At 35.4% G+C, this 110,462-nt stretch overlaps 1 protein-coding gene and 1 long non-coding RNA gene across 16 annotated transcripts; one reads left to right on the top strand and one right to left on the bottom strand.

Annotated features, from left to right (window-relative positions):
- The first annotated feature begins 7,468 nt into the window (after nucleotides 1-7,468).
- MIA2 (MIA SH3 domain ER export factor 2) lies at nucleotides 7,469-98,349 on the top strand. 15 transcript variants are annotated; one of them, XM_041758352.1, is made up of 31 exons: nucleotides 7,469-7,764; nucleotides 10,398-10,531; nucleotides 12,956-13,042; nucleotides 15,856-17,044; nucleotides 25,567-25,785; nucleotides 25,883-25,983; nucleotides 38,903-39,034; nucleotides 40,901-40,922; nucleotides 41,018-41,106; nucleotides 50,264-50,335; nucleotides 51,912-51,938; nucleotides 53,408-53,518; nucleotides 54,278-54,349; nucleotides 54,885-54,989; nucleotides 57,379-57,501; nucleotides 58,756-58,861; nucleotides 60,552-60,560; nucleotides 61,094-61,140; nucleotides 61,883-61,973; nucleotides 64,252-64,390; nucleotides 69,065-69,166; nucleotides 70,109-70,169; nucleotides 70,725-70,760; nucleotides 74,820-74,887; nucleotides 76,393-76,475; nucleotides 78,079-78,207; nucleotides 81,925-82,083; nucleotides 92,496-92,618; nucleotides 95,762-95,820; nucleotides 96,475-96,709; nucleotides 97,782-98,349. In XM_041758352.1, the coding sequence occupies exons 1-31, from the start codon at nucleotides 7,650-7,652 to the stop codon at nucleotides 97,946-97,948; spliced, it is 4,212 nt and encodes a 1,403-aa protein (XP_041614286.1). In that variant the 5' UTR covers nucleotides 7,469-7,649; the 3' UTR covers nucleotides 97,949-98,349. The 15 variants fall into 15 exon arrangements, with proteins under 15 accessions (XP_041614286.1, XP_041614289.1, XP_041614288.1 ...); XM_041758355.1 differs by lacking the exon at nucleotides 51,912-51,938; XM_041758354.1 differs by lacking the exon at nucleotides 60,552-60,560.
- Nucleotides 12,066-15,281, bottom strand: LOC121492971. Its single transcript, XR_005988353.1, has 3 exons — nucleotides 15,209-15,281; nucleotides 14,542-14,651; nucleotides 12,066-12,550 (listed from the first exon to the last, which is right to left on the bottom strand). It is a non-coding gene; the product is annotated as an uncharacterized LOC121492971 (long non-coding RNA).
- Nucleotides 98,350-110,462: the final 12,113 nt, after the last annotated feature.

The following is a 110,462-nucleotide window of genomic DNA, read 5'->3' as shown; positions in this document are numbered from 1 at the left end:
AACTTGCATTGCTTTACTTGCATTTACTTAACATATCCTTTTTTAAATTTTTATTTATTTATGATAGTCACACAGAGAGAGAGAGAGAGAGACAGAGAGAAAAGCAGGCTCCATGCACCATGAACCCAAGGTGGGATTTAATCCTAGGTCTCCAGGATCACACCCTGGGCCAAAGGCAGGCGCTAAACCATGGCGCCACCCAGGGATCCCTACTTAACATGTCCTAAAACAAACTCGTGACCTTCTCTGCCTCCCTTCCAAACCTGCTCCTTTCTTGTGCTGCCGTTTCAGTAAATGGCTCCACCACATTCTCTTTCAATTGCCCAAGTAGGAAATAGAGTTATCCTTGACGTTTCCTTCTCCCTTGCTTCACAACAAATGAACCACCAATCCTTAATCATAGTCCTGAAAATCTCCTTCAAATTCTGTTTTTTAATAGCTTTTTTTTAAAAAAGATTTTATTTATTCATTCGAGAGAGAAAGAGCATGCAACAGCAAGTGTGAGTGGGTAGAGGAGCAGAGGAGAGGGAAGGAAAGAATCCCAAAAGTGAACTCTGTGCTGAGCGCAGAGCCCTACCTCTCTGGGACTTGATTCCAGAATACTGAGACCATGACCTGAGCTGAAACCAAGAGTCAGATGCTTAACCGACTGAGCCACACAGGCTCCCCTCTCCTTTATATTCTAGAATTGAGTTGTCTTGTTTGTCATCTCCTATAGATTATAATCTCCATGGGGGCAAGGACATTGTCTTATTTCCCCATGTGTTTCACATGCCTCACACACAATCTGGTACAAGCAGGCACTCAAAAGCTACTGAGAATGAATGCACGTTTTATTGTATGTTACAATTTAATGGTATTTGTTTAAAAGATTTTATTTATTTGACCGAAAGAGAGAGACCACAAGCCAGGGAGCATCAGGCAGAGGGAGAGAGAGAACCAGGCTTCCTGCTGAGCAGAGCCAGATGTGAGACTCCATTCCAGGACTCTGGGATCATGACCACAGCCAAAGGCAGACTGAGGCACCCAGGTACCCCTACTTAATGGTGTTTTCACACCCCAGTCTCTTCTATTCAACACAGTGAGATGCATCCATAGACTTCCTTCCTTCCTTCCTTCCTTCCTTCCTTCCTTCCTTCCTTCCTTCCTTCCTTCCTTCCTTCCATTTATTATCTGTGGTAATCAAGTTTTAGAAATCAAGTGTGGTCTCATTAACAGAAGTTTCACTAAGTCTAATTTGATGTTCTGATTGCAGTAGTCAGTGATATTTTAGAGAATCATGTAATATCTGAGCTGGAAGGACTTGTGGAGGAGCTCCTTTAGCACAAGTCTCTCATTCTGGGAGCAAAGACTTTGAAGTTCCTAGAGGTTAGCATTTTGCCAGATCCTAGCACAAGTCCATTGACAGAGGGGCATTTTTTTCTATATCCCAAGGAACCTGGAAGGAAGAGGAGAGAAAAAAACCAAAAAACCCCAAGGACAATAATAGTAATAGATCCATTATCCTATACATCTTTGAAAAAAATGAACAAAATGAACACTCAAAAAGAACTTATCAATTTCCATGCAGAATTTTGTTCTGTAAACTCTTTTTAAAATTTAGTTATTTTGGGGAGTTACTGATATTTTTGTGAGTTAATTTTTTTCTGAAAGAAGGTTGGGGGCATGAGGTACTTAAGGACATGGACACCAAAAGAGGCAAGAAGGAAAGGTATATAAATGGGGACAAGATGGCAGCAGAGATTGAGGAGGATGATCTCTACAGGGATGACTTCCCTGACTATTTTATCTAAGTAGGCACTTTTCTCCATAATAACTCATCGGTACCTACAGTTATCTTGTTCACTTATTTGTTCGCTTGTTCTTGTCTGTCTTCCTTCATTAGCTGCAAGGTCCATGACAGCAAGGACTTTGTTCTGTTCACTCCTCTATCTCCAATTCCCTAGAAGAGTGTCTGACACATTATGGAAGGGATGGCATAAGTGTATATAAAATTGACTCATTTTGGTTCATGAAAGACATTAAGCTATTGATGACTAGAAATTAATAGGAATACTAAATATATCTGTTCTATTGCTTACTATCAATGTAATAACAGAGATATATATGAGATCCAATTCTTTTTGTCAAGTTTTTAAAAGAAAATTTAATCAAAAGGATTACCTGATTTTGTTTTTGAAATGGGAGAAAGAACAATTGAGCAGCAGAGCTGAAGGTAGAATTTCATTTAGTCATGAGGCATAAAAAATCTTGCTCTTGAAAGGAAATCAATTAATTTATTTATTCATGCATGTATTCTTTCATTCATTCAACAAAATTTATTGAATTACCTATTAGTGATTTAACCTAAGACACTAGAAGAATAAGTAGAAGTTAGCAAAGCAAAAAAGTGAAGTTATATGATAAAATTACAAGTCATGTTATTCTCTTCCTTAAAACTTTCTGTGGCTTCCCATTGTACTTAGAATAAAACACTTATTTCCACAGCCAAAAGTCCCTGCATGACTGCACCTCTATGTCTCCGACCTCATGTCCTACCATTTGCCTTTTTTTTTTTTTAAGATTTATTTATTTATTCATGAGAGAGAGAGAGAGAGGCAGAGACATAGGCAGAGGGAGAACAGGCTCCCTGTGGGGAGCCCTGAAGTGTCCCAGGACTCTAGGATCACGACCTGAGCTGAAGGCAGACGCTGAACCCTTGTGCCACCCACTTGCCTTTCTGTTTCTTGATTGCATATGCCAACTTATTTTCCACTTTAAAGCCTTGTTTCTTACATACTGGAAAGCATCCAATATGGCTCCTTCATTTTTTTCTTTAAACCTTTGGTAATCAAGCTTCAGATAATGAAGTATGACCTCCTCCTTAATTCTTCCCTCTGTACAGAATGTTCTGCTTTCCTATTCCCCTAAGTCAAACGTCACTCTCCAGAGATGGCTTTCCTGACAGCTTTATCTAAGTAGACACTTTTCTCCATAATAACTTATCACTACCTGCAGTTATCTTGTTCATTATTTGTTCACTTGCTCTTGTCTGTCTTCCTTCATTAGCATGCAAGGTCCATGAGCAAGGACTTTGTCCTGTTCACTCCTATATCTCCAATCCCTAGAAGAATGTCTGACACGTTATGGGCATTCAGTAAATAATATCTACCTTGAAGGATGAGATTTGTACATGAGATATTAAGCTCACTAGTACAAAGCTGGTGCTCAAGAAACATTAAATTCCTTTCCTATCCGTAGATGAGACTAATCAATTTAATCCTCTGATCAGCAAATATTTTACATGTATTATCTTTGATATCGAGGATGTTGTATACTATTAAATAAAAACACTTAGTAAAGGAATAATGACCATGTGTGTGGGATATTCTCTTTTTGCTCCTCCCAATCCACTCTTCACTCTTGGCCTCTGTGCTCTGTGTCCCTGGAACACAGACCTTTAAGACTGCTTCAAAGGGTTCTCTTATTCTCTGGCATTTGGCTGGGTTTGATCAATGGAAGTTACCATTGGGAGTTGTTCAGGAGGTAGAAGAATGAGGTTTTCCTGACCGATTTCCTTTACTGAAGGCTTCAAGTTCCTGTTGGGCAGGTTGCTCTTATTCTCTCCAGGTAGTGGTTGTTTGTTCCTTCATGCTTGGGGATGTTACATCCCTTGTTGGTTTCTTTGAACCCTGTCCACACTGTTGCAAATGGTCCTTCCTGAAACTTTCCTCAGTCATAGAGTAGTGCCATCCCTCAAGATGGAACACTCATCTGTTTCCCGTTAGAACACTAATATAGGCAGAATATGAAAAAGTGGACAGAATTAAAAACATGGCCTTCAGCAACACAAAAGCAACAAAGGTAAAAGGAGCCATGGAGCGACAAGCACAAATCGTGGCCCTGTTTTGTGTGTCTGGATCACTGAATCTTCTAGAAGAAGATGAAGTGAAGAGTATGGGGTTCAAGGGATCATCACTTATGACAGGAAGGGGGGGAAAGCAGGATTAGGCAAAGGGTAAAGTCTAACAGCAGTGCAGGCTCTACAAAGCTTGGGGAGCTCTGGAGTGAGGAATGCCTGTCAATGCCCCACATTAGGCTGAAATGATCCCATCTTTGTACTCTCGTCATTTATCCACTTGATTTACTAGATCACACAGCAAAGGATATCTGCCAGAGGCTACCTGCTACGTGTACTCCCTGCAGCTGAACAGAGGGTCCTTACCTTGAAGAAGGAATATGGGGGGCCATCTCTGTCTCCACAACAATCTGAATCTTAATCTTTCTTGGGCCTTATCTCTCATTGTCTACCATGGTAACTGTTTTCAAGGCTTTGTTCTAGTACCCCTTCCTAGTAAAAACCACTCCAGTTTAATTAGTTCAGCGTATCCCATGTACTTCTAATCAAATGTCTCTATCTTATAAATTTCCAGAGTAACAGGCAGCTGTTGAAAGAGATATATTCCCACTTTAGGAAATATGATGCACCAAGAGACAATATCAATGCTGTCTAGTACTAGAAATAACACCATCAAGCAGTAGAAGTGTAGCATTCATGATTATGTCTTCATATTGTCACGGAAAGGATTGCTCTGTGATATTATCTCTAAGATACTGGACATGTGTGACTTTGACAATTCATTTTTTTAAAATAATTTAAAAATTTTTTTTATTTATTTATAATAGTCACACACAGAGAGAGAGAGGCAGAGACACAGGCAGAGGGAGAAGCAGGCTCCATGCACCGGGAGCCCGACGTGGGATTCAATCCCAGGTCTCCAGGATCGCGCCCTGGGCCAAAGGCAGGCGCCAAACCGCCGCGCCACCCAGGGATCCCGACAATTCATTTTTTAAAAAGATTTTACTTATTTATTTGAGAGAGAGTGAGCAAGAGCACAAGTTGGGTGAGGGGCAGAGGGAAAGACAGACTCCCTGCTGAGCATGGAGCCTGATGCTGGGCTCAATCCCCGGACTCCAGGATCATGACCTGAATTGAAGGCAGACACCTAACCGACTAAGCCACCCAGGTTCCCTTGATGATTCATTCTTTAGCTTTATGCAATTAGTATTCTTATTTCCTGAATGGTTTCTGAAGAATGCCATAGTTCTTCTAAATCTGTATTCCTGACTGAATGTTACCATGAAATCTTCTCAGCAGCAGCATATTTTAATATTGACACAACACTTGACCTGCAAAATGCATCAGCAATTAGATAATATCTAGCTAGCTTAATAGGACTTTCTTTATAGTGAAAATGGATGCTTTGGTTTCCTTAAACCAAGTGCTCTTAACCCTTTCATGTGCCACCTCTTCACCTGGGCCTATTAAAGACAGTTAATATTATGCTACCACTTAAAGTATATTTAAGTGACGATCTGAAAATAAAGTGAAATAATCTGAGTGCATTAAGTAACAAGAATTTGGGAACATTTCTAGGAGAAAATCTCCAGGCTGGTATCCTAGACAAAAATTTTCCTACTGTTTTTGACTCAAATTTCCTTAAGTCCAGTCCATAGACAAATTTAAATTTAGCTGTGTTCTTAACTTAAAATAAAATTGGGGTACCTGTCTGGCTTAGTTGATAGAGCATTCAAGTCTTGATCTTGTTGTGAGTTTAAGCCCCACAATAGGTATAGAGATTGCTTTAAAAAAATCTTAAAAAGGGGCAGCCCGGGTGGCTCAGCGATTTAGTGCCGCCTTCGGCCCTGGGCCTGATCCTGAAGACCTGGGATCAAGTCCTGCATCTGGCTCCCTGCACGGAGCCTGCTTCTCCCTCTGCCTGTGTCTCTTTCTTTCTCTCTCTCTCTATGTCTATCATGAATAAATAAATAAAATCTTAAAAAAATCTTAATTAAATTAATTAGTTCAGAATTTAACTCTAATGTCTTTAATATCGAATACAAAAAGGAAAAAGAATATTATTATTCCTGATTTGATATTATAAATTATGCAAATAATTGTGTTCCAAATTTTGAAGCTGAGGAATTAAATGTCTTTGACAACATAGTTTATAGACTTGTAAAAGTATTCAAGAAACTAACCTCAAGTGGTCATGTGTACAACTATACAGTGTTCTGATTGCAAGCCAAATGATCTTCAAATTCATGCTGTCAGATTATTTCTAAAGATGTAAAAATCTTTGATCTGAGAGAGGGAACTTCTTACTGACTATTGTTTTTGGAAAACAAACAAACAAACAAAAACCACACTGGGTTTTTTGTTTGTTTGTTTTGTTTTGTTTTGGATCCTGAAAGCAAAAGTCCTTCATTTAGCTTGCTGGGGTGCTAGATATTTGTTTTGTTTGTATCAGGCACTAGAGGGGAGTGTGGTGTCATAACTGCTGTATTATGCAAACCAGGCACACTGGCATGGCCAAATACAGAGAAAAGATACAGCAAAGGAGTTAGAAAAATACTTTCTCAAGGTTGAAATAGGACAACTGTGGTTTCCCCAGATCTACTGAGATCTAGTGTCCCAATATAGGGCTTTCCTCCCTTTTAAGCAGCAATAACCTTTAAATAAAGTGACTTTGATAGCTTTATTGTTATTTTACAACAAGGTATGCCCCAATTTTATTTTCTTGCTAATTTCTTTTTAATATGTCCCTGATTTTTTAGAAAAGGGAAATAATATCAAAAAGTATAAAGAAGAAAGGGAACACACTTGGAAGAATACTATACACTCTCACAGTATGGGGGAGGATTCTTTCGATCTCTGTCTCTACTGACAAGAAAATGCATACACTTTTAAGTACATGGAATAATGCTATACTTGCTATTTCCGGAATAGTTTTGTTGCAGATGGAGATAGACATCATTCTGTGGCAGATGACTTAATTCTCGGTGGTAAAGCATAGTGGTTATGAGTATGGGGGAGTCACAGTGCCTAGGTTTAAATTTCTTCTCTACTCACTATGTGACTTTGGACATTTAATCCATTTAATCCATCTCTATGTACCTCAGTGTCCTCATTTGCAAAATGGATGATAATATCACCTACTTTAGACAGCTGATGTGAGATCTCATAATTAAATGTTTAAAACAACACCCAGAACATAAGAAATGCTTACCACATTTTTAACTAAGTACAAGTTTAAATTTCATAGTATCACTGAAGATTTTTAAAATATGAAAGTGGTATTAAAAGAAAACTTTCATCATATTTCAAAGCCATGCTTTTAATATGTTATTACTCCTTCTACACATAACTATATACTTTCTCCATTGATATTTGCACGCATTGAGTATTTGCATGCAGCAAATACTCAGGTTGTATTGATTGATCTATCTAAAGACTTTAACATAAAGAGATGAGCTACATTTTTTGTGGAGGCCTGAGAACTGTCCTGTTGAATGCAAGTTTCCTTTAAGTGAGATGGTTTTCCATGGGTCACCTTTATAAGCCATGAGTCCAACTAAAAACCTCTGTTAATTATTAAACCCTTATGTATTATCTGGATACCTGACACTGCAGATTCTGAACAGAAAGCATTTGCCCCTCAAGTTAAGCCTAAACACCAATCGAAAAACGTAATTATCAAGGGATTTAAAAAAAACAAAACTTTTTCTCTTGAATTTAGTAGAGAGCGCGGGTAACTCTTGTTTTGGCTGGCTATCTATGGCCTCAACAATTGGTTTAAACCTTGTTTGGGATTCCTGCTTGTTTTAGTATGGCGGAGCTTGGAGTTCACAGAACCCTCCTTTTGGTAATTTTTCTGACAAAATGTCTGGAGGGCACAAAACTGCTGGCAGACTTAAAAAAATGTGGTGACTTGGAATGTGAAAGTAAGTTTGCTTTTCTTTTTTTTCCTTCTTTTCCTCTTAAGCTAAGGTTCTGAAATGACATAATATGTTATTGTGGACCTGTGTGATAGAGATGAGCACTAATATCATTTAGAAATATTTGCAATTATAAAATATACTTCACTATAAAAAGAAAATGCTAGAAGGAAAGCGTTTTATAATAGTTTTTTTTATATAATAGTTTTTAATGTAAGTGTATCAAGGGGCAAAGATCGGCCTGATACATAAATATATCAGAAATTATAAAGATATTAATTCAGGCTTTAAAAACAAATCCGTGCTCTTACTATTTTTTAAGATAGCTAGAATTGATTTGTATTGATTTGTATTAAAAAGGTTTTAAGCCATTTGATAATTCTTCATTTATGAAGTGCTGGTATTTTTTAGTTTCTATTTCGCAATGAGAGCTTTCTGATTCTTATGAGTTTTCTAAAAATGTTTTTACCTTGTATCACCATGATTTATTGTATACACTTTATCAAATATTAATCATTTCTGCGTTCATTTATTATGTAAAAATACTGAAATCAGTGTTAGGAGTAAATAATTTTATTTATATCCTTGAATATTAAATTTCTCTTCTACAAAGAAAAATTAATTTTCATTTTATTGTGTAAGAAGTTATTTTTCTGGGCCAACCCAGGTGGCTCAGTGGTTTAGTGCTGCCTTCAGCCCAGGGCCTGATCCTGGAGACCTGGGATTGAGTCCCACGTCGGGCTCCCTGCTTCTCCCTCTGACTGTGCCTGCTTCTCCCTCTGTCTGTGTCTGCCTCTCTCTCTCTCTCTCTCTGTGTCTCTCATGAATAAATAAATAAAATCTTAAAAAAAAAAGAAGTTATTTTCTGTTATTAGCATTATGGTGCAAGATGAATAGTATCACAATTGTTTTAAATATGTTCTAGCTCTTCGGTATGTGAGAATTGTTTCTGATTTGCAACATGTAAATTAAAATGCAAAATATTAGTAGAAATGTAAATAATTTATAAGTAGATTTTTTATAGTAAACATTTTTCTTAATCATTTGGATATATAACTTGATATATAAAGAAGATTTACTAGATGATGTTTTATAATAGTAATAATCTTTCTCTCCCTTTTTACAACTTCATTTTAGTTTCCTTAGGGCCGGACATGAAACATGGAAAGAGAACCTTCAAATTTATAGTAATTTATAATGTTATGTTAACTGTAATTGTATGGCTTAAACAAAAGTATAACATATGTCAATATAATTATAATAGGTAATATGGTATGTATATTGCTTTATGTATTGAAGGGCTAAGCCTAGTATATGTGGTTATGATCATAATTATTGAGGGCTTATTATGTGCTGGGTCTGGAAGGGTAGGATTATGTATCTAAGAGGAATAAAATGAGATGTCAGATAAGTTTCTTGACCTCCAGGAATTTTCATTCTAGTGAGTGGTGATAAGACAAGTCAGCATGAAAAATAAATAGTGATACAATATAAGGATAATAGGTAATATTGAAGTTCAGAGAAGGGGCAGAACAGATTGGACCAACTTGAGATGTCTCATAGAAGAAGTAGGATTTGAGTTGACTACGGAGAGAGATAGAAGGGCTTCTAGACTTAGAAAAGAACAGAAAGAAAAAGCACAGAATATGGAAGGCAGATATTGCAGTGAAAATAATCTCAGTACAAATCTGACTCTACCATTTATCAGGTGTGTGACCTACTTTCTGACTTGGTTATAGGCTCATTTGTCAGACTGATAAAAGATTATTGACCTTAAATCTGTTTTGGGGATTTAATAAAATAAAGGTATGAAACAGCTATCATAATGCCTGGAATATACAGCAGTCCCCTTTATCCATGGGTCACTTTCCATGGTTCTAGTTAGCTGTCGTCAACCATGGTCTGGAAGCCGATGATTCTTCTTTTGATGTATAGTAGTAGCACAACTATATGTCACAGTGCTTACCTCATGTTCCTCACTTCATCTCATTAGGTAGGCATTTTATCATCTCACATCACTGCAAGAAGAGTAAATACATTATAAAATACTTTGAGAAAAGGAGATTGGTCACATAACTTTTATAACAGTATATTGTTATAATTATCCAATTTTACTATTATTGTTGTTAATCTCTTACTATGCCAAATTCATAAATTAAATTTTATTACATGTGTGTATATGTAGAAAAAAACATAGCATATATAGGGCTTAGTACTATCTGTGGTTTCAGACACCCACTTGGAACTAGGAGCCTTGGAACACATCCCCCACAGATAAGGGGGTTACTCTGGTAGGTGCCAGGAAGAAAATGAATTATCTTTACCTTTTCTTTTCTGAGAAGAATGATAATGACATATTCCAGGAACAACAGATAGATGAACTTGACAGTAAAGAAGTAAGAGGAAGTCATTTTAAATAAAGAAGAGGATCAGGTTATGTATAGCCTTGGATACCAAGCTAAAGAACTTAGAGTTGATTCTAGGTGCAGTGGGAAGTCTATGTAGGTTTTTGAGGTGTTATATGATATGAAGAAATTAGCATTTGGAAATACATAGGATAGTCTGGAGGAGGGCAAGATGCGAGGGGGAGAAATAACATTTTAATTTAAATTGTGTGTTTTCCTCATATGTTAACATAGCTTTAATAAGCAGAGTCTTAGCCATGAGAGATTACAGAGGACCTGACTGCCGATACCTGAATTTCACTAAAGGAGAAGAGATATCCGTTTATGTTAAACTTGCAGGAGACAGGGAAGATCTATGGGCAGGAAGTGTAAGTATCTAGTCTTAAAAATTAAATGTAGAATAAATGACTAGCTTGTACAGAATACCTGTTTTTCATCTCTAAAGGAACTTTAATAATTTTAAAGCACTTTACATATGTAGTATATATATGATATATATTAAAAACCATTAACATATTTTTAAAATATTTATTTGAGAGAGAGACAGAGAGTGAGAGAGTGCATGCATCAGTTGGGGGGAGGAACAGAGGGAAAGAACATCAAGCAGACTCCCCACTGAGTGCAGAGTGCCACGTGTGGGCTTAATCTCATGACGCTGAGATCATGATCTGAGCCGAAATCAAGAGTCAGATGCTTAACTAACTGAGCCACCTAGGCACTCTATCCTTAACATATTTAAACAAACAAAAAATGGTCATATTTGGTCTTAGTTCCAGAATTTCTTTAAATGTAGTATTTGGGGAAGGCATCCTGGTTGAGACAGAGAACTAGGATTGTCTTGAATTTACTTTTATATAGCATGCATAGTTTTTGAAGTTAAGTTTTATATTTACTTGGAGAATAAAATTACTTTAGAGGTGCTGGTGGAGATTATGGGAGGTCTAGGCAACATCAGTGATACCATGGTGCTGCCAATGGCTAAGTTTAAGAGAGACTGAGAAGTTTCAGTTAATTAAAAGAAAAACATGTCTTTCTGAGCAAATAAAGGACAGCTTTTTTTAAAGATTATATTTATTTGAGAGAGAGCACACACAAGCAGGGGGCGGAGTGCAGAAGCAGACTCTCTGTGGAGCAGGAAGCCCAATGTGGGGCTCAATCCCAAGACCCTGAGATCATGACTTGAGCTGAAAGCAGACACTTAACTGAGTAAGCCACCCAGGCACCCCAAGGATGGAGTTCTTATTGAAGAGATCTCAGAGAGATGTGTAGCCTAGAGAAGCAAGGTATATGAATTTTTCATGAAAAACAACAATAACAACAACAACTGGGAGAATCTTTTATTTGGCCCCCAAATCCTATTGTACTGAAATTCCTAGAAGCCTGAATAATCTCTCTAGGAAAATTAATGATAAATGTTTTCAGTTGGAAACACACTTGTATCTTTGATTCTATCATTATGCTTTATAATGAAAAGATGCTATAAGCAATTTTACTCCCAAACTGAACGAGTATGACCAATCTGATGCATACATCATTTCCATATTGAACGCACAAAAGATTTTTCTGTTGGGTAACCTCCATGATCACTATTTGAAGGAGCAGATTCTGTTTGGACATATCCTGCTCTTTAGCATCAGGGTCTGTACAACTGAACCCCTGACTGTCAATGGCCAGAAATATTTGGCTTCTGTAGTTCCCAAGATTCTTTACTGCTTATGGTCTCTTAAATATGCTGGTGTGTATCTTTGAACACATTAGAGGCAAACAATGCAACTTTAAGAAAAATGACATGGTAGGTATAATAAGAGGAAAAGAAAGCATTCTTTTTTGTTTACCAAGTGTGAAAATGATAGTTCCATACAGAAGCAGCATATAATGTGTGGAACCAGGGTGACGTTTCAAGCATATTTAGTTTTGTACACTAAGTGTTTAGTCCAGGCAGGCAGCTGTTTAAGAAACCACACTGTAGAATTTACCCACAGACTATGAATTTCCAAATAGCTGCAGCAACTATAGAGCTAGAAGAATCATAGTTAAGGTGTAAAGGCCCTGGATCAAAGGACTTTGCCAGGGATAGAAAATGGACTGAAATTTTCATTCTCAGGGACACCCTATTTGTACTTAAACTGGATTGAGAAGATCCCTATTACTGAGGTAGCCCCAGAAAAGTTGGAGACAAATTCTCCTAGGAGGACTTACAGATCTTTGCTGTTTTGATGAATCCATCTTGGCTCTTCAGAGTTTAAACCTCTTACTTGATTTTGATATCCTGAAAATGCTGAATATGTCACAGCTCTGTCTAGCTTGGCTACAGTCACCATTCCTTTGCCTTTTGCTATCCTAGGTTTACAATGTAAATCTGTGGTCCACCTGGGTAAGGAAGGTCCCTGGCAAACATAGAAAGGAAGACAATCAGTATTGATATGGCTTTCCCTCAGAAGTTTGAAAAAGTGGCATTTTACAACTTGGCTCTTTGTTCCCTGAAAATAATGCTATTCTTTGGAATAAGGGGTACCTGGCCAGCACAGTCTGTAGAGCGTAAGACTCTGGGTCTTTGGGGTTGTAAGTTTGAGCCCCATGTTGGGTGTAGAGATTACTTAAAAATAAAATCTTTTTTTTTTTTTAAAGAAAGAATGTGATTTCACTCACTTTCCTTTAGATGGCAAGTGAAAACTAATTATATTTGTGATTTGTGATAGATGAAAGCCAAGGATATAGGGCAAAATTAGGCTCAGTAGTTATTATGGCTTTGATCACTCTTCCTTGCTAATCTTTATTCTTCATTTTGGTAGAAAGGAAAGGACTTTGGATACTTTCCCAGAGATGCAGTCCAGATTGAAGAGGTATTCATATCTGAGGAAGTTCAGATATCAACTAAAGTGAGTATTAATAACATTTCAGTTGTTAATTATACTTAAATTTTCTTGGCTAAAATAGTTTTCTATAGTATTATAAATGTCCATTGGTTAAGTATCTTGTATAGTGAAGACATAAATAATTGATCTGAAAAAAAAATTGGTCTGAGAACTCACTCTAGGAGTAGCTTAAGTATGTGAATAAAATTAGTTAAGACAAGGTTGATGACAGGCATATTGCTTTCTGAAAAATTTACAAAGTAGTAGAGTGTAGTGGTTATGAGCATCATGGATTCTGGACTGAGCTCAAAGTCTGACTGTGACCTTGTGAGCCTTAATTTTCTAATCTGTAAAATGAGGATGATGATTATAATACAGTGCTACTTCATAAATTTATTGGGAAAAGATGAACATATGTAAGTATATAGAATAGCACTTAGTAAGTGCTATATAAGTATTAAATATTATTACTAAGGTTATTATCCTACTGGGACAAAATTTATTTCCCATCACTCTTTTCAGGTCTCATATTTGTACAACTTCTTTTTCTGTTGAATTTTAAGTAAGCTTGATAATGTTGGGTTTGATAATGTTGGGCTTGATAATGAGAAAAGGAATCAGAAGATGACTTTTCAATATGTAAGTTTGATTAGCCCATTTAATTCAAATTCCAGGTCAAGGCAACTTACCTTAAAAAAAGGTCAATAAAAAGTGAATCAGCCTAGTCAAACAAACTATTATCTGTCTCTTTTCCAGCATAAATTCTGAGATTAACAGTTAATTTAATGTATAATTATTGATCCTGTAAGTTTACCTCCAAAATATAACTGGAATATATTGTCTTCACTCTCCCCATAGCCCAACCTCATAATCTTTTGATTAGAATGCTGCAATACTGATCTCCTGGCCCCTAGTTTTGTCCTCTTCCAATTTATTCTCCTAACAGCAATGGATCTCATAGGAACAAAACTAAAACAAACAAACAATTCAGTTGTCATTCCTTTGGCTTAAAGCCTGTTAATGGATTTCCAATGAACCTAGAATCAAGCCCTGATTCCTTACCCTGGCTCTACATGATCTGCGCTCCTGTCCCCAACCTCCACCTCAATGACCCTCTCTTATACTGCTCTCCCCTCACTCACTATGCTCCTGGCCAACACTTGCCTGCTGACTGTTCTTAGAACATGCAAAACACTTTCCCAGCCCAGAAACCCAAACAGGCTTTGCCCTGTGGTTCAAATGCTTTCTCCAGGTTCTTCACTTAGCTAGTCCCTTCTTATCCTTTACATCGCTCTTATCTTTTACATTGCCCATAAACATTGGTGCCACACAGAGGCCTTCCATGATGATTCTTGTGGAATTACTGCATCTTTTGATTAAGATGCAGTAATTAACAGATTAACAGATTCCTGTTTATTTCCTCCATTGCACTTATCACAATTCATCATTACCTTTTTCTTTTTGTTTACTATAGAATTTCAGCACCTAGCACAGTGCACAGCACGTAGTAAGCACATACTTACCATGTAAAATGTAAGCCCTACATTTTTAGATCAACTTCCCTGGGAAACAGACTCTGAGGTGGACCTTTGCACCCAAGAGGTTTACTGGGGAGTACTCATAGGAATAACACCTGTGAGGGAGCAAAAGAAGAAGCAAAATTGGGCAGAGAAGTTGAACTGTGATGCAGTTGCAACAAAAGTCTCAGCTGATTCCATAAGGAACTCTGAATCTGGGATGGCCTTTCAGAGTTGCCTTGAATAGAGGCAAGGCATTAGTGGCTTACCTGGGGTAGTGTAACTTGGGGTAGGTTAGGCTAGTGGTAACAGAGAGTTACTATTAGTTACTAATAGTAACAGAGTTACTATTCTAAGCACATCATTCATTTAATCTTCACAACACAACACCCCTATAAGGTGGGTACTGTCATTATCCTTATTTTACAGATGAGGAGACTGAGGCATAGAAAGGACATATAATTCAGCCAAGTTCATAGAGCTAGTAAGTGGCAGGGTCAGGACTTAAACTCAGACAATTGGCTCCAGAGTCTGTTCTCAATCACCTACTATACTGCAGTCCCTAAAACATTGTAAAATTTCAATTTTGAAGTTTACTTTTTAAAAATTCTGAACTTTATTCTCATTTCATAATGATCATATCCAAAAAACAGCACAGATCACTGTTTCATACCTTCAGATTAAAAAGTAACAACCTTGGGGCACCTGCCAGGCTCAGTTGGTAGAACATGCAACTCTTGATCTCCAGGACATAAGTTCAAGCCCCACATTGGGTGTGAAGCCTACTTAAAATGAAATTTTAAAAAAAATATTAACTTCACCATTTTTCTTCTGGAAGATCTGGTTGTTCTGAGATGAACAAGAGGATTCCCCACCACAGTTGACTCTATACAATAAAAGAAGTTTAAATGTTGTAGTGCAAATTTTAACAAGGCCTTCATGATTTAGAGTCTCTGGGCTGTCTGAGCTGTCTCCATGTGCTGTGAAATGCCCCTCTCTCAATTCACCAAACAGCTGCATGTGTCTGTTTAATGCACTCTTAAAAGAAGCAAGATTTTGTGAATGTGTATGCCTTTTCATCAAGAGTTTATTTTCAGGATATACTCAAAGCTTGAATTTTCACTTAGATTTATATCACTGACCCTGAGTCAGTTGTGATATAAATATTGGAGATTAGGAGTTCTGGTTTTAGTTTTTGTTGTGATGTTAAGCTAGTTGTATGGTCTTGGGAAAATCAGAGTCATCTGTTTTAAATGATTTAGGCAGAAACAAGGAATTTTAGTATATTTAGTATATTTAGAATCAATTTTTTTCTTATAGGAATCTGATTTTCTTTGTCTTCTTGGAGTAAGTTATTCATTTGAAAATGAAGACAGTGAATTAAGCAATGATGATGGCAAAAATATACATCCATATGAAGAAGATAAGGACCAAAAATCTAGTGTATATGAAAGTGATTTTCAGACAGAATCTGGATTTTATTCGCCTTCTGAAAGTACTTGGTTTGAAGATCAATTTCCAGCATCAGAGGCTCCTGAAGATATCAGAAGTACTACTGAATCAAAAGAGTGGGAAGGAGTAGAAGCTGGAAGTATGGAAGAAGATTCTGTTCCAGAAGTGGATCATATCCTGCCATCCTCAACTGTGTCTGAAGTGAAAGGATGGTTTGGATTCGGAAGGGAACAAGCTGAAGGAAAGACTTTTGAATCAGTTATTGAACCTCTAGAAGAAAGTTCATTTCAAAGTAGAAAAATGGCAGGAGAAGATGGGAATGACCTGGAGGAATTAAATAATGATAAACACCAAACAGAACAAAAGCAAGACCCTGAACTGGAATTCTATTCATTGCCAAAGAAACAATCTGAACTAGATTCTGAATCAGAGAACATTATCAGTCCTCAAGCCACTGGCTGGTTTGGGGGTAGTTTTAAAAGTTATTTAGGTTTTGGAGATGAGAATAGAGGGCTTGAATTATTGCCTAAAGAAAGCAATCCACCACTACAAGACGTTCTTGATTCTATATCATCTGAGGAAGAACCCACAGTTCCATGCACAGAAATATTAACAGAAAAAGAAGACATAATTGCCAATGATACCTCAATTCTCAGGCCAAGTTGGTTTGATTTTGGTTTTGGTATGCTAGGCTTTGTATACACCAATGAACATAAAATTGTATCAGATGATGGAAAAAGTGAAGAAGGAGGTGGAGGAGATAAACACGAACATCCTCCAACAAGTAAATTTGACCCTGATACAGAACAAGAAATAAAAACAATAAAAAGTATGGAAACTGAAGATCAAGTAGACACAGAAAAAGTCTTAGAGAAAACGGATGATTTTGATACCTTACCATATTTTAAAAAGTTCCTATATAATTTTGACAACCCCTGGAACTTCCAGGACATTTCAAAGGAGACAGAATTGCCATTTTCTAAACAGATACAGGATGAAGAGAATGTAATTGAAAATGATGAAACAGAAGAATTTTCAGCTGAAAATTATCACACAGGTAATATGAAACTTATAATGTTGAAAGGCAGATACAGTCAGGTTGGTATAAAATATTTATAATACAATTTGTTTTTAAAATATAATTAATTCTTATAAGTACAAATTGGATAAAAAAGTCCAGAAATCCATGTTTCTTAAAATATTCAATAATCAACAACATTATCAATTATCCTTTTAATACTTTTTGGTTTACTGTGGGACTTAGGTCTTAATATTATGAAATACCAAGGGAGAAAGAATGATTGGAGATACATATATGTTCCAAGAAGATCTTAAGGTATTTTACAATAAATTCTTATTTTTTTTCCAAAATAGTATAGTAAATAGGTTTAAAAATATAAATAGTATTAAGGCTTTTTTTTCCTTTTTAAACAAAAGTAGTTTCTGTTCCCTCTGTCCATTTCTACTCTCACCTCTGTCCTAGGGACAGTAATTTCTTTCTTTTTTTTTAAGTAAATTTCTTTAGTATTTATGTCTATTTTCTAAATAAAACCTATATACTGTCCTGCTTTGATTAATCTATATTAGATGATGTCCATTGACTTTCTTTTTTGGTAAATGAGGATTTCTTTCTGCTCATTTACATTAACTTTTTAGCTCATTAACACCTTCCCAATATAACTATATTTGATTAGTTTTCTCTCAATACTGGGAGCTTAACAGTAGGCAATGAAGAGGGCAGAGTATCAGAAGATACTCCTAGATCTAGATGTCTAGGTGTCTAGTAATTCCTACGATTAAAAACAAGTGGATTTTATTTTATTTTATTTTTTTAATATTTTATTTATTTATTCATGAAAGACACACACACACACACACAGAGGCAGAGACATAGGCAGAGAGAAGCAGGCTCCATGCAGGGAGCCTGACGCGGGACTCGATCCCAGGTCTCCAGGATCACACCCCGAGCCAAAGGCAGGCACCCAACTGCTGAGCCACCTGGGCATCCCCATGTGGATTTTAAGTAAAGAATTATATAACATGACTTCCCACATCTCTATTTTGATGTCTCTCTGATGGACAGATTAGAAACTCTGCAAATACTGGCCAATAATACAGGAACAATTGAACCCTAGAATGACAGAGAGCCTTTCATTAGAAGAGATCAACAATGTTGCAAACTCAGATGCAAACACATTTATTTCCGTCAGAAAAGGCTGATTTGCTTGAATTTCCAGAAGAACTATATACCATTTCTTAAGTCTCCAAAATGTGACCTCTTTACTTAATTAATATCCTTAACCAGAACGTAGACTCAGATTCTCACCCTTATCTAAAGGAGGAAGGTGTAGGTGTGATGCTTTTGAATGACTAAAAATATTAAAGTCCTATATTATCAAAGGCTAAAGAGGAAATTATTTTGTCCTACATGTGTTAGATCCTAAAGGGATATTTGCAAAAAAGCAGATAAAAGTAGTAAATAACTGAGACTAAAATAAAGCAAAACAATAACAGATCTAGAAATAGAGAAGACTCAAAATATAGATATATGAAAATATTTTAGAGCATATGTATAGAAACTCAAGGGCATCCTGAATATCGCTTGATATTTATTATTAGTAGAATTTATTTAGTAGAATTTATTATTTCATAGAGTGATGCTAAGAGAATTTCTAAATATGAAAACTTGGAGAGGGGGCCCCTAAGTGGCTCAGTTAGTTGGGTGTCTGCCTTCAGTTCAGGTCATGATTTCAGGGTCCTGGGATAGAGTCCCACATCACATTGATCTCCCTGCTCAGTGGGGAGCCTGCTTCTTCTCCCTCTGACAACCCCCTGTTTGTGTTCTCTGACTCTCTCTCTCTGTCAAATAAATAAATAAAATCTTTAAAAAAAAGAAAACTTGGAGAACAATCAAATGAGAATAAGGCATTTATGGAATTATAACTAGTTTTGAGGGACTTTCATGAAAACATTTGGAAATTCCTTTAAGTTTCTAAAAAAAGATAATGCCATTCTATATACACAAAGTAGATTATTCCAAAATATTATGATATTAATTAAATGGAAAATAACCTGGGGTCATGTAAAATTTGTTTTTAAAAAGGAATACTAAAAGGAATTCAGATAAAGCCACAGGCCCTATTTTTTGGCTATTGGAGAAATAGGTACAACAGCCAAAATTTTCAGATAATTTCAATAACTCTTTTAGGAAATACCAAATGAAAATTTGCCTTAATCAGAAAGAATGCATAAAAAATGAATTACTGATCTTAAATCAATACTTATGAAAGGCTGAGACCTGAGATAACCAGATTTACAGAAACAATAATATACTGACATAAGTCTTTACAAAACAGATAAATTAGGGAACGATTATTTATATTATAATATTAGTAACTATTTTACAAAATACTCCAATTGAACTTATTTAAATAATGAGTTTCCCAAGTACAGTTAAATATGAAAAGTTCTTCATTATTTTATTTGACTTAAAATTCTGTTTATTATAAACAATTATAAGAAAGGCATATCTGTATCTCATGTAAATCTTAAAGCTCAGGTTTAAGTCATGTGAAAATAATACCCTGAAATTAATTTAATTAGTTAATTAATTATAGAAATGCTATAGGAAGTATCCATTTTTCTTAACAAATGTATTTATTTTATTATTTATTTATTTAAAAAGAGTTTATTTATTCATGAGAGACACAGAGAGAGAGAGGTAGCGACATAGGCAGAGAGAGAAGCAGGCTCCATGCAGGAAGCCTGATGTGGGACTCAGTCCTGGGACTCCAGGATCATGCTTTTAGCCAAACTCAACTGCTGAGCACCCCGGCATCCCCAGACGTATTTATTTTAAATGCAGTTAAAACACTATTTTATTTTATGTTTTGAAAGATTTTATTTATTTATTTGATACTGAGAGAGAGACAGAGCATGAGATGGGGGGACAGGACAAAGGGAGAGAAGGAGAAGCAGCACCCCTGCTGAGTGTGAAGCCTGACATGGGCTCTATCCCAGGACCCTGGGATCATGACCTGAGCTGAAGGCAGATGGTTAACTGACTGAGCCACCCAGAAACCCCCAGTTAAAACAATATTTTAAAAAGAGTTTAGCTACATAAATGTTTAAGTGTAATTAATAATAGAATTAAATTTTTTCCCTAATGCCATTAAACAATCTTGTAGATCACTATTGAGTCCTGTGTTTACAATAGTCTCATTGTATTTAGACTCCTGAGTTGATTGCTCCTTTTTTTTTTTAAGATTTTGTTTTTGAGATTTTATTTATTTATTTTAGAGAGAGAGAGAAAGAGAGCACGCATGAGTAGAACGGAGACCAGAGAATGAGAGAGAAGGAGATAATCTGCTGCAGACTGCACTGAGCACAGGGTCCACCTCCACACTTGATCCCACAACTCTGAGATGAAGACCTGAGCTGAAACCAAGAATCAGATCCTTAGCCAACTGAGCCACCCAGGCACCCCTCATTTGCTCATTTTTAACTTTAATGTCCACAGGTGGCATTATTAAATTGCTGATATGTGTTTGCTTACTTGAGACTTTTTTACCTTTTGAACAATGCTAAATAAGTGACAGTATCAAAATGCTATGTTAAATTCATAATTGAAAGTGCAAAATTAGACACTAAATAATTCTCTTGCTAATCTTTAATACTGCTTTTCAGAACTGCACTGATATTTTCCTATCATTGTCTTAAAAAGTAACTGAGAAGTAAATTCCACAGTTTACCTGAATTCTATACTTCAGGTGAGGACTGGTTAGAACCTTTTTTCTCCTTTAACTCTAATTAGTTAGTTCAATCAAATGATCAGCTTAAACTGTGTTTGAAAATTGAATTATCTGGGATGCCTGGGTGGCTCAGCGGCTGAGCATCTGCCTTCGGCTCAGGGCCTGATCCCAGGATCTGGAATTGAGTCCCACACTGGGCTCCCTGTGAGGAGCCTGCTTCTCCCTCTGCCTGTGTCTCCGTGCCTCTCTTTCTGTGTCCCTCATGAATAAGTAAATCTTAAAAAAAAAAAAAAAAGAAAATTGAATTATCTTAAAATAAATGGCTATTTGATATGGTATGCACATGGATATATGTTGCAACAATATAAATGTGGAAAATTTTGACCTAGGTTTCAAGTTATACTTTTTTTCAATTAATTTTGGGGAAGGATAATCCTTTTAATTTAATTTAATTTTTTAGGATTTTATTTATTTGAGAGAGAGAGAGAACACAAGCAGGGGATAGGGGCAGAGGAAGAGGGAGGAGCAGACTCCACTCATCAGGGAGCCCAACTAAAGGATGGATCCTAGGATCCCAAGGTCATGACCTGAGCCAAAGTCAGATGCTTAATGGACTAAGCCCCTCAGGCATGCCAGATAATCCTTTTTATTTTTTTATTTTTTATTTTTTTAAATTTTTTAAATTTATTTATGATAGTCACAGAGAGAGAGAGAGAGGCAGAGACATAGGCAGAGGGAGAAGCAGGCTCCACGCACCGGGAGCCCGATGTGGGATTCGATCCCGGGTTTCCAGGATCGCGCCCTGGGCCAAAGGCAGGCGCTAAACCGCTGCGCCACCCAGGGATCCCGATAATCCTTTTTAAATGAAGGTTCTCAAAAGATATGCATATATATTTTCTTTTTTCTTTTTTTTATTTAGTTATTATAGTCACAGAGAGATAGAGAGAGAGGCAGAGACACAGGCAGAGGGAGAAGCAGGCTCCATGCACCGGGAGCCCGATGTGGGATTCGATCCCGGGTCTCCAGGATCGCGCCCTGGGCCAAAGGCAGGCGCCAAACCGCTGCGCCACCCAGGGATCCCTTTTTTTTTTTTTTTTTTTTTTTATTTAGTTTATATTTTTATTCTAATTTGAACTCAGGTATATTATCATGTAAAGGTATAAATCATTAAAAAATTTAATATGTAGCAAAAAATCAGAAAAATCAGGAATATTTTATTTAAATCTCTATCAGCCTTGTTACACTGAAATGCAAAATAAAACTTATATTTTCCCTAATGATCATATGATCAGTTGGATAATATAAGATTTTTCTCTGCCCGTACAGATTTATGACTTCTGTAAAAAAAGCAGTGATAAGATTTATAATTTCTTGAGTTCCTTCTCAGAAATTTATGGCACTTATTGAAGCAATATGTGAATCCATGAGATCACCAAATTAAAGGAAACGTGTAATTTTGCCTTTGCCAGACATCATAGCATAAGAATGAAATCCAAAATACAATTTTATTATTGATTTTAATTTGACTTCTCAGCACAACCTTATGTTGTTATTGGGTCTGAATGAGAAAATAAGCATATACTTGTGCATACTTATGGAGGCACATTTTTTACTAACAGTTGAATGAGGATATCTTGAAATTTTTTACTTTCATATTCTACTTAAAATATCTTTTCTATTGAGCCAACATAAACACAAAATGTTATTTTAATACTGTCAATCTTCACTTAATTGCTAAAATAACTTAAATATGATGTAAAGAATATAGTTTGAACTTATATTATCTATATTTGTTTTATACAACACACTCTAGTAAATTAGTAAAGAACACACTTAAAAATATAAAACATCCTATAATTACTAGCCAATGAGGATTCTTCTCAATCATTCAACATTTTTGCTTGATATAAAAGATGTATCCGATTTTAGGATTTAAAAAGCCTCTACTTATTCATCATTTCTCCTCATTTATCCACTGGATAATATGATATATATAATAATACACTGGAGGTGGGATGAAGGGGGAAACAAGGATTGCCTTTGAAATTAACAAAACTGCAAGAGGGTAGGAAAAGTACAATACCTCACATTTGATTGCTACCCTGTCATTTTCAAATTTGTTTCAAATATACTAAGACCACGGGTATCTTTCTTTGTGAATGGTTAATATAGTTTCTTTGGTAGTGGATGGTTCTTCCTCTTTGGAGCAATCTCATTTCAAGTTTGAGAGAGAGGGCACCTGGGTGCCTAGGTCAGTTAAGCATCTGACCTCAGCTTGGGTCATGATCTAAGGGTCCTGGGATTGAGCCCCATGTCAGGCTTCACACTCAGCGAGGAATCTGCTTCTCTCTCCTCCCTCTCCCACTCCCCACTCCCATGCGTGTGTGCTCTTTATAATATAAATAGATAAAATATCTTTTAAAAAGTCTGAGTGATAATGAGTTTTATATTTAATAGTACATACTGGCAAATATGTGTTGTAGATATGCATGATCCAGTGGCCTACACTGCATGACATGCAAATTAACTGCTGTAAGTTTTAATATCGTCTTTCTTTTTTTTTAATATTTTATTTATTTATTATTAAGAGACAGAGAGAGAGAAAGAGAGAGAGAGAGAGAGGCAGAGACACAGCAGAGGGAAGAGCAGGCTCCCTGCATGAAGCCCGACATGGGACTTGATTCCGAGTCTCCAGGATCAGGCCCCAGATTGAAGACAGGCACTGAACCGCTGAGCCACCCGGGCTGCCCTAATATTGTCTTTCTTTGTGTAACTGGCACAGTTTGTTCTATTTATTAAATAGAATAGGTGGTTGTCATGATTACAGCAACCAGCAGAGTGGTTATGGGAAAGTATCCAGGCAAGGTGATCATTGAAATAGCTACTGACCATATTAAATTATTCCAATTGCAACTTATCCCCAATAGGTGGTAAAACAGTATTTTCTAATCTGAAGCTTCATTTGCAGGTAGCTTTTGCCACCTGCTAATGGCAGTTCAAACTAAATTTTTTGTATCAAGTCCCCAGATGGAAGTATCATGTTGAGTCCTTCTGAAGCTTGATTCTGAGTTCTTATTAAAATATATTTGATTTCATTGCTTTATTTTGTTAATTGCTATGTTTATGAATCAATTTGTGTTTTATGCCCCTCCAGAGCAAGTCTTGTGTTAAAAGCCCAGTGTGACAGTATCATGATGTAGTAGTGTCTTACTGGTTTTTTTTTTTAATTTTTTTTTCCTAAAATTTTTATTTATTTATGAGAGAGAGAGAGAGAGAGAGAGGCAGACACAGGCAGAGGGAGAAGCAGGCTCCGTGCACTGGGAGCCCGACGTGGGACTCGATCCCAGGTCACCAGGATCATGCCCAGGGCCAATGGCAGGCGCTAAACCGCTGTGCCACCCAGGGATCCCCGGTTTTTTTTTTTTTTAAATAAATCCTTCTGTACAAAAAAGGATTCATACTAAGATACTTTAAATAATATCATTTTGACTTTTCTGGTTCTCTAACAGATAAAGTAAGAAAAATCTATCTTACCAATTTTCTTTAATGGCAGGGATATATATTTTTGCAATTGCATTTAAACATTATACTTTCTTAGGTAATAAATATATCTAAGAGGAATCCTATGGAGAACTATTTAATGTCTTACCCTTAGTTATAAGCTTATAACAACAACAAAAGAGACAACAATGGAGTTGTTGTCTACGTTATATATATATATTTTAAATAGGGTTGTTTTTTTTTTTTTAAGATTTTATTTATTTATTCATGAGAGACAGAGAGAGAGAGAGGCAGAGACACAGGCAGAGAGAGAGGCAGGCTCCATGCAGGGAGCCTGACGTAGGACTCGATCCCGGGTCTCTAGGATCACACCCTGTGCTGAAGGTGGCACTAAACCGCTGAGCCACCAGAGCCGCCCCTAAAAAATAGTTTTTAGGACAAAAAGGCAATCTAGTTTTAAAAACTTTTCCTTGGTAAAAGAATAAAGAAAAGACATTGTGGTAGGCTGAATAATGACCATTCAAAGATGTTCATGTTTTAATTCCCAGACTCTGTGACTATGTTACTTGACATGACAAAAATGACCTTGCATATGTGATTAAATTAATCATCCTGAGATGGAGAGATTATCCTAGTGGGACCAATATTATCACAAGGTTTGTTAAAAGTGGAAGGAAAGAGGGTCAGAGCAAGGGATAGGTTAGAAGATGTTGTAGTGCTATCTTTGAAAATGAAAGAAGGGGCCATGAGTTAAGGGATGCAGGTAGCCTCTGGAGGTAGAAAAGGCAAGGAAATAGATTCTCCTCTAGAGCCTAAGGAAGAAACACAACCTTGTCAACACCTTGGTTTTAGGACTTTTGATCTCCAGAGCACTAAGAGAATATGTTTATATTGTTTAAGTCACTAAGTGTGTGGTAATTTATTATGTTAACAATAGGAACGAATGCAGGTTGCAATTTATGTTTTAGTGAATTCTTTCCATAAAGAAGTGTCACAATGACCACAAAAATTCAAAGAATGGCCTGCCTAGAAAACAAAAGGGAAGTCCAGAACAAAGCAAGTATTAAAAGAACTCCAGGCACCTAGATGGCTCAGTTGAGTGTCCAACTCTTGATTTTGGCTCAGGTCATGATCTAATGGGCTGTGGGACTGAGCCCTGCATGGAGCCCTATGTGGAGCCCCATGTGGGGGATTCCCACTCAGTGAGGAGTCTGCTTGAAGATTCTCTCCCTCTGCCCCTTCCCTAATGTGCATGCATGTTCTTTATCTCTTTAAAGTAAATAGAGAAATCTTAAAAACCCCCAAACATTTCTAATTTTATTTGCAGATATGACCTCTAAAATAGAGTCACCCATGAGAATTCATAAAGAAGTACATTTCAAAACTCTATCTTCTAAAAATAATGGTGAAAAATCAAAAATATCACTGGATACTAAAGGATCTACTGAGGCAGAAATAGACAGATCTGTGGAAAATACCCTGCCAAAAAGTCCAATGGTTTCACCCGATTACGTTTTGCCTTCTCAAAATTACATTGCTAAAAAAGGTAAGAAAAAATTATTTGTTCTCTAATGCAGCAATTAAGAAAGAAATTAGATTCAAAACTTATATCACATCAAGTGTTAACTTATTTTTATTGACAGAAGATGCTTCTGAGTGGCAGATTCTGAAATATTTATTTCAAATTGACATTTTTGATTTCATGAATTCTGCATTTTCATCAATTATAATCCTTACAAAAGGGGTAAGTTGAACTTTTAAATCTTTTGCAATAATTTTGCCTATTTTTCTAAATATAGGAGTAGTTGAAAATGATGTTTGAGTGAATCCTCCCTATGCAAACATTACATAATATTTCTCTTTCCATAAAATCTTAACTGTAAGATTTCTCTTACATGAACATTTTGTTGCAAGGATATTGTTAAGGATTTTTTTTTTTTAGCCTTTAAGTTTTGTTGATCTTCAGCATTGTTTTATTTTTTCTGTTTTATTCCCTTTTTTTTCAAATCAGGGAAAATTATGCTAAATGGATTAACTTAGAAATAATATGAGCTAAATGGATCTTAAGCAAATTATTAGTATCTGAATAATAGCTGTGATCTCAAAGTAGTGTATTGAGAATCTTACAAAAGCAACTAATATCTCAAAATTTGACCAAGCTGTAGCCAAAATTCCAAAATCTGTCTACCTTTATTGTAAATCCTATTAAATCCTATCTCATTTATTGCAGATGAGATATTGCAAAGGACTTAGCTATATAGTACTTTATGTAGAAGGCCTTTTACAATTTTTTTTCCTTTTCTCATTTACTGTTAACATATAAATAATTGAAGAAGCACTTTTATCTTCTTATATTTTAAGATGAAATTTAACAGTAGCTGCTTTAAGGAGATTACTCTAGTTGAAGGACATAGGTTAAAGAAAAAAAACAAAACAGTAATTAAAATACAGTGCTGTAGTAGCCATAGAATGCTATTAACAGACTGATCAGCCTACTGATGCCCTAGTAGACCAGCTGGACGTGGTAGCTAGAGATGGTGGGGAAGTAGGGCCTGGGAAAGTGTCTCAGAGGAGATCATATTTGAGCTTACCTTGAAGGAGGAGGACTTAGACAAAGGAAGGGTCGGCATTCTAGGTTGAGGAGAGAACATTTTTAAAGGTAAAGAAGTAGGAGAGATCAAGGCATTTTTGGAGAACTATAAGCAATTCAGTCTGATTGAATATAGGATGATAATGAAGATTATATAGGGATTAAGTCAAGAATAGCTTTGAATGTTATACCATCTTGTAGATAATGGGCCGCTATTGAAGAATTTTAAGCAGGGAATAAAATGAAAAAGTTTCATTTATAAAGTGTATCTGCCAACATTATCAAATGAAGATTGAACAGGTAAAGACCAAAGGCAGGTTTGGTCAAGAAGTTAATTGCATTAGTTTAGGAAATAAATGGTGAAGGTCTAAATCAGGGTATATAAACAAATGAAATGAATGAAACATAGGTAAAGTTGAGAACTGTAACCAATGGAGTGTGTATGCTTTATCCAAAGGATGTTAGCTACTATTTACCTTTAGCCTGGTTTTGCCAGATCTTTTGATATTTCAAGATAAGTTGGAAATCTGGATATTTTGTGTGAAATCTCTTAATTTTGAATGGTGGCAAACATTCAGGTTAAAAAGAAAGAATGTCTGTGGATCAAGTTTGGCCCACTAGCCACCTTTTTATTTATTTATTTATTTATTTATTTATTTATTTATTTATTTATTTAATTTTTAAAAAAGATTTTTTTATTTATTCATGAGAGACACACACAGAGAGAGAGACAGAGACAGGCAGAGCGAGAAACAGGCTCCATGCAGGGAGCCTGACGTGGGACTCAATTCCGGGTCTCCAGGATCACACCCTGGGCTGAAGGCGGCGCTAAACCGCTGAGCCACCCAGGCTGCCCCTAGCCACCCTTTATAACCTTGGTCTAATATCTGATGGTGGTTGTTAATGTATTTGGAAGGACAAACTAGATGGGTCTTTTGTAGATAGAATTCATTGGATTTAATGATTGAATGTAGCATGGAGAGGAAAATAGAAAAGTGAGGATAATTTACCAGATTTCTAGCTTGGGTGACCAGGTAGATGGTGGTGACTGTGACAAGAGTCTGTGAAAACTGGGCTTAATAACATATATCAGTTTGCTTTCAGAGGCTTCCTCTTCACTTTATTTCTTTGCTAAGGTTTCAGAGAGTTACATATTACCTGGTAAATAAGCCCAGAGAAGTGATTAATTTACCCCATATGATTTGGTCTTAAAGACGCTGATTAAAAACTTTACTTAGAAATCTGCTCCATCACAGGAGAAAAGAAGCACTAATAATAATTATAGAAAGTCATAATAAAACTTTCAACTACCCATGGAATTAGTTCTATATTGGTATGTCCTACTGACACATACCTCCCCTGTCAACCCTTCCCCTACAAATTGTACTTATGGAGTTACTAAATTAAAAAAATAATAATTTATTAATCAGTATGCCACATTCACCTCTCATATAAAGTGCTTATTTAATAAAGGCTATGAAGTATGTTTATTTTTGTGGACTCAGTAAATACAAACACATTTTACTTTAACCATTTTTTTTTTTAAGATTTTACTTATTTATTCATGAGAAACACACAGAAAGAGAGGAAGAGACATAGGCAGGCAGAGGGAGAAGCAGGCTCCATGCAGGGAGCCTGATGTGGGACTCGATCCTGGGACTCAGGGATCATGCCCTGAGCAGAAGGCAGATGCTCAACCCAAAGGCTGAACCTCCCAGGGGTCCCTACTTTAACCATTTTGATTGAAATCTTTTAGACATGGGAATATTGAATTTCAATTTATGGAAATTACCTTGTGACCCTAGAAAGTCACTTTCTGTAGCGCAGTCTCAGGTTTAAAACTCTGCTATAAGAGGTTGAGATTAGATGACATGCTGCTGGTCAAAGCTGACTTGTGCATTGTTTAAAAAATTAAGAACCAGTTACTAACATTTTAAAAAGTGAGTTCATACAAAAACCTGAATTTCTGGGTTTTTTTGAAAAAGTAGATGACTGTAATATGTAGTCTCCCATTTCATACGGCAACAAGAAGCTCAAGGAATAGTGCTTGCATTGGATAGAAATGATTTCATCATTTCCCTACATTTATTTTACCTGCTTGGCCTTTATAGGGCTTTAAGTTCATAATGTTTGGACTAAATGTTCTGAAGAATTCCTGCCAGGGATCCCTGGGTGGCGCAGCGGTTTGGCGCCTGCCTTTGGCCTAGGGCGCGATCTTGGAGACCCGGGATCGAGTCCCACGTCGGGCTCCTGGTGCATGGAGTCTGCTTCTCCCTCTGCCTGTGTCTCTGCCTCTCTCTCTCTCTCTCTCTCTGTGTGACTATCATCAATAAATAAAAATTAAAAAAAAATTAAAAAAAAAAGAATTCCTGCCAGACCTAGAATTCTAATAATCTTAGTGTATCTACTAAACTCCCATAATATAGGTTTGAATAGCTGCAGTAAATGGAAAATTTGAGCAATTTTCCTGTTAAATTTAGGTGAAAATTTTTCCTTTTCTTCTGCTTAAATGTTTCAGGTGATTGTTTCTATTTGCTAGTGATTTCAGCTAGATTTTGTACACAGCATAATTTTTAAAAATTATTTAAGTAATAGGAATTAATGCTACTTTCTATCTACTTTATAATTGAGGAAGCTCTTTGAGTTCTAACATTTATCTACTCTTAATTAGAATGCTTCATTTATATGTGGAACAAACAAAGGAAATTACCCAGCTCTTGTTCAACAGGTAATGCCTGATTCAGTTTGTTCTGAGAACAACTCTTACATCACTACTAGTACAGAGAATGAAAGTGTGGTTCAGTATGTTTGGTTTTCTTCTAAAGAACTAGATCCTACGACCCATAACATTGCCTGTTTAATTAAATGGGTGTAACTAGTATTTACAGCTTTGCAACAGGGCCTTTCACAAGGGAAATCAGTTTCTAAGTTGTGGACAAGGTTTACTGGTTAACATGTTTCCAGTGTTCTTGGAGGCTTCCTAGTAGCTGTCACTAACACACAGCATTTATTCTCCGGTTCCCTTAAAGCATGTCTACATAAGACAGCAAAATCCCATGCCTACTTGAGAACAATCTTTGGATATCTTTTTCATGGTAAAAGTCATGTATTCTATATGAATAGACTATAGAATAAAACATTCAATTTAATTTTTATCATTTATCAAATTCAGGATATCTCTTTTCAATTGTAGATTTTTAAGAGGGTAGTAACGTGTATGATATTTTAGAAAAAAAAAAAAGTATTTAATCAGGAGTGACGGCCATGAAATTGGATCCTGTGTTGGTAGTCACAACTCCACCTACAGCACCCCTTTACCACACAAGTGTCAAAACAGGATCACAGTCTATGTGGAACCGAAGAGTGCAGATGTGTTAGAATCTGAAATCTTTCTCAAGGATATGAGGTGATTAGTAGAACTTTATTTACAAGTTAAGATATTTTAACATGAACTTTTTAAAAAATGGAATTGAAAGATCTAGAGGAAGAGGTAAGTTTCTATATGACTATTAAGTGTACAGAAGAGAAATTAGGTTTGACTTTGACACTGAGTTTAAGTTTTACTGTGTTTTTGTTACAGGGAAATCTTTTAGATTTTTAAACAATTTCATTTATTCTTTTGTCCCTGATTTATGTTTTTAGTATTTGGAATGGTGATTATTGAAAAATTGGAAAATGGCACTGTACCTGCCTTAGGGTGGGCAAAAGGATTTAAAAAATGTTTTAGGTTATAAATAAGTTCTGAGAGCTGAAAATGTTTCTAGAGTTTTCTGGAAATGTTCAGACATTAAGAATTTTTTTTTATCAATGCTCTAATTGATACGTACATTGTTCTAAGATTCTCTGAAATTTTAAACATAAAATTTTGGTTATGCTTCTGTTTTGACCTTAATAGGCTATTCACATAATTTAATTTCAAAACACTATCCAACATATCAGAAGGTTGTGTAATACCTTAAAAATGGAGAATTATTAAGCAATTTCTGCTGTGTTCTGATACTGATAGTTCCTGAAACTCCTCAGGCTGATGTGGCAAATGAGAGCACTTTGAATTCCAAACAACTAGGCCCCATTTTGGTCCTGAAAATCACTTGCTGAGAACTTGGGCTTTTTTTTTTTTTTTTAATTCTTTTTGGCACAATTGTTCTGTTGCTGCCAGCTTACATCAGAGAAATCTGCTATGGACTTAAGATTTTGTCCAACTATTAATTTCTCTTGGGTAACTTGTTTAGGAAGAAGCATCTGCTGCTTCTTTTCGTGTCGCTTTGCTAAGGGCTTGTAGGAGGCCGAGTTGGTGGAGGATTATTATTGCTGGCAAGGCCGACTTAGGGGTTAACCTTTACACCGCTGTCAGCTGAAGGTCTCCCACGCACAAATCCAGCCCTCCGTACTCTATTCAAAAAATAGACCCTAAAAATAGGGTCCTAAATTTAGACCGCAGGATGCTACTTTTAGCTCCCCTTCGCAGGGGAGAACACCAGGCGCTCAGCCAGAAGCCGGAGGGGCTTGCTCTACCGTTTGGGTAACTAGGAGCTCCTGGAATTAAGCCAGGGGGGCCTAGCAAGCGCCCAGGTAGTGCAGGTGTGAGTAAAGCCCTGGAAGCCGAGGGGACCGGGTGGGTGCTCTCTTGCGTGGGAGAGGTTAAACATTGCCCAGACCACAGCTGACCCGCGACGCCTTCCTGTCCAAAGTCCAAAGTCCGGACGCGGTTGGCAGGACGCACGGGCACGGGCCCTGCAGGCCTTTTTTTGACGGGAATGAAGGCGGCGGCCAGTTTCGTGGGCCGACAGCGTCCCCAGGGGTACGAGACGCAGAAGCAGCCAGGGCTTCAGTGCGGGTGCAGACAGGGTCTCGGGCAGGCTGCGAGACGCGAGCGCTCGGGGTGGGCGCTCGGCCCGGCGGCCGCCCTGGGGTCGAGAGGCCGCGCCAGGCTCCCCCGCGGGGCTGCACGCCTGGCGGCCTCCGGGATAAGCCACGCCGCTGCGTCGGCCACGGCCCTGTGCCAGGGCCCTACTCCCCCGGGCTGTGTGGCCCACCCCACAGCGCACGGCTCGAGGCACAATTCCAGCGTCTCGGGCTCAAGCCCCTCCGCCTCCAAAGTGCTTGGCTTGGCCCAGGGGCGCGGCGGCCCCTTTAAGAACGCGAGGCAAGGACACGTCGCGCGAAGAGGGAGGGGAGACTTACCGCGTCCCCGCGTCCCCGCCTCCCCGCCGCGGCCGGGCCGCGACCAAATTGAGGGGTGACGGGCGGTGAGGAGAGGGCAGGTCGCGGGCTCGCGAGGGGCGGGATTGGACCTTCGGATCTTCAGGACCTCGAGCACAACGAGGGGCAGGCTCCCTGGGGGGCAGCATTGGCCCCTTGAGGGCTGTCGGCGCCGATCCTCCCGCAGCCCCCCCGCAGCCGGCGCCGCAGTGGTCCGCTCCGTTGCCGGGTGCAGGTTTGGGTTCCGGACCGAACGCGGTGTGTTGGCTGCCGCTTGCTGGGGCTCCGCCAGGCCCCGGCCGCGGCCACTTGGGTTGGGGCAGCCTTGGCGCCATGGAGGGGCCCAGGACTGCCCCTCAGTCGTACGTGGGGCTGGTTTTGGAGGAGCTGCGCAGGGTGAGTTCAGGCGCGGTCAGGCTCCTCGGCCCCGGGTCGCAGGCGCCTCCTGGGGGAGGAAGCCGCCGACTTTGGCGGCGCGGTCCGGGCTGTGGTGGGCACAGGTCCTGAAGCGAGTCGCCCCCCGCCGAGGGGCGCCGGGCCGTGTCCCAGGCAGGAGCCAGGTTCCTGGGCCGCGTGGATGGTGTTTGGTGTGTGTGGTACGGGGGACCTGGAGATCCGGAAGGTGAGGACAGAATTTGCCTCAGCGGGATTTTGCAAGGGTGTGTTAGGCGCGTTCGGATTCCTACAGCGAATGGGCTCTGCGGTCCTGCTACTCAGTTGGCTTGGGGGTCAGTGGCACGTGGTTCTCCCAAGTGTGGGAAACTTGAAAGGACTGATCCTCTGAAATGCATTCCTTTGAGTGATGGGACTGCTCGTTCCGTCTAAGCGTGCACGGGGACTTGGGATTGTAATTCTGCATTTTCTTCTACTCAGGAGTGCCCTTTTGAGATACTTTACCATAAGTGAGATTGTTCCTCGCTTCTTTCTCTATGTTCAGGTAAAAGGTCGTGCTGATGCAAAATCTGGAGATACGGAGCTCCCAGTGCTCAAAGTGTTTTTAGTTTTTTTTTTTTTTTTTTTTTTTAAGGTCAGTTTATAACAGGTTGCATGGATTTTTCTCTCCTGAGTGTTTTTGGTGTCTTTGTTGACATGTGTAGGTAGGGCCATTTATATCTTGTGTTCTAAACTATTTGCATTAAAAATCTAAAAAGTCTTTTAAAATGTTGGGGCTGTTATGATTTTTTTTGTTGTTGTTGTTACCTAAATTAAAAAGGACTGTTGTCATGGTATTCAGTTGTTCAACCAAGTGTGTCTAGTGATTGTGTGTGTGTGTGTTTGTGTGTGTATGACAATTCTCTGGAGAACCTAAATCAACTGGGTTTGGGCTCCTAGTATCATGCTGTCTGTTAAGGGAGAGGAGACAAAAAAAAAAAAAAAAAAAAAACCAGTACAAAGTAGAAACTGATTAATTGCTTACCAGAGTGTACGCAAAAAGTGCTAGGGAAATTGAGGAGTGGGAGAGATTACATTTTCTTGAGTATTTAGGAAAACAGAATAGCTTAAGCAGAGGGGACATAAAGAGCTTTGTGTGTGCGTGGAACTCGGAACTGTTTTTCTAGAATACAAAGTGGGCTCAGGGAATGATGTGCAGAGATGCTTGCTGGAGACGTAAGTAGATTCCAGTTGATGTAGGTGCTGGAGAGCATTCGAAGAATTTCAGTGTTACTAGATTTTTGGTTTAACTAACTAGCTTCCTGATAGTAGCGCGTAGGTTAGATGTAAGGAAAACAGAACTAGAAATGGTGTAGGGGAGAGATGACAGAGTAGTCAAGTAGCAGTAAAGAAGAGGGTACTGAATGAGAAAAAATATTTAGTGGTTAAGAGCAAAAATGGGTAGGATTTTGCTGATTGGATGTGAAGGATGAGAGAGAGAAGGAATCTAGAATGACTTCCAGGTTTCTGGCTATGGCAACTTATTCACTGAGATAAGGTGGAACAAGGGATGATTTCAGACTGTAACATATTTCCTGTTCATCACTAAAAACAATAATCAGAACTTAGTTTTTATACGACTGTGAATGGAGAGACACATGGAGAGGGGTGGCCTAGCCAGATTTTGCAGAATTTTTTCTGTAAATGTATCTTCATATGGATGGTTTCTTTGCTAAAATACACTTGTGTTTACCACAGGGGCCTGGGGGCTAGAATGGCACAACACTGTTCTGCTTTAAATGTTTAAAAAAAAGTATTTTTTTTAAAGATTATTAATTTATTCATTAGAGACACACAGAGGGAGAGACCTAGACAGAGGGAGAAGCAGGTTGCCTGTGGGGAGCCCAATGTGGGACTCGAATCCAGGACCCCAGGATCGTGACCTGAGCCAAAGGCAAACACTCAACCACTGACCTACCCGTGCATTCCAAGATTAATTTTTTTTTTATTAAACTATAATTCACATAACATGAGATTCATCCTTTTTTAGTGTCCAATTCGGTGATTTTTCTTTGGATAGTCACCTTATAGTTTAGCCATCACAATTCCAGAACATTTCCATCACCCCAGAAAGAAACCCTGTACTTATTAGCAGTTATTCCCAATTTTTCCCCCTCCATCCCGTGACAATTACTAATTTACTTTCTGTCTCTATGAATTTGTCAGTTCTGGATATTTCATGTAAATGGAATCATGTAATATGTAGCTATTTGTCTATGGCTTCTTTTACTTAGCATGCTTTCAAGATTCATCTCAAGTAATAGTATTTCATTCTTTTTTATGACTGAAAAATATTCCATGTGAAGGGAATACCACATTTTGAGTATCCATTCATAGTTCATGGACATTTGCATTGTTTTCACTTTTTTGCCTATTACGATTAATACTGCCAAGGACATACATGTATAAATTTTTTGTGAATGTTTTCAGTTCGCTTGGGTATATTCCTAGGAGTAGAATTACTGCTTAACTTTTTGAGGAGCTGCCAAATTGTTTTTCACAGAGGCTGCAGCATTTTACATTCCCACTGGCAATTTTAAGAGGGTTCTTATTTTCCAAATCCTCTCCAACACTTTTTTTTTTTTTTTAAAGATTTTATGTATTTGTTTGACAGAGAAAGCACAAGATAGAGGGTGAGGTAGAAGTAGGCTCCCTGCTGAGCAAGGAGCCTGATGTGCAGCTTGATCTCTTTGAAGTATGAAGATCTTAAATTTTGATGAAAACTAATTTTTTTTTGGTTGTTTGTGCTTTTGGTGTCATATCTAAGAAACCATTGCTTAAAATAAGGCCATAAAGTTTTCGTACAGCTGTGATTCCTTTTAAGAGTTTATCTCTTACATTAGAGTCTGTGATTCATTTTGAGTTAATTTTAATTTTTTTTAAACATTTTATTTATTCATGAGAGAGACAGAGAGAGGGAGGCTAAGACATAGGCAGAAGGAGAAGCAGGCTCTCTGCAGGGAACCTAGGACCCAGGACCCTGGGATCATGCCCTGAGCTGAAGGCAGACACTGAACCACTGAGCCACCTAGGTGCCCCTTTAATTAATTTTTATATATGATATGAGTATGGCTCCAGATTCATTCATTCCTTTGCATGTAGATATCTGCTTGTCCCAGTAACATTTGTTGAAAAAACTGTTCTTTGTTCATTTGTTTTGGTATTGCTGTTCAAAATCAATTGACCATAAATTTATTTCTAGATAGTTATTTTTATTCTATTGATATGCCTATCCTTAAGCCATTACTAAACTATCTTAATTGTGATAGCTTTGTAGTAAACTTTGAGATTGGGAAGTATGAGTGGTCCTTCCTTCCTCCCTCCCTCCCTCCCTTCCTTCCTTCCTTCCTTCCTTCCTTCCTTCCTTCCTTCCTTCCTTCCTTCCTTCCTCCCTTCCTCCCTTTATGGCCATACAACTATAGAGAAGAAAATGCTATACCTTGCATTTTTCCATGAATTTTAGGAGCTGCCTGTCCATTTTTGCAAAAGAGACAGTTGGAATATTGATAGGGATTGCATTGATTCTGTAGATCACTTTGGGGGAATATTGCCATCTTGACAATATTAAGTCTTACAGTCTATCAACTTGGGACATCTTTCCATTTGTTTAGAACTTAAATTTCTTTCAACAGTGTTTTGTAGTTTTCAGAGTGTACGGTTTGCAAACTTACTTTGTTAAACTTATTTCTAAGTCTTTTATTATTTTTATGCTATTGTAAATGGAATTGTTTTTTCTTTCTTCTTTCTTTTCTTTTCTTTTCTTTTCTCTTCTTTTCTTTTCTTTTCTTTTCTTTTCTTTTCTTTTCTTTTCTTTTCTTTCTTTTCTTCTTCAGAGAGAAAGCAAGTGGGATTGGCAGAGGGAGAGAGAGAGAATCTTAAGCAGGTGCCATGCCCAGTGTGGAGCCTGATGTGGGGCTCGATCTCATGACCCTGAGATCAAGACCCTGAGATAAAGACCTGAGCCCAGATCAAGAGTCGGGTGCTTAACTGACTGAGCCATCCAGGAAAATGTTTTCTTAATTTCATTTTCATATTAGTCATTGCTATTGTATAGAAATAGGACTCATTTTTTTCTGCATCGATGATATTCTGCAACTTCGCTGAGCTTGTTTATTAGCTCTAATAGTTTCTTATTTAGAATTCTTATTTTAGAATTTTAGGCTTACTTAAGCTTTTCTCTTTATAAGATTATGTCACCTTCAAATGGAGATAGTTTTGTTTTTTCCTTTCCAATTTAGGTGCCTTTTATTTTTTTCTTACCTAATTGCCCTGGCCAGAACCTCAAGTACAATGTTGAATGAATATGGAGAGAATGGATATCCTTATCTTGTTCCTGATTTTAAGGTGAAAGCTTTCAGTCTTTCATCATTAAGTAAAATGTTAACTATTGGTTTTTCATAGATGCCCCTTATCAGGTTGAGAAAGTTCCCTTCTGTCTTAGTTTATTGAATGTTTATCATAAAGGATGTTTGGTTTTGTTAAGTATAATTCTTTTTATATGCTGCTAGATTTGGTTTGCTGGTATTTGGTTGAGGATTTTTGCATTTATATATATGTTTGGTTTTCTTTTCTTGTAATATTTGTTTGGCTGTCATATCAGGGTAATACTGGCCTCATAGAATGAATTAGGAAGAGAAGAGTTCCCTCTTCTTTTATTTTTTTCGGCATAGTTTGAGAATGATTGGCATTAATTCTTCTGTAAACCTTCAGTAGAATTTACTGTGAATCCATCTGGTCCTGAGCTTTTCGGTGTTGAAAGTTTTTTTAAAATACAGATTTCTTATGAATTGGTAACTGGGGTAATGTAGGGAGAGGCAGAAATCAGAATAGAGGGGTATTTTTTTTTTTAGAAGAGGTATAATAAAAAAAGAGGTATAATCAGGTTTATTTAATACAGGTTAATGATCTATAGATAGCAATTTGGAAGGTGTAGTTATATGGATCATTGTTATAAAACAGACTTTGGAGAGGAGAATAGACATTAAAGGGTGTTTTTCTAGGTAGAAATGGCCTAAAAAGAGAAGATTTGTCATACGGGTTTTGGGTTGAACCCTAGAAAGAATCAAACCTGATTAGACTTCAGATTTTTCTTAAAAGTGCATTTTTCTTTTTTTCCCCTACCGTTCTCCTGTGACTGAGTAATCTTGGACCAGGTAACAAAAGAATAACCCCATTGAGTGAGGATGAATAATAAACTGACCCAGGGAAAGATGAAATATAGGAGCAACTATAAAAGCCTTAAGCGTTTTTATGCCAAAGACCTGCTAGGGAGAGAAGTAGTATAGAAGGGCCATGGTTACAGGATCATGGCTTTTAAAGGAGGATTAATAGAAATAGTTACCTTTACTGAGTACCTGCCCTGCATGTTCAAACAGCATTATTCCCAAGACAGATAAGAAAAGGGAACCACAGAAGTAGGAGAGAGGTATTCAGATTCCAAAATGCTTCATCAGTGGTTTTCAGACTCCTTTTTTTTTTTTTTTTTTAACGCTTTTACACTGCAGTTCTGTTTTTTCCCCCCACTGTGGAGAAATCTTAAATGGAATCCATATACTCTACACATAAAACCTAAACTGAGGGATCCCTGGGTGGCGCAGCGGTTTGGCGCCTGCCTTTGGCCCAGGGCGCGATCCTGGAGACCCGGGATCGAATCCCACATCGGGCTCCCGGTGCATGGAGCCTGCTTCTCCCTCCGCCTGTGTCTCTGCCTCTCTCTCTCTCTCTGTGACTATCATAAATAAATAAAAAAATTAAAAAAAAAAAATGAAGACTGTAGCAAGAGAAAAAAAAAAGACACTACATTATAAAAAAAAAAAAAAAAAAAAAAACCTAAACTGGTTGATATCAGTCTTAGAGCACCTGAACTCAGATTCTTTCTTTGGCCTTCTCTCCTCTTACTGTCAGAAGTTGAGGCATATTTGTAGAACTATAGTTTGGAAATCACTGCATTTTATCATAGTGCTATTTTTCATCACTTGGTAAATGAAAATTGCCAGAAAAATAGACTGTAACACCTTCTGTTTGGTAGCTGGCAGCCCATTTCATGAAAAGGGTGTTAATAGTGTTTACATAATAACCTTGTACTTATGCTTGTGTCTTAGTTTGTGGGGGCTGCTGTAATACAAACATTACAGACTGGGTGTCTTAAACAAGTAACATTGTTCTCAGTTCTGGAGGCTGAGGCCAAGATCAAGGCACTGCAGATCCTGTGTCTGGTGAGGACCCCTTCCTGGTTCATTCATCTCACTATAACCTCACATGGTGGAAAGGTCCAGGGAACTTTGTGTGGCCTCTTTTAAAATACCATCACACTGGGTATTAGGTTGCAACATGTGTATAGCAGTTTGTAATCAACACTTTCTATCAAACATACATTTTAGAGAAGTTAATTTTCTATCAAACATACATTTTTGAGAAGTTAATTTTCTTTGTCTTGAAGGTTGTTGCAGTGTTGCCTGAAGATATGAGACCAGATACCAATCCCTATGGTTTCCCATGGGAACTGGTGATATGTGCAGGTGTTGTTGGATTTTTTGCTGTTCTCTTGTTTTTGTGGAGAAGTTTTCAGTCGGTAAGTAACTGATACTAAGAATATTCATCTGTCTACAACGTGTACCTTTTAAGCTATTCATGTTGATTACATGTATTGCCAATGTCCCAGTGTAAAACATCTCTTCATCTTCTTTAAGATGTTTTCTGATGAACAGAAATTCTTGGAAAATTTTGCTTTCAATATTTTAGTTCTTGATCCATCTTGAATACAATTTTTTTTTTCTGGCATGGAGTAAGGATTCAGCGTAATTTTAACCCCAAGATAAAACTGTTTTCCTACCCATCTGCCATGCATATTAGAGTTCCATATTAGAGTTCCACATGTATGTAGATATTTTCTTTATTCTGTTCCATTGTTTATTGTTGAAAGCAGATACATGTATATCATTCTGTATCCATTAATTAGGTCAGGTTTGCTAATGACTGATTTTTGTTCATGTATTCTATTGTTGCCCCCCTTTTTTTTGTTTTTTCATCTATTCAGGAGGATTTGCCTGAATTTCACTCTCATGATAAATTTATCAGTTTCTTTTTGTAGTGATGCTTTTGACTTATAATTTCTTTTATCTCTTATTATAGCCATATCAACTTTCTTTTGGATGGTATTTGATAGGTGTTTTTCCATCTTCTATTTTTTAGCCTTTCTATGGTCTTCTACTTAATGTGTATCCTATGGAAATTTCTTTAATATTTAATCTGAAAATCTGTTTTTTTTTTTTCACTACTGAGTAGTTTGTAGTTGTCTACATATATTATGATTATTGATGTATTTGGACCAATTTTTTTCAGCTTAGTTTATCTTTTTATTTTTATTTAAAGATTTTATGTATGTATGTATGTATGTATGTATTTATTTATTTATTTACAAGAGACCCATAAGAGAGGCAGAGACATAGGCAAAGAGAGAAACAAGCTTAATGCAGGGAGCTTGATATGGCACTCAATCCCAGGACCCTGGATCACGCCCTGAGCTGAAGGCAAACACTCAACTGCTCAACCACCCAGGCATCCCTAATTTGATATTCTTGTATACTATGTCTAGGTTTGATCTTTTTTTTTTTCTTCTTTTTTAGAATTATCTGGAATCTTTTAATGAGGTGTTTTATATTTTTTTATTTCTAGGAGATATCTTCTGCATTTTATGTTTTTTCTTTTTCCTTTTGGGACTATGTTTTTAGATGCTATCCCTTCTACTTCTGCCTTCCATATCTCTTAACTTGTTCTTCAGTTTTTTTTTGGTTTCCTATTACCTTTTGAGCTAGTTCCTCAATGTGAAGATTCAATTCACTTAATCCTCCTCAATACTGATTCTACTATACCTTGACTTTAAAACTTTTTAAAAACTATAAAAATTTTTATCCCTGTTCATCTTCTATAGATGATATAAGTCCCCATTTTAGTCTCCTAAGCCTACTCTCCTTTACAAATGGATTTTTTCCTTAATTTTTTGAGACAGAGAGATGAAAGAAGAAAAAAAGATTTTGTGGTCAGTTTAGATCCATGGATCAGTGGTAACATTTCTCAAACTTAATTTTGGATGTTATCGCTGGGAGAGATGATAACAAGGACTTCTCGAAATAGTTTGTTTTGGGGTCAAATATATTTGGAGTACAATGGGATAAGCGAAATAGAACAGATGTCTTTAAGGAAGAGTTATTTCAGGGTCTTTAATGTGATAATATAACACATAGTGTGGCTCCTCAATAGAGAGACTTTACTATGTAGCATTTTTCCCATTGTACAGACAACACTTTCAGTTAATGTATATTCATACTAAGGCAATAAGAAACCAGTTATTTTTCACTTGGTAGTAGAAGTTAAATAAATTAGATTTACTTGAATATATATTTGTTTTAATGTAAATTTTGTTAAAAATTTGTTTCAGGTTAGAAGCCGGCTTTATGTAGGTAAGCTCTTTTTTCTATTCTAGATCTCATCATTATTGTTTATAATTTTGAAGCCTAAAGCTATTTATACATGATAATGTGAACTTTCTTTTCAGGAAGAGAGAACAAGCTTGCTGTAGAACTTTCTAGACAAATTGACGAAAAATGTAAACTACTTGAAAAATTTAGCCTTATTCAAAAAGAGGTAAGATATTTTAAAAAATATTAGTATTCATGTTAAGAGTCAGAGGACTTTATACTTTTCAATGCCAATATTTCAGTGTAAGTTTATTAATGCTTTGTTTGCAAAGTGTGAGAGTTCAGTTGCTGTTCATATTAGTAACCTTATTAATTTTAACCATTATGGTAGGTGTATAATGGTGTCTCATTGTGGTTTCATTCTGTATTTCCCTGACTAATGAGGTTAAGCAGTCTTTTATGTATTTATTGGTCATTTGGATATCATTTTTGTGAAGCTGCCTGCTCGAGGTTTTTTTTTTTTTTTAATATTTGAAAAGGTGTGGTTTTTTCCTTTTTGATAGTAGAATATTTTCTATATATGAACATGAGCCCTTTGTCAGCAATATGTACTGCAAATATTTTCCCCCACTGTGTGATTTGATTTGCCTTTTTATTTCAGATGGTAAGCTGAAGTTAATTTTAACTTAGTTTAATTCATCAGTCTTATCTTTATGACTGCTTTTTGTTTCTTATTTAAGAATTTTTGTCTACTCAAGGATATGAAGATATTCTTCTGTGCTACTTTGAGAAACTTTGTTTTACCTTTCTCATTTAGTCTTTGTAAAAAGTTTTCTAGGACTGCCATAACAAAATACCACAGACCAGCTGGCTTGCCCAATAGAAATTAGTTTTTTCACAGTTCTGGAGGCTAGAAGTCTAAGATCAAAGTGTTGGCAAGTTTGGTTTCTTATGAGGCTCCTCTCCTTAGCCTGCATGTGGCTGCCTTCTTGCCGTTACATGGTGTTACCTCTGTGCAGGTGTCTTTCTCTGTGTCTATCTTTTCCTTTCATATAGGGACACCAGTCAGATTAGATTAGGGGTATCCTAAAGATCTCATTTTAACTTAATCACCTCTTTAAAGGGCCTGTCTCCAGATACAGTCACATTGTGAGGTATTGGGGCTTCAACATATAAATTTTGGGGAATACAGATTAACTCAAATGTAATTTCTTTCATTCGTCTGGAATTGAATCTCTGGTGGTATGATTTGGAAGTCAAGATTCAATGTTTTTCATACGGATATTGAATTAGCCTGTACTGTTTATTAAAAGACCATCTTTTCCTTTGTTTTGTAGTCATCTTAGATCAAGTGGCCATATATATCTTAGTCTGATTCTATAATCTGTTCTAGTGGTCTTTTTTTTTTTTTTTTTTTTAATTCTTGTGCCAGTATCATGCTGTTTTAGTCTACTGTATTTTTATAACAATTCTTGATAGCTGCAGCATAAACCTCCATGTTTGTTCTTAAAGATTGTCTTGGTGATCTTGGCACTTTGCTATTCCATATATATTTTAAATCAATCATCAGTTTACACACGTAGCATGTTAGAGATTTGATTCGGATTGCATTGCATATATAGGTCAATTTGGAGAGAACTTACAGTTTTACAATGTTGTGTTTTTATCCATGGACTCTAGTATATCCCTCAATTTATGCCTTTATAAAATTCTCTCACTATTGTATACATTTTTCTGTTGAGGTCTTTAACATCTTTTCTTAGATTTATTCTCTGGTATCTGATGGTTATTGAAACTATTCTAAATAGTAAGGTTCATCCATGTTTTGTATAGATTTGCCTATTCTGGACATTTCACTTACGTGGAATCATATAATATGTGGTTCTTTGTGACTGGCTTTTTTCACTTACATTATGTTTTCAAGGTTTATCCATGTTGTAGCATGTATCAGTACTTTGTTTTTTGCCAAATAATGTTCTGTGCCAAAATTTAAATATCTCTTTGTCAGTTTGGTTATCCTCTTTTTTGGGTGCTATCAATGATGCTGCTATAACATTCAAGTACAAGTTTTGTGTGAGTGTATGTTTTTAATTTTGGGGGATATATATCTATAAATGCAGTTGCTGGATCTATATTTAACTTTTTGAGGAACTGCCAGATTCTTTTCCATAGTGGCTATACCCATGGACATTCCTACCAGATGTTTGTGAATGTTCTAGTTTCTCCACATCCTTGCTGTCCTCGTGAGTGTGAAGAGGTATCTCACTGTAGTTTTAATTTGCATTTCTCTGATGGTTAATTGTGTTGAGGATTTATCTTTTCATGTGCCCATTGGGCATTTATTTATCTTCTCTTGAGAAATGTCTTCTCAGTTCCTTTGCCTATTTTTAAATTGGGTTATTCATCTTTTTATTATTGAGTTGTAACTTTATATATTATAGATATGAGCTTCTTATCACATGTGTGAATTGTAAGTATTTTCTTTCATTTCTGTGCATTGTCTCCTTACTTTCTTGGTAGTGTCTTTGAAGCATAAAAGTTTTTAATTTTAAAAAATATTTTATATATTTATTTGAGAGAGAGCTCGAGTAGTGTGGACGGGCAGAGGGAGAGGGAGAAGCAGATTCCCTGCTTAGCAGGGAGGCTGATATGGGCCTGGATATGGGGCTTGATCCCAGGGCCCTGAGATCATGACTTGAGCCGAAGGCAGACCACTTAACTGCTGAACCACCCAGGCGCCCCTAAAAGTTAATTTTGAAAATGCTTGGTTTATTTATCTACTTTTTCTTTTGTTGGTTATACTTTTGGTTTCATATCCAAGAAACCATTGCTTAAAACAAGCTCACAAAGATTTACACCTGTATTTCTTTCTAAACGTTTTATGGGATTAGATCTTATGTTTAGGTCTTTGATCTGTTTTGAATTAGTTTTTTGTGAATTGTGTGAGGTAGGAATGGGTCCAACTTCATTCTCTGGGATGTAGATATCCAGTTTTTGCTAGCACCATTTGCTAAAAGGACTTTTCCTTCCCCATTGAGCTGTCATGGCACTGTTGTCAAAAATCAGTTGACTGTAATTGTGAAGGTTCATTTGTGGATTCTCAACTCTGTTTCATTGATCTGTTATGTCTGTCTTTATGCCAGTTCCAAACTGTCTTGATCACTGTAGGTTTGTAATAAGGTTTGAAATTATAAATCTGTGAATAGATGAGCTGGAATTTTTTTTAAGAGATTTTATTTTTTGGGCTCCTATGTGATATAGCTGGTTGAGTGTCTGATTCCATTTTGGCTCAGGTTGTGATCTCAGGGTCGTAGGATCAAGCCCTGCATTGGGTTCCATGTTGAGCTTGGAGTCTGCTCGGACTCTCTCTCCCTCCGTCCCCAAAATAAAGAAGTAAATCTTTAAAAAAAGATATTTAAGTAATCTCTACATCCAACATGGGGTTTGAACCAACACCACGAAATCAAGAGTCCTATGCCCCTCTGACTAAGCCAGCCAGGCACCCCAGATTAGCTGCAATTTTGATAGGGTTTATGTTGAATCTATAGATCAATTTAGGGAGTAGTGCTATCTTAACATTAAGTCTCTGATCTATGAACATGAGATGTCTTTCCATTTACTTGGGTCTTCTCTATTTCAATAATGTTTTGTAGTTTTCAGAGAATAAGGTTTGGGGCACTTGGCTTGGTCAATTGGTAATGCGTGCTAGCTACCCTTGATGTCAGAGTTGTAAGTTTGAGCCCCAGGCTGAGTAAAGACATTACGTAGAAATAAAACTTAAACAAAAGAAACAGAATATAATGCTTGCTCTTTTTCTGTGTTAACTTTACTCCTACATATTTTATTCTTTTTGTTGCTATTGCAAATGAATTTCATTTTTTATTTGCTCATTGCTGAACTAGTGTTTATTCTCTTGTATTTTTCTAAACATTGTGGAACCTTTAGTGAGGTATCTATCCTTTTATTCCTGATACTGGTTGGTTGTCCATTTCTCTTTGTCCTTTATCAGCCTTGGCAGTGGTTTATCAATTTTTTTAATGCCTTCAAAGAACAATCTTTTGGCTTGGTTGATTCTTTTTACTTTGTTTTCTATTTACTTTATTCTTTTTTTTCCACTTTTTTTTGGGTCACTTTCTGGGGTATGTACTCAAATCATTGAACTTTAACCCTTCTTTTGTAATTTGTGCATTTCAAGCTATAATTTGCTCTGGCTTTCATTAAAGCATCTACCCAGTATGGTTATGTCATGCTTTCCTGATCATTCAGTATAAAATATTTAAAAATTTTTATTGTGATGTCTTATTTTTATTTTATTTTATTTTTTTAAAAAGATTTTGTTTATTTATTCATGACAGACACAGAGAAAGAGACAGAGAGGCAGAGACACAGGCAGAAGGAGAAGCAGGCTCCCTGTAGGGAGCCGGATGTGGGACTCCATCCCGGTTCTCCAGGATCACACCCTGGGCTGAAGGCGGCACTAAACTGCTGGGCCACGGGGGCTGCCTGATGTCTTCTTTAAACACTAGTTATTTGGTAGGGTACTTACTAATTTCCTAATAAATAGAGATTTCCTAATAATTTATTTTTATTTATATTTAGTCTAATTTGGCCTAATTCTGTTTATTTATTTTTATTTTTTTTTAAAGATTTTTATTTATTAATTCATGAGAGACACACAGAGAGAAAGAGGCAGAGACACAGGCAGAGGGAGAAGCAGGCTCCATTCAGGGAACCCGATGCGGGACTCAATCCTGGGTCTCCAGGATCACACCCTGGGCCAAAAGCGGTGCTAAACTGCTGAACCCCTCGGGCTGCCCATAATTCTGTTTAATTCACAGTATGCTCTCTGTGATTTCAGTCCCTTGTTGTTTGTTGGACTTAATTTATGGCTTGGCATAGGATTGGTATTGGTAACTGTTTCATGTTTGACAGAAATACATACATTCTTTACCCTTATGTCAGTATGATGCTATTTTACTTACTCTAGTTTTTTGGTATATAAATATAAAAATTAAGTCATTTCTTACTTTTTAAATTCATGGTATCTATTGGTTGTTGAGAGAAGTATGTTTCCCATTTTGATTGTGCATTTGCTTTTCTCTTAATTTTGTCAATTTTATGTATACTGAGGCTATGTTAGATGAATACACATTTAGAATTGTTTTATCTTCCTGGTTAGTTGGAGCTTTTTATGCCGGGGGCCGCGCCACTTCCGCAAACAGGTGCAGGAGAAGCACCTGCTGCAGAAGTCTCATCTTTTGTGATCCTGTCTGCATGCAGTTTTTTTTTTTTTTTTTTCTGTATACAGCAACTACTTTATTATTTTCAAATGCAAACTCTTTGCATTTAGTTTGCTATTTTACAATTTTACAAACTAGGTATAAAAGACCATAAATAAATGACATAAGTTATGTGTACCTAAAGTTCATGAAGGGAAGAAAAATACCTTGACAAAATAAAACAAAATAGAAAATCTATGTCTAACTCAAGAGATCGCTCAAATTTCGGAACATGTATGAACCAAGCAATGTTCTGTTAATTTCCTTTTCGGTATGAACTAAATTATAATATGCCTTATACATTCTAATTTTAACCACAGTCCTTGCATATTCCAACATACTTGGATACAAAAAATAAATGCACTCTTCAGTGTGTATCAATGCTTGATGTTGTTTGGAGAATGTTAAATAAGTGAAAATATTGCTTCTAGAACTTTCCTTTATTGGTCAGAATTTGAGTGTCTTCAGACAAATATTGAGGCTATAAGCGTGTATGGATTAATACACGTGTATGGATGAAATACCCCTGTTTATCTTTAGGAATTTTTGATTTTCATTTGTTAAGCATTTGCATGATAGATCTTTTCCCATTATTTTACTTTTGTTTATATAGTTCTGTGTTGTCTCTTTTAAAAATAGTATATAGTTTTGCTTTTTTAAATCAGTCTAAAAAAATCTTTGTATTTAATGGACTATTATTTCATTTGGAGTCAGTGTAATTTTTCATTATTAGAGCTTAAATCTACTATCTTAAGTATTTCTATTTGACACCTAATCTGTGTTCTTTTTTCTCTTCCCTCTTGTTTTCCTTTTTATTAAAATAGTTTATTTTTCCTTACTTCAGTATTTTCTATATCAGTGGGTTTGTTACTTAGGGATTATTTTATATTCTTTCAATGGTTATCTTAGAGATTCCGATATATATCCTTAATTTATTAATATCTAATATAAGTTAGTGCTGTTACTACTTACTGGATTATATAAAGACCTTAGAATACTTTAATTCCACTTCCCCTTTTTTGTCCATGTCCTATGATACATATTTGGATTTTTTATATTTCTTTAAACCTCCAAATCATTTTATTACTATTTGAAATAGTGACCATTTATTTGGATTTGTCCACATGTTTATTATTTCCATTGCTGTTTATTCTTTCCTTCATTTCAGCTTCCATTTGGGATGATTTTTCTTACTTCTGAATACCCTAATCTTTTCCTTTTTTAAAAAAATATTTTATTTTATTTAAAAATATTTATTTGAGAGAGAGAGAGAGAGCGAGCATGCACAAGCAGGGGCAGAGGGAGAGGGAGAGAGAGGGAGAAACAGACTCCCTGCCAAGCAGGTACCCAACACAGGGCTTGATCCCAGACCTGGGGATCATGACCTGACTTGAGGAAGGACACTTAACCCACTGAGCCACCCAGGTGCCCTACGCTAATCTTTCCTTTTGTGAAGTACACTGGTGATAAATCCTCCCAGTTTTTATTTGTCTGATAGTGTATAATATACGTTTTGTATAATTCTGTTTCTAGAATTCTAAGTTGGCAATTATTTTCTTTGAACACTTTGAACATTTCATTCTACTTCTTTTGTTACCTGCTACATTGTCAGAGTCAGCTATAAGTTTTATTTAATTTTGGTATCAATTGATGGTATTATATCTTTTAGGTTTTTTTTTCCTCTTCCATTTTAAAAATTGAGGTATAATTTTCGTATAGTTAAATGGACATTTTAAGTGTATTTTGGCGAATGTATTCACCCGTGTATTTACCATTCCCATTAAGATGGACCATTCCCATCAACATTTTTATCATGCTTTTTTTTTTTTTTTTTAAGATTTTAGTTACTTATTCATGAGAGACACAGAGAGAGGCAGAGACATAGGCAGAGGGAGAAGCAGGCTTCCTGTGGGGAGCCCAACGTAGGAGTTGATCCCAGGACCCCAGGATGATGACCCGAGCTGAAGGCAGATGCTCAACCACTGAGCCACCCAGGTGTCCCTCGTGCTCATTTTCAGTCTCCAACCCTTATTAACAATCACTGTTTTTATTCTAGCACCATAAATTAGTTTTTTCTGTTACAGAGTTTGTATAAATGAAATCATAGTCCTTTGTGTTTCCTTTATCCAAATAATATTATATTTGAAATTAACTATGTTGTTGGATATATTAGTAATTCTTTTTTTAAAGCTAAGTTAATTTGTATTGTATCAATATATCACAATATGTTTTCCATGGTCCTTTTAATATGTTATTTCCAGCTTTTAGCTTTTGTGAATAAAGTTATCTTTCTACCAGGGGTGTGTGTGTGTGTGTGTGTGTGTGTGTGTATGTGTATGTGTATGTATTTGTGGGCATGTGTTTTTATTTCTCTTTAGTAAATACCTAGAATTGGTGGGTTATAGGGTAGGTACAGTTTAGTTTGAAAACTTTACTCTCTAGCTACTTTATGATTTTTCTCCTTATCTTTGATATTCAGCAGTATTATTAGTTGTCTAGGTACAATTTCTTCTGTTTATTGTTCACGGAATTCATGATACTTCTAAAAATGTGGTTTAATAACTTTCATTTGTTTTGGAACACTCTTGACTATTACTTTGTTTCAATTATATTTTGCCTCTTTTTTTCTTCTTCTGGGACTTTACTTGTATTTCAACTTTTTACTATATCTTATGTATCTCTTATGTGTTTTTTTTTTATTATTTTGCTCACACTTCATGTGGATATTTTCTTCTGAGGTAGTTTTCATTTTACTAATTGTCTTCATCTATGTGTAATGTTTTACACTATCTATTGAGATATTAATTTCACTTATTACCTTTTTCAGTTCTATGGTTTCATTGCGGCCCTTTTCATAGTTGTTTTTCTCTGGCTTAATAGTTCGCCTTTTAAGTTCCTTTTACATATTGACCTTATTTTAATGTCTGAAAATTCTTTTTTTTTTTTTTTAAGATTTATTTATTTGAGGAGGAGAAAGAGACACAGTGGGGAGGGGCAGAGGCAAAAGAAGAGAGAGAATCTTGAGCAGACTCAATGCTGAGTGCAGAGCCCTGGGCGGGGCTCAGTCGTAGGACTTTGAGATCTGGACCTAAGAGTCGGGCTTAATGGCTGTGCCACCCAGGTGCCTCCTAACAGGAAACTTTGTTGTTTGCATCCTTCAAGAGTCCGTTTCTTTTGCTCAGTTTTTCTTCTGGTGGTGCTTAGTCAAATCTTGTTTCCATCAATGCCAGGTTGTATAAGAGAAAAATTTGAAGTTGTGGATGATGTTAGCTTTCTTTAGTGAGGACTTACTGTTAATTCTCATAGTCAGCTAGTCTGAGACATCAGAAATCATAGATTACTTTAATTAAAAGTTAAAATATTTGGAAATTTGACCTTATTTCAAGGGATTGGTCTGTTTCTGGTTTAGACTTTCTTATAAGGTAGCGAGTGTAGATTGGTATTAGTTTCTCAGTTTCTTGGCCTATCCTTCTCTGCTTTTGGACGGGGAGAAGGAAACGTCAAACGCTGAACTTGCTTCTCTGAGGGTTCCTTCTTCTATCACAGATTCTCACTATATGGATAGCTCTCTGAATCCTTCACACATACCTATTTTTTGAAGTGTTTTGTCCATCTCTTCTTGTTCTAGTGAGAAGGATGGTCTGAATAGCTTAATCTTCCATATAACCACTTTTTTTTTTAAAAAAAAAGCACTGATGAGATAAATGCAGTTTGCCAAATCTTACAGCATTGTATGTTTCATTTTCCTTATTTTGCATGTTTAAAGATCTTATATTGCCTACTTGCTTTCTTTTTTGTATGATTTGAATTACAAATGAAAATTTCTGATGGCCTGTTTGTGTTTGATTTCTCTTTAATGAATGGGCAGAGTTGAGATAGTTCTCTTAGTCTTAAGGGTGAAGTGCCACCATTTGTTGCCCATGTTAGGAGGCTGTGGTATGTTAGCTGGCCTGGCTCTATTATAGTGCTCATATTTGAAGAACTTGAAGCTCAGCAAATCGAAGTAAATCAGACATACATGTGGAAGTGGATTTTGTCAGCTTCTTCATATAAATTTAGAATAAAATTTGTAGAGTTTTTCCTTACAGTGTTGCTTTCTTTCAGTATGAAGACTTAGAATCATCTTTAAAGGATGCCAGTTTTGAGAAGGAGTCAACAGAAGCACAGAGTTTGGAGGTAAAAACAAGTAATTCATATAATTATAAAAGCTTGGGGAAAGATTCTTGCTAAATAACATAAACTTTAAGAACAGTGTTCTCCTCAAAACTATTTTAAAGGAAATGTCAAAGAGCATTTCTAGATGTTAAAGGTTAAAGAAAAATTAATTATAAGAAATGGAACATTAGGTAGCATAAAATATTTAAAAAATGTGAGCTCTCCTTCCTAACTTGTTTCAAGTGAGGCATATTTAGTTGACTGGAATCTAGGGCCATATAGAAGCTCTTGATTTTTCATTCTGGGGAATGAAATATATTAAGGTAACCGTTCCTTTTTTCCATTCAGTTTGCTCTAGAAAGGAAAAATAGGATTCATTTTCATAAATTTAGGAATAGATGGCAGCAATAAATTATGTAAATTGTGGCAGTACTTACCTTTACTTCATCCCCATTGTATCAGGAGCTGACTAGAATTAGACCAAAGATTTACATTGTAAGCAGTGATGTGCTGGTAAATATTTAATAGCTGGCTCTCTAGAGAGTAGGAGTCCTTATTTGTAGCATTTGCTTGGTTTTGTTGTGTAAATACTCCCAATTTCAAGTTACCAACGTGATGTCACTGAATGTAGGCTTTGGAAGAGATGTATAGTCTGCTGTCCTGTGCCAGGTATGATTTAGCTAGGAGTAAGAAGGAAAATAATAAAAATTTGTCATTTAGCGAAGCTACAACAGATTAGGGTAAATGATAAGCATGCCCTGTTACTGTTTAGAGATAGAAATGTTGTCAGTAGCATACTGTAGAAGTCCACTGTAGAAGACAGTGGACTTTGTTCTTTTGGTGTACTGTTCAGACAATACAGCTTGATTGTTATTAGTCACTGATATCTGTAACCATCAGAAAGTCTATGTATAGAACACTGGATGATAACTACCTGGAATTAAAATAAAAACTTAAAAAAATCTATAGATTATGTTTCAGAATTTCTTAGTAGAATCCGAAGGAAGTTATAAATTGAATTCCAAATGAAGCAAATTTCTTAAACTTTCTTTCTTCATTTGTTACCTACTAAAATCCTTAAGAACTTGGTGAAATTGTTTTATTTACTGACCTTCTGTTTTATCTCCTGTTCCAGTAGTAACTTATTAGTTTGATTAAAAAAGAAAGAATTGTGGAAGGCATTTAGTCTAATGGAAGAGTAAAAACTGGACAGCGAAGACATTTATTCAAGTTTGGTAGTATTGTGGATAAAATAAAACCAGTTTATTCTTAAGGCATTGAATTTATAGGATCTAGCAGTAAAGTTTAAATGAACATTTTGGAAATTTTTCTCTGGTTTTTATAATTAAAAAAACATGTAATGTTTATTTTTGAGATTGGTAAACCTATTAGCTATATATGATATAGTTAAAAAATTTGATGGTTGAATCAGTAGATAAAATCAAAACAGTAGAATAATTTTGATTCAAGTGAGGGAATTCATGTAATCAAATAACCAAAGTTGGAGAAATACTTATAAATAAGTTTTTTTTTTTTTTTTAATTTTGGTCTCCATTAAATTCTGTGAATCTCTTGGTTTTTTTTTTTTTTTAACAAGTTTGTTGAAGGATCACAAATATCAGAGGTATGTTTATTACAGTATTTAAAATCCATTTGGAATAATTCAGTGATTAATCATTTAAAATTTAAAGAATCCCAGAAAATAATTCAATGCAGAACATTATTATGAAGTGATCTTGGTTATTTTTTGAGTTTATTTTTTATTATATCTTTAATTATATTAAATCAGACTTATTTCTCATTTTTTCCTTTATAATGCTCTAGAGCAGAGGTTGGCAAACTATAATCTGGGTTCTCTCTCTCTCTCTTTTAAAATTTTTAAAATTTGAGTATAGTTGACATAAATGTTACATTAGTTTCAGGTATACAACATAGTGATTCAACATCTCTATACTTTTTGCTGTGCTCACCACAAGTAGCTACCATCTGTCACTATACAATGTTATTACAGTCTCATTGACTATATTTCTTATGCTTATTCCCATGATTCATTCATTCCATAATTGGAAGCCTGATATCCCACTCTCCTGCACCCATTTTGCCCATCCCCTCACCATCTTTCATCTGGTAACTATCAGTTTATTCTCTGAATTTATAGGTCTGATTCTGCTTTTTGTCTATTTTGTCTTTTAGATTCCACATATGAGTAAAACCATTTGGCATTTGTCAGTCTGACTTATTTCACTTAGGTCCCTCTAGGTCCATCCATGTTGTCACAAATGGCAAGATCTCATCATTTCTTATGGCTATGTAATATTCCATTGTGTGTGTATATACCACATCTTTATTCATTTAGCTATTGTAAATAATGCTGCAATAAACATAGGGGTGTATTTATCTTTTTGAATTAGTGTTTTTGTTTTGTTTTTGAATAAATACTAAGTAGTGGAATTATTGGATCATATAGTATTTCTACTGTTTTCCACAGTGGCTGTACCAATTTACATTCCCAGCAACAATGCCCAAGGGTTCCTTTTCCTCCACATCCTTGCCAACATTTGTTATTTCTTGTCCTTTTGATTTTAGCCATTTTGACAGATGTGAGACAATACCTCATTGTGATTTTGATTTGCATTTCCCTGATGATTGATGAGTGATGTTAAAGATCTTTTCATGTGTCTGTTGGCTATCTATATGTCTTCTTTGGAAAAATGTCTGTTCAGGTCCTCTGCCCAGTTTTAATCAGATTGTTTGATTTTCCACCTGTTTTTGTAAATAAAATTTTACTGGGACACAGCCATGCTCATTCATTTACATGTGTTTGCATTCTTACTGCATAGGCATAGTTGGGACAGGGACTACATGGCCTGTAAGCCTAAAATACTTACTTTATTTAAATCTTACAATTTAAGGTTTTTTTATAGAAAAGTTTGCTGACCCCTGCTAGCATTACTTTTATTTAATGTTATAACAGTGAACAAATATGTAAACAAAATTTTATTGATTTACAATATATGTGTTTGATTATATTTGATTTATCATAACCTAAAAAGTCCTATGTCTATCTTATAAAGTTGGCTTCCTCTTTTTTAGGCAGTCTATGAAAAGCTGAACAAGTCTAAATCTGATCTTGAGGATGAAATACTTTTTTTGGAAAACCAGTTAAAAGAAGAGAAATCTAAGCACTCTGAACAAGATGAATTGGTAAGGTTTTTGTGTTTGAGGAGACTATAGGAAAAGGAAAGTTACTAGATTTTAAAAAATTAATATGTGGAGGTCAGGGCACCTGGGTGGCTCTGTTGGTTACATGTTTGACTCTTGATCTCAGCTCAGATCTTGATCTCAGGGTTGAGTTTAAGCCCTCTGTTGGGCTCCGTGCTGGGCATGGAGCCTACTTAAAAAAAAAAAAAAAGGGATCAGTTAAAGTATTATATGCACTCTAAAAAATACAGAAGGCTGTTAAGTACAGAGTAAAATTTTCGAGATCCACTAGCTTTTTTATTTGTTAGAGGTTACCGTGTTAAGTTTCTTGCTTATCTTGTAGAGATTTTCTGCATGCACTATTAAGTAGCTCACGTAAGTAGAGTTGAATAACCACATACATAGTGGTTTTTTTTATTACTTAAAATTTATTTTGAAAACATTTTAACTTTGTCATTTATTTTAAAATCTGTAAGGAAGATATTGATGTATGGAATTATTTAGTAAGATATGATATCAGTGAACTTATCTTGAGCCTATATAATTTAAGTGTTATATTAAAGATGAGATGAAATACTATTGTTGTCCAACTTTCATATAAAATCCCTTTAAGCATATGGCTGAGAGGTTTTCTTAATTTGAGTCCTGATTTTTTTGAGTAGATACATTAGGTTAACACTGTATCTAAGGTATGTGGCATCTTAGGAACTGGGAAAATTTAGTAAAGAAATACTTCTTTATTGATTGATGCTGTCTTTTCAGATGGTGGATATTTCAAAAAGGATACAGTCCCTAGAAGATGAATCAAAATCTCTTAAATCACAAGTAGCTGAAGTAAGTTGAATTAGTTTAGGTCTGTTGCGTTGGAAAATCATTTTAATTTTACTGTTTTATGATTAAAGAAGAAGGTATAGTATTACAATTTGAGGTATTGGGGTTTTAAATATAGTTCTTTTGTAGAAGGTACTTCAGGAAAGTTCATTTTTTTATTGGACAGATATTTATTGAACTCTTGGTGTATAATGGTCGCTGTAGAAGGTGCTTGGCACTTAACATTAGTAGACAAAATAGACTGGAAAGCTCTCATCTAATTTAAATTCTAGAGAGGCCTGATAATAAAAAGTTCACAAATTTTGCTACACAGTACATAAAAGATTAGAAGTGGTTAAATCCTTGGTCCAAGGCCACATGACAAGTTGTGGCAGATTTATGACTGGACCCTGATGCTAGACTAGTCTTTTTTCTGCTACCCCACACTGCCTTTTCTATTCATATTGGCATATTTTTGTCTTTAATTCCATGTTTTAGGGACTATTTGTAAAAAGCTGTTGTATTAATTCTTATAAGCTTGATATGTTGTTTTACTTAGGCCAAAATGACTTTCAAAATATTTCAAATGAATGAAGAACGACTTAAGATAGCTATAAAAGATGCTTTGAATGAAAATTCCCAACTTCAGGAAAGCCGGAAACAGGTTTGTACTCTAGAGAGAGGACTTTTATTAAATTAAATCAAATTTAATTAATTAAAAAAAGATTTTAAAAATTTATTTGAGAGAAAGTAAGCATGAGTAGGGAGGGTGGAGAGGCAGAGGGAGAGGCAGAAGCAGACTCCCTGCTGAGCAGGGAGCCTGACTTGGGGCTCCAGCTAGGACCCTGGGACCACAACTTGAGCCGAAGGCAGAAGCTTAATGGACTGAGCCTCCCAGGCACCCCTATAGGGACTTTTAAACTGTAAATATATAATTATAAATGTTCTAGACACACTCATGACTGACCCATGCTAGGAGCAAGATTAGATTCTTTCTGGAAAGCAGGAGAGTAGGGCAATGTGCTGTGTCTCTTTTGTATAGAGTATAAAAGTGTATACTCCTGGCATCTTTTTCCTCCAGTAGTGAAAGTAACCCAGGGCAAATTTTATTTATTTATTTATTTATTTATTTATTTATTTATTTATTTATTTATAAATTTATTTTTTATTGGTCAAATTTTATTTATTTATTTATTTATTTATTTATTTATTTATTTATAAATTTATTTTTTATTGGTGTTCAATTTACCAACATACAGAATAACACCCAGTGCTCATCCCGTCAAGTGCCCCTCTCAGTGCCTGTCACCCATTCACCCCCACCCCCTGCCCTCCTCTCCTTCCACCACCCCTAGTTCGTTTCCCAGAGTTAGGGGTCTTTATGTTCTGTCTCCCTTTCTGATATTTCCCACACATTTCTTCTCCCTCCCTTATATTCCCTTTCACTATTATTTATATTCCCCAAATGAATGAGAACAGAGCTCTGGGTCTGGGGCCTAAAGCTAGAACTATTTCTGGTGGTAGATCAAATGAGGATTTAGCTTTTACCCTCTTCCTTCTTCATATATATAGACACTCTCCTCACACATCTAAATATATTTCCTGGCCCACAATGCTAATACAGTTAAAATTTTTCCATGGGAAAATTTTTCATTGATTACATTATTTACAGTTTTTTAGTTTTTAAAATTTTTTTTTAATTTTTAAAAAATTTTAAAAGATTTTATTTATTTATTTGACAGAGAGAGAGAGAGAGCCAAAGAGCATAAGTTGGGGGAAATGACAGAGGCAGAGGGAGAGGGAGAAGCAGGCTCCCCGCTGAGCAGGGACTCCACCCCCCATCCCCCCATTGTGGCTCCATCCCATGGCCCTGAGATCATGACCTGAGCCGAAGGCAGACGCTTAACCAACTGTGCCACCCGGCTATCCCTAGATTTTCTTACTCTTTATACTTGTTTTCATCTAACTCCTTTTGAATCACTAAGGTTCTTGAAATAAAATATTCTATATTCACTAATGCCATGTTCTAATACTTCTTATGACTGCATGCTGGGTATCCAATTTCTTTTTTTTTTTTTATTTTAAAGATTTTATTTATTCATGAGAGACATAGAGAAGCAGAGACATAGGCAGAGGGAGAAGCAGGCTCCCTGTGGGAAGCCCAGTGTGGGACTGGATCCCAGGACCCTGGGTTCATGCCCTGAGCCAAGGCAGATGCTCAACCACTGAGCCACCTAGGCATCCCTGGGAGTGCAATTTAGTAACTCACTAATCCCCTAATCCCCAAATTCAAATTTTTTTCTTCAGTCTTCATTTGGTTTTAATCTGTTGGTGTCCTCTTAGTTCTCCTATACATTCATAGAAAAAAATTTAGTTTTCTTGTGCTAGGAAATATGCTAATGAAGCCTTAGTTTTACAGAGAAATCCAGTAATTACTATTTGACAGAACTGAATTTTCAAGATTTAATAAATTTGGACTTTTCTTTCATATTTCTATGGGCCATTTCTTTGTGACTTGCTTGCTCATTCTTTTTTTCCCCCTGTTTTTCTTATTTACTTGTAAGAGCTTTTTGCATGTTAAAGTTATTAATCTTTTGTTGTATGTAAGAGTTCCTTTCTAGTTATTTGTTTTTAGATTTTGTGTTATTTTTTGATTTGTGAAGCTTTTAAGTTATGTAGTCAAGCCTGTGTTTTTATAAACAAAATTTACCTTTTGTTCATGTCCAAAAAATCTTTCCTATAAAAGTATATATAGTAAAAGATTGCTTATGTAGAATATTCCAAGGAAGTTCAGTTATCTTAACTATAAAACAGCACATGATTAAAAAAATTTTTTTTAGTACAAGTAAGGTGTGGCATGTTATATAGGACTTAAGGGATGGTAAGTAAGACCTTCCCTTCTTCCCTCCTTACATCCCTCCCTACTTCCTTCCCAGCAATACATTGTGTTGTATAATATCTATTAATGATACATCTAAATAGATAAATAAATTCAACTACATGTAAGTATGAAAAAGAATGATTTGCTTTTTTTGGTGGGGTTTGATTTTTAGCTTTTACAAGAAGCTGAAGAATGGAAAGAACAAGTGAATCAACTTAATAAACAGAAAATAACATTTGAAGACTCCAAAGTATATGCAGAACAAGTTCTGTATGATAAAGAAAATCAGATCAAGGTAAGTGGCTCTGCTGATTTTAGTGACTGAGTCTGCTAGAATTTTGTACTAATTCTGATATTTGACAATTTTTGTCTTTAGCAGCTTTTATTTTTATAATTTATTTGGTCAAACTTGAGCATGTGTACTTTTTTGGCATTCATTTTAATTTGTACCAGGATTGTCATTCTTGCTCCTAAATGCTCCTTAAAGATTTAAAGATTTGTCACATATATTGTATAATAATATATATTAATTATATATCATATAACTTATATTGTGTTATATTAATTATATCATATTAATATTAATATCATTAATACTGATATTAAGACTACTACCATTTATTAATATCAGTATCAATGCTATATAATTAATATTAATCATATAAATATACAAGTATATATAATATGTAAGTATAAATATGAATAATTAACATTAACACTTGATATTAATATTTATTAATATTACTAATATTAATGCTATGTATTAGTATATATTTTGTATATATATCAATATTTTATGTGTCTTTTTTCTCTTTTGCTCTGTATTTTAGCCTAGGTATTTAATGAAGAAAGAAAAAGAATAGCAGATTTTATCTTTGTCTTTAGACTGCCATCTTTATCTATTGATAAATTAGCAAGAATTTTAGGAATTGGTCAGATGAAGTTATATGTATCAGCTGGATATCTGTAATACCCAGATTAGCTGTTGTATGTACTTTCACGGAGATGAATACTTTTCAGAAAATAAGTCTTAATTGAAACTTGACTCTGATAGGAATATAATAATTGGTATTATTGTTAGAATTTGTTCACTTTTTCTTCCTCCTGGTTTGCCCCTTTCTTCCCCCTTTACTTGCCTGCTCTTTTAAATCTTATCCTTTCAAGCTGCAATTTGATACTCTGGTGTAAATATCAAGTAATAAGATGTAAAACTAACATTCTGTAATTATGTAGGTAAGTGGAGGTTGCCATCTTGAAACCTATATATTTATGTTCTTTACATTGTTACTAAATATGTTTTGAAGATTCCAGCTTTAGGAGTTGTATTTGTAATTTGGGATATTGTTTTATTTTTTTCCCCTAAACTTACTCTACTAAAGAACTTGGGATTCTTCCTAAACAGAACAAGAATGAGATGGTAATCTCAAGCTCAGTCAAAGTTGTTATCTATGTTGATTGATTTTTAAACTGTAACTACACATTCAGAAGTTGTAAATCAGCAAAAGGCATTACCTCTCTCTCTTTTTTCCCTTTTCTATTAAATGTCAAGTCTCTGACTGAACGCTTGATAAAGATGAAAGATTGGGCTGCTGTGCTGGGAGAAGACCTAACAAATGATGATAACTTGGAATTGGAAATGAGTGAATCAGAAAATGGTATGCAGTAGGGTATTAAGTCATGATTCATCCTCTTTTGCTAAAAATGATGAATAGCTTTTGTATTTTTTTTTTAGTTCCTATATGCACCATGTTCTTTTTTTTTCACGTTTTCTTTTTAAAATTTAAATGCAATTGATTAACATATAATGTATTATTATTTCAGAGGTATTAGTGATTTATCAGTCTTCTATAATCCTAGTGCTCCTTATATCACATGCCTTCATTAATGTCCATCACCCAATTACCCTACCCCCTGGCCCTCCAGCAACCCTCAGTTTGTTTCCTATGATTAAGAGTCTCTTAAGATTTGTCTCTCTCTCATTTCATCCTGTTTTATTTTTCCTTCTCTTCCCCTATGATCCTCTGTTTTATTTCTTAAATTCCACATATGAGTGAGATCATATGATAGTTGTCTTCCTCTAATTGACTTATTTTGCTTAGTATAATACCCTCTGTTCTATCCATGTCATTGCAAATAGCAAGATTTCATTCTTTTTGATGGCTAACTAGTATTCCATTGTGTGTGTGTGTGTGTGTGTGTGTGTGTGTGTGTGTATACACACACACATATGTCTTCTTTATCCATTCTTCTGTTGATGGAGATCTGGGCTCTTTCCATAGTTTGGCTCTTATGGACATTGTTGCTGTAAACATTGGGGTGCAGATGCCCCTTTGGATCAGTACATTTGTATCTTTGGGATAACTGCCTAGTAGTGCAATTCCTAGGTCATAGAGTAGCTCGATTTTCAACTTTTTGTGGAACCTCTGTTTTCCAGAGTGGCTCCATTAGCTTGCATTCCCACCAGCAGCATAAGAGGGTTCCCCGTTCTCTGCATCCTCTCCAACATCTGTAACGACAGATGACTTGTGAATTTTAGGCATTTTGACTGGTGTGATGTGGTATCTTCTTGTGGTTTTGATTTGTGTTTCCCTGACGCCCAGTAATGTCGAGCTTTTTTTCGTGTGTCGGACATTTGTAGGTCTTCTTTGGAGAAATGTCTGTTCGTGTCTTCTGCCTATTTCTTGATCGGATTATTTGTTTTTTGTGTGCACCATGTTTATACAATTTTGCTTTGGCACATTTTATCTGTCTCTAATAATCTGTGTCTCTCTCTTGCCATCCCTTATTGTTAAGCTTCAATTGTAATACTGCCTTTTCAGTAAATTTTTCTCCCTACTCCTCAGACAAACAGCTTCTTTGTTCCATGTTCTTTTTATATATTGGACATCTTTGTTACAGCAGTTTTCATATTGCATCATAATCATTTCAATGCATGTTTTTCCCTGTCATGTCAACTAATCAGATGGATGAGTGGGTAGTTTACACAATGAGTGTTATATAGATGAATACCTTAGGATACTGTTTTTTGTTTGTTTTAGTTGGATGACTCAGTACTTTAGTCTTGGCCATTCCAAATTGTTATTACTTATTACCACTGCTGGTTGCAGTCTGGAAATTCAAGCAAGAGTTAGGTTCACTATAGCTTCTCACTGTGTTTTCAAACCAGTTCCTGTGACTTGAAAAAATAATTTTTTGTTGACATAATTACAGATTCATTGGAAATTCCAAAAAGAGTACAGACATGTTTTGTGTATCTTTTACTAGTTTCCCACGGTGGTAACTCTTCTGACTTTTTGTCCTCTTTTTTCTCCCTCTACTCCCTGCCTAATTAACAAATTTATTAAGGAGCAGAAGGTATGATTTTTTTTAAAAAATTTCTTTGGTGATAGTATTAATGCATTGGAAGAAAACTGTATTCCTAAAGTGAACACATTTGTTCTGTTTGTACTTTTTCACTTTTGCTTTATCTTGCAAGAAGCAATTCCTTTTGTAATGAGAAAATACATGCTTGGTTTCTAAAAAAAAATTAAAAAAAAATAAAAAAAAATTTTTCATGTTATTTTAATTTGTAGTATAATTCCACTTATATTTTGTATGCTGAAAAATCCAATAGTTGACACTGGACTATATTTAGGTGAATACCAAATTCTTGTTATAAATTTGTTCTTGGAGTGAGTCGTGAAGAACCTAATTATGGTTCTTCCAATGCTTTATTGTTTAGCTTTTTGGGAGCATGTCCAAGCCATCCTGCCTCATATCAAATTCTTTATTGTAGCAGGAAAAGGGATAAGGCTCTAGTTGTGTGAACTACTAAAATCATTTGGATGTCTGTTGTGATGTGGCACTGTTTTCTCAATTTATTGTGTTTGTTTTTTTTTAAACTATAGATAATCAACCAAAAGGAGCTTTGAAGAAACTGGTTCATGCTGCTAAGGTTTGCATTACTATATAAATATAAAGAATATAGAGAAAGAAACAGGACTTGGATTAAACCTGTATGTCCTTAGGAATTATTTTAAAAGTCCATTTTATAGTTACCACCATAGAAGTGATCTGAATTTTCAGAAGTGATCAGAATTTATTAGTTGATTTTTTTATAATAACTTTGGAAATTCATGTTGTTAAGTTTTAAAATTTATAATAAAAAATTTAAGATAATGCACTTTTGTTTTTGGATAAGGAATATTTTAAAACTAGTTTATTTTCTCTCATATTTTTGTCTTTGAGCGTTCTTCCTCTGGTCTCATTACCTGATCATTACCCCTTATCCTAATTTGAGAAGTGAATGCTAGGTTTATTTTCTTCCTGTTTATATCTTTTCCATTGTAGTAGTGGTATCTTGATCCTTACAGAACTATATGAAGTCTTGGTAATGTAGTTTGAAGGTTGCTTTAATTAAAACTTCTGTGTTGAAAGTAAATAGAATGAAAATAGCTACTTTTTAAGGATCAATCATTGATCTTCTCTGTCTCTGTTCTGACATTTACAACAACTGAGGAATGTTAACTTTTCAAGATGGAAGCTGCATTGTTGGTTAATGCATTCTAGATGATAATTTCATCAAAGTGATAAAAGAACTTAAAAAGGTTGGGATGGTATATTGAGAATTTTTTGTTTTTCCTTTTTTTGGTATAACTGATTAATGTTGCTTTTTTTCCTTTTTCCATTCTCTGAAGTTAAATGCTTCTTTAAAAACCCTAGAAGGAGAAAGAAACCAAATTTACATTCATTTATCTGAAGTAGATAAGACAAAGGAGGAGCTTACAGGTAGGTTATCTACATCTCTTTATATAGAATGGTCCTGTTAATTGAATCACCTACGTAAAGATCCAATTTGATTTTTTAACTGTTATTTTTGTTTCTGATTTGTGAAAAATTAGCACTGAGGTTTTTGTTGTTGCTTGTAAAGCGGGATTATCAGTTTCCTCCATGTTCATATGAAATAAAAATAATGCAGTTTTAAAACAACATGTAAAACCATACTTACCTTTTAATTTCAGTGTTATATGTGTGATACAGTTTTAGATGTTAAAAGGTAGCAAATTAAAACTGTTAACTTTTAAAAGATCATCCCTATAATTCAGTTTTGCCAGAGATGATATCCAATGTTAATGTCCTAAATGACTGTTCTTGGCAATGGCTTAATGCCTTGGTCAACAGATTACTTCTGATTTAGATTTAAAATTTTCTGTGGAAAGACAGGTATGCACATTGAAATTATTTAATGTTAGCATATTTCCTTTATTTTTTATTTATTTTTTTTAAAGATTTTATTTATTTATTCATAGGGATGCAGAGAGATAGAGAGAGTAGCAGAGACACAGGCAGAGGGAGAAGCAGGCTCCATGCAGAGAGCCTGACGTGGGACTCCATCCAGGGTCTCCAGGATCATGCCCTGGGCTGCAGGTGGCGCTAAACCGCTGCGCCACCGGGGCTGCCCAGCATATTTCCTTTAAACTTTCCTCTTGATATATATGATTAATTAATTATATACCTTTAGAATAATTAGTATGCAATTACATATAATTATTATTATTTATTTATTTATTTATTTATTTATTTATTTATGATAGTCGCACAGAGAGAGAGAGAGAGAGAGAGAGAGAGGCAGAGACACAGGCAGAGGGAGAAGCAGGCTCCATGCACCCGGAGCCTGACGTGGGATTCGATCCCGGGTCTCCAGGATCGCGCCCTGGGCCAAAGGCAGGCGCCAAACCACTGCGCCACCCAGGGATCCCTGCAATTACATATAATTAATAAAATTTTAATGCTTGTTAGTATGACTTTGTGAGTTTGAAACTGCCTTCTTTACACAAAGTAAGTTTTGCTTTGTAATAGATTTGTAATGGGGGCATCTGCCTGGCTTAGTCAGGTAGATCATGTGGCTCTTAATCTCAGGGTCTTGAGTGCAAACCCCACATTGGGTGTGGAGATTACTTAAAAGATCTGTGGTGGGGCAGCCCCACTGGCTCAGCGGTTTAGCACCACCTTCAGCCCAGGGCCTGATTCTGGAGACGCCGGATCGAGTCCCGCGTCGGGCTTCCTGCATGGAGCCTGCTTCTCCCTCTGCCTGTGTCTCTGCCTCCCTCTCTCTCTCTCTCTGTATCTCTCATTAATAAATAAATAAGAAAAAAAAAGATCTGTGGTGATGATTCATACCCATGTTTTGAGAGATGGCACTTCAATCTTAGAGGAGTTCAGAGGTGGAGTTATGATGTTGGAGGGAAATGAGGTTTTTAAAAACAATTGATGCACTAATTATCTAGTACTCATAATTACTTAGAATCGTTAATTTTTGTTTTATAGATAATTATTTTTGGTGTGTTAGCATTTGAAATCAGCTAAAACTGGTGTTTTTCTCTACAGTCTTGGTCTGGATTAAGCTAGGAAGATTATGTAGCGTTTCTTATCAGAAGATCCAAATTTCTGGCCTGATTTATAACATTATCTAAATTTTGCTTAAAAGGAGGGCTGGCTAGGGACACCTGGGTGGCTCAGTGGTTGAGTGTCTGCCTTTAGATCAGGGCATGATCCTGGGCTTCTGGGATTGAGTTCTGCCCAATTTTCTCCCGCTGCCCACGTCTCTGACCCTCTGTGTCTCTCATGAATAAATAAATAAAATTTAAAAAAAAAAGGGCTGGCTAGAAGTTAAGTATTAACTGTTAATTTTTTACTAGATAAAAATAGACATTGTTCATCATGTGGAAGCAGTTTCACAGGAAATGTTAAGCTAGAATATTTCTCTTCAGAACTCTTATCTCCATAACCTTGAGAATTTTATTGTTTTTTGTCTTCCTAACTGAAAATTAGATGCTGGAATTAGAATATTGAAGGTTTGGGAAATCTTGAGGTAATAAAAAAAATTATAACAATTTTTCTAGTTCTTTAAAATACTAAAAAGCATTTAGGTGAAAAAAATCATAAATTTTCTGTTGTCAGAAATAATTTAATTTATTAATAATTTATTATTTTTAGTAATTTTATATTTAATGTTCATCTCAAAATGTTTACTCCTTTAATTGTGATTTTTAAAAATTTTCTATAGAATGTATTAAAAATCTCCAGACTGAACAAGCATCTTTGCAGTCAGAAAATACACAATTTGAAAGCGAGACTCAAAAGCTTCAGCAGAAACTTAAAGTAATGACTGAATTGTATCAAGAAAATGAAATGACACTTCACAGGTAATAAAAATTATATTGTTAACTTCACTGTATGGCAAGTAAAATAGCTTAAAAATAGTGCATATTCAGCATATGCTATATGCAAAGTGCTCAATTTAGGATTGGGTAATATTTCTTCAGTTCATTTTTAAGGAAGTTATTTAATCTTGAAACACTTTTTTTTTTTCTGAATCTGACCATTTTTCACTACTTCCCCTACAGTGACTTGCATCTAAACAAACAAACCATCATCAGTTTGTGTCTGGTTTATTGCAGTAGTCTCATTCATGTGTAGTCTCTTTCCATTCAACTTCCTGCACAGTTGGTTCCAGTGGTGTGATCCTTCTAAAACCTAAATTTTGGGTCTTGTCTTTGTCTTGTCTGCAAACTCAAGTGCCTTCATATAGTACTTAGAATTTAATCCAAAGCTCTTATATGACCTAAAGACTCTGTAAGATCTGACCTTCAACTGCCTCTTTTTTGTTTTCCCTGATTATGCTTTTAATTTTAGCTTATTTTTCTTTTTCCTTTATTATCCTCCAGTGCACTGGCATTCTTGATGAGATTTTTAGCATACTAAGCACATCTGTACCTCAGGGCCTTCTACATTTGCTCTTTCTGCCTTGGATTTGTAGTTCCCTGTATAAGGTTAAATCCTTCATTTCATTTGAGTCTATGTTCAGATGTTGCTTCAAAGAATCCTTCCCTGGTTACTCTAACTAATATATTACCTGCAATTCCCTCTTCCCTTATCTTGCTTTATTTTTCTTATAGCCCTTATAGTCTTCTGATGAATGATTGTCTTTTTTTTTTTTTTTTAATCTTCTCAACATTTAATGTAAACTCCCTGAATTACTTTGTTCTCTTTTCTTCTATATTTCTGGTGCCTAATGCTATGTCTGGCACATGGTACTTATTCAGTAAATATTTGTAGAATCTATAAATAAATATGTTTAGTACCTTTATATAATAGAGTGAAAGATTCTGTGCATGTGTATATTGATGCCTAAATGCACAGATACACAGAAGGCTGTTAAGATACCTATCTGGAGACTCTAGATATTAAAATACCAGTATAGGACATACTTTTCATCATAAAAGGAAATAAAATATAACTTAATTAATGTAATTTCAAGCCCCTTTAATGAAAGTTATTACAATTGATATTCATCATTCATAGATTCTGTATTTACAAATTCACCTACTTGTGGAAACTTAACTTTTAACCCCAAACCAGTACTTACAGAGCTGTAGTGGTTATCTTAGGCACAGAATGGGAAAAAATGTGAATTGCCCAATGTGTGTGTTCCTGTTCTGCCTTTTTTTTTTTTTTAATATTTTATTTACTCATGAGAGAGAGAGAGAGAGAGAGAGAGGCAGAGACCCAGGCAGAGGGAGAAGCAGGCTCCATGCAGGGAGCCCAATGTGGGACCCGATCCCAGGACCCTGGGATCACACCCTGGCCCAAAGGCAGACACTCAACCGCTGAGCCACCCAGGCGTCCCCTGGCCTGCCTTCTTATTTCATTTCTCATTTTGTAAACAAGCATCCTTTTTGCAGTATATGTGGTGCCACGATTTTGGGCTTTTTTTGGTGATTTAGCTGTTTAAGATGGTCCCCAGCTATTGTGCTGAAATAGTGTGTAGTGTTCTTAAGTGCAAGAAGGCTGTGGAGTGTCTTATAGAGAAAGTGTACGTGTCAGATAAGCTTTGTTCAGACATGAGTTATGATGCTGTTGGCTGTGAGTTCATTATTAATAAACCAACAATATATGTTAAATAAGGTGTCTTTAAACCAAAACACATAAAACAGGGTTATGTATTGATTGGTGGATGAAAATACTGTGACCACAGCATGCAGAAACCTAACTCTATTTCCTTGAGAGCAGTGGTTCAGTATTTGCTAATTAGGATTTGTGGTGACTTTTAGAACATAACTGTTGGGAATGAGATGCTGTTTTATGTATTTGGAAACTGATAGAAAATACCAACATTACATTGCCTTCGGGTTGCTGGTGGATTTGTTAAGCTCTGTCATTGCAAGCTGTATACTGCAATCATTCTTTGGAGTCTATTCAAAAATTTAAAACTTGCTGTTCATAATCAGTCTTTGGGCCACTGCTCAGGATATGAAAGAGAAGTAAACTTGATTAAATGGAAGAGCTACAGAATGGATACCTTATGGTTTTCCATTAGTAATTTTAGGAATGGATGACCCTTCATTTTAACTTAGGATGAGAGATATTGTGAGTAAAAATTGGACATGAAGAATTATTTTAGGTAAAAGGAATACTTTTGAGTGTATCTTTTTGAACTTGACAGATTGGTTGATTATAGAATTTTGATGAGGAATGTTTAAAATTTTTTTTCTTTGTAAGATTTTATTTATTTTGACAGAGAGAGAGAGAGAGAGAAAGAGCACAAGAAGGATGGGCAGCAGAGGGAGAGGGAGAAGCAGGCTCTCTGCTGAGCCCCAGTGTGGGCCTGGATCCCAGGACCCTGAAATCATGACCTGGGCTGAAAATAAAATTTAGATTCAGTAATTTTGATATTTTTCAGGATTAATGTATTATATATTACTAGCACTTTTCCAGATTTAATATTGGAGAGAAGTGAAATAGCATAACATAGAAGCTTGATATATTGCTTTATTATTAAAAAAATTATTTTCATTCTTTTTGGAGAGGGGGAGGGACAGAAAGGGAAAAAGAATCTTTTTTTTTTTAAGATTTTTATTTTACTTATTTTTAGAGAGAGAGAGTGTGAGCAAGCGTGAGTGTGTTTATGGGGGTATAAAGGGAGAGGGAGAGAATCTTAAGCAGGTTCCATGCCCAGGGTGGAGCACAGTATAGGGCTCAGTCTCACAACCCTGAGATCATGACCTGAGCCATAATTGATACGTAACTGAGTGAACCACCCAGATGCCTCAATATGTTGTTTTAAATGTGTGACATGAGATGTGATTGTTTTTTAGTTAAATCATCAGACTACCTTTATAGTGCAATTTCCATCATTAACGAGCCTGGCCAAATTCAAGGGAAAGGTTCATAGACTTTAATTTCAGCAACAGAGATGTCAAAGAATTTCTGGTCATTTTTAATCTAGATTCTGTAAAAATACACCTCCTTCCATATCCAAGCCCATTATATTTTCATGCTTTTTCTGAAGAGATGACTTATTTTCTTCTAACACCTATGAAATGATTGACCTGGCAAATCCTTTCTTAGCAATTGGTAATGTAGTTTGTGGAATTTAAAACATTTAATCCTGCCCTGTAGAATTTCTTCAATAGTTTGTCATGTTCCTCCCCAAAGTTCATGAAGAAGGAGAGACTGAATCACATTTAGGACTCCAAATGTGTTTCCATGTGGTGTTTAATAAGTATTTCTTGAAGGACCAGTTTTGTTACTGATGGTATCATGTGAAACAACATGGGTAATATGGTATAATGGAGTCACTACTTGCTAGCTCTATGCCTAGCTTCACTTACTTAGTTTCTCTGTGCTTCCTTTTTCTTTTTGTAGAGCTGTTGTGATAATTAAATAGGGTTATAATACATGTAAAAATCTTAAGAACAATTTCTGATTCATACTAATGGCTCACTAAATTAGCTATTATTATTAAAAGAACTAGAAGTAGTAAGTAGGACTACTACTACTACTGCTTTTATTTACTTTGGGTTCTTTTTTTTTTTTAAAGATTCTTTTTTTTAAGGTTTTTATTTATTATTATTATTATTTTTTTAAATTTATGATAGTCACAGAGAGAGAGAGAGAGAGAGAGAGAAAGGCAGAGACACAGGCAGAGGGAGAAGCAGGCTCCATGCACTGGGAGCCCGACGTGGGATTCGATCCCGGGTCTCCAGGATCGCGCCCTAGGCCAAAGGCAGGCGCTAAACCGCTGCGCCACCCAGGGATCCCCTAAAGATTTTATTTATTTATTCATCACAGAGAGAGAGAGAGAGAGAGAGAGAGAGAGAGGCAGAGACACAAGCAGAGGGAGAAGCAGGCTCCATGCAGGAAGCCTGATGTGGGACTTGATCCCGGTTCTCCAGGATCACACCCTGGGCTGAAGGCAGGCACTAAACCACTGAGCCACACAGGGATCCCCTACTTTGGGTTCTTTATAAGTTGTTTTTATTTTTGTTTGTTTTGTTTTTTGTTTTGTATATGTGTGTGAACCGTCCTGGAAGCCTGTTTACTATGTTAATGACTTAACCAATTTAAAAATTATTGAAATACAGTTCGTTAGTTGGTGCCTTCTTGTCTAATAGATGTAATGCTGCTTTACTTAAGAAGTCTTGATAAATAAAACATAGTAGGATAGTTTTTACTAATATTTACCTTTGGTCTTATTTTTATGATAATGTCTTACAGAAAACTCTTACAGTACTTGATGGGATGAGCACTGGGTGTTTATACTGTATGTTGGCAAACTGAATTTAAATAATTAAAAGAAAACTCTTAAAACTTTTCTAATATAGTGGTACTATATTAGACAAGGTGGTTTATAATTTCAGTTTATAATTTTAAGTTCCTTACCATAAATATTTATGCATATACTTTTTTTCTTGCATGTGATGTTTTTAGTGGTATTATGCAAATTGTTTCATGGGAACCACTAGTGATATAATTAAAAGGATGTGATTGATTATCTTATGATACTGAAAAAACAACAACAAACTTTTTGTTTTAAGGAAATTAACAGTAGAGGAAAATTACCGATTAGAGAAAGAAGAGAAACTATCCAAAGCAGACGAGAAGATCAGTCATGCAGCTGAAGAGTTGGAGACCTATAGGTATTAAATGTATTTCTTTTTGAGGTTTGGGAGGGTATCCAAAAACCTAATACCAGAAAAAAATAATAAAGCAACCAAAAAAAAAAAATAAACCCAACATATTTTTTTATTATTTTTCATTTGGATATCTTGCTCTTATGCAATTATACAGAAAATATAAAAAGGAAAAAATGTTTTCCTTTCAGTGTGTATGATTTTAAATCTCTCACATTAGTTGTATTTGAACATGGGAAATCCTGTTTTATGTTAATGAGAAGAAATTTTTGAATCGCCATTAATTTCAAGGTCTTTCCTCTCTGGTTCAATTGGGAAAGAATGTATATAATATTAAGGAATTCGAGAAGTAGGCCTCAAAAAGAAGAGTGAGCCACAGTCAAAGATCTGAAGAAGTGTTTATCTAGTTGTTTCCTTAGTTCACTTATTACTTCCATGGAAATAATAGAAAATATTGAGAAAATAAGGGGCAGGATTTAGCAATATCTCAAATAGTTGTGATATTTCATTTTATATTAGAAAGACTAAGCTTGGGTTTTATCCAAAAGAAGAAATTATCCTACCAGTCGTGTAAAGGTAGTAAGTATCATTTTATTTTACACAAATGGTTAATTTCCTAGAATTCTTTTATGGTTACAGACATCTGAATAAATCTCCCAAGTTCATGCTTTTAAAAATAAAAATAAACCAGTATACCATATAAATCCTTGCATGACCTTTGGTTTAGGTAAATCAGAGTAGTAGTACTCTTAAAGTACAGTTAATGTTAAATTATATCAGATAAAAGTATACTCCTTTAGAACCTCTTAAAGGTGGTTAAATGTGTGGAGTTCTAGAGTTATTTTTTACATAAAGCACTCTAGATGCTTTAATTAATATTTTCAGTAGACATAGTGTATTCTTTCATTTCTTAGTATATGTTAATCATTGAATGATTATTCCTTATAGAAAGCGAGCCAAAGATCTTGAAGAAGAATTGGAGAGAACCATTCATTCTTATCAAGGGCAGGTATATGTGTGTGTGTGTGTGTGTGTGTGTGTGTGTGTGTGTGTGTGTGTTGTGTGTAAATTAAAACAATTATCGTTTGTTTGAATTGGTATCTCTATTTTGATGCAGGAGTATAGTTACTTGATAGTTGTACACCTCTCTTGAGTTTTTGCACGTGTCTGTGGGACATTTATAGGGAGCCAAAGTTCTGAAATAAGAGACTTTGTTTAAAATTACCATGTCTCCTGCTTCTTTAGGAATGTAGATTGAATAAATAAATAAACATATCCACATTGGGGTCTCATATTCACTCAGGCTAATTATCTCTTAGTTGGTAACTCATTGTAGTTGATTATTGCATAAAACAGAAATTTACTAGAAAAAAATTCATTGAGTTTTTAAGAATATACTAGAGTAGATCATGTGTATATGAAAATTTGCTTTAAAAATGTTACTCACTTTTCAGAGATGCTTGAGTTATTTTTGAGTTTATGAGTTGTGTACTAAGTTATATTGGTAGATGTGAAATTTTTTACTTAAGAAAATCAGTAGTATTTTAATGGATTTCTTTTTCAGATTATTTCCCATGAGAAAAAAGCACACGATAATTGGGTAAGTATTAACTTTTCTTTGTCAGATGGTTCTTTTTCCTTATTTATTTATAAAGATTTTATTTATTGATTAGAGAGAGAGCACAAGCAAGAGGAAGCAGGAGAGGGAGAGGCAGGTCTCCTGTGGAGCAGGGAGCCCAGTGTGGGGCTCAATCCTGGAACTCTCGGATTATGACCTGAGCCAAAGACAGATACTTAACCAACTGAGCCACCCAGGTGCCCCTTTCCTAATTTAAATGAGTAGTTTAAAAGGTACACTTTCACACTAAAAATTAAGAATAGTATTAAATCAGTTTCTTTTAATTTTACTGGTAGTGAAATTATGCTCTTTATGAAGTGAATACTTTGTTACAACACAGTTATTCACAAAAATCTGATTTTCCCTCTTTGCTTTTACTTTGCAAGGAGGTTATGCTCTCTCTGGGGGAGACGATGTAATGTTCATGGATTAATTGTTTGAGGGCCCTGGATTGACACTAATTATTTGTGGACAAATTACTTAAAATTACTGGGCTTGTTAACTCATCTGTAAAAACAACAGATTGAACTAAGTGATATTGAAAGCCTCTTCTAGTTGTAAAAGTTATACAATTCAGGTATCTGATTCTCAGTATTGAATTACTTGGTACACATCAGGAAAAAGTTCATCATGAAAAATGGCATGTGAGTGCTCCAGAGGGGAATTATATCAGGAAATGATAAGGATGCAGATTTCACTAATTGTAGGAAATATCCGTCTGACATGTAGAACTGTTATAACAGCTGGCCTTTGTAGGACTTGTCCCTAGGAGTCTTCAAGGGGAGACAGTTTGCCTACTGGGTGAACACGTGGATTCTAGAATCAGCCTAATCAGCCTGTCGTGATAGGTATTCTGGTTCCATCACCTGTAACGGCAAAAAATATTGTTTTCTTACCTGTAAGGAAAGATGGATACATCAGTAGTACCTATTTCATAGAGTAATTTTGATGAGTAAGTGAGATAACTAAAGTAAGGTTGTTAGCCAGGTACCTGACACATAGTAAGCACTCAGTACATGCTGTTATTACACTGTTACACTGAAGCTTGGGAGGTACTTCTTAGATGTGGATGTTTCTGGAGTGGAGTTCCAGCATGGGTTGAGAATTAGACATGTTGAATATCTAGGCTCTTTCCATTTCTCAGATTTCATGTTGAGGGCTCAAGTGAAGATTCGTTACTGAATTAAGCTGGGCTTGGAGATGAATTTAGTCTTTTTCACCACTCCTCACCACTTTCTGAATACTAAGATGCAGATTACTTTTTAAAGATGAGAAAAACTTAAAAAAAAAAGAAGAACTGATGTATGTTAATCTCTTGTGTTCTAGACAGTAGACTTAAAGGCATATTACTTACTCAATCCACAGAATAACTCTGTAAAATAGATATTATAATTCAAATTTTACAGATGAGAAAACAGCCCAAGATTACATGATCAAAGAGTGAAGAGTAGAGATTGAAATTCTGACCTTTTAGATTCTAAGTCCGAGCTTTTTCTGTTATTGTACATGACATTTCTTGTTTAGCAAATAAGACACTGACTTCATGTTAAAACATACAAAAAAAAATACCTTTTATGTCTCAAAATGACCTTTTAAAAAAGATTTTATTTGAGGGGCATCTGGGTGACTCTGGTTGAGTGTCTGCCTTTGGCTCGGGTTGTGATCCCAGGGTCCTGGCATTGAGTCCCGCATCAGGCTCCCTTCAGGGAGCCTTCTTCTCACTTTCCCTATATCTCTGCCTCTCCTTGTGTGTCTTTCATGAATAAATAGATATAATCTTAAAAAAAAAGCTTTTGAGAGAGTGTGAGTGCATATATGAGCAGGGGGAGGGACAGAAGGAGAGGGAGAAGCAGACTCCCCACTGAGGAGGGAGCCAGATGCAGGGCTCAGTTGCAGGACCTTGGTATTATGATCTGGGCCAAAGCCATTTGCTTAACTGATTGAGCCACCAAGGTGCCCCTCAAAATGAAGATTTTTTGGGGGGGTTTCATAAAAATAAAGTATGCTTACTGAATAAAAAGTTCAGACTACATAGAAAAGATGTACAAAGAAGTAATCAGCAATATCACTTCTATACCTAAAAGAATATATTTAGACATAAATCACATATGATTTAAAAAGTGAAGACATACTATATATTATTACTGTTTTATATATTCTGCTTTCTTATTATATTACAGATTTTTTTAATGAATATTTTATAATTTATATAAACTTTTCCCATTTGATAAATGCTTCCTTTGTTTCCACTTTTTTACTGTTATAAATAATTTCATAGTTTCAGATTTTACTTTTTCCCTTGACCATTTTTTTTGCTCCATACCATTAGATTTAACCTTTTCTTCCTTTGAACTCACATAATACTTTGTTTCTATGTGTTCTGTGGCAAGTACTCTGGTCATTTATAATTGTCTTTACCACACATTTAAGCTTCTTAAGATAGGGACTATTTCTTTCTCCTTAACACCTGTACTTAATAGAATGCTTTTTTGCACATAAGTATTTAATATCTGAATACAATGTGGTCATTCATTGAAATTACAGTTTTACTTAACCTTTGAAGTATAAGCTTTTCAAAAGTCTGTAATCATTTAGCATCAGTGCATAAAAACAAATATATATCTTTCAATATCTTTCATATTGATACCACGAGAATCAGTGAAATTTGCTTTTGACTTACTCACTTTGCATTGTTTTGTGCCTTATAATTAAGAGTAAATATGTTATACTGTGTAGAAAACATTTAGAAGTAGTTTTGGTTCTGCACTGTTAAATGTTAAATGCATTGGTATTTTCTTAACTAAAATTGTTTTGGTGTAATATTCTGTTTTGTTACTATAAAACTGATTATATGGTTATATACTAGAAAATGATGTACACTTGGAATCTTTTTAATATTGCTAAAATATGGTTAAGCTGTGTTTGTGTGTGTAAATATTTAACATACTTTATTCTTAGGCCAGATAGTCTTAATGTGTAGTTCATAATTTTAAGTGAATACATTTGATAGTTCTTTTTATTTGTAAGAAGTTATGGTTATAGATTGAGTCATTGTGATACATTCATTTGCCCAAGTGGATTGTATTAGTTTGGCCAGGTCTGATGTTCCATAGACTACTGTTTCATAACTGGAGAGTTCACAGAATGATGGGAAACATGCAGTATTCCATACACTTTTAACTTTTGCCCACAAACTATTTAGATTGAATATTGTATGTTGTTGGCATTTATTGTAAGTTTTTTTTTTGTAACATACGTATCTGATTTTCTAATCTTTTTTTTAAATAAAAATTTCATTAAACGCATATAAAAAAGACTATAGAAATAATGATTTTTACAGTGCTGTGCACTTAATAGACATGCTGCATGCTTTGAGCCTTTAAAAAAATGGCCTATACGGGGATGCTGTGAAACTGTTTTAGACCTTTATGGTTTCATAGAATTATAGTGATAACTCTCCAGAGATGGCTTTCTGGTATTTTAGCCAGCTTACCCAAGCCTAATGATTCTGAGTCTCCATTCCCATCAGCCTAAACCGGGTCCTCCTACATTGCTTTTTTTGTGGTATTTGGGTATTTACAGCACCAAATAGTGCTAATCCTTGACTTCACATCTAGATAACAGCATTCATTGGCAAGCACATGATCAAACTCCAGTCTTAAACTCATGTCATCTGGTTATAGGAAACTCATTCCTTTTTAAAAAATTCCCTAAATTAAAAAAAAAAATTTTTTTTTAAGATTTTATTTATTCATGAGAGACAGAGAGAGAGAGAGGCAGAGACACAGGCCGAGGGAGAAGCAGGCTCCATGCAGGGAGCCTGATGTGGGACTTGATCCGGGACTCCAGGATCACGCCCTGGGCCAAAGACAGACGCTCAACCGCTGAGCCACCCAGGCGTCCCATTTAAAAATCTTTTACATTGAGTTTCTGAAATGGATACTTAGGTGATTGTAATGTTTATGAATACTTACCTTTTCATTTATGTTTGTGTTATTTTAAAAATGTATTTTCAAAAAAAACCGTATTATTTTCTTTAAGTTGGCAGCTCGGACTGCTGAAAGAAATCTTAATGATTTAAGGAAAGAAAATGCTCACAATAGACAAAAGTAAGTATCTTTTTGGGGATACTTTAAGACTTTGTTACTTTATTTTTAGTTATTATTTTATTATGTACTACTTTTATAGGGATAAACAACTGGCAGTGAATCTAGTGTACCTAGTTGTGAAATATTTATTAGCTTTACTATGAGTTACTAGATTTTTCATTTGGAACTCTTGTCTTAGAGAAGTTATTTTTTTATTTTATTTTTTTTAAGACTTTATTTATTTATTGAGAGAGAGAGAGAGAGAGAGAGACAGAGACACAGGCAGAGGGAGAAGCAGGCTCCATCCATGCAGCGTGGGACTCAATCCCTGGTCTCCAGGATCACACCCCGGGCTGCAGGCGGCACTATACCACTGCGCCACTGGGGCTGCCCTTACAGAAGTTATTTTAGCAGAGTAAACTGTTCACATATTCTTCTGTAAAAAGCATAGCTTAATTTTTTTTTTTTTCTAAACCAGAGTAGGAAGAAGCTGATTATAAGGGATGGAAAGAGAAAAGACAAATTTCTGATGTAGCAATTCTCAGAGTACTAGCATCTTTTAGTAGATAAATGGGTAGAATAAATGTTTATTATTTCTCCCATTCTCTGGTTTTCTTGTATTGGGTGACATTGCCTTACAATAGTAAAATGAAAGGAAGAATCAAAGTTTATAATGTATAATTGAAGGGAAGAGTAATTTTCTAGGAGGATTGTGATAATCTTCCCAGGTCTTTAATTTCTTGCCAGAATGTACTATTAACATTATCTTCTATTAGTCTTTTTGCTTGTTTTCTACTCTGAAATTAAAACTATATGATTAAATGTTTTGTTTCAGATCCAATGATCAAAAACTAGAAATAAGATTGTTTTAAAAAGTCACATTTCTCAGATAAAAGGTTTAGGAGTAAAATAGTAGTATGAGTTTGCTGGATTCCTATTTTATGTTATGATTGGAATCGTGGGTAACATTACAATGGAAAGCAGACATGACTCAGCTAAGAGCCCTGTATTTTAATCCTGGCACTTTCATTTTGAATAAATTATGTAAACTTTCAGTTCAATTTCCTTGGTTGTAAAATGATAGATTTGAGCTGGTTGACCTTGGAAGGCTCTGCTGTTTCTAAAATTTGGGTTCTGTGATAATAGTATTCATTGTAGTCTAGTTTTGAAAATGGAACAAAACAAAGCGATTTCAAACCTCAACGAAACTATCACTAGGCAGAAAAAAGCGTTACTCCAGAATAGTAGTAGGGTGATGATGTTTTCGTCAGAATATTTACTTGTTTTGATTTCTTTTTAAAATTTTATTCCAGTGTAGTTAGCACATAGTGTTATATTAGTTTCAGGTGTTCAATATAGTTATTCAACAATTTCATATCTTATCAGAATAATTTTAAAAGATCTATTTCTTCTATGTAGATATTGAGGTAGTAAAGAGTACCTTGCACTTGGTGGTGGCTTTTTTCTTGAAATGTGGGTTCTTTTCTTGGATGAGTAACTTAGAGATGTTTGTTCTTTATTTGCAGATTAACTGAAACAGAGTTTAAATTTGAACTTTTAGAAAAAGATCCTTATGCACTTGATGTTCCAAATACAGCATTTGGCAGAGGTAGTCTTTTTTTTTTAACACTCATTTAAAATACATATATATGTATATATTGCACATACCTTTTTTATTAGTGTAAATTAATACTACTATATATTATAAATATTTCAGATTTTGGAGCCAGGAGTCTAATCTGAGTTCTATCACAGTCTCTAAAGTTTCTGAGTTTTGTTTCCAGCAATAGTGTAAATAATTGCTGCCTCCATTTCTTAGTGGGCATTTGTAACATGACGTACATTTAGTACATTGAACTCCTTGAAAAAGCAAAGTGCCTGGCACATAGTAAGGTACTCAATAATTATTTTTGGGGAGAACAAATAAGAAGTACTTAAATGGAATAACATTGTGACTGTTAACATATCCACTATTATTGGAATTTGAATTATAAAAACAAGAATTACAACAGTTGACCTTAAATATTTAAAAGTATCAATAAAGGTGGGAAAACTTTAATAATCTGAGCTTTGATTACTTTAATTACCTCCAGGAGAGGGCTAGTTCTTTGGAAGATATATTTAATATTTTCATCCACTCATTTGCGAGTTAGCATTTTTAATGATCTCATACTGTTCCAAATAGTTTAAATTTTTCAAAATAATTTTTGGTTGAATTGGAATTAAGCATCTAAGGCAGTGAAAGTAAACCTATCTTTATATAGGTGGAATCCCATTTTAATAACCATTTGAAGGTGTAAAAATCACTTTTGAGAGTGTAATTTCATAAAAATTAAAGTCAATTTTTACATTGAAAAATAGGTTATTATTAATTTCAATAGTAGCAGAGTTTGGATTAGAGGGAATTAATTATACAGAAGGAATTCTCTTCTGAACCTAATGCAGAAGTTTCAGAAAGATTAAATAATGCTTTGATCTTTTGTTGTAACTGAATTTGACTATTATATAAGCTATATAATAAAATTTACATATTTTATAAGTATTATTTTGGTGGTATTTAAGTTTCTTGATGTTGATTTTTGATCTTTGGAAGCATCATTACTTGGGAGTGGTGAAGTTTGTAAAATGATCGGGCTCTCGGTTATATGGTTTATCCAATGATTTGATGAATAAGTGTATGTAAACTGAATTTTCAGTGTCATTGAATCAAAAGTAATTTCTGATGCTTCAAAGGATTTTGCATTTTTGCTTTTCAAAATCTGAGCTTTACTCAAATAATTCATAGCCCAACACAGGCTATCTGGTCCTAATTTAAGCTGAGCCCTTTGTATTACAATCGTCACCAGCTGAAATATCTGGAAGCATACTGCCATTAAAAGCAAAACCAAACAAACTTTATGGCCCCCAAATCCTCTTATACTGCTAAAATATCACCAGTATCCTTTGCTTAATATTAAGTATATTAGTTACCAAGAGGATAATATTTTTATTGACTATAGTATCCAATTGGTAGACAGAGTTGAAAAACACAGTGTTCCATATTTAATTCTATCCTATATTAGCAAAACCCAAGGCATAATTAGTGTTCAGGGTGTGGATTAAACTTAAATTGGCAATAGGGTGACCTGATGGAAATTGTTGAAATGGGATTCTAATCTATAGTGTAGCTAATTGAAACTATGAATTTAAATATGCTGTTTTAATTATTCCAGAGCATTCCCCATATGGTCCCTCACCATTGGGTCGACCTTCATCTGAAACGAGAGCTTTTCTCTCCCCTCCAACTTTGTTGGAGGGTCCACTCAGACTCTCACCTTTGCTTCCAGGGGGAGGAGGAAGAGGTATATTGTTTAAACATCTTTTTTACTCTACATTTCTTCCTTATTTATATTTTTTCTCAACTTATCTTTAAAATGATCTTTAAAATAAATCTTTGGAAAATACAGGCATTCCTTGCACTTATTGTGGAGTACTTTTGTTTGGAAAAGGAGCTCTCTGATATCTAATTTTAATATATTTTTCTCTTAGAAACAGGGTTATAATAGGTTACAATTTGGTCAAACACTTGATGCGTATATCTTTAAATCATTTTGGCTTTTTAAGGACTATATGTTATACTACATAATATAGCACTTTATAAAGAACACATAAAATATAATAATATAACCTAGCATAAGATTGTATTTTAAGGAAATATCATTAAAATATAGAATTTCTACAGTCTGTTTTTACTTCATTATCATGATATTTTTATTGTAGAAAATCAGAAAGTCAAAGAAAGAACCTTCCTTTTAGAATAGAGTAATTCAGAAGTGCTCTCTTGTAGGCAGAGTTTTGATGCGAGCCATAAAGGAGACCTAAATGACTCATTAATACTTTGAGAAACTGGCCCAAGATTATTTGCTTTCTTACCCTGTGTGGAATTTGGAGAATTTCAGCAGCTACTCAAGCCTATGCAGTAGCTCTTGGTCTTTTTTCATTTACTTCATCAGCACTCACCCTGGAGTCGTTTTCCTCTTTCAATCTTTTACCATACTTTGTTCACTTTGTCAAGTTGCTTTAAAGTTTTCCTTTGAATTATGGCAAAATGCAAAGATACAGAGCACTGTTTATTCCCAAATCAAAAGTCTTAGATTTTTAGCCTCAAGTATGTGTTGTATAAGAGCTGATAGCATTCTTCATCAGTGTTGTAACCGTACACCCCCCACCCAACCATCAGTGATTTTAGCATATTGAATGTGGCAGGAAGAGAAAGTAATGAGACTAAATAAAAACACCAAACTAAACCTAACTTATCAAAGTTCATATATTGAAATAGATACTGCTTATCAAAATAGTCTCTCATGGAGGGTGTACTTCACCGTTGAAGCTGCCATTATTTTAAATATTTTTGGAGCTCTTCCATTGAGATTGCCTTCAAAGAATGAGAAAATAAATTTGCTACTTTATAGTTATGGGATATTCTCTCTTTGCCCATTTTCTATTTACATCTTCTTTCCTTATCTTCAGTTTGGTACACTTAGCACTGGTCCCTCCCACCTCCCAATCCCACTGCTGTTTGGGCCCACAGCCTGGAGACATTTCAGAGAGAACCTTTGCTTGTGTTGGCTTTGAACTGAAAGCTCCTAGGGAAAGAGTGAGTTGCAGGCTGACACTTGGAGCTCTGGTAGAACTTTGCTTTGAACACTTTAGGAAGGGGACTAATTTTGAAATTCTCATGTGTGCTATAAGTGCCCTGAAATTCGTTTTCCCCCTGATTTTTTACCTTGATCTAAACAATAAGAAATATATTTTATATCATGTCTTATTGTACACCAACATAAATATGATAGGAACCATTTACATGAAGTAGTACTGCCTTTACTATTTTTGAAACTTTCTGGTATTTTCTTCTCATTTCTATTTCATTTCATCAAAAAAATTGCTGATTAAGAGTAGGTTAATTTCATGCACTATAATGGTTACAGCCAACATCTGAAAAACTGCTATAAAAGTAAGGGTATAATTGGCTCAACTGCAAATGTGAATCACTGGGAGTTGAATGATATAAGTCAAGGATTGCTTGTAGTCAATTGAATATTTGGAATAAGAGTAAAAATTACCTTTGATTTCTCCTCTCCTATTTAAATTACTTTCCTCTCCTTTTTAATTACTTTCAAGAAATGATGTGTTTAGATTATTTGCAAGGGTTTTTGCTGTTTGTTAGAAAAGCTACGGAAGTTTTAGGTAAGTTATCAGTAGGTCTTAAAAAAGATGCTTTGAAGTAAAAGTTTTGTGACCACCCAAGGAAGGATAACTAGTGTACTTTTTCTTCCTTTTGTTTTTTAAATTTGAAAATTTGGATGAGATACATGTTTGAATAAGGTAGGATATAAGGAAAATAATTTCTTTTTGAGTAAATTTCATGGAGCTTTTGGTCTGAATGAAAAATTTAACATTAAAGCATTCTCAAATTTGTATTTTGCCTGGTAGTCCTGGTTGGCTGTACTTTGGTCCTCCGAAAGGAAGCAATCAGGAGAAGGTCTTTGTCTCCTTTAAAGATCTGTGTTTCACGCTAGATGAACTTAGCCTAACTGACTCTTGCACATTTTTTGCCAATTTAATTTTCTGCTTTCCCAGCCTTTTTCCTCTAATGAACTTATTAGAAGAATGAACAAGCTAGAAGGAAAGATTTGGGGAAATCAGTGGAATATACAACTATAAGGAAAAGAGTTGAACTTCTGAATATAAAAGTCAGTTTACCTCCTGACTCTACAAAAACAAAAACAAAAAAGAGTAGATAGAAAAAATTTTAAAAGATTATATATGTATAATATATATATATATACATATATATATATATCAATCATATGGTATATGAAGGATTCTTATACTGATTTGTATAAGTTACCAAGAAAACATCAAATTGGCCTTAGTCTGTTCTCTTAAAGTAGTGTACTGAAATGTGGGAAAAATTTTAGGAAGATTTCTAGTAAAAAATGTTTTTGTTTCTTTGTTTTGTTTTATTTTTTATTATTTTTTATTTATTTATTTTTCTTTGTTTTTTTTTTAAATAAAAGCTAGTCCTTGAAAGGAAAAAGCTTTTATTTTTTGGGCAATATAATTTTGAGAACACCTCCTTCCCCCCTCAGCGACAGATAAATTAAATAGTAACATATTTTGTTATTTAATGTTTAAAAAATTTGTATTTGTTTTTTCCATTTTAATTAAACATTTTATTAACTGAGGTACTGTTCTTTTTGTGGTCCTAAGAAGGGAACTTTGTAATGATGATCTTTTATAAATGTAAGCATGCTGATTTCCTTATCCAAATGAGTGTTACCTTGTTCAAAGTGTTTATTCGAAGAGTGCTGTTGTTTTTGAAACTCTTGTTTTAGACTTGCCTTCAGAGTTGTGAGTTCTTTTTGAAAGTGAATTTGATATTCAGAAATTGCTAAAAGCCCTTTAAAGCCAAATTTATCTGGTGGGTATAAAGTTTATTAAAATAATTTTTGGACAGAAGAGTCCTGTTTTAACACTGAGATACTGTTTCTTGAATGGCTCTTATGTTAATCCGAGTACATTTCTAAAAGAGTTGTTCTAAAAAAATACTGTGAGTAGTTGTATAATTATTGAAATAGCTATATAGTGTCTAAGATGACTGTTTTAGAAGAATCCTGCTCCTTTTGACTATTAGAATATTAGTGTAAGCAACAAAAACCTTATTTTATAATTATTTTATTCTACCTGGCATAGAAATCTTTACTTTGAAATTTACTTTATACTCTTGTTTTTCAGAGTAGTATTTGTAATTTACAACTTAGCCACAGATTTTATATATAAATAATGATGGTGATAACATTTATAAATGACTCTTATAGGCAATTGTTTGTTTATATACATGGCAAAATTATTTTTCCCTCTTATCCTAGACTTTGTCCTCGGCTTTGGAAGGATAGAATTATAGTCTTATGGCATTGAAAACTTTGTTCAAATCTGAGCTACCTGGATTTCATTTGATTGTAGGTCTTATAATATTTTTTTAGATAAAACAGAATTTTATTTTTTTCTTCAATTAGGCTCAAGAGGCCCAGGGAATCCTCTGGACCATCAGAATACTAATGAACGAGGAGAATCAAGCTGTGATAGGTTGCCTGATGCTCATAGGGCACCTTCTGATACTGGGTCCCTTTCTCCTCCATGGGAGCAGGATCGTAGAATGATGATCCCTCCATCAGGTATGGAAAGAGTAATTATTTATCTTGGGAAGGCAACCAATATGTGCAACATAGAGGAATGGAAGTAAAAAGGAGTGCATGTATGTCCTGTCTTAAGAAAAACCATGATACATGTTAGAAAACAACAATAACATAAATTTCCAAACATAATAAAAATAATTTCCAAACAAATCAGTTTTGCTCCCCTCTAGCCCTCCCATGGAATATCTTTATTGTTTTTGTTGTTCATATAAGTAATACGTGTTTATTTTAGAAAATCCAGACAATTGTGGAGCACCTGGGTGGTGCAGTCAGTTAATTAAGCTCAGGTCATGATCTCAGGGTTGTGGGACTGAGCCCTGAGTCCAGCTCTGCGCTCAGCTTAAGGTTCTCTCTCTCCCCCTCAGCTCGTCCTGTTCGCACTCTCGCTCATATAAATAAATCTCTAAAAAAAAACCAAAACAAAATAAAAAACTAAACAATTGAGACATGTACAAGTAGGAAAGTGAAAAAAATCTCTCATCACCTTAGCCTGCCTTTCCAAGAATTTATTTTTTTTAAATTATTTTTATTTTTTTATTTTTTTATTCATGAATTTAGTTTTATCTCTTTTAGAGAATGTTGTTTTCTTGTTTTTTTGGTATATGTTCATAAACATAAATATAAAAATTCCTTGATTACTTCTCTGCAATTATACTATTCACCTTCTCGTGATTGTCTTTTCTAATTGAACAAAATATCTTAGAGTAACTGCTAAAATAAATATATTTATCAGAAGAGTCACAGCAGAGTATCTTGAAGGAAGGCAGTAACTGCACTTCTCCTAATAGCTGTTACTTTCCCAAGGAATGCATTTAACTTGGTTTTCTAAACTTTTATTTATATTTAGTGTTTCAGGACATTGAAGTGAGCTATACCTGCTTTGTATAAATTAGTTACACTTAAGAAACATATCTGATTCCTTCCTAAGGAGTTGGAGAGGGTAAGAATATTATAGTAAAAGAACTTTACTTTCAAGAATCAGTCATAGTGCAGGAGTGTTTTGGTTCTAAGAAATGGTGGCTCCTTATACTATGGCTTTACTTTGTTTGGTATCACTAAATATCAGCTTTGTGAAGACAGAGATTTATGTCACTTTATTCATTGCTGTAGCCCCAGCATCTAGCACAATGCTAGACACGTAATATTTGCTCAACAAATATTTGTTGAATAAATGAATACCCAAATAACTCTGAGAAAGCTTTTTTTTTTAATATTTGGAAATTATTTGCTGTGACATACATACTTAAGAATCTTTTAGGGGGGTGGCATAGAACATTTTCTTTTCTTTTTTTTTTTTGAACATTTTCTTTCAAAGATTTTGCCTTTAACATTCATTAAGAAGTTTTGCTGTGATAAAAATAAAGATAATAAGCTACAACCCCTTTCTCAAATGACTTTTTGCAAGATTTTGGTGGATATTGTATCTCTACATCTGTATAGAGGACTTTCCTTTTGGTAATTACAAGTATTAGTACCAAGAGTCCCTGTCACAGGCACTGCATAACTAGCTCTTCAAGTAAAATCTAATAGCTCAAAGCTGGCTGATCTTCAGAAATAACGTAGGAAACTTCAAGGAAAATGCAGATACATCTGGGTCCCACCTCAGATCAGGTGTTGTGTGAATTTTGGAGGTAGTTTTTATTTCTAAAAAAACTACTATGGAGGTTTTGAGGAGCAGCTACATTTAAAAACCACTAATCTAAAAAAAACCCACCCCTCAAAACCCTACTAATTTAGTTATTGCCTTTATTATATGGGAGGAACACTGAGACCTCAAAGTTACTAGCTGACAGTCTTATGTTAAAACAGGTAGGCAAATAGTAGAGACTAGAACTCAGATAGTAATGGCTTCGTTATTGTTCACTCATAAAATTAGCAGATATTTTCCATGTCCTTTAAAAATTGCTGGAGTTTATAATTTTAGACCTTTTCAATATTATTTCATAGATCCCTGAGTCTTTTTATTTTGTTTAAAAATTTTTTTTTCATTCTTTTGGTTGAATAATTTCTATTGATCTGTCTTCAAGCTTACTGACTCTTCCTCTTTCATCTCCATTCTGCTATTAATATTAAGCCCATTCAGTGAAAGTTTTATTTTTGATACTGTATTTTTCAGTTCTAGAATTTTCATTTTTTTTATACTTTTGATTTCTCTGCTGAGTTTTGTTTTATTCATTATAAGCATTTCATTGAGTCTTTTTTTTTTTTTTTTTTTAAGATTTATCTGTTTTTAGAGAGTGAGAGAGAGCATGCATGAGTGAGGAGGAGCAGAGGGAGAAGGAGAGAGAGAGAATCCCAAACAGACCTCACACTGTGTGGAGAGCCTGACTCAGGTCTTGATGCAAGGACCCTGAGATCATGGCTTAAGCTGAAACCAAGAGTCTGATGCCTAACTGACTGAGCCACCCATGCACCCCTGAGTATAGTTTTTGAATAGCTGCTTTAAAGAAGTTTTATGATAATTTTTTAAAAAAGATTTATTTATTTATTTGAGAGAAAGAGAGCTCAAAAGCCCAGGGTGGGGTGAGGAACAGAGAAAGAGAGAAAGAGACAGAGAGAGAATCCCAAGCAGACTCCCTACTGAGTGCACGGCCTGACAGGGGGGTTACCTTGCAACCCTGAGATCATGACCTGAACTGAAATCAAGAGTCAGATGCTTAACTAACATCAGAGTAATCTTGAGGATCACCTCCAATGATTGTCTTTTCCCTTAAAATTGGGCCACATTTTCCTGTTTTCTTGTTATACAGAGTAATGGGATTATATCCTAGACATTATGCGGATTCTGGATTTTACTGTATTTCTCATTGGTTTTGTTTTATAAAATGTTAAATTGATCAAACTTAAAGTTAGGTTTTCCCTGTCTCGACAGAAGCTCTCCAGACAGCAGCTCTTGTAACAGTTCAGTTTTTAGTCTTAGCTGAAAATGCCTTAAGCTTGCTTGGTTCAGGGGTCAGCCATTGACTTAGGCAAAAATCTCAGAATATTAGGCTTACGTCTTTGGCTCTCCTGGGCTCTGTCCTTTGATTTTTGAAGCCACAATTTCTATGAGCTTTGACTGCTCTGTGCTACAGCATGATTATGATCTGCCTTCAGGCTAAACTGTAAAAAAATCAAAAACTCTTAGGGCACCTGGGTGGCTCAGTTGGTTAAGTGTCTGCCTTCAACTCAGGTCATGATCTCAGGGTCCTGGGATTGAACTTGAGCCCTGTGTCAGGCTGTCTGCTCAGCAGGGATTCTGCTTCTCACTCTCCTTCCCGCTCCCTTCCCAGCTTGTGCTCTATCTCAAAAAAAAAAAAAAAAAAAAAAAAAGAAACGGCAAACTCACCCTGTAATGGTACCTTTTTCCAAGTTCCCACCCTTTAACCAAATCTGCCTATTTTTGTTCATGCTTCAAAGCCTTCAGGTAGTTATTTTATTTTATTATTTTTAAATTTCTGATGTTTTTACAGTTTTATTGAGCTATAAATGATAAACATCATTGTATAAGTTTAAGGTGTTGCCTTATATATTGTGAAATGATTACCACAGTAAATTCAGTTAACATCCATTATCTCATATAGGTACCAAAAAATAAATCTATATTTTTCTTGGAATGAGAATTCTTAGGCTCTCTCTTAACAACTTTGCTGTGTGTCATAGAGCAGTGTTATAGTCATACATATATCCTTAGTACTTATTTATCTTATAACTGGAAATTTGTATCTTTTGATGATCTTCATTAAGTTCTCCTTCCCTCTACCTCTGGTGACCATAAATCTGGTCTCCTTTTCTAAGAGTTTGTTTTTTGTTTTTGTAGATTCCATATATAAGTGAGATAATATAGTATTTGTCTTTCTCTACCTAACTTATTTCACTTAGCATAATGTCATAAGGTCCATCCATGTTATCACAAATGGCAGGATTTCTTCCTTTTTTAATGCCTGAATAACACTCCATAACGTGTAGATAGCACATTTGCTTTACTTATTCATCCATTGATGGCTCTTAGGTTGTTTCCATATCTTGACTATTGTAAATAACATTGTAGTGAACATGGAGGTGCAAACTCTTTGTGTTGTTTCCTTTGGCTAAATACCCATAAGTGGAATTGCTCGATCATATGATAGTTCTACTTTTAATTTTTTAGGAATCTCCATACTTTTTTCTATTGTAGCTATACTTCAGGTATTTTTTGGGGGGTAAATTGTTAGGAGTTGTTATATGTGGGAGAATCAGTCTGTTATAAGCTCACTCTGCCATACTGGAAATGGAACCTGGTATATTTTATTTTCTAAGTCTAACTAAAAATTCAAAATTGTGAGCTATGGGCGCCTGGGTGGCTCAGTCAGTTATGCGTCTGCCTTTGGCTCAGGTCATAATCCCAGGGTCCTGGGATTGAGCCTCATGTTGGGCTCCCTGCTGAGCAGGGAGCCTCCTTCTCCCTCTCCCCTCTACTCATGCTCTATTTCTCTCTCTCTTTCAAATGAATAGATAAAATCTTTAAAAAAATTATGAAATTGTGAGCTTCTAAATTAATGTCTTCATAGGTGAGATATGTATCCATTCTATAGAAAGTATCTCCAAATAACGTACCTAATCTATTTAGGATAATACAGGGGTTGCCTGTGTGAACTCTAACATTCTTTTATATACTTACAGCTTAGGTTACACACTGTAAATCAAGAATGATTTAGGTAAAAAAAAGCATTTAGACTGGCAGTGAAGAAATCTGGTTTCTTTCTTTTAAAAAAAAAAAAAAAAAAGGGGAGAGCACCTGGCTAGCTCAATTGGTAGAGTATGTGACTCTTAATCTCGGGGTCGTGAGTTTGAGCTCCATGCTGGATGTAGAGATTACTTAAAAACAAAATCTTAGGAGAAAAAAAAGAAATCTGGTTTCCAGTCTTCACTTTTTAAAATCTTCTCGTGTTATTTTTGAAACTTATCATCTCTTTGGACATCTGTCCTTTTATACACTGAGAAGGACAAACTGAGTGATTTGTGTGATCTGTTTAGCTGAGTGATATAAAATTGTCGCCAGGTATTAATGTTTGAGATTTGCTCAATAATTTTCAATCTTGTTGGTAGACCAGATAACGTATTACTATATGTAATGTTAGTAAAACAAAAGATATTTATAGCAATGTTTTCTATTTTTTTTTAAAGATTTAATTTATTTATTCATGAGAGACACGAGAGAGAGGCAGAGACACAGGCAGAGAGAGAAGCGGGCTCCATGCAGGGGCCTGATGTGGGACTCAATCCTGGGACTCTAGGATTATGCCCTGAGCCAAAGGCAGGCGCTTAGCCGCTGAGCCACCCAGGCGTCCTCCTATAGCAGTGTTTTCTGAACTTAATTGATGAACATACCTTTTTCAGTTTTTAAAAATCTGCTGGCGGGTCGCCTGGGTCTCAGTCAGTTAAGCATCTGCCTTTAGCTCAGGTTATAATCCCAGGGTCTTGGGATGGAGCCCTGCATGAGGGTCCCTGCTCAGTGGGGAGTCTGCTTCTCCCTCTCCCTCTGACCCTTCTCTCTATTTGTGTTCTCTGTGTTTCAAATAAATAAATAAAATCTTAAAAATAAAAAAGAAAGGTAAATTGTTTAAAAAAAAACCAACTTCTTACTGGGAGATTTCCTGTTCCAGGTCAACTACAATTTACTTGAATTGGTGAATCTTGGCAACAGTAAACTGTGATAAATTATGTAATACTTAGAGCAACTGCCAAAAAATCTGTTTAAAGAGATATATTAAAAAACACTACAGATCAGATAAAATGGAATTCTGAAAACTGTCCAAGTAACCCATAAGAAAGCAGGAAAAAGAAAAAAGGAAAATAAACGCAGGGAACAAATAGAAAACAAAAAAATGGCAGATATAAGCCCTAACATATTAATAATTACATTAAATATAAATTATCTAACATTAATAGTTAAAAACTGGTTTGGCAGAATGGATTACAGAACAAATCATGACTCAACTATTTGTAAAGAAGTCATTGACATATAATACTATAGTTAGATAGGTTGAAAGTAAAAGGATGGAAAAAATACACTAAACATTGATCAAAAGAAAACAGGAATGGCTATTATTAATATCAGATACAGTAAACTTAAGAGAAAAGAAAATTACTAGAGACAGAAAACATAACATAATGATAAAAAAGGATTAAGAAGACTTAGCAAACCTAAATGTGTGTTCAGCAAGCGACAGAGCTACAAAATATGTGAAGCAAAAAGTGATAGAACTGGAAGGAGAAACTTAAGCGCAGTTACAGTTGAAGACTTCAGCACCTCTCTGAACAATTGAAGAACAGCATAGAGCTAGATAAATTTGAATGAGACCAGTCAATATTATATTTTAATATAGTTTATAAACATGAAAAGTTTAATTTATCTTATAGTTACTTTGGGGTGCCTAACATTGTGCCAGTTATTATGTTAAGTGCTTTTTATTAGTCATTCTAACACTTAGTGTTATTCCTGTTTTACAGAAAAAGAAACAACAAAGATAATATAGTAGAATCTTGTTTATTACAACTCAGAATTTACATGTTAATATTTACTTCAGGTGTGTGTGTGTGTGTGGAAGAGAGAGAGAGAGAGAGAGAAAGAGAGAGAGACAGAGAGAGGATGTGTAAATAAAACATAAAAAGAAAAAGTAGCACACTATATAAATTAGTTGAAGTTTATTCTGTTTCCTTTCTTGGGACCATTACCGTGCTTCTTCCCTAGAAGTGACTACTCATGAGTCCAGTGTGTATAAACTTAGATCCATATATTATTAAAAAATAAGTTATTTTTCTGTTTTATCGAGTTTTTTATTTTTTAATTTATTTTTATTTTTTAAAAAGATTTTATTTATTCATGAGAAGCAGAGAGAGAGAGAGGGAGAGAGGTAGAGACACAGGCAGAGGGAGAAGCAGGCTCCATGCAGGGAGCCCAATGTGGGACTCGATTCCAGGTCTCCAGGTCTCCAGGCAGGCCCTGGGCCTAAGGCGGCGCTAAACCGCTGAGCCACCCAGGCTGCCCTATCGAGTTTTTTTAAAATCAGCATTATGTTCTTGAGTTCTTTCCATTTTAATATAAAGTTTACTACCTTAATTGCTATTCAGTATTTCTGTATATAAATATACCACAATGTATTTATCCAGTGTCTGTTGATGAGCAGTTAGTGTCCAGTGTTTCACTATTAGTAACAGTGTTGTAATTAACACCCCTTGCTTCTTTAAAGATGAATCCAAGAAATGAAATTGCTGAGTAATAGGATAAGCATATTTTTAGTTTAATAGATATTGTCTCATTGCCCTCAAGATTGGCTGTGCATGAAGTATCTGAGAGTAGTTATTTCTCTAGTACTTGATGTAAAACTTTTTTGACTGTTTCTAGCAATATGAATTAAAATTTTTATCTCATTTACATATTTAGTTCTTTAATTAGTGAGCTTAAGTATCTTTTCATGTTTGTCATTTGTATTATCTGTATTTATTTGCCATAAGTTGCCTGACCCATTTTGTTTCTTCCTTAATAGAAATTCTTTTTAAGATTTTATTTATTTATTTATTTATTTATTTATTTATTTATTTATTTATGAGAGAGAGAGAGAGAGAATGTGGCATAGGAGGCAGAGGGGTGAGGGAGAGGGACAAGCAGACTCCTCATGGAGTATGGAGCCCAGTATGGGGCTCTGAGATCACGACCTGAGCCAAAAACCAAGAGTTAAATGCTCAACCGACTGTGCCACCCAGTGCCCCAAAGGGAGTTCTTAATATATTTTGTATACTAATCTTCTGTCTTTTGCAAATATTTTCTTGATTTGTTATTATACACGTTATTGTTATTTATGTTTCAAATTTTGTTATAGGTAAGTTAATCTATGTGTTTTTTTAATATTATATTTGTCTTAAGACTTTTTCCTAGATCAAAACAATATTCTCTATTTTCTTCTAAAAACTTAAAAGTTTTAAGTTTTTGATCTGGATTTTATTTCAGTTTTAGTGTTTAGTGTGAATAGTTTTTTTTTCCCATTGAATAGACAGTTATTTTGATATTGTTTATTGGTTCTTCAGTTTGAAATACCACTTTATCTTAAATGTCTATATTTGCATACATCTGTTTCTTAGACATTCTTTCTATACCTTTGGTCTCTTTATTCCAGACTCATAACCTGTCTGTATCAATGCTGCTATCATTTACTTTCTGGAAATTTTGCTTTTCATTCCATTTAAATTGCTTAATTATTAGAATAAATTATTTCATCATGTTGTGAATTAAGATTTTTATTAGACCTGAGAAAAATTCTAATTCTTTAACCATCTTTATAATTCTCTTTTGTTTCTGTTATTGGATAGACCCAAAATTATTAAAATAGGTACTCTGGGAACTATTAACAGTCTAAGATTTGTTATGGAATGAAAAGAAATAAGCAACATTTTTGTTTAACCCAGACATATTGAGTTTTATTTTTAGTTTATGAAACTGCCTCTTATTGCTGTGTACACATATTCACAGCCTTTATTCATTTTTCCCCTGATCCTTTACCTTCTCCTATTCTTTCTTTTTAATCATCTCTTCTAAGTAGAAAATAAAGGTATGAAATAAGCAAGCAAGGAACTGTCTTCATTTTCTGTATTTCAGTATCATTAGTCATATGTCTTCCACGTAGCTTTATCTTACTACATTGTGTGTGTGTGTGTGTGTGTGTGTGTGTGTGTGTGTGGTGTGTGTGTGTGTATGTATTTGAGTTTGGTCAGAATACCCTCGTTTGCTTGTTCAGCCTACCTTTTCTCTCAGGGCAAGCTTTATGTCCTCTGTAACACCACCATTTGTGATTTCTCCAATCAGAATTCAGTAGGCCACCACTCATGCCACTCATAGAATTTGTATACCTCTTTATTAAGGCATTGGTCACATTGTATTTATTACTGTCATCATTAGACTTTAAAAGCATGCACTGTGTCAAAACCAACTTTGTATCACTAGTGCTATGTATACAATAGGCCCTGGTAGATTTAAGGAATAAATTATTTTGGCCAGTGGAGGGCACCATGGGTATATGATTTATATAGCAAAATTTTGTATTTTTTTTAAATTTTGTATTTCTGAGGTTGCTAATATTGTACAGGTGTATTTTAGAAGCAAAATTATGATATGGTATCTTGAGACTTGATTAAAAAGAGTTGGGAAGTTTTCAGGTTTCACCTTTTTATCCTCTTGTCCAACTCTGCCATTTAATTAATCCCATGTTTGAAATAGAAAGGGATAGCTCAGTTTAGATCTCTGGTTCGTATTGGCCTTTCCTTTTATTGGGCTAATTCAGACCCACTGAGAGAATCTTTCAGAATTTGTTTGCTTAGATTCTGAAAGAGGGAGGAAATGAGCCCGACTATCCATTCAGATCTTTCTCTCCTGATTCACATTTTTTGGCTCTTGGGAACTCATTAAATATAATTATCTCCATCAACTCTGGTTGATGCTCAGTGGTTTCCTTGCCTTTGTGTGGGAGAGGTGTGTCAAATGAGGTCCCATGTGGCTGAGTCAGATGAGGAATGGCATATCCAATGTTGTGTGGAGTTCACGTTATGAACCACTCCTTAGGGCAGTTATGGAAGGCAATTTGCAGCTGTTTTTCCATATCTATATATGGATAAGAAGGGGTCACATAAATCTGTCCCCTCTGACTTTCCTCTTATTTCGAGTTGGGCGTATGCATACCTAATCTATCAAAATCTGCCATTACCTGGCAGATCTCATAAAAGATGAGATCGACTACCTGTATTTTTTCAAGAATGATGAGTTCTACAAGAACCCAGGAATGACACTTTTGTGACCCCTGGGGACAATGGAGGGTGACTGTGGGAGCACCTGAATCAGAGTCTGTGCCTAGATTTGTGTCTGTCCAGGTGTCTTCAATCTGAGCATTGTGAACCTTCTTTTCATCTATTGAGTGAGGGATCTTTCCCTTTAGTTTTGGAGGGGTGCTAAATTCCAAAGTATAGAAGTTACTCAAATTTGATCATTGATGACCTCTGAATATTATCTGCTTTGATGACTCTTTTATCATTGTCTTTTCTGCCACATTTCATGATATGCTTCCAACATATTTCTTTTTTTCTTTCTTTGCTAAGTGGCTGTCTTCTCAATATTGTTTTTGTTATGTTGATATATTTATTTCCTTCATTGAATTGAAACTTTGAAAATCCAGAGTATCATATCATACTTATGTGTACTACAAAGATAAAATTATTGCCTTTAGTAAATAAATAGTTTTCCTAAAATTATTTACTATTGTCTACCAAGAATATGGATCAGTTTTTTAGGAAGCAAGAGAAATGTCTGTGTCCAATATATTAAACTTAAGGAAAAATGATTTATTTTTATACTAATGAAAATATTTTAAAAACTTGTTTTCTAGGCCAACCATATCCTGATCCAGCTCTTCCTCTTCAAAGGCAAGACAGATTTTATTCTAATTCTGGTAGACTATCTGGGCCAGCAGAACTCAGAAGTTTTAATATGCCATCTTTGGATAAAGTGGGTAAGAAATACTTTGAGTATGTATATGTATTTTTAATAATGGTGGCACACTAAAGAACTGGCAGCTGAAAAAAGGACTAATAACTGTTATCTCTGGTAGCTGTTGAGGCCAGAGTCTTTCCTAAAAACTTTGTAGTTTTATGTTTCTTGTTACTTTGTATGTATCTGTGGCATCTGCAGATGTGTTAATGGTTGATTTGGGCACTTGTTGTAATGGGTTTACTACACTTAGTTATGATGGCAGATTTTACTCTCTTCCATGACTAACTTTTAAATTTTTCCAGTCCACTTATATACATCCTATTTAGTAATTAGGGACGTTAAGCTAGTGTGAATGGATATGTGAAAATCCACCAGAAAAATAATTTAGGTGCATGCTTTGTTGCTGGTTTAATCAAGTACTTTATTTAAACATTTCATATTCAGATAGATTTGACTAACATTTACTGAGCAACCTACTATTTGTCAAGCGCTCTTTTCCTTAAAGTGCCTCACAGCAAAACTCACTGAAATTGGGAAATATATGTATCCAGTGTATCAGTGAGAAGTGTGTGACATTAAAAAAATTAAAAGAAAGTAGAAAATTAAAATAAATTTATTAGTAAAAAGTTTCCTCAGGACAAGGTATATATTATTTGCAAGGGGATGAGCATTATCATCTGGTTGAAATATTTATTTTTTTAGAAAATCTTTTTTGAATAATAAGTGAAGAAGGAGATCTATGGCTTGGATTTCTGTTATTAGTTATAATTAAATTCTTTCTAACCTTTGGATTTTGAAATTGTTTTCTCCCATTAATTCACGCTTAATGGAATGAAACTATGTTATTGAATATCTATTTTAAATTATGCTATTTAAAACTTTTTACATGTCCTTTTTTGTTATTATTGAACAATATCCAATTATTTAGATAATTTTTAAGTGCTTACTGTTTAGAAGGTGCCCTACATGACATGGCAGAGAATATAATTATAATAGGGTATAGTTTCTGCCTGTCAGAAGATAATAATTAAATGTGGAGAAAGAAATATATATCTTTAATTAATAATGACCAGAGTAGTTGAGTTCCATTAGAAAATATACTTTGTTCACAGAAAGAGAGAACAATAACAACAACAACAACAACAGCAACAACAAAACAGGAAAGAGAGAACTGTTATCTAGTTGAAGGATCAGGGAAAACTCCATGAAGGAGGCAGCATTTGAGCTGCTTTTGAGTGAATTTGAAAAATTGGTTGAGTGGTGGGCGTCTGTACCAGTAATGATGAACAACATAAGTAAAAATAAGAAAAGAAACAGCACAAATCATTGATGAATAATGGCTATAAAGCCAAGATGTTAACCATTTGACAAAGTCTTATGAAGGTTACATGAATTAATGTGTGTTGAAGTATTTTGTAAAAAGTTCTGTATAAGTCTAAATGTAATACATTATTGGTTTGTCAGTATGCTACATGGAGGAGAATCATCAGAGATCTGATTGAAACACATTGACTAGCACTAGTGTTTGTAAATGTTTATTGAATGAAAGTGAATTATTAATCTTCACAGTAAACTTATGAAATGGACATTATTATCCTCATTTTATAGATGAAGAAATCAAGGCTTAAAAAGGTACTCAGTGTCTCAGGTAGCAAGTGTAGAGGCAGGACTTGAATCCATGTTTGTCTGATTCCAGAGCTGTGGTCTTGATCCCTATACATTATTAAAATGAGGTTGTCTGATTCCAGAGCTGTGGTCTTGATCCCTATACATTATTAAAATGAGGTGTTAGAGGATCCATCCATTGATACACTAAATGTCTATAGAAAGCTTACCATATGACAGGCATTATGGTAGTTGCTGTAATTCAGCGGTGAATAGGAGCTCAGCATTCCTTATAACTTGGAAGACATATGTGCAATTGCACTATATAGTGATAAAAATGAGTATAAAATGTAATGGAACCATATGGGGCACTCATTAAGATTAGGTATTGGGGTTTTGAGTGTGGGATAGTCAAGATTTTTCCTGGAGCGTGTATAAGCTGAGAATTTAAAGATCTAGAATTAGTTGAACCAAAATGATGGCAGTAATGTTCTAGGGGAAGAGAAAAGCATTTTTAATAGGAGGAAAGATCATAAGAATGTAAGTTTATTTATTTGTTTACAATTGTTTTACAATTGATTACAAAAAGTTAAAGTTCTTAAGTGACTGGTGTAGTAGGTTTGAAGAGAACGGAGATTTAAAATTGCTGAGGAGAAATGTGATTTTGAAGATGCAGAAAGAAGGCTGGTCACTGTGCAACTGCAAGTAAGGCTGGAAGTCTGTCAGCTTGGAGTGGTCCCGTCTACCCAAATCTGTGGTTTATTTTACCCGTAGACGTGCTAAGTGGCTCAGATATAGGTAGAGTGGAAATGGAGAGTTGGATTAATACAGGGCTAGGATGTGTTGTCAGGCACATGTGGAAATATGGCCAATTGGGTAAGGACATTGATGATTGGATGCAGTGATGGACTCTGAAGTCCAGTTTTAGTGAAGGAAATGAAGGGAGGAGGAAACTGAAGAAAATGAAGAGAGACCAGAGGACTGGAAGCTTCCGTGACAAGAACAGGTGTAGGGAGAATAACTAAATGAGAAGGCTAGGTGAAGGTAGGTAGTTGTGGTCAGAGAGAGGGTTGTTTGAATTTTTCTTCTCCTGGAGTGAGCAGTTCTTGATGATAACAAAGCTCAGGAACATTTATTTTGAACAGCAGCTAAATTCATATGCTATTCTCTGTTACCTGATGGAGGAATTAGGAAGGTGGGATGAAAAGAGGAAGAGAAGGAGGGAAGAAGGGAGAGAGGGAGAAAAGAAAGGAAGGAAAGAAAGAAAAGGGAGAGGGATGCTATCTCCCAGAAGTCTCCTTATGATACTCTTGCAGCAGGGTTGCCTAGGAACAAGCAACAGAAATCACTGCCACATGGCCTTTGCAGAACTTTGTGCCAACATTTCAAGTGTCTTAAAGCTGTTCTTATGGCCGTCATGCAGGATCCTGGTTATCAGGCTGGTTTATGTGGCAACAGGGGGAATGGGGAAATATCAGCAATCCTTTGTGATCTGGAGATATTCTAACAATGGAGTGACTAGTCATGTATTTTTTATGGTTTAACTTTCATGTTTAGATGGGCCAATGTCTTCAGAAGTGGAAACCAGTAGAAATGATAGCAAAGACGACCTTGGTGTAAGTATTGAAAGTGGAATTTTATCAACATATTCAGGAGCTTTCTAGTCTCTTGCTTTACTAGAATAGAAATTTCACTAGCAATCTCGTTTTTGATAAAAAGCTGCTTCTCTCATTTTGACCAGTATATGTACTTCTTGCATAGTATTATAGCTGTTTCTTTTCTGGATTGTACACTCTGGTGATAAAGTACAATTTACAGACTAGAGGCTTGAGTTAGTTTATTAAAGTTAAACAATTTGGGTTTTCCCTCTCGAATTTTTATTTGAATGTTTTAAAGGATATTTTTGTTACTATGTTTACAATTTTTGCTTTTGGTCACTTTATTTTGCGTTGAAAATATAAACATAAACATTTTTTTTTCAGTGTATATTTGAGAAAAGAATGTATATTTTGGTACTCTTGGATTATTCTTGTGTTTTATCTTTAGCCAGAATATTACTTTGTTTTGGTTAAAGCTGTTTTCTTTTGGGTTAATATTTGTGATGAAAAAAATCCATCTGACATAGAAAACAGAATCTTTCTCAGGAGACTATGAAGACTGTCACAGACTGCTTTCTGCCTAGGTGCTTTCTTCTAGACCTAAGATTTTCAGGAAGATTATTGCAAATTTTGCTGTTGTTTTAGTGACTACCATATGTCAATTTGTTATAGAATTTAAATGTGCCTGATTCATCTCTCCCTGCTGAAAGTGAAGCAACTGGCCCTGGCTATGTTCCTCCACCTCTTGCTCCAATCAGGGGTCCATTGTTTCCGATGGATACAAGGGGCCCATTCATGAGAAGAGGTCCTCCTTTTCCTCCACCTCCTCCAGGAAGCATGTATGGAGCTCCCCGAGATTATTTTCCACCAAGGGATTTCCCTGGCCCACCACATCCTCCATTTGCAAGTATGTTTTTCTTTTAAACTTAATATATGTTTTATAGAGTAAGTCAAAGATAGAATTCTATTTCTTATTCATATTGTACGTTTTTCTAGCTGTGAATATACCATTACTGTTACAAATTGGGAAGGCAGCCAGCCATTAGTAGACCATAATATGGCTTCCACATGATTGATTCTAATGATATAGAATTACTTTTGTATTTCAGTAATCGGGAAAATCATTGGCTTTTTGCAGTAGTCTTCCATTAGGACCAAAATTATTTGTATCTTATTTGATTGGAAACTGGTTACTGTATCAGTTAGTAAAAATAATTACAGCTTATATTTTAGCATTAAAACTACTGGCTGAAGTATTTTTAAAATACTTTTTCATAAGTAGTTCCTATGTAATCCTACTTTTTTAAAACCTGAACTATGTTTATCATGTTTGGACTAATTGTTGAATTTATTGAAATTCTTTCATAGCCTCACATAAGAAAAAAAGAATGATTTTTTTGTTTTCTAGCTATATTTTGCCATTTAGAACTAGATGTTTCTGTAGAATAAATACATGGTTACCAAACACTAGGCAGAAGGCTATTATATGCCTGATGCGGTATCTCTTCCTTCATTTCTCCTCTATTTTAAAGTTTAAGGTGAATTAAAATGAATTTGGGGGAATTTCAAGATAGTCTTTGATAAACCTGTAAATGTCTTAGGATAATACCAAATTAGAATTGGGAATTACTGATCTGAATTTTAAGTCTGGTGAAAATTATACTACATGAAAAATTTAAAAAGTAAACCTCATATATTTTGGAATAATTCTCCTTTTTAAAAAGTGTTAAGATGTTAGGTTTTCATAGGATGAAAATTGTGTCTAAAATTAATGATATTCCCTTTAATCATAAGCAGTTGAAGAGAGTATGCTTTTTTCTATGCTGTAAAAATTCATTTGTTTGATCAAGTAATTATACTGATGTCAATTTTGGAATATAAAGATAGGTGAACTCTAAGTTATAAACTAATCATTTGTTAGAACTGCAGTACAGGTACTTAAAGTTAAAAAATGTTTTTTTACCAATCTCTTTGAACAGTGAGAAATGTCTATCCACCGAGAGGCTTTCCTCATTATCTTCCCCCAAGAGCTGGATTTTTTCCCCCACCCCCACATCCTGAAAGTAGAAGTGAGTTCCCATCAGGGTTGATACCACCTTCAAATGAACCTACTACTGAACATCCAGAACCACAACAAGAAACTTGACAATATTTTTGATCTCTCTTCAAACGTAATTTTGACTTCTCTCTCATTTTCAGTTTAAGTAACTGCTGTTACTTAAGTAATTCTACTTTTGCTCAAATTGAAGCTTAATGGAATTATAATTCTCAGGATAGTATTTTGTAAATAAAGATGATTTAAATATGAATCTTATGAGTAAATTATTTCCATTTTATTTTATTGTAGATAGTATAATTATTTTAATTTGATTAACAAATCCACTATCACATAAATAACAATGGGAGTTTTATATATGTAATCTTACAGTTGGGGATGTTTTAAACTCCGAAGGCTGTGTCTTTTTGCCAAGAGCTGTATCTACTATGGTTGTAGACAAATGTGAAAGTAACTTTATGCATAATTAAATAAATTTTAATTGACTTAAAGACTTGTTTGGTATTGATGATAATAATAAATCAGCTAGTTTTCTGTAAATATGTCTCCATTAGTTAGTTTTTTACTTTTCCCAATAGTTTTGAGGCTCAAAACTAATGCTTTATTTGGGCTTTTCCCATTCGATTATCTTTCCAAGACTGTGCCCTCTTTCTTGCAAGTGGAGATGAATGATCAAAAGCAACATTTATTTATTTATTTGTTTGTTTGTTTGTTTATTTATTTATTTACAACATTGATTTTAAAGAAAACCAGGATATTGTTTAAATGGTAATTTTTCAGTTTCGATCTTTTTTAGTTCATTCGCTAGCTTTTTTTTTCTGGCTTGCTTTTCTCTTAATTTGCAAGACATTTACTGTTTTTAGTGGGGATTGTTGAAATTTACTACAGGAATACTGGATTTGGACTCAATATCTTTAGAATGTTTTCTTCACCCTAAGCTGTTTCCTCAGGTTTGTATTCTATTATCATTAGTCTTCTTGCACATTAATATGATTATGAAAGGAAAGATAATTAAGTATAGCTAGTAAGTATTACAGTGCTTCTGTTGAGAAGTTGGTTGTTTTTAGCTGTTTACTTGGAATTTCTCTTCAGTGCCAACAGAAGATTAAATATTCTTGAACAAAGCAATCATGCACTTGTAATTGGAACACTTCATGCCAGCATTTCATTTCCCCAGATGTTCTCTGGAACACTTCTTGTGAGGTATTTCTGCTCCCTCTCCATTCTTACCTATGCCTGAGGAAAAAAGGCTATAAACAGAAAGGCTTCATGAAGTGAATTTCTTGGAGAGAGGATTATGTAGATTGAGGACTGTAAAATCATCATTACCAAAAGCCAGGTTTTAGGTGAAATAGCTTTATTTAAAGTTGGAAATTTGGAATGTGAAAGGAAGAAAACAGAATAGTGATGCAGAACAATCCAGTCAAGTGAAACTTTAGTTTGCTCCAGGATGCCGGAGACCTGTTTTGACTCAAGACAGAAAAAAGAAGAAGGGAGAGGGCAAATCAAACATGACCCAGTGGTAATAAAGTAAGGAAGCAAAATCACAGGAAACAACAGTCCATGAGAGCACAGTGAAGGACAGAAAGACTTGATATAGGCTGAATAGTTTGAAATATTTTGGGATTCCAGAATAAATGAACATTTTTAGCTTTAAACTTTTTGCTTTTATAAAGAACTACACCAAATGGAAATAAATCAAATAATCATATTTTCTCTATTTCTTATTCCCGATTATATTTTCTAGTTAGTGTCTCTTCTCTTTTTCCCTATTTAATTCCAGAATTTTAGAATTTTAGAAGGTATACCTCTAATTCTTGATTTATCAACTTGATTTATTACATTTATCAATTTGTGTATTGACTCCTTGATATGAAAAATTAGGACTTAACACATACTATTGCAATCCTCATTTTCCTTTCCTCTTTGTGTTTGATACGTATCCAGCTTAAAGTTTGCTATTGTTACCTTTGTAATTTTTATATATTTAAACCTTTGTTATCACTTTTTTCCTTTATTCCTCTCCCCACTTGCCCTACTCTGGCCAAAATCCTGTTTTCTTTTAGCTATGCATTATATTTTCAAGGTTGCTAATAATATTATGCCTACAAGCATAACTATCTCTATACTTGGTCCATAGTTGAACTAAAATTCAAAATCAGTAGCATTTATATCATTATTAATATTTAAATATTGTTCATTATTTGGCCAAATTATATACTAAATTTACATTTCCGTCTCTATGAATCCCAGCATCATAATTTCTGGGTCACTCTCAAGAGAATATTCTTAAATATCAAGGTCACTGAATGATTTTTTTCTTACCCTACTCTCTTTCCCTGTTTTCCAGTAATGACACATTTTATGCTTCTGTCAGGTGTACAGTCCTCCCTCCCACTTACTTAATGTGACTTCTTTTTTTTCTCTCTCATATTATTTGCCATTATTGTGTCTTAATTAAAAGAGAATTTCTTCATGTTTTTTCTGTTGGATGTATTATTATTTATTTTTTTTCTCTGAAACACTTTAGTCTTAGGGTCCTTTGTCCTCCTGTTGCAAACTGACTACTGGCTGGTTTGTTTAAAGTAGGCTCATGCCCAGCATGGAGCACAACATGGGGCTTGAACTTGCAACCCTGAGATTAAGACCTGAGCTGAGATCCAAGAGTTGGACGCTTAGCCAACTGAGCCACCCAGGCCTCCCCACTCCCTTTTTTGGTATTAGTTTATATGGGTACAGAATTCTAGGTCAGAATTTTGAATATATATTGTTCTTTTAACATCAATAGCAATTAATGTCAATATATTTTTATTTTTACATCGATTGTTTCTAGAGAAATCTGAAGGGAATTCAATTCTGTTCTCTTTGTTGGACACCTCATTTTTTCCTATAAAAAGTTTTAAAGTTTTTTTTTCTTTATCTTTTGTATTCTAAAAATCATGTGAGTTTTAATTCCTTTCTGGTTAGTCCAGGTCCTCTGAAAAGCAAAACCCAAGATGGAAGTAGATGTTGAAGAGATTTATTGAAGGAGAACACCTGTGAAAGATGAAGGGGAGAGAGTTCAGAATTAGGTAGAGAGAATCTTCAGATTGTGATTCAGATTGACATCTGTGGAAAGGAGAGAGGGAAGGAAGGAAGAATGGGTAGGCAGAGCAGATTTACAGTACAGTGCAGTCCCGGAAGAGCCTGCACTGCAGCCGTGGCAGTTCCCAGGACAAGGATTGTCTGTTAGAGGAGTCCCTCACTGGGTAGGAATAGCTCTGCTCTAGTACCCTTGTATGTTCTGTCCTTGGCTGGGAGCACCCCCAGGGAGAACCTGGTCTTGGCGTGAATGCAGAAGGTGCAGCAGCAAGAGACTGGGAGCTGGCTGTACTCAGCAGTTTCTCTCTTGAAGGTGGGATAGGATGGGGTACTCCTGGCTGCCACATTGTGGTAGGCACTTAAACTATGAAGATGTATGTCCTAAAACTGGGAAATTTTTTTCTTTGGTAAATTCCTTTTCTACTTTTTCTCTCGTGATTTTCACCTTGCCCACCCCCCACCCTCTTTTTCCCTGGAAAATTTTGTCAACTATATATTGTTCACGTAAAGTTTTTTTTTTTCAGCAATCCTTAATCTTTGAGAGCATTTTTTATTATATTATATTTTATTCTATTTTCATAGATCTTGTTCTTTTTTGTATAGTGCTGATAATCTTGAATTCCTCCATAGTAAATTAGAGGTTTCTAATAGTGTTTCTCTGAATTATCTGCTTTCTCTAGGTTTAATAATTCTGTTTGCTTCACTTGGGCTTATTCTTCTTACATGCTTGGTCAGCCTTGAGTTCATGTTTAATGAAGATGAACTGGTTAGCTGATTCTAGCTTATATCTTTTTCTATGTAACAAGGATAGTTTTCTTGTTTGACTTCTTCCTGGGAAATCTTTGTGTTTGGGAGGGGGTAGGTGGTGGGAGATGGAGGGTGGGGTGGAGACAGAATCTGTGACTTGCAGGCTTTGGTGCGATGACTCTTAGGGAGCTGGCTGATTGAGTGTAGGCCCTTCAGATACCAGAATGAGAAGGCCTTCATCTAGGATATCACCATTCACACTGGAAGTTTTGTGTGTTCCAAACACTTCAAGTTCTTTAGGGAATTATCTCTCTAGTCTTTTAGCTGGAGGCAAATCCCACTCACTGCCTTGTGCTTGGGGTTGTAGCAGGGGAATGGTGGCACCAACATTTAGTTCTGCTAGCAGACCTTCAACTAATTTCCCTATTTTCACACTCATCCCTCAGTTCTATACATTGTATAGTAACTGGCTCTGAGCCCAGCTTCAGACTATCAGGCCTACTGACTTCCAGTTCCTGAAACAGATTCTAGGCCATAGCTTTCTTGACCTACTTTATCCTCCAATCTAATCCAGTCTGTTCCTCTGTCCTTCAAAAAATTTTGAAACTTCATTTCTTGGTGTCCTTTTTTGCTCTTTTTAGCATTACGGTGTTTATGTCTCTTGGCTCTTATGTCTATCACAGTGGGGCTTTGCGGGGCAGGTAAGTGCAAGTGCTTAGTCTGCCACTTATAAAGCTGAAGTTCTCTGTTGTTGCTGTTGTCACCATCTGGAAGGGTAATTAAAGGAGTAGGGCAAGGTTCAAGATCATGAACTGAGAATTATTTTGGACTGACAGGCAATAGGCTTGGACCTTTCAGGGAAGAATACTTCTTGGTCCTGGTTGGATAATTTTCCCTCCACTTTGATCTTCTGTTATTTTATTTTTATTTATTTTTAATATTGTATTTATTTATTCATGATAGAGAGGCAGAGACATAGGCAGAGGGAGAAGCAGGCTCCCTGTGAGGAGCCCAATGTGAGACTCAATCCCAGGACTCCGGGATCACGCCCTGAGCCAAAAGCAGATGCTCAACCACTGAGCCACCCAGGCATCCCTCTCTTCTAATCTCTCAGCTCCACTTTTCTCTGTCAGTTTCATTCCCATATACATTATCTGTCCATGTAGTTGCAGCATCTCTAGATTAACATGGATGGTATATTTAGTGTTCAAAATCTCAGGAAGGAAGAAAGCCCTTATTATGCAATTTCAAGCAAAATTCCTGGAGACAGCTCTTACTTTTCTGACTTGGAGTAAAGTCCCATTTACAAACCAGTCCGTGGTGTCTGGGGCATGGGATCAGGAGCCCTCACCTGTGGTTGGACAGGATAAATCCCATCTGAATTACATGGAATAAATTTTCTACTAGGAGAAGGGTTCTGTATGGATGGCTGAGCAGGCATAAATATTAGGGTCTGTCTTACCCAGAGGAACAGTCTTACCCCTCTTTTCTTAGAAAGCTAGGTTTTGTTTTTTTAAGGTTTCCAACTTACGTTGTGTGAAAAATGTAAAAAAATGTGAAGCATTTTTAGATGTCAGAGATTGTTTTGGCCTTAGTTCCTGTGACCATTCTACTTTGTTTCTGTTTTCCACTTATTTCACTTAGCATGATGCCCTCCAGGTTCATCCAAGTTGTGGCAGATGGGAAGATTTCCTTTTTTAGGGCTGCAAAATATTCCATTGTATTCGTTTCCATATTACAGTGTCTTGTAAATAATGTTGCAATGAACATTGGAGTGCAAGTATCTTTTTAAGCTACTGATTTTATCTCCTTTGTATATATACTTTGAAGTGGAATTGCTGGATCATATACTAGTTATGCTTTTAATTTTTTGAGAACTTCCATGTTATTTTTCCATAGCAGCTGTACTAGTTTACATTCCCATCAACAGTGTACAACTTTCCTATTATCTTTATCCTCACCAGCATTTGTTATCTTTTGAGATAGATTAACAGGTGTGAGGTGGTATCTCATTGTGGTTTTGATTTGCATTTCCTTGATGATTAGTGATGTTGAACTAATCTGTTAGCCACTTGTATGTCTTTGGAGAAATGTCTCTTCAGATCCTCTGCCCATTTTTTAATTGTTTTGTTGTTGTTGTTGTTGTTGTTGTTTTTGCTGTTGAGTTGTGTGAGTTCCTTGTATATTTTGTATATTAACCCCTTCTTAGGTAGGTGGTTTGCAAATATTTTCTCTCATCCTGTAAGTTGCCCTTTTATTTTGTTGATGGTTTCCTTTGCTGTGCATAAGCTTTTTAGTTTGATGTAGTTTTACTTATTTTTACTGTTGTTGCCTTTGCTTTGGTGTCAAATCTCAAATACTACAGGACCAGTATCAAGGAGCTTATCTCTACTGTGTTTTCTTCTAGAAGTTTTATGATTTCAGGTTTATGTACAAGTCTTTAGTCCATTTTGAGTTGATTTTTATGCATGGTATAAGATAGAGATCTAGTTTTACTCGTTTGCATGTGAATATCCAGTTTTCTCATCACCATTTATTGAAGAGAAGGTCCTTTCTCCACTATATTTTCTTGATGCCTTTGTGGAAAAGTAATTAATTAATTGACTATATATGGATGTGTTTATTTCTGGGTTTGCTACTCTGTTCTATTAGAATATGTGTTATTTGTATGCCAGTGCCATACTCATTTGTTATTATAGCTTGGTAATACAGTTTGATGTCAGAAAGTGTGATGCTTCCAGCTTTGTTCTTTCTCAGGATGCCTTTGGCCATTTGGAATCTTTTGTGGTTCCATAGAAGTTTTAGAATTTTTTCCCCCTATTTATATGGAAAATGCCATTGGAATTTTGAATAGGAATTGCATTGAATCTGTAGATCACTCTGGGAGTATGGAGATTTTAACAACATTAATCTGAAAAAAAATTAGTCTGAAGATTTTAGATCTGTTAATTTGATGATCCTTGGATTGCAAGATGTCAAATATAATCTGTTGATTTTACTATTAGTAGAAAACATGATGGAATCAGTCAAGTAATAATGTATTAACAGAAAACTTGATCAACCAGCCTTTAAAAAATTTTCTACATTTTTTGGGTCCACACCATGGCTGAGATCATGTTTGTAAAGGTCCAAAATTATATATATATATATATATATATATATATATATATATATATATATATATATAAATCTATATCTATATCTATATCTATATCTATATCTATATCTATATCTATATATAAATCCATCTATCTATCTATATATATAAATATAAATTCCCAGGTAAGGAGACTTCTTAGTTTCCAGAAATGATTACAATTACAAGGTGTAGTGACTGCTTTTATAGTTATCCTGCCTGTCTCTTGCTAGTAGGTAGGCTAACCGTATACCAACTCTACATACAATTTTTCTTATTAAAAATAAGAGTGAAATAAAATTATACACATAGGTTATATAGTGCATTTACATTTTCAGTGTCTTCTCTCTCTCTCACACACACACACACACGCACACACACTTTATATGTGCTAGACATAAATTCATATACCTCCTGTATGAATTATTCTGTTGCTTTGTGATTCAGTAGAATTGGTGATACACACACACACACACACACACACACACACACACACTTGCTGAAATATACCAAGGGCAGTTAACACAATTCAAGAAATTCAGCAAGAATACTGGTACATGGGAGTATGGAACCTTAAAACTTAATATCTATATATTTGAAAAACTAAGTTGAAAAACTGTGTTATCCACCAAATAATATTTATTATAGTTGTAGTACTGAAGAGTGATGGAATTAAAGTCGTATAATACAGGGATCCTGTCACCTGGGTTCAAATATTGCTCTACCACTGACAAATTTTATGACCTTGGACAAGATTCTTAACCTTTCTGTGCCTCCATTTTTTCATATGTGAAATGGGAGTGAAAGGTATTACAGGGTTGCCGTGGGATTAAATAGAGTACTTTCTAAGAGAAGTGGTTAATCATTAAGTACATGTCATAATATTTCCTAGCTAATTTATTTAGTGTTTTCTCAGATAATTTCAGTAAAGTAAGTATTTTTTATTAAAGCCCATTCTTATTTTGTTTATTTATTTGAAAGAGAGAAAGCATTCAGTGGGGAAGGGTAGAGGGACAGGGAGAGAGTGTTTCAAGGAGACTCTGTGCTGAGAGTGGAGCCCAAAGCAGGGCTCAGTTTCATGACCCTGAGATCATGACCTGAGCTGAAGCCAAGAATTGGATGCTCAACTGACTGTGCCACCCAGGCGCCCCTAAAGTCCATTCTTTTGAACAGACTTTTAACTATCTTGTGTGAAAACCTTTCTAAAATGTATTAAATGTTCCATTAACTAATACAGATGTTCTGAAGATAACATATTTTCCTATTGATTCAGGGTCATGACAAATATTTATCACTGCCACGTATTTCAAGCTTGTTTTAGGGCTATTTGACTGTTTCAAGTTCTTCCACAAATGGCTTAATTTAATTATGTTCTTTTCAGATGTGTAAACTTCTATTTTTTCACAGTCACTCATTTCCCCCATGTCTAATCTATTGTGTTGAGAAGCCAGATGAACAGGCTTATTAGAATTATGCTGAAAGTAAGAATAAGTGAGCTGAAAGGAAGCAGAAGTGGCTTTTCTGATGTGATGCCGTTAAGCATCAGTGCAGGGAATAAACTGTCCCCATAAGGGTTTTATACTTCTTTCTGGATCCTTGGCTACACTCCAAGTAGCTGAAGTTGTTTTATACAATGCCTGTATTAGATAAGAATTACTCTGATGACAGTAGTACTTTAAATTGAAATATGATAGTGACAATATTAAATAACTATTTAGAACTTTCCTACCTACAATTAACCTAGTCTTAAACTCTCAGTAGATATTTGAGCCTCTTTCCGCTTACTGTGATACAATCATCCATGAATGAATGACAGGCAATATTCTATCCTCCCCCTCAGTCACATTTTAGACTCAAGCCAGGATCATGAAACAAGTCAGTCTGTAAACATGCATTTATTAGTAACTTAGATCATACTGACATTTTAAACTATAAATATTTTTAAAATACAGGAAAGGATAATAGAATACTCTTACTTACTACCTAGATAGAGCAAACTTAACATTGACTATATTTTTTTTTCTGAGAAAAAAAAAGATGTCACAGATGCATTTGCTCTCGTGTCCGTACCAGTTCTTGCCCTCATGCCCCAAAGTGAGCACTCTTGTGAAGAGGATGTGAACATTTTTGTTTTCCCAGTTAAATATTTATGTACAATGTGATGGTTTATTTTTCCCACCTTTAAAAAATGTACATCAATAGGATCATTACATACATCCTTTAGCTGTTGGCTTTTTTCACTCAGCATTATTTTGAGATCATCCATATTAATAAATGTAAGTCTAGTTCTTTTTGACCGCTGTGTACTATCCCACTATGTGGATATGAACACTAAATGCATTCTGTTACTAATGGAACTTAGGTTGCTGCTGATTTTTCATTGTAAATAATGTGGAAATAAGCATCTTAGTATTTATTTCTTTGTCACATAAGCACTAGTTCTCTAGAGCTGTGGTTTTCAAAGTGGGGTACATCTCCCAGAGTATGTGAAGAATTTCCAAATGGTATGCTTTGGGAAACTTCCCAGAATTTTACCTTTGGTGTGTATTCTCTTCCAGAACCATTCTTAAAGGTGAACTTATGAAGAAGATGCAGATTCTCTTTCCTACCCTCACTTTTGCAATTACTTCTCCCATGTTACAAAAGGAACACATATCTTTATTGTGGTCCTAATCTTACTATGATGCATCATATTAGGGTATATAAACCTCTGGAACTCCAAAGAGACTATTTGAAATATTGGTCTCAGTGCTGAGAAAGTAAATAACTCTAATGATTTCTTTTAACTGAATGACTTATATATATATTTTTAAAATAAAAACATTTTTTAGGTTTCTTTTTTAAGTGAGCTCTACATCCAACATGGGTCTTGAACTCATGACCCTGAGATCAAGAGTCACATGCTCTATGGACTGAGCCAGCCACTCACCCCTAAAATAATTTTTGATGATACTCCACTGTGTTTTTTTGATCTTAGGAGTTCAAAGATTGAGTGCCATTGCTGTAACAAAAATCTTTGTCTTCCCATCTCCTTATGGGAAAATGATGTTTCAGCCTTGTGTTTATAAGAATGAAAAATAGGTAATAGAATTGATGTTGGACCTGACTCATTTCAGGAGCAAGTAATACCCATCCATGGAATATGCAGTAACTGTGGAAAAAAAAAAAAGACCCAGCTACATTCATTTCACTTAGAGATGCAGTTCTGGGGTGCCTGGCTGTCTTAGTTGGCAGGACATACAATTCTTGATCTTTGGGTTGTGAGTTCAAGACCCACATTGGGCCTAGAGCTTACTTAAAAAAAAAAAAAAGGAATACATTTTATAATAAGTTTCTAATTTTAAGTTATATTTTTATTTTTGATCAATTATCACATTAAAAACTAAATGTAGGAGAAAAAAATTTTAACACAGCTTTCTAAAATAAAAAATATATTTTCAATTGTCTATATGTTTGTTGCAGAAAATAATCAGTGAAAGACTTATTAACAAAGATATATTTGTATAAAAAGCTCTGGGAATTTGTATAAAAAGCTCTGGGGTAGTTGGAAAGATTACATAGCAGTCTGGGTCAAATCAGGGGACAGACCACACAGTACTTTAAACAGAAAATTTAATATAAAGAATTTTATGATAAAATAATTAATTATAAGATACAAGGAAACTATATGGGCTCCTAGATCTGAGGGAGGGCCCTCATGGTAGGACAAGCTGGGAGGAGGCAGTTCAGCCCCTGGGACGGCAGAGACATTGGCAGTCCATAGGTGCAAGTGGGAAGCAGACAAACAGCAACCAGGGTGCAGTGGGAGTCAGGCGATGGGGATGAAAGGCCTTCAGAGCCACTGTGTGGGCTGGGCAGCGGCAACCCCATGGTTGAGCCTTAGGATCATAGGGGCCGTATGCAGGTGCTCAGGGCAGGCAGTGGGAGCCCCGGTGTCAGTGCAGGCAGGAGACTTTCAAAGCATGTGGGCCATGCAGCAGCTCTAGTTTCCGTGTCAGGAGGGCTGAAGGAAGGTCAAGCCAAAGCCGCAGGCCACAGAAGCACTGTGTCTGGCCTGTGGTTGCGGTAGACCCACTGCAAGTGTCTACCCTCAGGCTGCCTACTCTGGCCTGCCTGGGAACCCTTCCTATGGCCTTACTAAGAAAATGTAAGTGTGCTGACTTTAAAGGTGTTCTGTTAGCGGAGAATATATAATGAGCAGTGTGTTCAGAGCTGAGGCAGTAAATTGATAACTGATACAATATAAGGAGTTTAAGGAGGCAAATTGATGTAAAATTTTCAAATGGTTAAGAACTTATTGTAGTTTTTAAATGGATGAGTGGAAGTAGGTACTGAGTTACAGCACATAGATCCTGTTCTATACATTTTTAAAAATGATGTTTGTAGTTCATTTTAATTGTTAATGTTTATATCCACTAAGATTATACCCAGCTCTGTATGTTTAAATTTTTGCAGACGGTAGGGTGATTCAAGTGAAAATTTATTCATATGTACCGTCCATTTTCTTTTTACAGCCAGCAGCTCAGGTTAGCTCGTATATTGTGGCAGAGTGATGCCTTTCGGGCTGAGTTCTGGGGTGGCTAGGAGCCCTGGCTGGTTGGAGCCAGGACTAGAGAGGAGCCAGGTAGGACAGTGTGCCCTGGATACGGTGTGGCCTCGGGCACTAACTACTTGCCCGTGAGATGCAGGGGTGCCATTATCCATCATAGGCAAGGAGTGTCTATGAGGCTGTGGGAGAAGAATGTCCCAGGTGTCCAAGGAGCAGGTAGGAAGCCTAGATGTGAGTCCAGGATGTAGCTGGTTGACTGTGAGAGGCTTGGGGCCTAAGGGGCGGGAGGAGGGCTCCCTGCAGGCTTCCAATTGCTTTTAGATAAATCAGGTCTTTCTGTCTGTTGGTGGCTGATCTGTGCTCTCGGTGGTGGCTAAACGAGCAGGACGGTTACGTGTGGGAGACTACAAGTTAGAGCTTTGTCATTATTTTGAAATACTGTAATGAAAAAAAATTACTTGAATTTGAAATTAATTCACATTATAAGAAATCTCAACTTTACATTTACCATGTTTAGAGCTTTTTTTTTTTACTTTTTTTTTTATTTGAGAGAGCGAGCAAGCAAACAAACCAGGGGAGGAGCAGAGGGAAAGAGAGAAGAGGCTTCTCTACTGAGCCAACAAGCTGCACGCAGGGCCCTGGGATCATGACCTGAGCCAAAGTCAAGTCAGATGTTTAATCGACTGAGCCACCCAGGTTCCCCTAGAGCTGTTAGATTTAAGTATAATTTCAGCAGCATAAATTTTTGAATGGTTGTGAAAAAAAAGTTTGCAAATTACCTATTTGTAGAGTGTTTCTCATTGGTGGCAATATTAAAAGTTTGGAGAGGTTATCAGTTAAAACAAGATTTTATTTGAAAGTTCTATACAAATTTAGTATTTCCCCCAATCCTCTGCAATTTTGTCTCATCAATTATATAATAAACAAAACAATGATGTTTCCCCTGCAGTTTTTTCCGGTTTACACTAGTATGCTATACAATATTTTCTGTATGTGTCAGGACATGAAAAAGGTTGGGAAGCACTGATACAATGTAGTTTGATGCTTGCATATTATTCACCCCTGCTTGTGTGTTACTCCCTTAGCACCAC

This window comes from Vulpes lagopus, chromosome 6 (assembly GCF_018345385.1).
Source record: "Vulpes lagopus strain Blue_001 chromosome 6, ASM1834538v1, whole genome shotgun sequence".
In the NCBI taxonomy this organism is placed as follows: domain Eukaryota; kingdom Metazoa; phylum Chordata; class Mammalia; order Carnivora; family Canidae; genus Vulpes; species Vulpes lagopus.
Note: the sequence above shows the minus strand (reverse complement) of the source record. Positions and strands in the feature narration are given on the sequence as shown.

Coding starts and splice junctions, on each gene's coding strand:
- MIA2 (XM_041758352.1), top strand. CDS start 7,650: ATGGCGGAGCTTGGAGTTCACAGAACCCTCCTTTTGGTAATTTTTCTG. Junction 39,035..40,900: donor TGTGGAGAAGTTTTCAGTCG/GTAAGTAACTGA, acceptor AATTTGTTTCAG/GTTAGAAGCCGGCTTTATGT. Junction 50,336..51,911: donor CAGAAGCACAGAGTTTGGAG/GTAAAAACAAGT, acceptor TTTTTTAACAAG/TTTGTTGAAGGATCACAAAT.